The following is a 119,072-nucleotide window of genomic DNA, read 5'->3' on the forward strand; positions in this document are numbered from 1 at the left end:
CTTATCACCAGAGATCTTGTCTTCAGGTCTCTGACACAAAGATAGAAACCACATTGACCTCTGGGGTCTCTGCAATAAGACTTTGCTGCAACATTCATCTGGAGGTATCTATAATGCATACTGGTGTGCATCTACAGTATATTATTATGGTTAATATATACTGGTTGCAATAGTTCTCCTGCTCCCAATAACTTTGTTTCGATTTCTGGTTAATTTCCCAAGAAGAGGCCCTGTCCTGGGTGGAGGCACTGCCAATTTTATTATCAATTCCACTCTTCCACTGAGAGAAGGTTTTGGTTATCTTATTTACCTATAGTTTTAGCACAATATCCTGTTTGGGGAGTACCATTTCTCAGAAAAAAGGATACTTATGTATTATACATGGTGCGAGAGTGATTACTGCTGAGTAAGGTACCTAACTTAGGCCCCTGCTGCACTAGGGCAACAGAAATGATTCAGAATTACAGAAACCTACCCTTCTACTGTTCTCCATAACATAGAGGTGAGTGGTTCTGTAGTTCTTAGTGAGATCCTGATAACATCAGCAGAGGCAGAAATCTCAGGAAGTTATTAGCTAATGATATCTCTGGCAAGATCGACAGGATTTGTTTGCCTAATCAAACAGATATAATAACATACTTTTTATAGTATACAGTGGGGCAAAAAAGTATTTAGTCAGCCACCAATTGTGCAAGTTCTCCCACTTAAAAAGATCTTCCAGTGCTGTGAATTTTAATATCAGCTGCTACAAGTGTGAAAAAGTTGCTTCACTCATCGACCCCTTCTGCCTCCTCAATTTATAGAACTTGTACTGTCCCCTGTGTAGTCCTGGGATTTTTGCTCACCGTGCTTGTGATCATTTTGACCCCACGGGGTGAGATCTTGCGTGGAGCCCCAGATCGTGGGAGATTATCAGTGGTCTTGTATGTCTTCCATTTTCTAATTATTGCTCCCACAGTTGATTTGTTCACACCAAGCTGCTTGCCTATTGCAGATTCAGTCTTCCCAGCCTGGTGCAGGTCTACAATTTTGTTTCTGGTGTCCTTCAACAGCTCTTTGGTCTTCACCATAGTGGAGTTTTGAGTGTGACAGTTTGAGGTTGTGGACAGGTGTCTTTTATACTGATAACAAGTTCAAACAGGTGCCATTGATACAGGTAATGAGTGCAGGACAGAGGAGCCTCTTAAAGAAGAAGGTACAGGTCTGTGAGAGCCAGAAATCTTGCTTGTTTGTAGGTGACCAAATACTTATTTTCCACCATAATTTGCAAATAAATTCTTTCCAAATCAGCCAATATGATTGTCTGGATTTTTTTTTCTCATTTTGTCTCTCATAGTTGAGGTCTACCTATGATGCCAATTACAGGCCTCTCTCATCTTTTTAAGTGGGAGAACTTGCACAATTGGTGGCTGACTAAATATTTTTTTGCCCCACTGTATTTAACAGACCAAAAGGGACATAATAGGAGAAGCTTATTCTCCGAGTTTACATATCTTTTAAGTTGGACCCAGGGGCGGACTGACAACTCATGGGGCCCCCGGGCAATAGGGGATCATGGGACCCCTCTGTCCTTGCCCACACTCAAAAAAGCCTATAAAAAAGGTACCAGGGGCATTTCATGGGGCCCCCTACTGTCCCTGGGCCCTCGGGCAGTGCCCGAGTGCTCGAATGGTCAGTCCGCCCCTGGTTGGACCTTTCCATTCCTGGATGGACGATGGTACTCTTATAATCCATTCTATCATCTGTTTCAAACACATTCTTTCTTTGCCAAAATAATATGCAACCTAAGTAGATAAAACAGTGCTGTCACTGATATACAAATTCTGACTTTTCAGTCAGCAGCTAAGCCCTCATCACTAATTTTATCCACTCCTTCTAATCCCTCCTCTGGCCACTGACGTATGCAGAAAGCAGTGACACATGGATTTCACAGGAAAGGGTGCCTATGATGTGTAGGGTAAGATTGACAGCCTGGCTTGCCTTCTCTGTGCTGTGTAATGACAAGATTTTGGCCCCCATAGGAAGGTAAACTGGAGCAGTGTGGACCCACTGGGGTTTATTTACTAAACCTGGTTGACTCAGAATCTTGTCCACTTCTGCATAAAAACCAATCAGCTTCCAGGTTTTATTGCTGAAGCTTAACTGAACATGCTGAGGTTAGAAGCTGATTGGCTACCATGCACAGGTGCCCAAGATTCTGAGTCAACCAGGTTTAGTAAATAAACCCCACTATGTCTCAATGAGTTCTTCATAAGCTGACTAGGTCTCAGTTGGCAATGGTTTCTATAAAGATTGGTGTAGAAAAGAGTTACATTGAAGAGAAACCCCAGCCAAAGTATTTGGTTTTGCATAGTGTAGAAGAGTTCAGGGCTTTTTTCAGTGGGAGCACCTCCAGCACTGAATGTATGTAGTGGCAAGGGGTGCTGGAGTGTTCTGAAGGCTCTATTGTTGCCAAGGAGGTTTACTGTTGCTGGGGGGGGGTCAATTGTTAATGGGAGGGATACTGGGATGGTGTCTGTTGTTTCTGGTTGCTTGAGGGTCTACTGATGCTGGCTGCTGGGACATCTATTGTTTCTAGGGGTCTATTGTTGCTTGAGGGGGGCTCTGTTGTTGCTGGGGTCTATTGTTGCTCAGGGTGTATTTTGTTGCAGTAGGGTATTGTTGCTGGAGGGGGACCTATTGGTGTTTGGGGGCTGTTGTGTTGCCAGAGGGTCTGTTGTTACTGGAGGGGGACCTAATGTTGCTCACAGGGTATTTTGTTGCAGAAGGGTCTATTGTTGCTGGAGGGGAGAGCTATTGCTGTTCAGGGGGTATTTTGTTGCAGTAGGGTCTATTGTTGCGTGAGGGGGACCTATTGATGCTTGGGGTATTTTGTTGCAGGAGGGTCTGTTGTTGCTGGAGGGGGACCTATTGTTGCTCGCAGGGTATTTTGTTGCAGAAGGGACTGCTTTGTTTACTAACAGTCCTGCTCCCTATCGGCTTGGGCACAATGCTCTGGATGGCTGTGCACAGTGACAGTATTGACATGTATTATTAAACCTACGTAGCCCAGTCCGCCGCTCTTGCAGGTTCTGTGCCTGAGCAACTGAGAAGACTTTTTCAAAGGCACAGAGTTTTTGATGTATCATTGCTGTTGTTTCTCTATTTTGCCATCAGGGTGCTTCATATCCATCCGCAATAAATATTCCCCACCTTGTCAGGTGTGTCAGAGTATGCAGTGCTATATGCAGAGTTGTGGGAACAGGGACAAGGGACCCGAGTGACCATGGATTTAGGTATTTGGGGCTTTAGGATTTTGTTTAGTTTTTTGACTACAGCGACTATTTAGTGGGGAGTGGAGGGTATTGTTTGGGGTTCCTGGCTGGATCAGAACTTTGAAACAAATCTGTACCTTGGCCATTCACAACAAGCAACAGGTTTTCTTTAATAAGATCATCCCCAGCTTCATATGTTCAGCTTTCTCTTGTTCTCCTGCTGCTTCATTTAGCTTCCAATAGCAAGGAAAGGAAGCCATGTACAACCTTCAGCTTGCTCTCCACTCCATGTGACAGCACTGGGCCAATGCCTGAGCGCCATCAATTTCACATTAAAGAAATGGGTGGAAGTCACACGATTCCACATACCAGGAAGTACCGAATAATGACAAAAATTGCGCAAAAGTGAACTAAAAAAAGAAATCCGCTGACAAAACATTCAGATAAATTGTGTGCAAATATACATAAATGCATTGCCATGCTAAAACATCACTAAATACAAATGTGTACATATGAACAAAAGTGAAAACAATAAATGTGTAGAAAACACCATCGAGGCAGAATCCCAAATAAAGTCCAAATCAGAAAAAAATATATAAATAGAATCCCAAAGTCCTTGTGTGTGTGAAATTGTAGACACCGTGTATCTCCAATAAAGCAGGTGCGCCACCACCATATACGGTATTAGTAGGACACTTACTGGAACACATGGACTCATAGGGGTTTATTTACTAAAGCTGGAGAGTCCAAAATCAGACTCACTTCTGCATAGAAACCAATCAGCTTCCAGGTTTCATTGCCAAAGCTTCATTGAACAAGCTGAGGTTAGAAGCTGATTGGTTTCTATGCAGAAGGGAGTCTGATTTTGGACTCTCCAGCTTTAGTAAATAAACCCCACAGAGTCATAAGCGCATGGGTAATATGGCTTAGAGGTATGATTCCACCATTGCTCTTAAGCAGGGAAAGGTGTTGGACAACCAGTATTCTCAGGAAGATCACTTCAGACTTTCACCCTCCTATGTCTCACTAGTATGTATAAATATCCAGTCCACAAAAAAAGAGATAGGAAAGCAGACATCACATAAAATCATATGAGCAATTTTATTAAAATCAAAGAATTGTCACTCACATTTTGAAAGACAGAAAGCGCTTTGTAACAAATAGAAACTCTGGTCCCGGGAACCGATCCAACTTCCTGGTATACAGAAACAGCATGATAACGTAAAGAACGCAGGCTCCACACGACGCGTTTCATCATAAGTAACATTGGCTGGGTCACTTCAGATAACTTCAGACTTTCACCTTCCTATATGTCTCTCCGATATGTATAAATACACGGTCCGTAAAAAGAAGAGATAGGAAAGCAGACATCGCATAAAACCATATGGGCAAGTTTATTAAAATCAAAGAATGTCACTCACATTTTGAAAGACAGAAAGAGCTTTGTGACAAATAGAAACTCTGGACCCGGGAACCGATCCAACTTCCTGGTATATGGAAACAGCGTGATAAAGTCAAGAACGCAGGCTCCTCCCAACGCGTTTCATCATAAGTGACATCGTCTAGGGCGTCTGCGCTTATGACTCTTATTAGGTGAAAAGTCTATGTGTAAGAGTCCTACTAATATATGGTGGTAGCGCACCTGCTATATAGGAGATACACGGTGTCTACAATTTCACACACAGAAGAACTTTGGGACTGTATTTATATATTTTTTCTGATTTGGACTTTATTTGGGATTCTGCCTTGATGGTTTTTTCTACACATTTATTGTTTTCACTTTTGTTCATATGTACACATTTGTATTTAGCGATGTTTTAGCGTGGCATTTATTTATGTATACCGTGTTCCAAATTATTATGCAAATGATATTTTTCTCATTTACCTAAATAATTGATGTAAATAACAGTCAGCATAATTCTCATGTTATCAACTATTAAGAGTACAATTCACATTTTATTGAACAAACCTCCTAATGATAACAGTATTTTTTTTAAACATAAATCACTTCCAATGCACTGTTCCAAATTATTACTCACAGTAAGTTTCAAAACACTTTATAGGTTGTAAAGAACTGAAAATTGTCATTTGTTGTGTTTGCAGCATATTTACTGAAATCAAAAGCTATTTCAATCAAACTTTTAACAACATTTTAATTTTTTAACATTTTAACAGGTCACGTTACATTGTAACATAGTACCCCTTATTTGATAGCAGCTTCACAAGTCTTCCACCCATTGAACTTGTGAGTTTTTGGACAGTTTCTGCTTGAATTTGTTTGCAAGATGTCAGAATAGCCTCCCAGAGCTGCTGTTTGGATGTAAACTGCCTCCCACCCTCATAGATCTTTTGCTTGAGGATGCTCCAAAGGTTCTCAATAGGATTGAGGTCAGGGGAGGATGGAGGCCACACCATGAATTTCTCTCCTTTTATCCCCATAACAGCCATTGATGCAGAGGTATTATTTGCAGCATGAGATGGTGCATTGTCATGCATGAAGAGGATTTTATTACGGAAAGCATAGTTCTTCCTTCTGTACCAGGGAAGAAAGTGGTCAGTCATAAACTCCACATACTTTGCAGAGGTCATCTTTATACCTTCGGGGCCCCTAAAGGGGCTGACCAGCTCTGTTCCCATGATTCCGGCCCAAAACATGACTCCACCACTGCCTTGCTGACGGTGCAGCCTTGTTGGAACAGGGTGTCCGTCCACCAACCATCCACTACTCTATCCATCTGGACCATCCAGGGTTGGACGGCACTCATCAGTGAACAGGACTGTTTGAATATTAGTCTTCATGTATTTTTCTGCCAAATCGAGCCGTTTCTGCTTGTGACCATTGGTTAGTGGCAGCCGAATAGAAGGTTTATGCACAGTTGCAAGACTCTGGAGGACTCTACACCTTGATGACCGTGGGACTCCAGAGGCACCAGCAGCTTCAATTATCTGTTTGCTGCTATGTAATGGTATTTTAGCAGCTGCTCTCTTGATCCGATGCATGGATCTGGCAGAAATCTTCCTCAATGTGCCTTTATCTGCACCAACCCGTCTGTGCTCTGAATCAGCCACAAATCTCTTAATAGTGCGATGATCACGCTTAAGTTTTTGTGAAATATCTAATGTTTTCATACCTCGTCCAAGGCATTGAACAGGTGACAAATGTCTTTAATATTCATATAATGAGTCCTCGGTCACGACTCTTAATGTGATAAATAAGACACAGATAATCTCATTAAAAGGGAACAGCAAGAGGAAGAAATGCAGCATCTGTTTCTCCAGCTGACAAGACACCCACTGCTCCATTGGCAGGATTTAGTGAAAGTTTCTGTGCAAGAATTTCAAATATACCACTGCATACTTTCAATTCTCATTACACTTACTATGTATCTGTGTCCCAGCATATTGCTGAAGTATGTGCTCCTTGTGAAAGGAAGACTGGGAATCTCAGGGCAATTTACCTCCACTACACTGGGCGATGCTGGACTACTGGTTCTAATTATGCCAGAAGGTATACCCCACCCACCCAAAGTTCTGGATGTCCTCTAGGAAACAGAATTGCGCACAGTGCAGTTTTGTTACTTTCTATAGCAGCATTTCACAACCTTTGCACCCCACAGGAACCCATAAAATAATTTCCAGTTCTTGGGGAACATTCTCTTAAACCTGTTTATCGGGGTCAGTGGGAAATATGGCCCTTACGTTGGTAGTCAGTAAGAAGAATGCAACCCTTAAAGTGGTGGTAAGAATGACACATTTTCCTGACACCAAGAGATGAAAAGGTGACGGGGAGGGAGCTCCAGCACACAGCCTGTGATTGACAGCCTCAGCTTTGCTCCTGTGAGCCATGCGGATGGGGGTGTATCTCTTCCTTCCAATTAGCTCTCAAAACTCTCCTAAGTGTGATCTGCAGTGTGTGATATCAGCTCTCCACACCCTTTTTTCTGAACTCTCAGAAAAGCATTATAATTTCTGCACTTTGAATGGATGTAGAGAAGACTGCAGCTAAACAGGTACAAGATTAGTTTAAAATGGTTGTAAAGGCTCAAGGTTTTTACTTTCATGCATTTATGCATGAAGGTAAAAAACCTTCTGTGTGCAGCAATGCCCCCAGCCTCCTCAATAATTACCTGAGCACCATCATGATCCATCGATGTGCACAACAACTTTGGCTGTCCCAGGTCTCTGCCTCCTCATTGGCTGAGGCAGCAAGCAGGAGCCATTGGCTCCCTCTGCTGTTAATCATAGCAGGGCCAAGTCACGGCACCGTTTGTGAATGGGCACATGGAGTAGCGGCTTGGGAACACGCCTGTTCGGGTGCCCCCATAGCAAGCTGCTTGCTATGGGGGCACCCAACAGAAGGGAGGAGCCGAGAGCACAGACAGGGGACCCGAGAAGAGGAGGTTCCAGGCTGCTCTGTGCAAAACCACTGCACGGAGAAGGTAAGTATAACATGTTTGTTATTTTCCAAACAAAAAGCGTACCTTCAGTATAATTTTAACTAGTTTATGACCGCCCACCCACAATGTACTGCGGATGGGCTGCCGCTGTAGGCAAAACAACATAAGGGTACGTCACTGCCTACTTCCGGGTTTGGGGTGTGCACGTCCCCTTCCCCCCAACATCACCCACCTTGTTTGTACACAGCAGAAGCCTGTCAGCAAGTCCTGGTCACTGAATCATGTGCGGGACCTTCTGATCCATTGTGCACAATCACAGCCCAGAGCTCTGTGTTGGTAAGCAACACAGAGCACTCTACAGAGTGAGCAATTTGTAAAGTTCTAATCCTGCAAAACAGGGATGAGAAATTTAGAGATTGTTTAGTAAAATCAGCACATTACACATCATTAGGCACACATTTAATCCCTTGATCGCCCTAGATGTTAACCCATTCCCAGCCAGTATACTATCACTGATCACTGTATTAATGTCACTGGTGATATCAGTGTCAGTTAGTGTCAGATTGCCCTCCGCATTCCCACAGTTCCATTATAAGGCGCTGATCACCACCATTAGTAGTATGAAAAAAAAAATCCAGTATATATACTATTGTTTGTAGGTGCTATAACGTTCACATGAACCAATCAATAAACACTTATTGGGATTTAATTTTTCACCAAAGACATGTAGCAGAATACATTTTTGGAAAATAAATTTATGAATAAATTAGATTTAAAACATTTTTTATTAGATATATCTTATAGCAGAAAGTAAAGAATATTGTTTTTTTTTTACATTTTCAGAATCAAGCAGAATACATTTTGGTCTAAACTTATGACTGACTTTGAGTTTATTGGATATTTTTTACAACCAAAAGGAGAGAATATGGGGGGGGGGGTTAAATTTCCAGGCTTTTTATTCGTTTATATCACAAACAATAAAAAATAAATTTCATTGGGTACAGCGTTGCATGACCGAGCAATTACCAGTTAAAGAAGTGCAGTGTGGTATAGCAAAAAAATGGCCTGGTCATGAAGGGGGTAAAATCTTCTGGAGCTGAAGTGGTTAATCTCTGTGTATCACCTGAGGCCAGTCACTTCACTGGGTATATGTGAAGGTTTACACCAACTTTAAATTGTTAGTTCCACTTTAGGGTGAGGATTAGTTTTAGGGTAAAAGAGAAATTTAGTATAAGGATAGTAACTGGGTTACAAGGTCAGCGTTAAAGCTGTATTAAACCCAAAAATGTAATATATTGCAGCTTATTAATTCCTAGATGTGATAGCTGCATTTGTTTTCTTTTTTTGATGTTTTTTTCCCCTCTGTTTTCACCTGGTGATCTGGCCAGTAACATATCTCCTGTATTAGAGTGCCCCCACTCTGGATAAAGGGGCAACAGAGACCCATTTGGATGGCAGCATTGCCAGTCTGGGGGAAGTGAGTGTTAGATGTACTAGCACATTTAAATACAATAACAAACTGAAGCCAAACTCATAGCTAACACTTTTTAAAGCAGCTATAGCAAACATTTTGGGGATAAAGGTCCTACATAAATTAAAAGCTGATCATTGCAAGCACCTCTGTCAGTGTTAAATGGTTTGTCTCAAACCTTAACTGCTACATGTGCAGGATTGCTTGTTCTGTTGAACAACAACAGACTTACTGGCAGGATCACCAGGTTAAAATCATGGAAAGAAAGCCTAAATAAGAAAACTAATGCAGCCATAACATCTAAGAATTGGTAAGCTGTAATATAATAAATGTTTGTTTTTGGGTTTAGTGCTGCTTTAAGGTTTCAAGCAATGTTAGTGTGAAATGAAGGTAAGTAGAGCAGGGATTGGGGATGAAGGGGGATTGAGGAGGTTTTAAGGTTTTAGTTCACCTTTTCATTTATTCTGAAAAAGTGAACTTATGCTTTAAGGTTACAGGAAATGTTAGTGTGAGCATCAGTGTTAGGCAGGGGCGGACTGACCATTCAAGCACTCAGGCACCGCCCAAGGGCCCGGGGTCAGTAGGGGGCCCAATGAAATGCCCCTGGTACCTTTTTTATAGGCTTTTTTGAGTGTGGGCAAGGACACAAGGGCCCCATGATCCCCTATTGCCCGGGGGCCCCATGTGTTGTCAGTCCGCCCCTGGTGTTAGGTTAGTGCAGGGCCAGGACAAGGGGTGGGCAGGAGGGCCAGCTGCCCTGGGCACAATAGTTTAATGCAGGGTTGCAGGGACGGGAGCACCCTGTGCTGAGTTCCTTCTGCTACAAGGCTGACAGGAGTAGTGACAGCGATATGACTACTCCTGTGAGCCCAGCGCTGGGAGTAGCGAGGAGAGAGCTGGTAGGATGTGTTAGTTGCGCACCCCCTTAGTAGATCCCCTAAGCTCGCACATCATGAACAGGGGGGGACACAGTTTGACATCTTTGCCCTGGGCACTGGCTGACCCTGTCCAGGGGTGGACTGACCATTTGGAAACTCGGTCCCTGCCCGAGGGCCCGGGGTCAGTAGGGGGCTCCATGAGATGCCCCTGGTACCTTTTTCATAGGCTTTTTTGAGTTTGGGCAAGGCCACAGGGGCCCCATGATCCCCTATTGCCCGAGGGCCCCATGAATTGTCCGTCCACCCCTGACCCTGTCCCAACACTGAGTTAATGTGTGAGGAGTACTTTTAGCCCTCATGCTAAGACGTTTTTTTTACAGCTGCTGTTTTTGGCTTTTGACATTTTTTTTTTCTACAGTCAATAAACTCCTCACCATGTTATCCTATGTGTCCATGCACACATAGACTGTAATCAATGTTTTTTGGCTGGGACATTTGTTGGCTGGAAAAAAAAAACAAAACTAGTGGGTTTCTAGAGGAGTTTTTCAGCTGTAAAAACGCTTTAACACTGAAAAATGTGGCAAAATGCGGTAAAATGCCGCAAACTGGCGTTTTTGGACTTTTCTGACCCCCCCTAAAATTTCTTTTTGTCTAGTTAAAAAAGCTAAAAAATGCAAACGCGGGAAAACGCTGCTAAACGCAGCAAAACACCGCTAAATGCTAATGCAAAAATGAAAAAAAAGCTGAAAAGCACATATTTTTAATGTGACTTTACACAGCTAATGTTACCAGCGTTAGCAAAACGTCAAGTGTGCCTGAGGGCTTAGAGTTGTAGGGAGGTTCATTATGGGGGTTAGGGTTACACGGAGGGTAAACGTGAATAGGACTTTTTGGTAGGACATTGTCTGCATCAAGAGCTCTGCAGCAAAAACAACCAAAGTCAATATTCCAACACTAAAGCTAAAGCATTGGCATTAAAAGTAGACTGCAGAAGCAGGGATGATGCTGCCAAGCTGCAGTGTACTAGATCAGTCAGGCTGCAGATCTCTGCTTTCCTTCTGATTATGCCAGACCTCCCTCCATATTAGAGCAATATGGAGGGAGAACCTGTCATCTATTAGCCTGTCAGCAGATCATTTATCAGTCACTTTTAAAAGAGGGCCTCTAATAGTTCAGTTGGGTTGTCCAGGGCTGATTCCTGTGATAGTTCAGTTGGGTTGTCCAGGGTTGATTCCTGTGATAGTTCAGTTGGGTTGGCCAGGGTTGATTCCTGTGATAGTTCAGTTGGGTTGGCCGAGATTGATTCCTGTGATAGTTCAGTTGGGTTGTCTAGGGTTGATTCTTGTGATAGTTCAGTTGGGTTGGCTGGGGTTGCACAGACAGGAATTTCTCAATATATACATCACTCATGATTCAATCTGCAGAAGTCAGAAGTGATCTGAAGGACACAGCAAATGTAAGGCAAAAAAAAGACAATAAAGCAAAACTCCAGACTGCAGCAATCTATATTGTTTTACCTCCCCCCGTATGTTTTGCAGTTTTCTTTCCTTATTTTAACATTTATCTAAAGTTTTCTACCTTTAAAATTGAGAGAAAATACTCTTGTCTCCGGGAGGAGTCAAGTGGAATCAGCACATCATTTCACGTTCCTCACAGCGATTGACACTTAAAATGAAACTATACTCATCTTTAGTCCAGCGACATCCTGGAGCTCCCCGGGTATCGAACACTGTCCCCTTTCATTGGCTGGGCCAATATGGTGTCACTCCCACGCATACACAGGATCTCAGTCAGCTTTGGAATTGCCAAATTTCTACACTGAGTTGCGCATCCATGTGTGTACAGGGGTAGACAGGCAAGTAGGTAACTTAAGACAGAAGAGACAAAGCATGTCTCTTCTGCATTAAAATTCCTGCCTGTTTGCCCATTTTATTCGTTTTACACACAGTTCCACTTTAATAGACATCATGTCTGGCTCAGCTAATACTGACAACATGCCTAAGGCCACTTTCACTCAGGCATACCTATCCATATGTAACTCCCTCCAGGGTAGCTGGATAGGATGTTTGTTTTTTTCTTTTTTTAGATACAGGCTGAGTAACAGCCTGGATGAGTCAGCCTGGGAGTGAGGTAGTGAGGTCACCTCGGGACAGGCTGGGAGGTTCTAGAGGTCAGGGCTTCTGGAGCCCTCCCACCCTTCCAGAAACTGAGGGAACTTTCTGGAAGAGGAGGGGAGGAGGCCCAGATCTGCATGTTTGAGGGACCTTGGTCAATCCCCTGGCAAGAGGCTGGGCATAGTGGCCAGGATAACCCTCAAATGTGGCAGAGCCTGGGGGGAGGTGTGCCGTGTTGGGTGGAAGATGAATTGAGGAAGGCTGGAGTGCCCATAGGAGGGGAACCCACCTACAGGCAGGATTTTGGAAGCAAGTATCTCCACTGTCCAACTGTCTCCTGGGGTGGACAACCTGTGCAGCAGGGAAGGAGCCAGTCCAGCGTAAGGCCTGAAGGCAGCCACCAACCCACCAAGCTGACAGAACAGGACAGTGTGAGTACTCCTACACCCTCTGGGCCAGATAAGGGAAGAGGGCGGTCAGGTGCAAGACCCAATTAGTTCTTATCCGGGACTACTTTGTTGTTAGCTCCCAGGACCCCTTGCTCAGGGATACCCTCAGTGCAGGTGGGTGAAGAGGAGGATTCATCCAAGGTCTGAGGAGGTACAGCAAGTAGACTTTATTGATATTTTTCTTGATCGACATTTTGGTACAGTTTTTGTTACTAAGTTCGTCCTCAAATTTTGCAGTTCCTTGGGCATCCTGTATACCCCTAGACCCCATCCAGGTTGCTAACCCCTTAATAAAAACAACTGACTGTGTGTGGAGATGTGAAGAAAATGTGTGTTGCCTGGCCATGCAAAGCTAAGGAAGCTCATCCGCATGTAGGTGCAGGCAGTTCTATTCAGGTCTATTGGGGTGCAGTGGTTGCTTTTTTTCACCCATCCAATCATGAGCAAGCCAAAATCTTGCTTTTCAGTTTCTCTTGCACATGGTTGGGCGTTCAAAGTGAACATAACTCCACCTTATGTAAGATAAGCAAACATTTGCTCCACAATGTAAAAAGTATATAATCCTTTAGTAAATCCGCCCTAATCTGTTGAGGGATGCCATTAGGAAATCAAGAGAAGGGTAATTACTACAAATGGCACACAGACAGTGGTTTTAGCCATTTCCCAGTCTATCCAAAATGAAAAAAAATGGTCAGATTGGACCATCAGTCATAACTCACCATGGTAACTTCATCCTGCTTATATATACTGTATCTAGACCAGGAAAGAGTCTACATGTAAAGAAGCTAAAACCCCATGGAATCCCAACACCATCAACCACCATGCAGTGCACCAGTCAGTAAAAGACTACAAGCTCCAACATGCTGGGATTTGTAGTTCTTCAGTGGTTTGACACCATCTACAAACTGATCCCCAATATTACAACTGTAGATATTGTCCTACTTGGACCTATAGAGGAACTATGGACTCTATTAGTGGGGCTTGTCAGCAACATATCACCTCTGAGCTGCCTGTCTCACTCGCTTTTGAAAAAGCAATCCACCATGGATTCCTTTTATGAGGGATTCAGGTTTTTCCCCACAGTTCTGATCTTCCAGTGCTGCGAATTTTAATATCAGCTGCTACAAGTGTGAAAAAGTTGCTTCACTCATCGACCCCTTCTGCCTCAATTTATAGAACTTGTACTGTCCTTTCCTAGAATGCAAAGCATTCTGTGAATGGAGCGTAGGTGTATGCAGCCTGTCGCATTAATCTGTGCATTCCAAAGCTCAAACACACGTGTGTGTACTATATAAAACTCCAGCACATTGATCTCTTCGCTGGCACACAATTATGGCAGAGCTGGAGATCTTTCCCATCTTCCCGTAGCGCATGGAGCAATAATGCTAACACATATATGCGGCCTCCAGGAGGTGGGCTTTAAACCTGGGTGTCACATATATGTGTTGTTGTGTTTGTGCTGGGGGCACGCCACACAGCGCGTTCCCAGCAGAGAGACAGGGCTCTCACTGAGATCCGAACCCAGGACTCCCAGTTCCTGGTCACCTGATCGCTGTGATAACCTCTGATTGGCTATCACAGTGATCACTCACTGGACAACCCGCCTATGAGTTTTCTTCCTCTTCTGAATGGAGAGAAAGATGCATTGTATCATTCTCTCCTTGCAGGGGAGAAAGATGTAAACATACACAAGTGTGTACAAAATTAATTATAAGACTCCATGCGTTTTAATAACGCTGGTAACGTTAGCTGTGTAAAGTCACGTTAAAAATGTGAGTTTTTCAGCGTTTTTGCATTAGCATTTAGCGGCATTTTGCTGCTTCCTTTAGATTTTTTTTGCTCAAAAAAAGTCCAAAAATGCTGGTTTGGTGTGTTTTACAGCGTTAGAGCGTTTTTCCAGCTAAAAAACTCCTCTAGAAATCCACTAGTCCTGGCCAAAAAACGCCCCTGCCAAAAAACGTTCATCACGGTCTATGTGTGCATGGACACATAGGATAACATGCTAGGGGGTTTACTGGATGTAGAAAAAAACATCAAAAGTCAAACACAGCTGCTGTAAAAACGTCCAGTGTGCATGAGGACTTATAATAAAAAATAAAGAAAAAACAGCTAGATAATAGCTTGATCTAGGTCAGGGTTAGTGTTAGGGTCAAGGTAAGGGTCAAAAGTCAAGGTCAGGGTCAAAGGTCAGTGCCAGCGTGTTTTAGGTAGGATTTAAAAATAAAAGTAAAATATGTACTATAGTTTCTGGGCTTACAAACAACAACATTTGTAAAAAATAAAACTTTCACGTAAACCAAATAATTTACATTATCTTGTGATTTTTTTTTATAGCAAAAACATGGAGCAGAATACATTTTGGCCTAAGTTTAACAAAATTCGATTTTTTTACTGTACATGTTTAATAGCAAAAAGTAAAAAATATTGTTATTTTCTCAAAATGGTCGGCTTTTTTTTATAGCGCAAAAAATAAAAAATGCAGAGGCGATCAAATACCAACAAAAGAAATCTCTGTTCGTGGGAAAAAAGGACGTAGTTTTCATTTGGGTGCAGTGTTGCACGACCGCGCAATTGTCAGTTAAAGTGACAGTGTCATAACGAAAAAATGGCCTGGTCAGGAAGGGGGGCAAATCCTCTGGAGGGCGAGTGGTTAATAATAAATAAAAAATCAGGAGATAGCCATGACTATAACAAATGAAATTCCAATGTGTTCTGTAAAAAAGGCGGTATAATCCACTTGGATACACTAAGTAGTTGCAATGATATGTACAGTTTTACTAACGCATGTCAAAGTTGCTGAATTGGGCCGGGCATTAAGGTTTGCTTTAACCCCAGACATGAAGAGGTAAAAGACATACAGACAGCTGTAACTATGGAGATGAAAAAGGTAAACAAAAACAAGAAAACACTGGCAGTGACAGTAAACACTGATCCCTAACATTTGAAGGAGGACTGCAGACAGGAACTATGTGACAGCAAAGAAATGGTGGAAAACATTACATACATGAAGCTGTGCGATTGTGGCTCAGGTCTGCACAGCGGTAACCGGTATACAACACATGGATCACCAGTACAGCGTTTCCCCGCCGTTCCAGCCCACCTCTACAGCCAATAGCTAGGGATAGCAGCCATACTGTCCTATCCCCGGGTGCCGCTTATCTCATCGTCTGTTACCATGTGAGAGGCTGGGTGACTACTAATGACAAGACTAGGAGAGTGCAAAACAGATCAGGACCAGGACAAGGGTCAGGTAGGTAGGAGGGGCAGCTGACCAACTGGCTGTGCCACCTCTACCTCTCAGAGGATATACTGCACAGGGTGATTAGGAGCTACTAGCAGATGGCAAACGTGGTGCACAACATGGGAAAAATATAGTGGAAGGTAAGTGGAAGTAGTGGAGGATCAGCAGAGCTGGGGAACCGGAGCAGGAGAAGCTAGCAAGGTCACATGTGGTGAGCAGCCTGGGAGCAATATAGCGGGAGTTAAGAGAGAAAGGACTGATTGGTGAAGAATCAGCAAAGCTGGGAGACGAGGGCAGGAGAAACTAGCAGATGTCACATGTGGTGTGCAGCATGGGAGCGATATAGTGGGAGGTGAACGGGGACTGGAGAGAGAGGAGGTTCAGCAAACCAGAGGATCAGCAGAGCTGGGGTTTACTACAGAGCAGGGGATCAGCAGAGCTGGGGGTTACTACTGAGTGGGGGATCAGAAGAGATGGGGTTTACTACTGAGTGGAAGATCAGCAGAGCTGGGGGTTACTACTGAGCGGGGGATCAGCAGAGCTGGGGTTTACTACTGAGTGGATGATCAGCAGAGCTGGGGGTTACTACTGAGCAGGGGATCAGCAGAGATGGGGGTTACTACTGAGCGGGGGATCAGCAGAGCTGGGGGTTACCACTGAGTGGAGGATCAGCAGAGCTTGGGTTTACTACTGAGTGGAGGATCAGCAGATCTAGGGGTTACTACTGAGCTGGGGATCAGCAGGGCTAGGGGTTACTACTGAGCAGGGGATCAGCAGAGCTGGGGGTTACTACTGAGTGGGGGATCAGCAGAGATGGGGTTACTACTGAGCAGGGGATCAGCAGAGCTGGGGTTTACTACTGAGCAGGGGATCAGCAGAGCTGGGGGTTACTACTGAGTGGAGGATCATCAGAGCTGAAGTTTACTACTGAGCAGGGGATCCGCAGAGCTGGGGGTTACTACTGAGTGGAGGATCAGCAGAGCTGGGGTTTACTACTGAGTGGAGGATCAGCAAAGCTGGAGTTTACTGCTGAGTGGGGGATCAGCAGAGATGGGGGTTACTACTGAGCAGGGAATCAGCAGAGCTGGGGTTTACTACTGAGTGGAGGATCAGCAGAGATGGGGGTTACTTGCTACTGAGTTGGAGAACAGCAGAGTTGGGGGTTACTAATGAGTGGGGGTAAGGATAGTGGGCATTACATCCTCAGCAGCACTCAATTTCTTTTCCCATGTTAGAGCAACCAGGACTTAGATAGTTTTATATGCTTTGTCCAGCAGAGGGCGATACTCCCCAGGAAAGCCCGGGAACGTCTGCAGGATTAAAGGGGAAGTAAGGACTGCTTGGTGACTTGTATGTACAGGTCATCTGATAATAAGGCCTGACTGTAGATACAAGGAATATATCCTAAATGTGAACTGTTTAGGAGATATTCACCATTTTTTGCAGTTGGTGAATTCACTAGTGAATGCACACTGCACTCTGAATGGACAGCATACTGAGCATTCCATCCATTCAGAGTGTCACAATCGTATCTCCAGTGCGCATTCGTGGGAGTGACATCATCGCTGTTGGAGCCATTCAAATGCCCACGAAACCAGAAGGAAGAACGCATGAAAATGGAAGTGACAGCGAGCCACTGGAGGGCTTCATTTTAGGGTAAATCTTTATATTGTACTAGTATGTGGTGTTTACTAGAACATTATGTGACTGACTTGCAGGGGGGAAGCCTTTATTACTGCTTTAACCCTTACGTCTCCAGCAGCACTACTTCTGCTGGGCAGCATCAACGAAATAGCGCAGTTCACACAGTAGAAAATACATTTAACCCAAACCTAATCAACACAGTAACACCTGCTTATACTTCTCTCCTAGATTAACCTTTTGATGGCGAGCGCACGCAAATATGTGGGCTCTCGGCGTCTGTGCCTTGACGCTGAGCGGCCGTATATTTGCGTGCAATTAGAAAATACATATGTGCTGAGAGCGCGCCCTGTGCGCTCCCAGCACATATGTCTGCAACTCACGGAAAGGTCCCAATCTCCCCTTTCGATCAGGACCTTTTCCGATCATGTGACGGCAAATCACAGCGGTCACATGACCCTAAAACCCAGCCCTGCCTCCCAGCTTCTGAAACTCTTAAAGGGCCGGGAGGCACCGGCGCAAAGAGGTTAACAATGCTACTGTCCAAAGGTGCCCCCTGTGCTACTTCATCCATAGTGGGGGCACTCTAATACAGGAGGTGTGTTACTACCCGGATCACCAGATACAAACAAGAGGGGAAAAGCCTAAAAAAAGAAAACGAATGCAGTCATCATACCTAAGGATTGGTAAGCTGCAATATATTACATTTTTGGTTTTGGATTTCAATACCGCTTTAAACTGACCTTTCCCTTGCCAGGTATTCTGAACGTTCTGCCTATAGAGTTGTATATATAAACCTGCTCCAAACATAACTAGAAAATACATATGGGCTGAGAGTGCGCACCCTGCGTGCTCCCAGCACATATGTCCACAACTCACGGAAAGGTCCTGTTCTCCCCTTTCGATTGGGATTGTTTCCAATCATGTGACTGCCGTGCCGGCAAATCACGGCGGTCACATGACCCTAAAACACTGACCCGCCTCTCGGCTTCTGAAACTCTTAAAGGATCAGGAGGCGCCGGCGCGAAGAGGTTAACAATGCTATTGTCCAAAGGTGCCCCCTGTGCTCCTTCATCCATAGTGGGGGCACTCTAATACAGGAGGTGTGTTACTAGTTGGATCACCAGATAAAAACAAGAGGGGAAAAGCCTACAAAAAGAAAACGAATGCAGTCATCACACCTTAGGATTGGCAAGCTGCAATATATAACATTTTTGGTTATGGGTTTCAATAGCGCTTTAAACTGACCTTTCCCTTGCCAGGTATTCTGAACATTCTGCCTATAGAGTTGTATATATAAACCTGCTCCTAACATAACTAGAAAATACATATGTGCTGAGAGCATGCGCCCTGCGTGCTCCCAGCACATATGTCCGCAACTCACGGAAAGATCCTCTTCTCACATTTCGATTGGGATTTTTTCCATCATGTGACTGCCGTGACGGCAAATCACGGCGGTCACATGACCCTAAAACACTGACCCGCCTCTCGGCTTCTGAAACTCTTAAAGGATCAGGAGGCGCCTGCGCGAAGAGGTTAACAATGCTATTGTCCAAAGGTGCCCCCTGTGCTCCTTCATCCATAGTGGGGGCACTCTAATACAGGAGGTGTGTTACTAGCCGGATCACCAGATAAAAACAAGAGGGGAAAAGCCTACAAAAAGAAAACGAATGCAGTCATCACACCTAAGGATTTAAAAGCTGCAACATATTACATTTTTGGTTTTGGATTTCAATAACGCTTTAAACTGACCTTTCCCTTGCCAGGTATTCTGAACATTCTGCCTATAGAGTTGTATATATAAACCTGCTCTAAACATAACTAGAAAATACATATGTGCTGAGAGTGCGCGCCCTGCGTGCTCCTAGCACATATGTCCACAACTCACAGAAAGGTCCCGATCTCCCCTTTCAATCCGAACCTTTTCTGATCATGTGACCGCCGTGATTCTGCCTATAGAGTTGTATATATAAACCTGCTCCAGAAATAACTAGAAAGGTAATAAATGTGTTTTTGAATTCTTTTTACATAAGCTGTGTGAAGCGGAACACATAAACATATATTGGGAGTTTCTTCAATATGGCTGCAAAGTTGGAAACACACTTTAATTTTCATATTCATAACTTTCTGGAGTTCACCTTTAGATAAAAAGGGGGCATTTGAGGGGCAATGTAGAATCATTTCCAGTGTATATCGATAAGCATTTTCCCATTAGGCAGAACAGTGCATGTCATTACAACCTAAGTGTAGCGGCCTTTACTCAGCTCTTTGTAGATGTGTCTTTGTACTGCTGCCAGCAAAAAACCATAAATCAATATGTGAGCATGTGCTGTAAACAAGCCTGCTGCATTCGCCTTGTGTGTTTCTTTTAAAGGACGTGCCTATGCAAACTGGTTAAACCAGAGCGCCGGTGACAGTAGGCTGCAGCTCCATATATAACAAGGTGGGAGGCACAGGTAACCACACAGTGCAGGTGCTGTGTATCTGGAGGGCTGCCAGGTCTGGAGATCCCCACTGTAATGATGTCATCTATGGAGAAGGATTAATACTGAACACTGATAGCAACATGCCTTGCTGCTGCTCCAGACACAAGAGAACCTGGGATGAGCTGTCACTATCTCTCCCATGAAGAATCTCAGAGACTGGGGACAAGCCAGAGCAACAGTGCTGCTTCTCATACTATGCCTTGTACAGCTGATCCCTCACAGTAAGTCCATGTTCTCTGCCTGTGTGTGCACAATGAGCATGCTGGCACCTATACAGGTTCTTCTATACGAGGGGCGAACGATCGCTCCTATAGCCTTTGCAACAGCTTTGTCTTCAGTTACAGGGAAGCCCCAGGAATATTTTTTCCTAGGAATGTCCCTTATTTGAATAGATCTGGTTTACGATTCCCATTTATTTATTGTGATCCATTCATTTAATGTGATTTTGGCTTCCCATTAAGGTGATTGTAACTGTATAAGTGCACTTGCAACAATCATGATAGCATTGTGACAATCATGACAGCATTGTGACAGTATCATGACAATCAAGACAGTTTCCCGACAGTTCCATGACAGTATCATGACAGTTCCTTGACAGTATCATTAAAATCATGAGTTCCTTGACAGTGTTATTTCAACCATGTCAGTATTATGACAGATCCATGACAGTATCATAACAATCATGACAGTTCCTTGACAGTATCATTACAATCATGACAGTTATTTTGATAGTGCCGTTACAACCATGACAGTATTATTACAGTTTCTTGACAGTATCATTACATCCATGGCAGTATTATGACATTTCTATGATAATATCATTAGCATAATGACAGTTCCTCGACAGTCTCATTACAACCATGTCAGTATTATGACAGTTCCATGACAGTATCATAACAATCATGACAGATCCATGACAGTATCATAACAATCATGACAGTTCCATGACAGTATTATTACAATCATGACAGTTATTTTGATAGTGCCATTACAACCATGACAGTATTATTACAGTTTCTTGAAAGTGTTATTACATCCATGGCAGTATTATGACATTTCTATGATAATATCATTAGCATAATGACAGTTACTTGACAGTGTCATTACAACCATGTCTGTATTATGACATTTCTAGGACAGTATCATGACAATCATGACAGTTCCATGACAGTATCATTACAATCATGACAGTTATTTTGATAGTGCCATTACAACCATGACAGTATTATTACAGTTTCTTGAAAGTGTTATTACATCCATGGCAGTATTATGACATTTCTATGATAATATCATTAGCATAATGACAGTTACTTGACAGTGTCATTACAACCATGTCTGTATTATGACATTTCTAGGACAGTATCATGACAATCATGACAGTTCCATGACAGTATCATTACAATCATGACAGTTCCTTTGATAGTGTCATTACAACCAAGACAGTATTATGACAGTTCTATGACAATATCTTTACAATAATGACATTTCCTTGATAGTGCCATTACATCCATGACAGTATTATGACAGTTCCATGACATTATCAAGAGAATTATGACCGTTCAATGACGGTATCATGACAAGCATGACAGTTCTTTGGATAGTGTCATTACAACCAAGACAGTATTATGACAGTTCTTTGACATTATCATTACAATAATGACAGTTCCTTTGATAGTGTCATTACAACCAAGACAGTATTATGACAGTTCTATTACAATATCTTTACAATAATGACAGTTCCTTGATAGTGCCATTACATCCATGACAGTATTATGACAGTTCCATGACATTATCAAGAGAATTATGACCGTTCAATGACGGTATCATGACAAGCATGACAGTTCCTTGATAGTGTCTTTACAACCAAGACAGTATTATGACAGTTCTATGACATTATCATTACAATAATAACAGTTCCTTTGATAGTGTCATTACAACCATGATAGTATTATGACAGTTCCGTGATATTATCATGAGAATCATGACAGTTGCATAAGGGTATCATGACAAGCATGACAGTTCCTTGATAGTGTCATTATAACCATGACAGTATTATGACAGTTCTATGACAATATCATTACTATAATGACAGTTTCTTCATAGTGTCATTACAACAATGAAAATATTATGACCGTTCAATGACAATATCATGAGAATCATGACAGTTCCATGACAGTATCATTACAACCACAACAGTATTATGACAGTTCCATGACATTATTATGACAATCATGACAGTTCCTTGACAGTAGCATTCCAACTATAACAGTATTATGACAATTCCATGACATTATCATGACAATCATGACAGTTCCTTGACAGTAATATTCCAACTATGACAGTATTATGACAATTCCATGACATTATCATGACAATCATGACAGTTCCTTGACAGTAGCATTCCAACTATAACAGTATTATGACAATTCCATGACATTATCATGACAATCATGACAGTTCCTTGACAGTAATATTCCAACTATGACAGTATTATGACAATTCCATGACATTATCATGACAATCATGACAGTTCCTTGACAGTAATATTCCAACTATGACAGTATTATGACAATTCCATGACATTATCATGACAATCATGACAGTTCATTGACAGTAATATTCCAACCATGACAGTATTATGACAGTTCCATGGAAATATTATGACAATCATGACAATTTCATGACAGCATTATGACAATCATGACAGTCCTCAACCCCAATTAATGCAAAATACCCGTGTTGGAGAAAAGCTTCCATTCACTAAAGCTGTCCACACATGTTGCAATCTATTTGTACAATCTATTAAGAATGCAAAACACTAGAGACCATTGCTGATATTCTAAAGTAATACAATATAAGAGTCTTAGTGGTTAACAAATAAATCCTTTATGTTTGGCACGTGACGTATCCTTTAAAGAAATTAAAGTATTGTGGGTTCTCCGCCTTTAAACATCTCATACATGAAGGAATGCATGTATTAAATATATTAGAAGCATATCATTTTGAATATATTTGAATATATTTATTACATATTTTGGTGATGATTGTAGTATATGGTTTTAATATACAATATTTATCACATGCATTCTTTAATGTTTGAGATGCTTAATGTTGGAGACCTCAAAATTCTCTGGTTTTTTTGAAGGTTATCACAATGAAATCAACAGAGCACCAAGCAAGTATCTCAAAAGTCCATTAATATCTATTATTGGTGACAATGGGGGCTATTTAATAACTGCATGGTGCAAAATGTGGTGCAGTTCTGCACAGAAACCAATCAGCTTCCAGGTTTTATTGTCAAAGCCTAATTGAACAGGCTGAAGTTAGAAGCTGATTGGCTACTGTGAACAGCTGCGCCAGATTCTGAGTGTACCAGTTTTAGTAAATCTCCTCCAATGTGAGAACAGGAAGAACAGCGAAAGACAACTCATTACGAGACAAAAAAATCCCCCTTCATCAGGGTTTGGGCTTAATGTCAATGTTTCTCTGATGGACTCTATAGAATCTACGGGAGGGCAATCTCTCTCAGTAGAAGAAACCATGAAGTCTCATTTGGCTTCTGTTCAAGATTTTAGGTATTTTTTAAAGGGCATGTCATACATCTGGCATGAAGGATAGGTTCAGATCAGGGGCGGACTGACCATTTGGAAACTCGGGCACTGCCCGAGGGCCCGGGGTCAGTAGGGGGCCCCATGAGATGCCCCTGGTACCTTTTTCATAGGCTTTTTTGAGTTTAGGCAAGGACACAGGGGCCCCATGATCCCCTATTGCCCGGGGGCCCCATGAGTTGTTAGTTCGCCCCTGGTTCTGATAGCATCATACAGAAATATAAACATACACAGCTACGCATCAGATTCATTGGGGTTAGGTAAAGGATTAGAGAATGTTCATTGTGCACAGTGAATGGTCATTGTGGATAAGGAAATGCTGCGTTCATTATATCCATCCAATCAGAGGCAAGCCAAAATCTTGTTTTTCAGTTTCCCTTGCTCATGATTGGGCGCTAAAAGAGAACATAGCTTCACCTTATTTAAGCTAAGCAAACATTCACTTTGCAAAATCCTATATAATCCTTTAGTAAACCTGCCCTAATGTGATGTGGGAGGATGAGATGTCATTAGGAAAGGAAGAGAGGGGTAATTGCTACAAATGGGACACGGACAGAATTTAAAGCCTGGCAGATGTTTTAGCCATTTCCCAATCTATCCAAAGCTAAAAAGAAAAAGTTACCTGAATTGGACAGTCAGTCATAACTTCATATAGGAACCTTAACCTGCTTAGACAACTCTAGACCAGTAAAGAGTTTATATGTGATGGAGCTGACAGCCTATGGAAGGAATCAGAGTCCCAGAATACCAGCACCATCAACCACTACGCAGTGCATCAGTCAATAAAAGACTATAACCTCTGACACGCTGGAATTTGTAGTTCTACAATGGCTTGACTGATGCTAAAAAGGTTGATTTCCAGTCATACATATTACTGTAGATATTGTCCTACTAGGACCTATAGTTACACAGACCTATAGATATTGACCTACCTATAGAAGGAACCATGAACTCTATCACTGGGGCTTGTCAGCTGTTCTTGAGTTTTCATGCAATGAGAATGGGCAGCCTGCTGGGATTTGTAGTTCTACATTGGTAGGTATAGGCATCTGGTGACTCAAACCTCAGCAGCATGAACTCAGGGAATACCTTGGGAGTGCATTTGATTGCAATCTCTTGATAATGCCTAGCGCATGACACTTACTGGAAGATGTGGATTGTGGATGGTGCACCAATAAATGACAAACTCAAAAGTAATAACTTAAATGGATAATCTGAATATGCATCTGTGTATAGGACGTATACATAAAATGAACATTTGCAAGGATTGGGATGACATTTTTTTTGTGAGAGAGTTCCATAGACTGCTATTGCTGACCTCCTTGAAGCGGTATTATCTCAAATAATTTTATATATTGCAGCTTACCAATGATTAGATGTGGTGGCTGCATTAGTTTTCTTTTTTTTTTAGGCTTTTTCCCCTCTGTTTTCACCTGATGGTCTGGCCAGTAACACACCTCCTGTATTAGAGTGCCCCCACTCTGGATGAAGGAGCACAGGGGACAGATTTGGACAGCAGCATTTTCAGTCCAGGGGTGGGGGTTAGATGGAGTAGCATGTCTAGATACACTAACACAGCCTTTTTAACCAGGGCGCCTTCAGGTTTCTTCAGGGGTACCTTGGCAAATGCCTAAAAATTGCCCCAAAATTGTATACAAGCCAGTGGGATGATGAAGCCTTCCTTTTAGTTACACAAAACCACAGCTTTTCATTGTGCACCATTACAACCTTCTAGCCACCGGCATCCCAACTACCAATGACGTCATTGGTTGATCAGGAGGGCATCAGGCATCTGTACAGCATACTGTTTTACCTCTCTCCTGCCCCTCTCAGCCAGCACTGCGGTCACATTATCTCAGTGAGAGGGAGAAACATTGGAATACTAGTCAGTACCAGTGTGCCAAGGTGTGTTTGCTTTGGAAGAATAAATCACGTTGGGTGTCCTACATGTGTGGATGTTGCTCCATTATGTAAAGCTGTTAGTTGAGTTTTTTTACATTTTAGAATTGGGTGCCTCAAGATTGTAACAAATTTTAACTGAGAAAAGGTTGAGAAACACTGCATTAGCCAAACTCCAGCTAACACTTTGTTTATTTTAAGCCATTACAGCAAACAATTTTTCTCCTTTTGGTTTTACATACATAAAGACTGATCATTGTAAGTACCCTTGTCAGTGGAATATGTTTTATCTCAATCCTCTAACTGCTACATCTGCAGGATAGATTGTTCTTTAAAAAAAAAAAAGCAAACTTACTGACTGGATCACCAGTTGAAAAAAAAGAAAGAAAGCCTAAAAAAAAGGAAATTAATGCAGACATCTCATGTAAAAATTTGCAAGCTGCAATACAAAAGATATTTGATTTTGGGTTTAATACTGCTTTAAAGGCCAGCTGTCTGTCATGCTGATTCTCTGTCTTCAATGCTTTCTACACTAATGACCTAGAACAAGCATTCAACTTGTGAAGTCAGAGAAGGGTCAGAGCAACACTTAGAAAGTATTGAATTTAGTGGTTCAGCGTGGCAACCAGGTAACTAGCATTTCCAGTAGGAGCCAGTATGCTGTATGAGGGTTTTTTCCTCCCTTTGTGAAGACTGGGTTTGGGGTTCTGCAGGTACAAGGATTTCAATGTATTTAATGTTGTCCTTTGATTGACCATGATGGACAGGTGTATGTAAGTACTGTAGGCAGCCAACAGCACTAGCAACCTATGCCATTTTGCAGGACTGGTTTACATTATGTATGTTAGTTTTTCTTTGTTTTTTAATATTAGAATGCCAACATTGCCTTGGTAATCTAGAATAGGATATAAATTCCACAAAAAAGAGTTTAAGATAGAGTGGAGGAAGTTAGTACCTCTGTCTTTTTCTTTCTGTGGGTAGAATTCCCTCCTGTATTAGTTGAGCCACTGGGTGAAGCAATTAAGTCCCTTTCACACAGGTGGACCGATTCAGTCTGCCTGTCTGTTTTTCGGTCCGATCGGACAATTCATTGCCCTCTATGGAGTGGCGTATGTAAATGGACATGTGTTCACCCACCTTCATCCAATCCAATCAGATCTGATGAAAACAGATGGATAAGGACCCGTTCACCATCCATCTAGTGGATCAAATCGGATGACAGTCAGATATAAATAGACAGGCGATCCATTTACATCTGATCACCCATAGAGGACAGCTCTGCTTATGCAGAGTGGTCATGGACCTGTCATCCGCCTGATCAGCGGGGATCAGCAGACTGATCCTCCACTGAGCAGGCGGATCCTCTGGCAGAATCCCCTAGTTTGAAAGGGACTTTAATAGAAAAGGTTAAAGCTGAAGTTTAATCTGCTTATCATATGCCTTCTCTGGTTTCTCATTTCCCCTCAAAAATATGCTAATTACATTTTCCTTACATACGTTATTTTCTACCCAGTAAAGTCATCACTTGGTCTTTGTGCTGCTCTATGCAGTGCAGGCAGATCATGGCTGGTGGGAGAAGCCAGCAAGGTGCTGTACATAACTTCCTGAAAACATCACAGTACCCTGCGCCAGTACTTCTCTCAAGAGTCCTCAATACCGATGCAAGCTTTGAACTGGCTATTGGGAAGAGATATGCAAATATTACAATGCCTTGATAGGTGGATATCTATGGAGGAGTGGGCATTCCTAGGCAGGCTTCATTTGCCTGTAGACCACCCAAGTTCACACATGTGATGTTGAACCTCCATGACTGACAGAACTGAAATCCAATCAGTGAAAAGGGTGGGCCAGGGACAATCAGGCTGGGGAGGAAAGCACTGGAAAATGCTGGTTGTCCTCCGGCCAGGAAATAAGGCTCTATCAGACTTGCTGTAGCTTCTAGTGCACACTATTACAAGCTCACAGTGTGCAGTGAAATCAGACTAAGCAGTCTCACTACAGCAGAGGAGCCTGTACAATTGTGCATGACTGTAGGGAGGCTGGAGTTCAGCTTTAACGCAGATTGAATTTGCCTACAAATGTGGGTCCATGCATGATAAAGCTTAATGAATGCAGAACTGCAGAGCGAGCCATTCAACAACATAAACCCGTCCATTAGGGTTGCATGGCGAGTGTTGAAAATGTGTGCCAAGCTCCCCTCTTTGAAGCTGTGTGCAGCTTTGTTGACTTTACAGGAGATCAGTTTCAGCAGATCACCGGTCCCCCTTCATATGTTCTCTTCAAAGTAAATGTAAACCTGAACACTCTCATTTCAGAAGTTTGTTTTCCATCCTTTCAATCTGGAGCTTTGATTTTATGTATTTATTTATTTTTTAATCAATTATTTATTTTTATTTTTTTTTTGTTTTTGTTTTTTTTTAGAATTTAATATACAAAATAGCAAGAGGGAAACAGTTTAAGGAATATGTAAATTAAAAAATAGTGAAAAATGAAAAAAAAAAACTCCATAGACATATCTCACTAATGTTATTAAGATAATTAGCAAAAAATAATAGTTCGACTGTAATTGCCAGTGTACAAAATCAAACCACATAGCAAAGTAAAAAGAAGAAAAAAAAAAAAAGGACAGCAGTTAAAGAATGAAGAGCTCTAGGAGCTCCTCTGAACAAGTAATAACATGAATATAATATCATGGAATTAGGTAACAGAATAAACCAGCAATGAATGAACAGCCAACCTCTATGTTGGTGTGCTTATCGCTATCAAGGGTTTTTTGGACAATATTTTGCCATTGAAGAGGTGTTGGTGGGATAGGAGACAACCATTTCTGAGCTATTCATTTTCGAGCTAGAAAAAGTAACCGTATGGCCATCAGTCTAAGCCATGGAGATAGCATTTCTGCAGATATGATGCTGAACAGTGCAATCTCAGGATCTATAGGTAAACTGATATGACCAATGTCATTAATCATGCCAAATATGGAGGTCCAATACCGAAATAACTTCAGGCACCTCCTCAACATATGTATCAATGTTACATGCAATGATCATCAATACAATCAACAAAAATTAAGCGCTCACACAATACAGAATATGATGGTAACAGTGGGCAAAAATAAAGAAAAAGGTTAGGACTGACTGTACAAAGGATGTGGTGATGGAAGGTCACAGAGTCAATGGGGTTTATTTACTAAAGCTAGAGAGTCCAAAATCAGACTCCCTTCTGCATAGAAACCAATCAGCTTCTAACCTCAGCTTGTTCAATGAAGCTTTGGCAATGAAACCTGGAAGCTGATTGGTTTCTATGCAGAAGGGAGTCTGATTTTGGACTCTCCAGCTTTAGTAAATAAACCCCAATATGTCCATGAGATGGGCCAATGGAGGAGGATGCAGACCAAAGAACCAGGGCACGTGGAATGGAACCGATGGATTCTCATCAGGGATGGTGAGGATCCTATGCAAAAGATGTGGTGACAGTTGTGGAAGCAGTCAATGCGTCCTGGGGCTGACCAGAATAAGGAGGGAATGGACCAAAGAGGCAAGGCACCTAGGATGGAACCTGCAGCTCCTCATCAAGGATATGGAGGATCCCTCGAAGACAAGCAGAAGTGAAAGGAGGGTGCCAGGTCAAGGTTAGTAAAAAAAAACACATGTGTACACATGTTTTTTACTCACCTTCACCTGGCACCCTCCTTTCTCTTCTGCATATGTATCAATGTACCTACATTGCTCATACACCCAGGACAATGAGGTGATAACACACACAGGTGTGTACTTCTTCTATGGAGTATAATAAGCTCTATGTACTACAATTGAGCTCTACGTAGACAATTGAGTAAGCTTTTGAGATGGAGACAAGGAAACTAGAGGAATAACCTCAAGAGCTTCTGCCCACTGCTCCTCATCTAGAAGGCCTACATCTTGTTTCCAGTTTCGTTGCACCACAAACAGACTCTGGCACTGTAATCAGTAAAAAGAGCAAAATAATGATCCCCCATGAGACAGTTCTTTGTCCAATATACCATCTGTGATTCTATCATGATGGTCCTTGTTCAGGATCTTCCTGTCCTGGTGTGACAACTGTCTGTGCTCCTGCATCTTCTATGTCACCCCGTCATATGTCTCCTTGATGGAGACTACTAAGAGCTGGAGCACATTGCACAGACATGGCTTACCATCATCAGTATCAGAAAGGGAGTCCAGAGCAATGATGTTCAGTAGATGATGGAGAGAGTGCATGTAAACAGGAAGCGTTTTAAAGGGATGCAAAAGATCAGAAGCAAAGATATAATAGTGTTAAAAAAGTATTTGATAAAAAATGTTGTTTATAATACACAAGTGCTATGGGCAAAAATTATACAAAAAATAGACTTTGAAGTATAACTGAAGGCAAACCGTTTGCATAGTTTTGGATAGGGTGGAGAGGAATTAGGACACCTGTTGGGTTTTTACTGCTCAAGAGTAGAAAAAACTTTAGATACTGGACTCAGATTTGGGTATCAAATAGTGGATGATAGCAGCTTTCTTTTGAATGACTTTGGTGGCTCAAAAAAATACAAAGTTGGGGGAGAGTTCCACCAGGTGGGTGCCACCCAACTTGAGAAGGCCAAATAAGAAAACAGATTGAGTGCCAGTTGATAACATCAAATGTCCATATAGCTTTATTCTTGACTATGAAGTGACAATGGGTAGACAAACAGCATCCAACGCATTTTGGGGGACCAAAGTAACCCCTTCATCAGTGCTTGGGCTTTTATGTCAATTCCTATATGGACTAGAGTGTACTCTACTAGAAAGGGATCCTGATTGGAAGAAAAGCATCTACAATGGCACAATGACTGTAATGGAAATGTCCATTGTCTGCCTTTCTATTCACCATCTCTGTCCTCTTTTTCGATATCACGGAGAGTGAAAGAGAAAGAAAATCCCAAATTTTGCAATGTTACCAGAATAAGATTGAGAAGGGAAATCTTTCAGTGGGGACCATAGTTCTGGTGACAGCCAGGATTCCATCATTTTGGATGGAGTTTATAGTTAGTTTGGTTGAAAAAAGACAGTCCATCCAGTTCAACCAATAGAAGTGATACAGTACAATACCATATACACCATCCTATACCCACAAATGATCCAGAGGAAGGCAAAAAAAAACATCACTTAAGCATGATCCAATTTGCTCATGCAGAGGAAAAAATCCTTCCTGATCCCCCGAGAGGCAATCTGATATTCCCTGGATTAACTTTACCTATAAATGTTAGTATCCAGTTACATTATGTGTATCCAAGAAAGAATCCAGGCCTTTCATAAAGCAATCTACTGAGTTTACCAGAACCAGCAATTGAGGGAGTCTATTCCACATTGTCAAGCTCTTACTGTGAAGAAACCTTTCCGTATTTGGAGATTAAATTTCTTTTCCTCCAGACGTAAAGAGTGCTCCCTTGTCATCTGTGATGACCTCAGGGTGATTCGCTCTACACCGCTTTCACTATATGAACCACTGATGTATTTATACATGTTGATCATATCCCCCCTTAATCTCCTCTTCTCAAGAGAGAATACATTCAGTTCCTCTAATCTTTCCTCATAGCTGAGCTCCTCCATGCCTCTTATCAGTTTGGTTGTCCTTCTCTGTACTTTCTCCAGTTCCTGTCCTCTTCCTCTCCCCTCACTTTCTGTTTATTTCCTCTCCCCTCACTTCCTGTTTTGGATATGGGACAGGAAGTGAAGGGAAATTTCCACAATGGGACACAGATGGAAAAAAAACTGACAGGCGTTATAAGCATTCTTTACTGCATACAAACTGGAAACAAAATCTCATATTCAGTTCTACTGTAAAGTACCAAAATACAGTAATATACACAATACAGTATATTGAAAATGGACAGGTTTTTATTGATATGCCAAAAACATAGTAAATTGATTTAGCACCATTACACAATCCTTCTCTTTGCATTGTTCACATAGTAACCTCCTAGCTCCCCACAAAACACCCCTTGCTAGGCTCATATATCCACACACAACTTATTGATTTCGGAGTACAATTAAGTCTTCACATTTCCAAGCCGTCATCTGAGAGGTGAGACCCCCTTCTCAACGCGTTTCTCAGATAGAAATCTGCTTCCTCAGGAGATAACTAGGAGGCGAAAGATAATTATCAGGAGGATCAAAGATCAAGTTATCTTTTGCTTCCAATGTGTCCCCTGAGGAGGCAGATCTATATCTGGGAAACTCGCTGAAAAGTGGTCTCACCCTTCTGCAGATTACAGCTTGGAAATGTGAGGACAATCTTACTCCTAAATCAGCAGGCCGGTTGTACATATGTGAGCCAAGCAGGGGGTGAATAATGCAGAGTATTGTGTAATGGCATTACATCCTCCCTAATATATACTGTAGTTTTGAAGGTATATAAATAATCCCTGTACATTCTACATATATATTCTTGAACAGATTACCGTGTATTGGTACTTTTAATGCCCAATTTTTCTATATTTTTTGTCTATTCAATTGGGGGTGTTGGTGCTGTTATTGGTAACCAGTCCAGTAAAATGATCTATACACAGTGCTTTAGAAAAAATTAAATGGCTCCCAGCAGGGGCGGACTGACAACTCATGGGGCCCCGGGCAATAGGGGATCATGGGGCCCCTGTGTCCTTGCCCACACTTAGAGCACACCCAAAAAAGCCTATAAAAAGTACCAGGGGCATTTCATGGGGCCCCCTACTGACCATGGGCCCTCGGGTAGTGCCCAAATGCTCGAATGGTCAGTCTGCCCCTGGCTCTCAGTTAGGTTGACTTTAGAGTGTTATAAAACCCGGACCCTGCATCCACTATATCTGCTCTCTCCGAACCCTGCATCCACTATATCTGCTCTCTCCGGACCCTGCATTCACTATATCTGCTCTCTCCGGACCCTGCATTCACTATATCTGATCTCCCAGGACCCTGCATCCACTATATCTGATCTCTCCGGACCCTGCATTCACTATATCTGATCTCCCAGGATCCTGCATCCACTATATCTGATCTCTCCGGACCCTGCATCCACTATATCTGATCTCTCCGAACCCTGCATCCACTATATCCGGTCTCCCCAGACCCTGCATCCACTATATCTGCTCTCTCCGGACCCTGCATTCACTATATCTGATCTCCCAGGACCCTGCATCCACTATATCTGGTCTTCCTGGACCCTGCGTCCACTATATCTGGTCTCCCTGGTCCCTGCATTCACTATATCTGGTCTCCCCGGGCCCTGCATCCACTATATCTGGTCTCCCAGGACCCTGCATCCACTATATCTGATCTCCCTGGACCCTGCATCCACTATATCTGATCTCCCCGGACCCTGCATCCACTATATCTGGTCTCCCCGGACCCTGCATTCATTATATCTGGTCTCCCCGGACCCTGCATTCACTATATCTGATCTCCCTGAACCCTGCATCCACTATATCTGATCTCCCCGGACCCTGCATCCACTATATCTGATCTCCCCGGACCCTGCATCCACTATATCTGATCTCCCCGGACCCTGCATTCACTATATCTGGTCTCCCCGGACCCTGCATTCACTGCAACACAGCACACAGCCTTTTAGTAAAACAGCACACTGCACACAGTTAACCCTTTGATTGACTCAGATGTTAACCCCTTCCTGCCCAGTGCCATTAGTACAGTGTTAGTGCTTTTTATTAGCACTGCTCGCTGTATGGGTGTCACTGGTGATGTCAGTGACACCAAGTCAGTTCTCCCCAGTGTCAGAATGCCCACCGCAGTCCTGCTATAAATCGCTGATTGCCACATTAGTAAAAAAATTTAAAGATCCAGTATATATATATATATATATCACCATTTGTAAACGTAATATCTTTCACATAAACCAATTAATTTACACATATTGGGATTTTTTTTTAGCAAAAGACATGCAGCAGAATACATTTTGGCCTAAATTTATGATGAAATTTGATTTTTAAATTTTTTTACTGAACATGTTTAGTAGCAAAAAGTCAGAAATATAGTTTTTTTCTCAAAATTGTCGGTCTTTTTTTATTTATAGGGCAAAAAATAAAAAACACACAGGCGATCAAATACCACCAAAAGAAAGCTCTATTTATGGGAAAAAAGGACGTAAATTGCATTTGGGTGTAGCGTTGCATGACCGCGCAATTGTCAGTTAAAGTAACTCAGCGCTGTATCGCAAAAAATGACCTGGTCAGGGAGGGGGGGTAAATCCTCTGGAGGGCAAGTGGTTAATGTTGATTTGTATAATAAAGATTTTCTATAAATAGTAAAAACAAAAAACAGGTGTAAAACATTTTAAGTATCACATTAAAATGCCCAAACCATTAGAGTTTCCCTTTAGCATGTCATCACTGGTATACCTGGATGGAGCAGGAAAAGTCGAGGTCTAGTAGAGCAGATCTGGTTATCCATTATATGTAGAGTGCAAGGGTCATGGTGATCGTCTCACTGGAGGACATGGGCAGGCAGGTATCTGCTCTGTGTGTAATTACACCTTCCATCCCACTTAGTACATATTGGCTCAGACACTGCATGTCAGTGAGCAACTGCTGTTATGTGTCAGTCTTGGTTTCCCGTGTTGGTGATTGTGTATCAAGGGCAGAGCCAGCAAGTGTCAATGCCCGTTCACCAGATGTCCATTGAGCTGCATTCATCTGCATAGCTCAGCACAGGGGTACCCAGAAAACAACTGATTTCTATGTGCCCAGTTCACCATCACACCAGCATGCATTTGTTTTAAAGTTCAGGCTAGTGTGAACAAGCTTGGGCTAAGTTCACACGAGCCCAAGCTCTGAAAAGCAATCTGGGGTAGATCACCTTTCAGAGTGTGGCGAAGCAATCACTGTCATGTGTTCCGGTGCAATTGTCAAACAGCAATATTGAATGGGACTAATGCACCGCAATGGTAAGCCAAGCGTTTGACTCACGGTTGCAGCATGGCCCTTTTGACTTGAATGGCTGAGTTTGACAGACGGTGCCACCTGTCAGCTTGACACGGTGCCGTAAATTTGCTGTAGCTAGCACACAAAGCATCACAGCTACAGCTCATGACCAGCCCTCTCCAGCGATATTGTAGACTCTAGGTAGGTGGTCAGCGGTGGTTAAATTGTTTTTACGATTTACTGCCCCCCAGCCACCTGTGTAAAAGGGGCCTAAAGCTGGCTATACACTAGACAATCTGATTGTACACTCTCCTTTAGTCTAGGTTTACACCTAAGCATTGTTTCAGCGTTTTGCAGAAACGAACTACAGTCCATTTAACTTGATTTCCTATGGGACATTTTTTGGGTCAGTGACTTTTTTTAAATGCAAAACGTTGCATTTTTGGTTCTATAGACTTCAATGGAGATGCTGCAGAAAAGCATGTAGTGCATTTTTGACGTGATTTTGCCACGTTTTTGTTGCTCTTTGCATTTTGCGTTTGATCTGGCTAGCAACAAGAAAAAAAAAACATAAAAAAGTGGCAAAAATGCATGTTCAAAAACGCAAAAAGCACCGCAAAAAGCACTGCAGAAACGGATCAAACGCAACTAACTGCATAGGTGTGAACCTAGCCTTAGACTTAGCAAAACTATGTAATAGGAGGTGAAAGTTAAAGTGGTTCTAGTGGCCTGGCATAGCCGCTCTCCAGTTTGGGGTCTGTCTGGGCCCTTGGGTGGTAGGGTTGCTCTGTCTTATCCTGTTTTCTTTACCTGTTCCCCCTTCTCCTGGTCTTTTCCTGTCTGGTTCTTTTTTGGTTCCCCTAATTTCCTCTGTTCCTTCCCAACGTCTTTCTCCTCTCCCTTCTCTTTCTTTTCTTTCTGTCTCTTAGTGACCCCCTTTGTGCAACCGCATTTCCCAATGTTAATTGATGGGGATTTTTCGTATTAGAATTGTTATTTTAGTTTGTTCCCAGGCCCTTGGTGGGGTTTCCTTTCCCCAGCCTCGGACTCCGGGAAGGTCTGGATCAGGAGCGGACTGACCATTTGGAAACTCGGGCACTGCCCGAGGGCCCGGGGTCAGTAGGGGGCCCCATGAGATGCCCCTGGTACCTTTTTCATAGGCTTTTTGGAGTTTGGGCAAGGACACAGGGGCCCCATGATCCCCTATTGCCCGGGAGCCCCATGAGTTGTCAGTCCGCCACTGGTCTGGATCTTATTGTGACCCGTCCAATTGGATATTTGTCTGTGCACCATCACTATTTCTATTGCTAGGGTCCACATAGTACCATGTAGCGGTTCTCTATATGTTCCTGCCTACTCTGCCCTATATTGCATTGACGATTGTTTACCTGACTATTGGTTGCTCTTGACCTGTATACTGCCATTTACTTTGTAGTCTTTATACATTTTTATGTTGTTCTATTTTTCTCTGGCTATTATGTCTCAAATGCAAAATGCCATAAATAAAGGAATTACAAAAAAAAGTGGTTCTAGAGACTGAAGGGATTTATTTTATTGCATTCTCTGCAATACCATAATAAACCTTCTATTGTCAGAGCCCCCCCCCCCCCCCCAGCATACTTACCTGAGCTGGAGCTCGTTCTGGCACTGCTCTCTATCTTTACTGGACTCAGTGAGAGCAGCAAGAGCCATTGGCTCCAGGTGCTGTCAATCTCAATCAAATCCAGTAACGAGAAGACGGGGGCGTGGCTGAGCCGTAGTGTGTGCGTAAGGATACACAGAGTGCAGCTCGGGATTGATCCCACACATGTGCCACCATAGGAAGTGAATTTTTGTGGTGGCACATGGATAGGAGGAGGAGCCAGAAGTGCTGGTGAAGGACCCAAGAAGAGGAGGTTCTAGGCTGCACAGGGCAGATAAGTATGACATGTCTATTATTTTTTTTAAATTAACTTTACAATCATTTTAAGATATGATTGTAACTTACAATTGTAAATTGTCGATCATATCTCAATTCCACCATAGTTACATAGTTAGTCTGGCTGAAAAAAGACAAAAGTCCATCCAGTTCAACCATTAAAGAAAAAAAGTTATAATCCTTTAAGCGATCTTTGAAAACTCACTTCTTCAGGGAAGCCTACCCCACCTCCACCTAAGAACTGTACTTGAATCACCTCCGCCAGATCATCCCCCGCAGCTATCACCTTTTGTATCACCTCCCCCTTCCTTTAGATTGTAAGCTCCACGAGCCGGGCCCTCCTATTCCTTCTGTACTGAAATGTATTGTAATTGTACTGTCTCCCTTATATTGTAAAGCGCTGCGCAAACTGTTGGCGCTATATAAATCCTGTATAATAATAGTAATCCTATACCCACAGTTGATCCAGAGGAAGGCAAAAAACCCAGCAAAGCATGATCCAATTTACTCCTGCAGGGGAAAAAAAAATCCTTCCTGATCCCCCGAGAGGCAATCAGATATTCCCTGGATCAACTTTACCTATAAATGTTATATCCAGTTATATTCTGTGTATCTAGGAAAGAATCCAGGACTTTTGTTAAAACAATCCACTGAGCTGGCCAGAACCAACTCTTGAGGGAGTCTATTCCACATTTTCACAGCTCTCACTGTGAAGAAACCTTTCCATGTAATCTCATAATCTGATCGATTAAAATTTGATTGTATTATATTAACGAAGTATCCCAGGGCTGTTGTTTGATGCAAAATGATCTATATAATTCCTCCCTTTCCTTGACTCCATTTGATTGAATTTAATCAATTTAATCAAAATCAAGTCTAAATTAATTGAAAGGGAAGTTGTGGCTATTCAGTCATTTGCAGGTTTGATTGTTTTGATTACATCGAATAATGATTGATTGCAGCATGTATGTCCATTACAATGGAGATTGTACAATCAGATTGTATAGTGTATGATTCCTTCAATTAATTTAAAAATGCTTGAGACAAACATAGATCTACACTCAAAAAAAAAAAAAGACTTGATTGGACCACTTGGTGATTTTCTGCTGTCACTCTTCTGTGTTTTTCTTTTATTCCCATGATAGCAGGCCCCGCCCCCCTATCCTTCTCATACTCCACTATAGTTCCACCTGTCATTCATGGCAGATCAGACTGGGATGGGCCTTGTGTTTGTTTTACAGTAACCACTCAGCTACGGCTTGTAGATAAGTCGCCGTCAGTGCTGCCAACTGTCTAGGAAGTCCCTGGATATGAAAATAGCAATCGTGTGTACAGTGATGTGAATAGGCACACCAAAGAAAAAATGTATTGTGCAGCCATTGACTTTTATAAAGTAAACATTTGACAATGTATACATAGAGAATACCATCATATGTCATGAGTCACCATAAACAATACGAAGCATAGAAACAGACATAAGAATGCAGATATCAGAAGAACAATGACAATCACAGGACAAAAGGGATCAAAGTTTTAAGCCATAATATACATATACCAAGCATGTGTTCTTTTACATGCCATACCGATGTAGGAAGGAGGAGAGAACCGGCTCTGGCAACATTTTATTAGCCAACCACCCTCTTTGTCAAGCCTGCTCCCATCACAGTGTCAGTGTAATCTCCATCAGAAACATGTTTACCACTTTCCCTCCAGAGGATTTACCTCCCTTCCTGACCAAGCCATTTTTTGCGAAACGGGGCTGCGTTACTTTAGCTGACAATTGCGCAGTCATGCAACGATGCCCCCAAATACAATTTACGTCCTTTTGTTCCCACAAATAGAGCTTTCTTTCGGTGATATTTGCACAATTTTTAAAAAAAAAACAATATTTTTGACTTTTGCTATTAAACATGTCCAATAATAAAATTTTAAAAATCAAATTCCGTCATAAATTTAGGCCAAAATATATTCTGCTACATTCTGCTATATTGACCGCCTGTGCGTTTTTTATATTTTTGCGCTATAAATAAAAAAAGACCAACAATTTTGAGAAAAAATATATATTTCTGACTTTTTGCTACTAAACATGTCCAGTAAAATTTAGGCCAAAATGTATTCTGTGACATGCCTTTGCTAAAACAAATCCCAATACGTGTAAATTAATTGGTTTACGTGAAAGTTATAGCGTTTACAAATGGCGGTATAGATACTGGATTTTTTTTTTATACTAGTAATGACGGTGATCAGTGACTTATAGTGGGACTGCAGGACTGAGCCGGGCATTCTGACACGGGGGGGGGGGGGAACTGACTAACTGTCACTGACATCCCCAGTGACACTAATACAGTTATCAGTGCTAATAAAAAGCACTGACACTGTACTAATGGCACTGGGCAGGAAGGGGTTAAGATCTGGAGCGATGACAGGGTTATCTGTGTGCTGTTTTACTGGGGGCTGTGTCCGTGTTTCACAGTAAGCACATTGCTTTGTATGACTCTGGGGGGGACTCTGAAGACGCTAATGCGGGGGGGCTCTTGGGATTCTGATGTAAGGAGGAAGGGGCTCAGGTGTAAAGGGGGGACTCTGGGAACCCTCCCTTAAGAGAGTGACTCTAAGGACCATGATGTAAGGAGGGGGTGATCTGGGGACCCTGATGTCAGACAGGGTGACTTTGGGGACCCTAATGTAAGGGGGGTTGGCACTCTTATCTAAGGAGGGAAACTATGGTGAACCTGATGTAATGGAAGCCTTTGGGACCCTGAGGTAAGGGGGAGGAAACCCAGGAACCTTAACACAAGGGTGGAACTCTAGGGACCCTGATGTTAGGGGGAGTGACTCTGAGGACATTGATGTTGGGGGGAGGAGGACTCTTATGTAGAGGAGAGACTCTGTTTGATGAGGATTCTTGGTGTAAGGGGGGAAATCTGTGCACAAAAATTAATTTGATTGCATTTTCTAATGAAAGTTTAGATTAGATAAGCAGTTGCATTAGCATTGTGCAACATATACAATTGCAATAACTATCATTTTATTTCATAGGTACTCTGCTTTCAGAAACTATGTATGCTGCTTACTCTAATGTACCTTGCTAACTGAGATGGGCCACACCACAGGGCATCCTGTGGCAACACAATACGTGTGTTGCAGTTTTGTGGGCTGTCAAAAAAAAAGGCACTTTCTGGATTACTGAGCTCCATGAAAGCCAATTAATTTTGAATGGACTGCCTAACGCAGCACTTGATGTGCAATAAAACGAATGCACTGCACAGCAAGGGTAATGTGTGAACCTAGCCAAAGAAGTTTGTTAGCCTAGCCCAGCCTTTCTCAACCTTTTTAACCCAAAGGAACCCTTGCAATAATTTGCAGGTCTCAGGGGACCCGTGCTAAGATTAGTTCATTGGTGGTCAGTGAGCAAATGCCCCTTACATTGGTGGTGGTGAGTGGGAAAAATGTCCCTTACATTGGTGGTGGTCAGTGGGAAGAATGCTCCTTACATTGGTGGTGGTCAGTGTGAAGACTGCTCCTTACATTGGTGGTGATCAGTGAGAAGACTGCTCCTTACATTGGTGGTGATCAGTGTGAAGAATGCCCCTTATGTTGGTGGTGGTCAGTGAGAAGAATGTCCCTTACATTTGTGGTGGTCAGTGGAAACAATGCTCCCTACATTGGTGGTGGTCCTTGGGAAGAATGCCCTTTACATTGGTGGTGGTCAGTGGCAAGAATGCTTCCTACATTGGTGGTGGTCCTTGGGAAGAATGCCTGCTAAGATTAGTCCATTGGTTGTCAGTGAGAAAATGCCCCTTACATTGGTGGTAATCAGTAGGAATAATACTCCTTCCGTTGGTGGTGATCAGTGAGAAGAATGCCCCTTATATTGCTGGTGTTCAGTGGAAAGAATGCTCCCTACATTGATGGTGGTCAGTGGGAGGAATGCTCCCTACATTGGTGGTGATCAGTGGGCATAATACTCTCTTCATTGGTGGTGATCAGTGAGAATAATGCCCCTTATATTGCTGGTGTTCAGTGGGAAGAATGCTCCCTGCATTGGTGGTGGTCAGTGGGAGGAATGCTCCGTACATTGATGGTGATCAGTGGGAATAATACTCCCTATGTTGTTGTCTCACCCCCTGCGTAAGGGGATTCAGCTGATGAGGGCTGGGAGAGGGTTAAGGGGAAGAAGAAGAAGAGGATGAGAAGAGCTGTCCTCTCTTATTCAGAATCAGACCCAGGAGGGGTCCCTCTTGGCAACACCTATTCAGTTTTGTCAGGTGATGAGATGGAGTCTGATTTATCAATTTCTTTGTCATCTATGGATGAGGGGGAGTCACATAGCCTGAAGAGAACTGTTTCACATGATGAGAGTGTCGTAAAGGATAAGAAACGACCAAGCATCCTGATGGCAGTTCCCGCTCTGTTAAAGGTGGCGACCATTAAATCTGCAGGAGCTCGTGATATGGCCTTATTTTTGCTCAGTGAGTTTGATGCTGAGATTTTATTTGTGCAAGAGACCTGGCTCAATACATTGGCCGATGTCTATCTAGAAAAATAGGGAGTGGAGATGTAGTCCCTCCTTTTTGTCTCTTGCGGCTGAACCTTGCAGTGGAGTTGCTGTGCTTTTTAAAACTGATATGGTAATGTGCTGGCGGGTAATTGAAGTAGAATTGGGGAGATGCATGGTCTTAGACATCTCTGTTAGGGGCAGGATCTGCGCCTATTCATTATCTACGGACCACAGTCAAAATGGGACAAGAAATGCCTCCCCACAAAGATCAAGCCCTCCCTTTTTACATCCCAGCAGGTTGTCTTTGGAGGTGACTTTAACACCATAATTAGGCCTGAAGACAGGAGAGGCTCCATAGACAGGGTTATGATAGCGTGTTTCTCAGAGATATGGTTAGACAAGCAGGCCTGGTAGATGAGCACATTAAGCACTGCCCTGGCAGCAAGGTTTCACATTTCAGATAGGGAATAGTCAGAGCAGGGGCTGAGATTGGTAGTGATCATTGGGAAGAATGCCCCTTACGTTGGAGGTGATCTATGGGAAGAATGCTCCTAACATTAGTAATGATCAATGAGAAGAAGTGCCCTTATATTGGTGGTGAGTGGGAAAAATGCCCCTTACGTTGGTGGTGGTGAATGGGAAGAATGTTCCTTACATTGGTGGTAGTCAGTGGGAAGAATGCCCCTTTCATTGGTGGTGCTCAGTGGGGAGAATGCCCCCTAAATTGGTGGTGGCCAAAAGGAAGAATACCCCTTACATTGGTGGTGGTTATTGGGAAGAATGATCCTTACATTAGTAGCAAACAATGAGAAGAATGCCTCTTACATTGGTGGTGATCCATGGGAAGAATGCTCTTTACACTAGTGGTGATCAATGAGAAGAGTGCCTTTACATTGGCAGTGAGCGGGAAGAATGCCCCTTACACTGGTGATGGTCAGTGGGAAGAATGCCCCTTACACTGGTGATGGTCAGTGGGAAGAATGCCCCTTACACTGGTGATGGTCAGTGGGAAGAATGTCCCTTACACTGGTGGTGGTCAGTGGGAAGAATGCCCCTCACTTTGGTGGTCAGTGGGAAGAATGCCCCCTTATAGTCATGCCTCTGGCTCTGCCAAGTGGTGTTGGACCTTGAACTGTGCACGCAACATCACATGAAACATCAGTTAGCCACAGCTCAAGGAACACCCAGCCACCTCAGGGGAACCCTAAGATTCCAGGGAACCCTGGTTGAGAATGGCTGGTCCAACCAATAAATAGGATATGTTATAAAGTTATTAATAGGAAAGAGATCATCATTTTTTAAACAAGTAAAGATGACACTGCCACATTCTTCTTTCCTATAACCCTGTGTTATTTCAAGCATTTAATTGGTGCAGCTGTTTCCTTTACAATCATCATTACTACCCTTATGTCAGAAGTTGCGAGGCCTGTGCTGGCCGTACATTCGGTTAAAGCTTGCCAAACAACAGAAGGCAAACCATAAGCCAATATCACACTAGTGAGTTTGTTACTGGCCACAAATACAACATAATATCAGCAGAATCGGTAAAATTTATCTCAGCTTCTACACCGCTGCACCCTGTAGCATTCCACACAGAGAACAGGCTGCTGCATTTTAATCATCCTTCTGCTGGTGAAGCATAGCTGGCAACAGAATCACCATGTGTGGCAAAGCCAATAAACAATAGATTACACTTGTCCTATTGCCTTTTAATTGAAACACACACCAGATTTACATGACATTGATAAGTAGGTGTAATGATGGCCATACACACATTGATAAATGATCGATTTCTTTTCCGATTGATCTCTTCTGATAGGAATAATCGATGTGTTGTTGACAACCCATTCAATTGATATGCCACAAATAGACAAGTGGATTTTGATTGATAGGATATGATCATAACTTACAATTGTTATTTACATCTCTGTTTCACCATTTAATCTCATAACCTGTTTGATTGAAATCCAATCGTATTCATGAATTAAGTATCTCGGTGCTGCTGATCGATGTAAAATGGTCATTGATACCCCGGCAGATCAACTCAGTTTGATCAAAAATAAGTCTAAATCAATGAAAAGAGACGTTATGACTTTTTGATATTTTTGCAAATTTGATCGCTTTGAACAAATTGCACATTGATCGGATAAAAGTATCACAGCATGTATCTTCACCATTAGTGCACTCCACATAGAGTTCACTCCTCAGATATCACTCCAGTTCCAGTATTTCCTGCTCCACCTGTCCCTCATATACTGTATCATATACAAGAAAAGATGCTCATACACTATATTGCCAAAAGTATTGGGCCAGCCCTCCAAATCAATGGATTCAGGTGTTCCAATCACCTCCATGGCCACAGGTGTATAAAATGAAGCACCTAGGCATGCAGACTGCTTCTACAAACATTTGAGAAAGAATGAGTTGCTCTCAGGAGCTCAGTAAATTCAAGTGTGGTACCGTGATAGGTTGCCACCTGTGCAATAAGTCCATCCGTGACATTTCCTTGTTACTAAATATTCCACGGTCAACTGTTAGTGGTATTATAACAAAGTGAAAGCAACTGGGAACAACAGAAGCTCAGTCATGAAGTGGTAGGCCACGTAAAATAACAGCGGGGTCAGTGCATGCTGAAGCACACAGTGCGCAGAAGTTGCCAACTGTCTGCAGAGTCAGCAGCTAATGACCTCCAAACTTTGTGTGGCCTTCAGCTTAGCACAACAACAATGTGTAGAGAGCTTCATGGTATAGGTTTCCATGGCCAAGCAACTGAATCCAAGCCTTACATCACCAAGTGTAATACAAAGTGTCGGATGCAGTGGTGTAAAGCACCCCGTAACTGAACTCTAGAGTAGAGAATATGTGTTCTCTGGACTGACAAATCATGCTTCTCCGTCTGGCAATCCAATGGACATGTCTGGGTTTGGCAGTTGCCAGGAGAATTTGCCTGACTGCATTGTGCCAAATATAAAGTTTGGTGGAGGAGGGATTATGGTGTCCTGTTTCAACAAGTCTGCGCACCAGTGCCCAAAGCAAGGTCCATAAAGACATGGATGAGAGAGTTTGGGGTGGGGGAACTTGACTGGCCTGCACCTCACCTCATAACATCTTTGGATAGATAAAATCAGAAACTGCAAGCCAGGCCTTCTTGTCTAACATCAGTACCTGACCTCACAAATGCGCTTCTGGAAGAATGGTCAAACATTCCCATAGACACACTCCTAAACCTTGTGGATAGCCTTCCCAAAAGAGTTGAAGCTGTTATAGCTGCAACGGGTGGGCCAACTCAATATTGAACCCTACAGACTAAGACTATATGCCATTAAAGTTCATGTGTGTGTAAAGGTAGGCATCCCAAAACGTTTGGCAATATAGTGTATATAAAACAATTAAAAACACTTTATTAACCCCTCCTCACCCAGCCCCTGTGTCCCTTTAATAGGGTCTGTAAGACTGGGGGGCAGGAAGGATCAGCGTCACGTTACATAATGACGTCACATAATCTTGAGCTGGCCTATGGGGAAGTTAAAAATCACTCTAGCAATCAGTGCTACTGCAGTGATAGCCATGATCTTCTTTGTTCTGCTTGGGCTGAATGCAAGCGGCTTTCCCTCACTCGGCACCTCCGACATTCATAGAATGCTTTTGGGGAGAATTACTAAAACTGGAGCACTCAGAATCTGGTGCAGCTTATCATGTACCTGGTCAGAGGCCAGAGTTCTGAGAGTTCTCCCCTTGAGGCTAAGTGCGGAACACCCCTGAAGGTAGGAACAGGAGGTGTTCAGTCCAGAGAAGCACGGGTTACCAGTAGGTCGAGGAGGATGATCACCTGGTAATGGCAGGATCAACAGAAGTGGCTGCAGAGCTGAAGTTCTCCAGACGTGGCAGACAGAACTTGATAGCGTACAGATGTTCTCCAGACATAGCAGGCAGAAGTAAGCAGACGGAAGGAGGCAAGGTAACAGCCAGGCTAGAGGTCATGCACAGGTGATCAATCAGGAGCAGGAGCCAGAAGCAAGATTAGGAGCAGGCCATGGGTCAAACACTGAAGATGATGCAGGAGCGAGGTCAGAGGGATAAGCCGAGATCATACACGTGTAATCAGGCAGCAGCAGAGTCGGTAGAGCAAACCGGGTCATACACAGGAAGCAGGCAGTAGAAGAACCCGTAAGACGAGCAGGGGTAAGAGCCAGGTGAAGAGTTAAGACAAGTCCAGGGGTAATCCGAGTCAGGAACAGGAATCCAATAGCAAACAACACACAAGCACACGGGAACAGGGGGCTGACGATCATCCAGCGATTTGTGCTGACTTTTAATAGGCCAGTGGGCTCCAGCAAATGTCATGCTTCACGTGTGCCATGGTGCATCTTCGTGCACGATTGCATACACATTCACACCGGCGTGCACCCGATCACCTGTACTCTACGGTTGTGCGCATTTTGGCACAAATTAGCCTGGGCATACCAAGGGTTGGCAGATGTGCCCCTTCTTCTGCGGCCGATCCTCTGACACAGCTGTGCATGGTACCCAATCAGCTTATAACTTCAGCTTGTTCAATTAAGCTTAGACAATAAAACCAGAGAGCACCTTGTATTCACTGAAAAAAACACAGGGTGTTCTATGAATGGGGGCAGTACTGAATGAACGTCCCCCTGTGTCCGGTGTGCAGATGGGAAGCCACTTGCAGCATACCTGGGCAGGGACCTGAATATTGTGGCTATCTACTACAGTGATTTTCAGCTTCCCCAGCAGCCCATCAGGTATGAGATATGTATACTTATAGTGAATTGTGCCAAGTTGGATCGATTTAAGTATGTAATAAAGATCATTCCTGGAGTTCAGCTTTAACAGCTGAGGGCCACCTATAAATGCTGAGCTATGGGCTGGAGCCCCAGGAACAAGGTATATGTGGGGTTAACAGCCATAGGAAATGACTATTCCTATTTACTGTGCAGCACACAATGACAGGTCCTCTCTAAAATATGGGATTCATTTATTCATCCATTTCCAGCTGTCAGACTGGCATTTGCTGAATAGGTGCTTCCATGGTGATCTGTACCAAAGTGTACAACACCTTCCACGCTTAGAGAACAAGGATTGCCATGGCAACACAAATCCAGTGCTTAGATTAATTCTGTAGTATAATAAGGAACTGCCAAGGGTCAGTGCGGTGGCTTTTTCCCTGCGGCAGTACACTTTTTGCAATTCTCGGACATAGCTCAGGCGTGGGTCCCGGCATTTACCGAAGCTTGCATTAAAATACACATATTAGAAAAATTAACTTTGTTTCAATCACATAAAAGTCCACCTTAATTGCATTAGTCATTATAATTAGATTGAATGATTTCGACCAGAAAAGTGATAAATTTCCAAATCTAAATAGGAGCTGTGGGGGAGATGGCTGACTAACCACCACTCTTAAAGTGGAACCATAAGCAGAATCAAAACTGACATACATTGATCAACAACTTGATGACAACCCACCTAATATTGAGTTGGGTCCCCTTTTAGACGCCAAAACAGCCCTGACCTATCAAGGCATGGACTCGACTAGACCTCTGAAGGTATGTTGCGGTATCTGGCACCAAGCCTTCAGTAGCAGATCCTTTAAGTCCTGCAAGTTGCAAGGTGGGGATTCCATGGATAAGACCTGTTCTTTCAGCACATCCCACAGATGCTTGATTGGATTCAGATCTGAAGAATTTTAAGACCATGTCAACACCTTGAACTCGTTGCTGTGTTCCTCAAGCTATTCTTGAAGCATGTTTGCAGTGTAGCAGGGCACAATATCCTGCTGAAAGAATAGAGTGATAAGGGATTAGAACCCTTGTCAGTTTTTTTGCTATCTGTGTCCCCATTAGAAAGATTGCCCTCTCTATTTGTAATGGTGACTACTGTCACAGGACTATAGGTGAAAAAAATCCAAAAGGTTAAATTGTCACTAGATCAGCCATAGTAGGGAACTCTTCCATTCCAGTGAACACTGTCTAAAATGGTACAGGAGAAAGATGGGGCCCTGTATTGTTGCTCAAGTAGTTATTTCATTTGGAACTCATGTGCGGGATAAAGTTTTGCTTTTTAAGCAGCTCCTTGAATGATGGCCGAAAGACGGCATGTGTCTCGGGTTGATTAGTGAGGAGCACCACATGCATTGTATAAATTCCAGAAGCTGTACTTTTTACAGGATTGTCATTGATCTAAGTGGGAGGTATGACAAAGATCTGTATCATAGAGGAGAGCACAAAATATGTGTTGCTCACTTGCATTCTGAGTTTGATGTGAGCTTGTTGGTGTCAGAGATCGCCGTGGCGCTGGTCCCGACGCATGCGCAGTAGACCGTCTCATGCGGGGATTCGGGCGCTAGGACTCAGTCCACTGCGACAACGGAGTTCACGCATGCGCACTGGCGGGCGTGAATGCGCGATTGGTACCAATGACAGCACGGGGTGCAATATTTAAAGCGCCCAGTACTGTCACTTGTTGCCGAATGGTCTCTCTGCATATCCTGTTACCTGTGTTGTGAGTACTTTGATCCGGATTGTCTGACCTAGCTGCCTTCTCCTGTCCTGACCCCTTGGCTTGCCTGACTCTGCTCCTGGATGTTCCCCTTTAGATTTGATCTCCTGTTATTGACCCAGCGTGTGACCCGACCATTCTTTGCCTACTGTTTTGTACCGCACCGACCCCCTGGCTACCGACACGGCTTGTTTGACTCTGCCCTTGCTCATTCCTCCATCCATCCCTCAGGGATCCCCGAGTCCCCTCACATCAGACTCTCACCCTGCAGGAGCCTCCGGCAGACTCCTCTACCACTGATAGAGATATCCGGTAGCTGCGACCTGGTCCCGGAGCGCTCCAAGTCCATCCCCACCATCAGGGGCCCTGGTGAACAAGTGCTCCGGAACTTAGACTCCGCACTCTGGAGAGGCTCTATCAGGGGACTGATAGAGGTGCTGTCGGGTGGTCCCTTACAGTTGGTTTTAGTCTCCTGAAGTCACGCTACAAATCATTATAGCTCCCTGTAGCTGCAGGGTAGTAAGAGCATTACTGTGACATTTATTAATTTACTTGCTACATATTTACTGAAAGACTGATTTTGTTAAGGTCAGCACGTTTGGGGGAAGTAAAGGTCTCTGACCATCAGGGCTTGGCAGATGTAGTATATTGGACTGATAGGTATTGATTTGTCCTAAAGAATAATTTATATGAGCTGTAACAAGGCTATGCTTTAGAAGCTGTTTTAATCAGCCTGGCTAGAGGCAGTGTTACCCAAGTCTGCAAGCCGTTAGTGGTTCCATAGAATGGGTGTTGGAAGAGAGATTGACCACTGCCTGCTAGAAGCAAACAGACAGCTTCCGGAATAGACTTCCCAACTCATCCTTTTTTCCTTTCACCTAGTAAATGTGGTAAGTAGGGATGAGTAGTGTAATTTCATGAAAATCGATTTTGCCAAAAAAAAAAAATTACAATTTCACCTTGGGTAAAGCAGAAATTCAATTTCAGTCATAAAGTTTCTAAGGCATAAAAAGAAAAAAAAAAGATTCTTCGTTTTTGTCTTTACTTTGAAGGTGCCCTTTTTAAAATGCATTATTTAGAGTTGTTTAGTTTATTTCATTTAGTGCGCTTTGTGTTTTTTTATTCTCTTTCTTTGTATTTAAGAATTTTTATGTACTTTTTTGTTTTATGTGTCCTTTTTCTGTTTTTTTTTTTTTTTTTTTAAAACATAACATAATGAAGCACCTAAAACCCACAGGAGTCATTTATAACCCACTACACCCATCAAAACTACTCTACTTTAACCTTACCATTGACTCACAATAGCCAAGCAAATTTGGATTTAAAACAATGTTCCAAAATGTGCTTCCACCTAATCACCACGTGAAAAATAATATTGACCGCACTCACCAGATGGAGGTGAGTAATAAACCTCATAGGATATAAGGGATCCTATAGCCTCTCAGGAGGAACTCAAATCACCTTCACCCTGCTTAAATACAGCAATCGACTCCACTCTACTTCTCCATGGAATCCTCAATAGTGTGCAAGGAAAGAAAGGCTACATAGTGTAATACTGCCACTCAATACCATATAAATCAATAGAATAAGGATTATTAATTTGTCTCCCTAAGGGGTATAAAAGACGGCCAGATACTGAAGGTGGTGTCTTGAAAACGCCCTGTGGGTGGGGCGAAATGCATTGACGCACTTCTGGTCTGCCGTCTTCTTGGCCTACGTCACTTCCGGTATTTGGAACGCACGCCGACTTTTGCGGTTAAAACAGCCATTTTTGAGGTGGAAAGCTGGTCATCCTCTACAGTGATCCTTAAAGCGTGAGATCCCTATATTTACAATTTGGTAACTTGTTCCTTTTGAGGCTATTAAACAAGGCCTGTTATTTTATTGAAACATGTGAGTGTCCTTATTCTAAGGATTTATATGGTATTGAGTGGCAGTATTACACTATGTAGCCTTTCTTTCCTTGCACATTATTGAGGATTCCATGGAGAAGTAGAGTGGAGTCGATTGCTGTATCTAAGTAGGGTGAAGGCGATTTGAGTTCCTCCTGAGGGGCAATAGGATCCCTTATATCCTATGAGGCTTATTACTCACCTCCATCTGGTGAGTGCGGTCAATATTATTTTTCACGTGGTCATTAGGTTGAAGCACATTTTGGAACATTGTTTTGAAAATCCTTTTGGGAAAATAAGGACTTATGTTTGAAATAATATATAGATATTTTTGCATAGACATTTATTTTTTTGTGATTATTTTTATGTATTTAATTTTTGCGCTGTTTTTTGTGTTATTTATTATTGGTGGTTTTCACTGGTGCACAGCTGCATAATTGTATACTTTCTTTGATTGGCGCTGGGATTTTTTTAGTAAATTTGGATTTAGTTCTTAAGTCACGCTACCCTCATAAGTGAAATATCCTTGACCTTACCAAAACACAATTTAAATTAATAGTAAATGTCCTGCCAGCAGCAAAACAAACCATAGGCAAAACCTGGAAAGGCAGGACTCTCCACATAGCTGAAACCAGATATAGAATTACCCAGGAAATGATCCATGTAAAAAACCAAAGCCAGAATATCAGATGGCATGCATAAATTTGTAGCTACCCGAAAACACTGGATTTCAAACTTCCTCCACTTTGTTTTTGAGGCATTTGCCCTAAATAAAATTGCTAATTTTGTGGAAAAAATCAATTTCAATGAAATTACACAGCTCCTCCTAATTATCACATTTACTATGTTACAGGCAATAGGACTTTGCATTTCACCAAAGTGACAAGAAGTCACCCAAATCTCCCAATCTATTGTCATATTTAGTGTAGGACAGAATGTGAAAACTAACATCTAACAGTTTGCCATGGCCACAGCTACAATTCTTCACTTATTTAAAGTGGAACTTTATCAATAGCAACATGATAAAAAATAATGTTCTTTAGCATGGAAAATACATTCCACATTAATTTTTATGCTACCAAAATTAGTTTGTGCTGCAAAATGCCTCCAGCATTGTACCTGTTTCTTCTTGATGGAGGCTGCCATTTTACTGAAGCCCAGAGCTCCTGAGCAGCAGTAAATCTTTAGGCTGTCAGCAGATTGGCACTTGAGCATGTTCAGAGCAGGGTGAGACAGTCTATTGCTGGATTTTAAACAGTGTAGACCAGGGGTCTCCAAACTGCGGCCCATGGGCCAGATGTGGTCCTTTGATTGACTTTATCTGGCCCTTGGGGCACTCCACTGATACGAGGCACTATCACTTCCACTGACATCAAAGACAGAGCAATATTTCTCCCACTTACACCAATGATGGGGCACAATTCCTCCCACTGACACCAATGATTGGGGCACAATTCCTCCCACTGACACCAATGATTGGGGCACTATTCCTTCCACTGACATCAGTCATGGGGTATTATTCCTCCCACTGACACCAATTATGGGACACTATTCCTCCCATTGACACCAATTATGGGGCACTATTCCTTCCACTGACACCAGTTATGGGGTACTATTCCTCCCACTGACGCCAATGATCGGGCACGGTTCCTCCCACTGACACCAATTATGGGGTATTATTCCTTCCACTGACACCAATTATGGGATACTATTCCTCCCACTGACAGCAATTATGTAATTTTTTTTACTCCCATTTAGTAAACCAAGCCCAGGGCATTTTCTACTCCCACTGACCACAGTCCAGCCCCCATAAAGACTGAAGGGCAGTAAACCGGACCTTTGTTTCAAAAGGTTGGTGACCCCTGGTGTAGAAACTTGATTGTAATGTTTTACATAGCTAGACCTGCAAACGGGGCCAGCCTGAAGTGATCTAGCAGGACTTCATTTTCTGACTAAAGTTCCACTTTAGCAATATCTCCTTAAGCATGCACCTCTCCTCCAATTCTACAAACTGAAAACAGAAAAGAGATAATGAGCTCCATGTGCACACCTTATTACTACTGATTAATATGAAAAATGCAGCAGACTATTCTAGGGATGTGTATGAATATTGTTAGTCTTTGCCGTCAGAAAGTTACACAATACTAGTGATCTCTAATTTTTTAAAGTTTTCCATCTTTTGGTATTAAAGGGAAATAATAATGTAAATCTTCAACATGTACTTACTGTATGTTGCCTACACAAATCTACAGACTTTCTATCTAGAAGCTATCTGTAGTACACTGCAGTCACTAAAGTTGGCTATAGGCGGTTTGAATCTCGGGTGGTTCAGCAGGAACCTGTCAAGATGCAAACGCTGTATGGACAGGCTGAATGTACCCAAGTTGATTGATCAATCAGCTTGGGTTTAACCAGGGGCGGACTGACAACTCATGGGGCCCCTGGGCAATAGGGGATCATGGGCCCCCTGTGTCCTTGCCCAAACTCAAAAAAGCCTATGAAAAAGGTACCAGGGGCATCTCATGGGGCCCCCTACTGACCCTGGGCCCTCGGCAGTGCCCTAGTTTCCAAATGGTCAGTCTGCCCCTGGGTTTAACCAGTCTGCAGGATTTTACATGCAATTATTGCTAGCGGCTGCTATAACCTCTAGCAATAATCACTGTGTTCTCCCGGTAATGACGGCCGTGGTTGCAGGAAAGAAATTTGCTCCATCTATGGCCAACCTTAGACTCCCCGACAAGACACTGTTGATTTAAAATGTCAGTGATACAGGAATTGCATTGTTTTCAGTCAGTCATACCTGACAGATAAGCTGACTATATACTTCTATACACTTAGTATTATTGTGCAGCAATTCATGTTTTCTATCAACTTTTGACTGAATATATAATTGCATGCAATTGAGCAGTCCACAGAAATGTGCCACTCACTGTTTCAATCATGTGCCAGTTTTAAAGTAAAACTATGACCAGGCTATGGGAATTTACCTAATTATATATTCATAACTAGCAATAAATAAACTATAAATCTAGCCATCACTATCCTGTGTAGCTGCAACCACTCTGGTGTAATTTGTTCTCAAACTCCATTTCAGCACTCTGCTCTCCCCTTACCCTGTGCACATGGTCTGTGTTTCCATTAGAGATTTAGTGATGATCCAGTAACAGAAATAAAAGTGAAAGGGATTTTTTTCTTAGAACTTTGAAGATGAATTAGTGAAGCTTCATGGTGTGTAAAGCAACAGTGGTCAACTAGATTGAAAACAATTTTACTGCTAGTTAAAGCTGGATTTTAATCCGCTTATATCTTGTCTTTCCTGGTTACTTCTTCTCCCATCATCAGTATGCTAATGAACATAAAAATAAGGCTTGTGAAACATTAGCATGTACAGATAAAGTATTTTGTATTAATCTGATCACTTTCATTTGTATATGTAAACACATAAAGAATGTAATTCACACATAAAAGGTGGTTGAGTGAAAACTCAATATAAAGGTGACTCAATAAAAACTCAAAACAAGGAGTCCCAATAAAAACTTAATAAAAGGGGACACAATAAAAAATCAATAAAAAGAGGACTAGAAAACCTCAATACTTGGGGGACTCAGTTAACACTCAATAAAAGGGGGACTGAATAAAAACTCAATACAAGGGGGACCCAATAACAACTTAATAAAAGGGAACTCAATTAAAACTCGATAGAAGCGGGACTGAATAAAAACTCAATAAAAGGGGGACTGAATAAAAACTCAATACAAGGGGGACTCAACAAAAGCTCAATAAAAGGGGGACTCGATAAAAATTCAAAACAAGGGGTCTTAATAAAAACTTAATAAAAGGGGCACAATAAAAACTGAATACAAGAAGGACTCAATAAAAACTCAAAACAAGGGGTCCCAAGAAAAACTTAATAAAAGGGGACACAATAAAAAAATCAATATAAAGAGGACTAAAAATCCTCAATACTTGGGGGACTCAGTTAAAACTCAATAAAAGGGGGACTGAATAAAAACTCAATACAAGGGGGACCCAATAACAACTTAATAAAAGGGAACTCAATTAAAACTCGATAGAAGCGGGACTGAATAAAAACTCAATAAAAGGGGACTGAATAAAAACTCAATACAAGGGGGACTGAATAAAAACTCAATACAAGGGGGACTCAACAAAAGCTCAATAAAAGGGGGACTCGATAAAAATTCAAAACAAGGGGTCTTAATAAAAACTTAATAAAAGGGGCACAATAAAAACTGAATACAAGAAGGACTCAATAAAAACTCAAAACAAGGGGTCCCAAGAAAAACTTAATAAAAGGGGACACAATAAAAAAAATCAATATAAAGAGGACTAAAAATCCTCAATACTTGGGGGACTCAGTTAAAACTCAATAAAAGGGGGACTGAATAAAAACTCAATACAAGGGGGACCCAATAACAACTTAATAAAAGGGAACTCAATTAAAACTCGATAGAAGCGGGACTGAATAAAAACTCAATAAAAGGGGACTGAATAAAAACTCTATACAAGGGGGACTGAATAAAAACTCAATACAAGGGGGACTCAACAGAAGCTCAATAAAAGGGGGACTCGATAAAAATTCAAAACAAGGGGTCTTAATAAAAACTTAATAAAAGGGGCACAATAAAAACTGAATACAAGAAGGACTCAATAAAAACTCAAAACAAGGGGTCCCAAGAAAAACTTAATAAAAGGGGACACAATAAAAAAATCAATATAAAGAGGACTAAAAAACCTCAATACTTGGTGGACTCAGTTAAAACTCAATAAAAGGGGGACTGAATAAAAACTCAATACAAGGGGGACCCAATAACAACTTAATAAAAGGGGACACAATAAAAACTCAGCAAAAAGGGGGGAGGGGAGGTGCTGAATAAAAACTCAAAACCAGGGGGACTGAATTAAAACTCGATAGAAGCAGGACTGAATAAAAATTCAATAGAAGGGGGAATCAATAAAAACTTAATAAAAGGGGATTCAATAGAAATACAATAAAGGGGTAACTCATTATAAACATAATACAGGGTAGAGAGCAATTAAAACTAAAAAATTGCACTCAATAAAAACTAAATAAAAAAAAATAATCAAATCAAGGTGGAATTCAATAAAAAGTCAAAAAGGGAACATTAGAACAAAATAAAAGGAGGACATAAGAAAAACTAATTAAAAGTGAGACTCAATAAATACTCACCAAAGGGGTCTCAATAAAAAGCCAAACCTCTTGCAAAACAGTTATATGGCCAAAGCTTTCTTATGACTGCTTCACCTATACAGCCTTTTCTTTGGCTGTCAGTATCTTCTATTCTTTAAGGCCACAGCCTTTACCCTGGACAGGGGGCTGCAATTTTGCTGGCAAGAGGGACCCTTTCTCTCTTTGTGGAAGCAGTAGCTTCTCTGTAGAGGTCTGGAACATCTCCTTCGAGTCAGAGCTACAGCTATCCAATCAACAGGAAGCATGAGCTTTGCTGAATGGAAAGCTGTAGCAAGGGGTGTGCCAGAGCTCTGTATAGAGTCCACTGCTTACATAAAGAGCAAGGATTCTTTTCTGCAGCATGCTGCCTGTAGCTGGCCAGTTAAGACCAGTCCTAGGTTGCTAATATGGTTCACATATATGTGTATACCAAACCTGCCAATAACCTCAGTACAGTATATATGTGCATATGTTAAAGCCAAAAGCAAAATCATTGCTGTAATTTATGTCTTTGATTGTTATATGACATTTATATATTCATTGTGTTAGCAGAAGCAGAAAAGGAAAATGTGCCTTTAAGAGGTAGTATAGAGCTGAGCCAATCACAGACAGCCTCACACTGTACAGAGCCTTAACCAATCCCAGCCAGTTTCACATTTATGCCTGTGTAAACTCCCTGCTAGGATTTTCTAGAGACACATGCTCACCAGACAGAAGAGGAAACAAACAGTTCCAATCAGACAAGCTTTATGGAGGCAGAGAAGGCCAAATAGGTATTTAATGCACTTGTGTGTTCCTCTATTGTTTGGCAGTGCAGGTGGATCTGTGTAAAACTGTTGTGTGTGTTTTACTTGTAGTTCCACCGAACGAACTTACAAATTTACGAATGAACGAACTTATTGAATCGAATATAGCAAATCGAATTTACTGAATCTAACGAATTTATCAATCTATTGAATCAACCCAACGTAATACAAGTTAAACCATTGTAATATGAAAGAAATAAGCCATTGTAAGCAGTTATATGAAGAAGATTGAAGTTATTAAAGAAGTTAACTAAAGTATTTGGTGTGCTCTTTAAACCTACTGCATCCATAGAGCGGCATTGGAGGAATTACAGAGTAAAGTCAGTCCAATCAAACAAAAGAAACAGCAATTGCATAATTTTTCTAATGCCACAGCGCACTAGGCACCAAAGGGTGCTGCGCCTGCCACACTGCCAAGGGAAAGGCTTGACAGGTGGCACACACACCCATTGAGATCAATAGGAGCCACTCTGCAACTGCAAGCTAAGCACAGCTGCAATGGGGCCTCGCTGATCTCAATGTGGTTGGTTGCGCAGTTGTAAAATTGCCATTTGACAATTAAAGAAAAAGTATTTTTTAAAAAATAGGCATCCGGAGGCAGCAGTTGTGCCTCCTGAACTTCTGCCAACTATTACTGGAAAGCAATCCACTGCAGATCCATTTTCAGAGGGCAGTAAGCAGCATCACCGCCTGTCTGAAAGAGACCTTAGACTTTGAAAGACCTTTTGTTTTGTTGCACTTGGAATGTGTTATGCTGATTTAAACTGAAAGTTCAGTTGGGCTTAACTGTTATATTAGGCAATCTGCATTGATAGGCAACATGACTTGCATTAACACAATTGGACTGAATCCATTCACTAGTCATTAATGTATTCCTATTGTCTCCTGCCAGGAAGTGTCTTTTAGTACATCAATTGCTGTCTGGTGATACATGTCCATAAATAAAACATTATTCAAAATATTCTCAAAGAATGAATACTGAAGTTTATATCAGGAGATCATATGTTGTATTAGAATTTACAGACAAGTTTATCCAAAAAAACCGACTCCTAGCATATCACTAGAGATGACCCTTCTATTCTTTACAGAATCCAGATCTTATTTAGATAATTAGTAATCTTGATGAGTTGGGTAAATAAAAAAATAACAGAAGGGATAAAAGACTTTCAGTGCCTTGAAAAAGTATTCATACCCCTTGAAATTTTCCACATTTTGTCACGTTACAACCAAAAACATAAATGTATTTTATGTGACAGAACAACACAAAGTGGCACATAATTGTGAACTGGAAGGAAAATGATAAATGGTTTTCAACATTTTTTTACAAATAAATATCTGAAAAGTGTGGCATGCATTTGTATTCAGCCCCCTTTACTCTGATACCCCTTACTAAAATCTAGTGGAACCAATTGCCTTCAGAAGTCACCTAATTAGTCCTCCTGTGTGTAATTTATTCTCAGCATATTCTCAGTATAAATACAGCTGTTCTGTGAAGCCCTCGTTAGGGAACATTAGTAAACAAACAGCATCATGAAGGCCACGAAACACGCCAGACAGGTCAGGGATAAAATTGTGGAGAAGTTTAAAGCAGGGTTAGGTTATAAAATAAATCCCAAGCTTTGAACATCTTGCGGAGCACTGTTCAATCCATCATCAAATGTAAAGAGTATGGCACAACTGCAAACCTACCAAGACATGGCCGTCCACCTAAACTGACAGGCTGGGCAAGGAGAGCATTAATCAGAGAAGCAGCCAAGAGGCCCATGTTAACTCTGGAGGAGCTGCACAGATCCACAGCTCAGGTGGGAGAATCTGTCCACAGGACAACTATTAGTCGTGCACTCCACAAATTTGGCCTTTATGGAAGAGTGGCAAGAAGAAAGCCATTGTTGAAAGAAAGCCATAAGAAGTCCAGTTTGCAGTTTTGCCAGAAGCCATGTGGGGGACACAGCAAACGTGGAAGAAGGGGCTCTGGTCAGGTGGGACCAAAATTGAACTTTTTGGCCTAAAAGCAATACGCTGTGTGTTGCAGAAAACACATCACCCTGAACACACTAACATGGTGGTGACAGCATCATGTTGTGGGGAAGCTTTTCTTCAACAGAGACAGGGAAGCTGGTCAGAGTTGATGGGAAGATGGATGGAGCCAAATACGGGGCAATCTTAGAAGAAAACCTTTTAGAGTCTGCAAAATAATTGAGACTGGGGCGGAGGTTCACCTTCCAGCAGGACAACGACCCTAAATATACGGCCAGAGATACAATGGTGTGGTTTAGAGCAAAGTATATTCATGTGTTAGAATGGCCCAGTCAAAGTCCAGACCTAAATCCAATTGAGAATTTGTGGCAAGACTTGAAAATTGCTGTTCACAGACGCTCTCTATCCAATCTGACAGAGCTTGAGCGATTTTGCAAAGAAGAATGGGCAAACATTTAACTCTCTAGATGTGCAAAGCTGGTAGAGACATCCCCAAAAAGACTTGCAGCTGTAATTGCAGTGAAAGGGGGTTCTACAGGGGCTGAATATAAATGCTGCCACACTTTTCACATATTTATTTGTAAAAATTTTTGAAAACCATTTATCATTTTCCTTCCACTTCACAATTATGTGCCACTTTGTGTTGGTCTATCACATAAAATACCAATTAAATACATTTACATTTTTGGTTGTAACATGACAAAATGTGGAAAATTTCAAGGGGCATGAATACTTTTTCAAGGCACTGTACCTGTCCTAGAGAAAAATGCTGATCCCGGCTCTCTTTAGTTCTGCTCACATACACAGAGGCCTGTGTAGGCTTTAGATTCTGACAATTACTGGTGATGATATTTGTGAATTCTGGTGGCTGAGATTTAGTGACAATTGCCATTTGTACGGCCAACTTAAGGCATTGCTCATGTCATCTCTGTCAGTCTAGGTTCACACCTATGCGTTTTCCCCTGTGTTTTACGTTTTGCAGAAATGCACAGCAGTCCATTTAACATGACTTCCTGTGAGACAGGTTCAGATCTCCGCGTTCTCACCCGGTGCTTTTTTTTGGAAAGGGTCAGGGACTATTTTAAATGCAGAATGTTGCGTTTTTGGTTCTATAGACTTCAATGGAGACGCTGCAGAAAAGCATGTGATGCCTTTTTTAATGCGTTTTATTCTGCCCAGCAACAAGTTGAAAAAAAAAACACAAAACGTGACAAAAACGCATGTGCAAAAATGCAAAAAGCACTGCAGAAACGCAAACTGCATAGGTGTGAACCTAGCCTTGAAGGAGAGATTCAAAATTCCACAGTTAAATGAGTAGCACTGTGAGGAAGCCTGGAACATCAGTTTTTCCAGGAGAGATATGTTGGTGCAGGTTGGCTGGTATTGGTATATTGGCTCTTCTATTATCTGAATCAATGCATCCCAGCAAGGCTATTAGCACAGCTTTATTCAACAGTAAAGGTAAGCCATGCCCCCAAACTTAGCTCTTTTTCTATATTTAATTAATCAGAAATTGAAACTGCATACACTGATATCTCCACCAAAACCACTATCCTTGACGCGTTTCACTATCATTGTGAGCAAGCCAGCAGTGGTGAAACGCGTAATGGAAGGTGGTTTTGGGAAGACATGTATGCAGTTTAATTTTTTGACTAATTAACCATTTGCCGCCCGGCCTATAGCCGTTTGGCGGCCGCAAAAATGCATTACCTTTCCGGGGTGTACGCCATTTGGCATCCTCCCACACATGCGCAGTTTGCGCGGTTGCAGAGCCGCGCGGTTGCAGAGCCGCGCAGCAGCGCAATTTGTCACCGGCCGTTTACCTCGGACACGGCCGATGACAGATCTGAGTACCGGCCCCTGTTGCCAGTATCATGTGACCTGCTGTGACCAATCACAGCAGGTCACAAGACAGTTGTATACAATGGATGGCTTCATTCATGCCATCCATTGTATACTAGTGTCTAGCTGTGAATGGTCACAGCAGGTCATATGCACATGTCATGTGATTAGCTGTGGCCAAATCACAGCTAAGCACAAAAAAAAAAAAAAAAACCTGAATGAATCGATGTCATTCAGGTATATGCTTGCTTATAGCAAAGTAATTCTTTGCTATAAGCAAATTGTGTAAAAAAAAAAAAAATACTGATCACTTCCCCAAAGTAGTACAATGTTGCTATGGAAACATTGTACTACTTTGGTCATAGTAAAATATGAAAAACAAATCTTTAAAAAAAAAAAAAAAAAAATTTAATAAAAAATAATAAAAAAATAAAAGAAAATGAAAAAAAATATATATATTTTTTTTTTCATACTGTCACCAGTCAGTGTCCCTGTTCACCGCCATGCCAGTTATATGATGACGCTGTACTGCACTGGTGACAGTATGTAAAAAAAAAATAGTGAAAATAATTTTTTTCATTTTCCGAAAAATTATGACAAAAAATATACAACTTCAAAAAACTCGCCATGCCTCTTATGAAGTACGTCGGACTGTCTACTCTGCAAAAAGGGGTCATTTGGGGGATATCTGTACTATTCTGACATTCTTGGACCTCAAGAAATTAGATTGGCTGTCAGTACTTCAGGATTGATCAATATTCAGATCTATACCATAGTTTGTGAACTCTATAACTTTCCTACAAACTAAATAATACATCCTAATTTGGGTTATTTTCACCAAAGACATGTAGCAGAATACATCTCGGCCTAAATTTATGAAGAACAATTATTTATTTGTAAACTTTTATAACAGAAACAAAGAAAAACTTTTTTTTTTCAAAATTTTTGGTCTTTTTTTGTTAATTTAGCAAAAAATAAAAACCCCGGCGGTGATTAAATACCACCAAAAGAAAGCTCTAGTTGTGTGAAGAAAATGATAAAATTTTAGTTTGGTTACAATGTTGTATGACTGCGTAATTGTCATTCAAAAAGTGAGAGCGCTGAAACCTGAAAAATGACCTGGGCAGGAAGGTGTAAAATTGCCCAGTATTGAAATGGTTAAATATAGAAAGAAGAGCTAAATTTTGGAGCACGGCTGTGGTAGACGGGCTGTGGTAGCCAGCATCTGGGTCAAAAAGGAGCAACTCTGGAGCAGAGCCATGGCTTTCAGCACAGCCTTATTATCACATCTATGGAAAAATTACTTTTATACCAGTAACTTCAGATTTATTGTATGTATTACAATATAGACATGATGAAGGCACAAGGAGTATTCCCTCCTGAAATGATCTGGGTGGGCCCACTACAGTCAATAGTAACCAATATACCAAATCAAGACTACCATTATTCTCTATGGCTGGGCCTGGCTCACCCATTACCGTTGCACCATGGGCAATTTGGATTGGTCAGCATGTGAGACATGAAGTTTTATTGAGGAGGACAAAGAAGAGGGAATACCAGTTGTATTCTAAACATTTACGAGGAATGCACCGCAATTTCGGTGGCTGAAAAGTCCAAAAACACCCCTTTCAGCCGTCGGCCGAAATGAAAAAAAGTACTGATACAGGTGCTGAAAAAAGCCTGCCCCTCGCCACCACCCCGCCTGCCGCCGCCCCTCACTGCCGCCACAGCCCGCCGCTTGGTAGTTCTCAGCCTTACCTGAGAAACCATCGAGTGATCCTGGTGCTGGGCATAGAGATGAGTGAAGAAAAGATGGCCTCCACTCATGCCCGTGGAGGACCAGAGTGATGTCCCTTCCGGTTCCGGACAATTTTTTTTTTTAAAGCACTAGATCAATGCTTTATTTTGATCCAATGCTTTACATTGCAGAGGAGAGATGTGGGGTCTTATTGACTCCATATCTCTCCATAAAGAGGACCTGTCACTACTTATTTCTATCACAAGGGATGCATGCATTTCTTGTGATAAGAATAAAAATTATTAAAACATTTTTTAAAGGGACAGTGCAAAAAAAACCAAAAAAACATTAAATACATTTAAAAAAAAAAAATCCCCCCCCCCCCCCGTGTGCTTGCATGTAGTGGTGAATGCATACGTAGGCCATGCCCACATATGTAAATGGTGCTCAAACCACACATGTGAGGTATCGCCACAAGCATCAAAGCAAGAGCAATAATTCTCGCACTAGACCTCCTCTGTAACTTTACACTACTAACCTGTAGATATTTTTAAAGCATCACTCATGGAGATTTTTAAGTACCACAGTTTCATGGCATTCCACGAACGTGTGCAATTTAAAGCGTGACATGTTGGGTATCTATTTACTCGCCGAAACATCCTCTTTCATATTTTACAAACAAATTGGGATATACCGTATTTTCCGGCGTATAAGACGACTGGGCGTATAAGACGACCCCCTACTTTTCCTGTTAAAATATAGGGTTTGAGCTATACTCGCCGTATAAGACTACCCATCTTCCAACTAACACCAAATAAAAATGAAAAAACATCAGATTTGATTTGGAATAGTGGAATAGGAATAGTGCCCCATCATTAGTCAGTGGGAGGAACAGTGCCTCATCGTTGGTGTCAGTGGGGGAGGAACAGTGCCTCATCGTTGGTGTCAGTGGGGGAGGAACAGTGCCTCATCGTTGGTGTCAGGGGGGGAGAACAGTGCCTCATCGTTGGTGTCAGTGGGGGAGGAACAGTGCCTCATCGTTGGTGTCAGTGGGGGAGAACAGTGCCTCATCGTTGGTGTCAGTGGGGGAGGAACAGTGCCTCATCGTTGGTGTCAGGGGGGGAGAACAGTGCCTCATCGTTGGTGTCAGTGGGGGAGGAACAGTGCCTCATCGTTGGTGTCAGTGGGGGAGGAACAGTGCCTCATCGTTGGTGTCAGTGGGGGAGAACAGTGCCTCATCGTTGGTGTCAGTGTGAAGGAGGAATAGTGCCCCATCGTTAGTGTCAGTGGGGGAGAGGAGCGGCTGCTCCTTCTTCCAGTTCGGCCTCTCGATTTTCACGGGGCCGCTCGGCTCCGCCTTCTCGCCGGTGATTGGTTGCCTGTGTGCCTTTCCAGTGCTGGCGCCCAATCACCGGTGAGGAGGCAAAGCCGAGCGACCGCGTGACCATCGAGCGGCCGAACTGAAAGAAGGAGCAGCTGCGCTTCCTGGACCGGATCGTCATGGGACCGGAGCCAGGTAAGGTACAGCAGCCCCCCTGCCCACCCCTGTACTTAGTGTCCGTTGGAGGAGGAGGGGGGGCGGCGCCGCGCCGCCCCTCGAAAAAGTGCCGCCCTGACACTGGCTCGCACCGGCGTATAAGACGACCCCCGACTTTTCAGAAGATTTTCACGGGTTGAAAAGTCGTCTTATACGCCGGAAATACGGTATATTGTTTTTTTTTAATCAAAGTGTATTTTTTAAAAAAAATATATATTCATTTTTAAAAATTGCGCATTTTGGTTTCGGTTTTTGGCCAAGTGCATTTTGAATTTTCGGTTTCGGCACTAGAATTTTCATTCCGGTTCACCACTAACATTTACTCATTGCTGTTACTTAAACCACATCAGTAAAATCAGTCTGTATATGCAGTAAAGCATGCTTGTTATACTCACCGTGGAACCTAATGTGGTTAATCCTTCGCATTGTGTAAAAAGGATGTTTGATCCTGACTTCTCTGATCCTCCCCTTCTTCTGTCCCCAATCCATCAGCAGAGAACATAGCCCTGGGGGCAAGCTGCACATGCTCAGTTTGGTATGCATTGATTGAGAGTTTTTCTTTTCTATGGGAGAGTGCATGTGATCAGCACAGGGCCAATCAGCAATGTCCAGACAAAGGATCAGGGGTTATGCAGCCTCATAGGACAATCAGGGGAGAATGAAAACTCCTCTTAGAAACTTTAACCAGTACTCTGCTGGACACTGATAGATGTCAAAAGACTGATCTAACTGCTGATGAGAAAAGGTATTTAGGAATTTATATTTACTAAAACAAATGCATGTTCTGTGTACTGTGGGAGACTGGATATAGTGAATGCAGGGTTCTGGGTTTAGTAGCACTTTAAGTATATGTCAAGCCAAACACATTATTTTGGTTTTTGGAAGGATTAAGTTTCTATTGCAATCTGGGGCTCCGTTAGAGAGATTTCCCCTCACCTCCTGTCCTGCTGACATTGGTTTCACCAGACAGGAAATGAGGGAAAATCAGGGAAACAAACAGAAATAAAAACTCGACTGGGGTTCTAGCGTTTCCCTACAACTGAAAACAAAAAAAAAAGTATAGATATTTTAGTCTGTGCTGCTGTTAAACACTTACCATCATCTCCTGTTTGGTAAAATATCATCAGGACAGGAAGTGATGGGAAATCTCCCTAATGGGGCCTTGGATAACAGTAAAATACCTCACAGGGGTTCAAACCTTTCCCCATAATGTCAAAAACAAGAAAAAAAGTTTGTGCTGGACATACACTTTAAATTTTATATTGATAATATAAAGCTGAATTCCACCTTGCAACATTGTAAGTATGTACTGTATATGCCATACCTGAGGCATCTCTGGAGAAATTGAAAATCGCTGTAGTCAGGACCGTGGATACGGGGGTACCACCAGTCCTCCTTTACAGGGCCCAGACCAGCAGGGAGGCCCAGGAAGCTGGGTGAATCAGATTTGTGGGCAGGGAGGGTGTTTAGCATGGCGGGGGGGAAGTTATGGGAACCGATCCCCTGTATGGCTCTCTGCAGCAGCTGAAAGCTGGCTTCTCCTCTCCCTCCTGCTGGCTTTCATCTGCTGCAGGGAGAGCCATACAGGGGATCAGTTGAAGTAATTTCCCTCCCCGCTGCACCCATCACCCTGTTAGGGCTCCCGGGTATGACCAGAGGTGTGTGACTGACGCAGGGAAACGCAGACTTCAGATAAGGTATAAACAATTTATTAACACTAACAATACAAACATAAACGCAGGGCAATACTAAAACATAACACAGTGCAAACGAACCAAACCACCCACAGATAACAGTACATACAGTGCAAGCGTCGTCAGGCAGGCCGGGTCAATATCAATTGGGCAGGTAGGTACAGGGGGAGCAAGCGGAGAATGGTCAGGGTCACAAGCCAGGTTCAGTAACTAACAGGCAGGTAGGTACAGGGGGTCAGGCAGAGAATGGTCGGGGTCACAAGCCAGGGATCAGAACAGGAGAAGTCAGCAGAGGTCAGAATCAAGCCGGGTCAGCAACAAGACAGGAACAGGGACAGGAGCAGGATGCAGGAACAAGATACAGGGCCCAGGAAAAACACAACACCAAGGCAGAGTCTGCAGGTCTGAATGTCCCTTAAATACACCAGTATAATTAGTTCCAGGTGTTTGAATGGCTGCAAGGTTGAGTCTCTGATTGCTGGGAGCACCCGCTGGCCAGCCCTGGTACTGCAGCTCATAAGGCAGGTGAATCCCACTATTGCTGGCCAGTCCATTCCTGACAGTACCCCCCCTCAAGGAGCGGCCTCAGGACGCTCCAAACAGTCCTAGCTGGGCAAAAAGTTCCACCGCCCAGGTCTGGTAACTGGCGGGATATCAAAGACTGGCACACCGGGCAGGACTCCGGGCAGAGGCACACCGGGCAGAGGCACATCGGGCTGGACTCCGGGCAGAGGCACATCGGGCTGGACTCCGGGCAGAGGCACATCGGGCTGGACTCCGGGCAGAGGCACATCGGGCTGGACTCCGGGCAGAGGCACATCGGGCTGGACTCCGGGCAGAGGCACTCCGGGCAGCGGCACACCGGGCAGAGGCACATCGGGCTGGACTCCGGGCAGAGGCACATCGGGCTGGACTCCGGGCAGAGGCACATCGGGCTGGACTCCGGGCAGAGGCACATCGGGCTGGACTCCGGGCTGGACTCCGGGCAGAGGCACATCGGGAGATTACCAGGTGAAGCAGCAGGCACCGGGCCCCCAGGCGGGTCAACAGGCATCGGGCCCCCAGGTGGGGCGACAGGCATCGGGCCCCCAAGCGGAGCGGCGGGCGCCGGGCCCCCAGGCGGGGCGACGGGCATCGGGCCCCCCGGCGGGGCGACGGGCATCGGGCCCCCAGGAGGGGCGACAGGCATCGGGCCCCCAGGCGGGGCGACAGGCATCGGGCCCCCAGGTGGAGCGGCGGGCGCCAGGCCCCCAGGCGGAGCGCGGGCGCCGGACCCCCAGGCGGAGCGACAGGTCTCGGGCCCCCAGGCGGAGCGGCGGGCGCCGGACCCCCAGGCAGAGCGACAGGTCTCGGGCCCCCAGGCGGAGCGGCGGGCGCCGGACCCCCAGGCAGAGCAACAGGTCTCGGGCTCCCAGGCGGAGCGACAGGTCTCAGGCCCCCAGGTGGGGCGACAGGCATCGGGCCCCCAAGCGGAGCGGCGGGCGCCGGGCCCCCAGGCGGGGCGACGGGCATCGGGCCCCCCGGCGGGGCGACGGGCATCGGGCCCCCAGGAGGGGCGACAGGCATCGGGCCCCCAGGCGGGGCGACAGGCATCGGGCCCCCAGGTGGAGCGGCGGGCGCCAGGCCCCCAGGCGGAGCGCGGGCGCCGGACCCCCAGGCGGAGCGACAGGTCTCGGGCCCCCAGGCGGAGCGGCGGGCGCCGGACCCCCAGGCAGAGCGACAGGTCTCGGGCCCCCAGGCGGAGCGGCGGGCGCCGGACCCCCAGGCAGAGCAACAGGTCTCGGGCTCCCAGGCGGAGCGACAGGTCTCAGGCCCCCAGGCGGAGCGACAGGTCTCAGGCTCCCAGGCGGAGCGGCGGGCGCCGGACCCCCAGGCGGAGCGGCGGGCGCCGGACCCCCAGGCGGAGCGGCGGGCGCCGGACCCCCAGGCGGAGCAACAGGTCTCAGGCTCCCAGGCGGAGCGACAGGTCTCAGGCCCCCAGGTGGAGCGACAGGTCTCAGGCCCCCAGGCGGAGCGGCGGGCACCGGACCCCCAGGCGGAGCGACAGGTCTCGGGCCCCCAGGCGGAGCGGCGGGCACCAAGTCACCAGGCACGACAGTGGGCACCGAGACGTCTGGCAAGACTGCGGGCACCGAGTCAACTGGCGGAACAGCGGGCATCGAGTCAACTGGCGGAACTGCGGGCACCGAGTCGCCTGGCAAGACTGCGGGCACCGAGTCGCCTGGCAAGACTGCGGGCACCGAGTCGCCTGGCAAGACTGCGGGCACCGAGTCGTCTGGCAGAACAGCGGGCATCGAGTCAACTGGCGGAACAGCGGGCACCGAGTCGTCTGGCAAGACTACGGGCACCGAGTCGTCTGGCAAGACTGCGGGCACTGAGTCAACTGGCGGAACAGTGGGCATCGAGTCAACTGGCGGAACTGCGGGCACCGAGTCGTCTGGCAAGACTGCAGGCAACGAGTCGACTGGCAAGACTGCGGGCACCGAGTCGTCTGGCAAGACTGCGGGCACCGAGTCAACTGGCGGAACTGCGGGCACCGAGTCAACTGGCGGAACTGCGGGCACCGAGTCGTCTGGCAAGACTGCGGGCACCGAGTCGTCTGGCAAGACTGCGGGCACCGAGTCGCCGGGCAGGACTGCGGGCACCGAGTCGTCTGGTGGAACAGCGGGCATCGAGTCACCAGGTATGACAGCGGGCACTGGGTCACCAGGCATCAGGTCATTTGGCTCGCCAGCGGGCACCGCGTCATCTGGCAAGGCAGTGGGCACCGAGTCACCAGGTACGACAGCGGGCTCTGAGTCAATTGGCACGACAGCGGGCACCGGATCAGGTACCGGATCATATGGATCAACAGCGGGCATCGAGTCAACTGGCCTAATAGGATCATCAGGCTGGATCAGTTCATTATGCTGGGTAGAAGCATCCGGCTGAGTAGAGGCATCCGGCTGAGTAGAGGCTTCAGGCTGAGTGGAGGCTTCAGGCTGAGTGGAGGCATCAGGCTGAGTGGAGGCATCAGGCTGAGTGGAGGCATCAGGCTGAAGAGAGGCTTCAGGCTGAGTAGAGGCTTCAGGCTGAGTAGAGGCTTCAGGCTGAGTAGAGGCATCAGGCCAAAGAGAGGCATCAGGCTGAACCACGGAAGGCAGGTTCTCAGACGGTAGGCTCACCGGTTTGGATACTGGCAGGATGGTACTGGTTGGAAAGAATTTTCGCTTTTTTCTGGTTTTAACTACTGGGGCACTGCAAGTAAACGCAGGTCTGCAAATGAATGGAGCAGCTGGAGACAGAGAAGAGCTGGAGGATGGAACAGGGGAAGGAACAGTCGCTACAGAGGGCTTCTTTACAGGGTTAAAGGCAGGATAGGTGCAGCGAGTGGGAACAGGGTACTGACATGCGGTAGATAGCCAAGTATACTGGGCTGTAACTGGAGGAGCTGTTGGGAATGCAGGAATAGAGCTTTGAGGAAATAGATTAGAAGCAGGACTGGGTCTTTGTATGCTGACTGAGGCTGGGTGTAACAAATCTGTCCATGTCTGCAGTATGGGTTGAACAAAGCTGAGCTTACACAAAGCCTGTCTGACCAAAGACTGCACTGCGTTTATACAATCTCTTAGTACCTGTGGTGAACATGCAGCATAATGCTCCAAGAAGCAATCCACATCATCCTCTAATAACCATACCAGGGACTCTACCTGGTCTGCACTAAATGGTGGCAAAAATTCATCCCTGCATTCAGGGGTACCAGATGAAACCAACTCAGCACAAACCTCAATCAATGGCTGCACCTCAGAGAATTCTGTGCCCTGATCTACTAGAACATGAGCGAGCCGTATACATTCTAGCAGTTCATCCTGGGTATACTCCTTCAGAGTTTGATAAGCATACTCCCTGTCATCAAACACTAGCAGATATAAATACGCAACCTCATTCAGATCCATCCTTCCCATCAACAAGCCAAGATGGCTTCCCTATGCAGCCACTTCTGGTCAGGATTGGCCTTGGTGTAATGTCAAGGCTCCCGGGTATGACCAGAGGTGTGTGACTGACGCAGGGAAACGCAGACTTCAGATAAGTTATAAACAATTTATTAACACTAACAATACAAACATAAACGCAGTGCAATACTAAAACATAACACAGTGCAAACAAACCAAACCACCCACAGATAACAGTACATACAGTGCAAGCGTCGTCAGGCAGGCCGGGTCAATATCAATTGGGCAGGTAGGTACAGGGGGAGCAAGCGGAGAATAGTCAGGTCACGAGCAGGGTACAGCAACTAACAGGCAGGTAGGTACAGGGGGTCAGGCAGAGAATGGTCGGGGTCACAAGCCAGGGATCAGAACAGGAGAAGTCAGCAGAGGTCAGAATCAAGCCGGGTCAGCAACAAGACAGGAACAGGGACAGGGGCAGGAGCAGGATGCAGGATGCAGGATGCAGGAACAAGATACAGGGCCCAGGAGAAACACAACACCAAGGCAGAGTCTGCAGGTCTGAATGTCCCTTAAATACACCAGTATAATTAGTTCCAGGTGTTTGACTGGCTGCAAGGTTGAGTCTCTGATTGCTGGGAGCACCCGCTGGCCAGCCCTGGTACTGCAGCTCATAAGGCAGGTGAATCCCACTATTGCTGGCCAGTCCATTCCTGACACACCCTCCCTTTACACCATATGTTTCCCTCTGCTGTCCAAGCCCCTTGTGTGCCCCCACCACTGTAGTGCTGCCGGGTTCTCCTTTCCACCGGCAACTGCAGTCACGCAATAGGATCCTTCAGGATAGAGAGTGGGGGAAAGGTCCAGTAAATATGTCACATTTACCAGCCCCTTCCTTTCCTGAATGAACGCAATCATTTCGGTACCGATCACTCGTGTGTTCATTCATTACAAGCATAGTAAACTGTGTTTTGTTTTTTTTAGGGGGCCCTGTCAGGTGGGCTGTATGGGGCCCCGTGCTTTCTAACAGCAGCCCTGGCTGTAGTAGTCACCACTATTACAGCGATTGGCATTATCTTCTGGGTCCTGCTGCATAGTAACAGGGAGTCCGCTCACTCAATGTAGCTGCCATTCACAGAATGCCGTGCAATTTTCTCAGTGAATGCAAGGCGGTCTCTGACTGAACGTGGTGAAGAGGCAGGTGGGGACATCTGAATCTCCACCCTATCCAATAAGAGAATGCTTTGTAATTGAGAAAAATGCTAGGAGTTCTGTCAATAGTGCCATGTTTGCAGCTGCTCGGCATGGGACCCAGAAGATAGTATTGATCGCAGTAGTAGTGGAGTCTTCTTCAATGAACGTCACTGTGTGGTGCCTCCAAGTTGGACCAATGTACAGTAACTGCAACAAAAATCATACCTGGAATTCAGCTTTAAGGCCTCATGCACACTGGACATTATGCCATTCATCCTGTTATTTTTGTTATGATACACCATATAGTAGTTTACTGAAATCTCTATTCTGTATTCAGATTGGTGCTTCATGGAAACCACCAGAAATATGCAGTGCTATCATTCATTACTTAAAGCTTGATCAATAATAAAGAAAGTCGAGTTTAGCATGACACATCTAGGTGTCTGATTTGCATTATTCCCAAAGTACTTTGAAACTGGATGTTTGTATGGAGGAGGCCGGCATAAGTTGATATTCCTAACAGCAGTGTTTTGGTAGAAAAAACACTTGAAGCTTATAAATGCATGTGATACAATTAGGCGCATTAAATGATAAAGTGATAGTAAACTCTTATTTTAACTTTTAACTACAGGTAAGGTGACAATAAAGCTTACTGTAGGTAAAATTAATATCTCCTAAACGTGCACTGTTTAGGAGATATTCGCTCTTTTTGAGAGCCGACGCATGCGCGCTGAAGGAACAGCGTACCCGTGCTTTTCCTTCAGAGCACTGTGCTGTGGTCCGGAACTTCCACGCACATGCGCAAGAGTGATATAATTGCAGCTTGGCCAAACAGATGGCTGGAGCTCGCGAACCTGGAAGGAAGACTGGGTGCAGATTAAAGCCTCTGCAGTGGTGAAAGCCACTGGAGGGCTTCCTTTTAAAGTAAGTCTTTCATAATGTGGTAGTATGTGTTGCATACTAACACATTATGACGTTACCTTGCAGGGGATTTTATTTTTAATTTTTTTTAACCTGTGGTTTACTACCATTTGATTAATTTCGTTGGTCAAATTAATAATTTATTTATGGCCACTGAAATTACTTATCACTAAAGCGCAAAATGCACCTTGTGTTAACACACGTTTACATGCATCAAGTGTTTTTTTCTGCCAAAACGCCACTGTTCCTGGACATGCTGGTAGTGGAAGGTTTTTTCTGCCTGTAGATGCCACTACCTCTATACTCTAAATGCCTATGTATGCATGGATACATAGGCTAACATGCAGGGGCATTTGAAGACAGAAAAAAAAATGCCAGATACCCCCTAACAGCCACGTTAAAAACATCCAGTGTGCATGAGGCCAAAAAAATCTTAAAAATTCCATAGATATGCCGGGACTGCATCACCTTCATGTTCCAGGTTAATCATGCTGAGTCTCCCCCTGAGCTTCTAACCCAGCGGTCTCCAAACTTTCTAAACAAAGGGCCAGTTTACTGTCCTTTAGACGTTAGGGGGGCCGGACTAGGGCCAGTGGAAGCAGAAAATGACCTGGAGTTCAATGGGTGTAAACAATGCCCTATCTTTGGTGTCAGTGGAGGAATAGTGCCCCAACGCTGGTGTCAATGGAAGGAATTCTGCCCAATTGTTGGTGTCAGCATAAGGAATTGTGCCATTTTGTTGTCAGTCGAAATAATAGTGTTGGTGTCAGTGGGAGATATAGTGGCCCATTGTTGGTATCAATAAAAGGAATTGTGCCCCATCATTAGTGTCAATGGAAGGATTGTGCCATATTGTTGGTGTCAATGGAATGAATTGTGCCCCATCGTTGGTGTCATTGGAAGAAATTGTGCCCTATTGTTGTGTCAATGGAAGGAATTGTGCCCCATCCTTGTATTAATGGAAGGAATTGTGCCCCATTGTTGGTGTCAATGGAAGGAATTGTGGCCCATCATTGGCGACAATGGAAGAAATTGTGCTCCACCGTTGGTGTCAATGGAAAGAATTGTGCCCCATCGTTGGTATCAGTGGGAGGAATTGTGCCCTTTTTATGGTTTCAGTGGGAGCAATAATGCCCCATTGTTGGTGTTAGCAACAGGAATTATGCCCCATTGTTTGTGTCAGTGGATGGAACAGTACCTCAAGGGTCGGATAAAGGCGAGCAAAGGGCCACACCTGGCCCCAGGGCCATAGTTTGGAGACCATTGTATTAACCCATTACACATATAGCATTATTCAGTTATAAACCTATACTGATAGTGTGGTTGTAAATGGCAGTTATAAACCCATACTGATAGCTTGGTTGTAAATGGCAGTTTTGTGTATAGTTTACTATTCCTTTAGGTTAATCTTTATAGTATTTCTAAGGAGCACGTGGCAACGCATGACAACATAATGACAAACAGATTATAGGCTCAGCCCACTAAGACTGCATGAGCTGTTAAACATAAATGTCCTCTAAGTCTGGGACTGGTACGTCTTCACATAAAATGGCTGATTACTTAAAGCCCAAAACCCAAAATGAAATGTACAGTATTACAGCTTACTAGTCCTTGATGTGGTGGCTGCATTCGTTTTCATTTTTTTTCAAGCTTCCTCTAGTTTATTTTAACCTGGTAATCCTGCAGATAATGCACTTCCTGCTCATGGGTGGCTATGGCACTCCTGCTCTGCATCTATGGAGAAAGCCATGGTTGTCACCCTAGCAATGTAATACAGTATATACAGATTTTGCGCTTGTGGGGTATATATTTATATATATATATATATAGAGAGAGAGAGAGAGAGAGAGAGAGGTAAAAGAAAGTCCAAATGTCCATCAATAAAGTCCAAGACGGGGGGGAAGGAACTGTGAGTGTTCACAGTGGCACATTAGCTAAATGGCAGCATCAGTGCAAAGCTGGATAATGTATGCAAAAGAAAAAGAGGAGAGGGGCACCAGACTAAGTGCAGCATTAGATGTACAGTGTATTGGCACAGTAACAATTGGCAACTTACAAGAATGAAAAAAGAGATAGGTATGCCACCAAAGATGTGGTCCAGACTCCTGGGAACTGAAGGAGGACAGGAGGTGTCCAGGCGTCAAGGTTATGGCTGGAGAGAGGATCCTGGAGCGGTCGGCCGCCACAGGAAACCAGTGTGTAACGCAAATGGCAGCGGGGCGAACGTGACAACAGCATTGGAACGTGATGATGTAGAAGGGTGGTAACACGTTTCGAAGCAGAGCTTATTCTTCAGACCTGGAGCGGCGGCTGGCCGCTCCAGGATCCTCTCTCAGGATCCTCTCTCCAGCCATAACCCTGAAGTCTGGACACCTCCTGTCCTCCTTCATTTCCCGGGAGTCTGGACCACGTCTTTGGTGGCATACCTATCTCTTTTTTAATTCTTGTAAGTTGCCAATTGTTACTGTGCCAATAAACTGTACATCTAATGCTGCACTTAGTCTCCTCTCTATGGTTGTCACCCTAGGCTGCTCTCCTGATATGGACTACAAACATGTCTGTATCTCTTACATAATTACATAGTTGGTAAGTTTGAATAAAGACACCAGTGCATCCAGTTCAACCTGTGTGGGTGAAGGTGTGTGTGGTTTTGTTAATACCATCTCCCATAGACTTGTATATTGCATTCACTAAAATGCACACCTAAGAGTATTTTAAAATTTCAATATTCCCTACAGACACCACCAACTGTGGAAGGGAGTTCCACATCCTTACCGCTGTCAGGGTTCGCCGCGGCGTGTAGGTCTGCGCATGTGCAAATTGCCAAGACACGCTAACATGCAGGCACTAGCACCTGGGTGCCCGCGGCGGCAATTGTGGCAGCGCATGCGCACTCACGCACACGGGCGCGCGCTTGTCAGCAATGACAGCGCAGGGCGCTCTTTTTAAGACCAGCTCTTGCAATGCTCAAGTGCCATATGGTCTTACTCCTGTTATCCTGTTGTATCCTGAGAGATTGCTTGTTGCCAACCCTGCCTGACACTGATCCGTTGACCGTCTCCTGCTCTGATTCCTGGCTTGTCTGACCTTTCTTCTGTTTGCTCCTGAACATATTGACCTCCTGTTACTGAACCTGGCCTGTGACCCGTTTATCCCTCTGCCTGCCGCTCTGTACCGTTCTGCCTCCACCGTTCCTGACCCGTCCTGTCTGACTACGCTTAATTCACCTCTTCACATCAGTCTCTCACCCGCTACATGCCACTGGCAAGTACCTCTACCACAGCTGGTTGTACCCAGGGGCAGCGACCTGGTTTCGACCTGCTCCAAGTCCATCCCCACCATCAGGAGCTCTGGTGAACAAGCAGGTCGGGGCTTAGATAACACGCCTTGGGGAATTTCGGCCTGTGGGGTGCTAGAGGCTTCTGTCAGTCGGTCCCTGACAACCGCTCTGCCATTAAAGAACCACTTCTCATCCAACTTCATTGAGTGGACACATGTCCTGTTAAGCAACTTGAAACTAAATCTTCATTTCCATTACATGGGGGTCAGAGCAATTTGTAGACAGGAAGGAAACTATACTTAAATATTCATGAATTGGTATTCTATCTCCACTTCAAATGGCTTAATTTTGTGTTCTCCTAAATAGACACAATTATAGAACCTCCAGAAATAAGTGTTATTTAAGCCCATCTGCAGGCAAAGCAGAAAGCGGATCTACTTTTCCGTACTACTCTTCTCTTACCCATTCACCAATTTGTTCAGAAAAAGATGGCTTGTGAAGCCTTTTTAATATTCACCTAAGTCCAGGTCCATGTCCCTTGCTGGCACTGTGTCCCAGAGTCACAAATGGCTGATCCAGTTACCAGTCCCCTCCTCTTGACATCAGTCACTATAATCTTCATAGTGCTCTGCCATTGGATAACCAATAGGAAACTGTAAGGAAGACGATGGAAGAGGAGGACAAGACACATTACATGACCAGGAGCGGACTGACAACTCATGGGGCCCCCAGGCAATAGGGGATCATGGGGCCCCTGTGTCCTTGCCCAAACTCAAAAAAGCCTATGAAAAAGGTACCAGGGGCATCTCATGGGGCCCCCTACTGACCCTGGGCCCTCGGGCAGTGCCCGAGTTTCCAAATGGTCAGTCCACCCCTGCACATGACTATGATTTAGTCAGGGCTGCTGTTAGAAACAACGGGGCCCTATACAACCAACCTGACAGGGCCCCCTTAAAAAAAAACAAAACACAGTTTACTATGCTTGTTATGAATAAACATCATGAGTGATCAATACTGAGCACTCATTGTGTTCATTCAGGAAAGGAATGGACTGGTTAATGTGACATATTATTCGGACTGTTATGCCACTCTCCATCCTGAAGGATCCTATTGTGTGCTTGCATCTGGAAGGAGAGGAGAGAAGCTGGCACTGTAGGGGCCCAGGCAGCTTGGTGAATCAAATGTGCAGAGGGAGGGTGATTGCCATTGTGGGCGGGAGGGGGGGCAATTACTGGAACCGATCCCCTGTATGGCTGTCTCTGAAAGCCAGCGGGAGGGAGAGGAGAAGAATCCAGCTTTCAGATGTTGCAGAGAGAGCCAAACAGAGGATCGATTCCAATAATTGCCCCCCTTTGTGCTGATCACCCTCTCTGCCCACTTCCAATTCACCCAGCTGCCTGGGCCCCCCTGCTGGCCTGGGCCCCATACAGAAGGGCTGGTGGTACCCCTTTATCCACGGCCCTGAATTTAGGGACATATTTCTACCATATAAAATCATTTAACACACGCAATTTGTTTAGAAAAAGGATAAGGTGGTGTGAGAGTAGATCTGGGTGACGGGTCTCTCTGTAGAGTAGAGTTCTCATGCATCTCTCTAGGTTGGTCAATATTGCAGCTGCATAGTATCTTAGGATGCTCGGATACCTTTCATCAGGTCTTGTATGATTTGGATCAAGTCTTTCAATAAAGCCCCTCTCTTTGAAAAAAAAGAACACAATGTTGTTTGTAGGCCAAGTAATATTTTAAAGTGGAACTGAACATGTGTGAACATGAGGGCTTTTTATTGTAGAGGGACATACTATGGCGTATTATGACTTTTCTTTAATAAAGGATCCTTACCGCTTTTGTACAGTGCATGCTGGAGCTACGTCAATCCAGTCTGGCCAATCATGATGGGCAAAACAGTGCTTCTACAGCTTCCTGGACATGAGGCCATTTAAACCCAAAACTAAAAATGTAATATATTGCAGCTTTCCAGTCCTCAGATGTGGTGGCTGCATTAGTTTTCTTTTTTTAGGCTTTTTTCCCTCTGTTTTCACCTGGCGATCTGGCAAGTAACACACCCCCTGTATTAGAGTGCCCTCAGTCTGGATGGAGGAGCAACAGAGACACCTTTGGAAAGCAGCATTATTAGTCTGAGGGGAGGGGAGTGTTAGATGTACTAGCAGATTTAGATACACTAACATATCAAAGCTGAACTCCAGTTAATATTTTATAAACAGTTATAGCAAACCATTTTTTCCTTTTAAGGATAAAAGTTTAACATGAAGAAATAAGTGTGGATTATTGTAAGCACCCCTGACAGTAGGAAATGGTTTTTCTCAGCCCTGTAACTGCTACCTTTGCAGGAGAGCTTGTTCTATTGAAAAACAGCAGACTTACTGGCAGGATCACTAGGTAAAAAACAAAAGAAAGAAAGCAGAAAAAAGGAAATGAATGTAGTCATCACATCTAAGAATTGGTAAGCTGTGATATAAGAAATGTTTGCTTTCACCTAAAAGACTTTAAGTGTTTCTAAAGCTACAATGTTTTTATCTTAATGCAGAAAACGCATTAGGGTGAAAAAATGTTTTGCCACTTGCTGTGCCCAAACACTTACCGAAGTCCTGTATCAATCCAGTGCTGTTCCCATCTGCAGGCCTTCTTCTCTGTCTTTCTCTTCTCACATTGGCTCCTGCTGCTGTCAACAAAATCCTGTGAGCAGAGAGCAGGGGGCGGAGCAGGGGGCGGGCGGAGTGTGTGTGTCTATGGACCCAGGGGTGGACTGACAACTCATGGGGCCCCCGGGCAATAGGGGATCATGGGGCCCCTGTGTCCTTGCCCAAACTCAAAAAAGCCTATGAAAAAGGTACCAGGGGCATCTCATGGGGGCCCCCTACTGACCCCGGGCCCTCGGGCAGTGCCCGAGTTTCCAAATGGTCAGTCCGCCCCTGTATGGACCTACAGCTCGGGAACAAGCTCACACATCTGCCCCCATAGCAACCGGCTTGCTATGGAGGCAGACACAGAAGAGGAGAAGACAGCGCTGGTGGGGGACCCCAGAAGAGGATGCTCAGGCAATAGTACTGCACAGGGCAGGTAAGTAAAACATGTTTGTTAGTTTAATTTAAATAATGCCTTTAGAAACACTTTAATCATAACTAAAGGGTCGAGGATCTAGCTGCTCATCCCAAAATCAAATACACAAATGAACACCCCCATGGGGGACTTTCATGCAGCAACCATGATACATATACATAAAAGGACTTTTGTTAAAAAATACATGGTTCATTCCATAAACATCCTTACAAAAAGTACACAATTGTTTACAGCACATCAGCAATATTGTGATAGACTTTTTTCACACAATAAACTCAGACAATACCACAAAAATATTTCCTCCTAAATATGAAGAATAACTCCCAAAGGAAGGGAGATAACTCTGACTCGCTTCGATCACTCCATTTTGTATCTTCTTCAGGGGGCATAGACATAGAAGGAATTTCTAATAAAGATACAAAAATGAATGATAATATACACACAATAGTGAATTAAAAATATTTAAACCAATTATCATAATAATACTTACAAAAAAATGTTTTAATGAACATTGATCAGAGCAATTCTAAATGTTATCCAGGGTGGGATTGTATAATCCAAGGCCTCAAGGGTATGAACCCACCAAAGAAACACTTTAATACCTTAAAAGTGGGCCACTGTTTGGACACCATCATATGGAGGGTTTTGGGTACACCACTTCTCTATAGTAATAGAGTCACATAGTAGGAGTGACTTCACAAGAGATTTAGGAGGATATTAAGTGACTGCAATGTTCTCCCTACGACCTGATTCAACCAGAAAGATCACAGTCACATACCTGGTCTGACGCTGACTTGATGACAGGGCTTCCCTCATGGCTGAGCACCCCTGAAGGCAAGAACAGGGAGTGCTAAGTTTAAAGAAGCACAGGTGCCATTTAAGCAGCTCTGCTGGAGGTTGCTTGCAGCAGAGTCCAGCAGATAGCTGTCAGCTGGTCTGTCAGGACTGATGGTAGGATCTCTGTTGCCCTTGGAGATGCAGCAGGACCAAGGAAGCAGCCATAAGCAAGATGGCACCCGAGGCAGAAATGTGGTCAGACTGGCAGGGCCGGGCTGAAGAGGCATAGTCAGGATAAAAGCCATAGTCATACACGGAGAGACAGGCCAGAGAGAGGGCTGAAGCGTGGTCAAGAACAGTAGCCAAGGTGATATACAGGAATCAGATGAAGCATGCTAAATAGTAGTCAGGTAACAGGCCAGAGTCATACACGGTAAGGCAGGAGAAGCAGAGCCCTTTAGAGGGCCAGGGTTAGAGCCAGGAGTCAGACAGCAGGAAGGTCCAGAGACAAGCCGGGTTGGTAACAGGAGGTCCAAGGAATACAGGATACACAGGAGCAAGGAGTACTGGTAGCTGAATTCATTGTATTGTCTCCACCAAGTGGCATTAGCCCTGCAACTATGTAGAGACCTTCAGATGAGAAGTCCACCAACCACATCTCAAGGAATCCCTAGCAACCTCTGGAGGAACCCTAGAGTTCCACAGAACCCTGATTGAGAATGGTTACTCTAATCTGTAATCAATCAATTACTTAGCATTATTTATAAGGCCAACATAATGCAAGGTTAGACCTGAAGCATTTGAGTCGATGTTTGTGAACAGAATATAAAAAAAGTTAAATGTCCTGAATATTTTCTTCTTCAGGCAAAGGGATCATGTTGCTCATCCCAGAGCCCATCATAAATGCCACAGTGATGCAGAATGTACTCCTGTCCGTCGACCACACCTGTAATGGAACACCGTGGATTCAGTGGCAGTTCATGTCCAGCTGGAAGTCACAATGCATCATAGAGTGGAAGATGAACTCTTACGTCAACATCTCCAGTGGTTACAGCGGGCGTGTTCACAACTACGACAATGGCTCCATACAGCTCCTGAACGTGGAGGTCAGAGATTCTGGGTTCTACATGATCACCCTGAGCGATGAAATTGGCAACGTCAAACAGAGTACAATCATCCTCAATGTCCATGGTAGAAGCTGTCCCTCAATTTCTGATGATTCTTTTAGACAATCCTCAATTTACTGCCTATTGTGTCTCTTACACATATCTGTCTCTCCTTCCAGAGATTCGCTATGAGGAGTTTTATTTTGTGGCGGTGTTCATAGCGTTCCTGGCTGCTGGGTCGGCAGTTCTAGTCTGTCTCATGTGGGTGTGTAATAAATGTATTAACATCTGCCAGAGGAGGAAACAGCACCGACGAGGTAACACAGTCTTGTACTGGCACACAGTTGTGTATTATATTAGTATGTGTTGTTGTGTATGTCTGTTACCCCAGGGCAGGTGCTACCACTAGGCAAACTAGGTGGCAGCCTAGGGCGCAGCCACTGCCACTGGTTTCCCTACTCTCCGACATGGCCAGACCTAGGGGGGTGTTGGGGTTGGCTACACCCCCCCCAGGCAAGCCTTTTGACGGATTGGGGGGGGGGGGGATTTGTGCTCGGAGAGGGGATGGGTATGGGGAGATTTGTGTTAGGAGGGGGATTTGGGGGAAATTTTACTAGAAGAGGGAATTGAAGGGGGGGGGGGGGTTGTGCTAGGAGAAGGGATTGGGTGGGAATGTGTGCTAGGAGAGGGGGGTTTGTTGTAGGAGAGGAGGATTGGGGGGGATTGTGCTGGGAGGGATGATTGGATGGGGAGAAAGGATTTGTGCTGGGAAGGGTAATTTGGAGGGAATTGTGCTAGGAGGGATTTAGGTGAATTTGTGTTAGGAGGCAGGATTGAGGGGATTTATGCTGGGGGGGGGGGGGGTTGGGGGAAAGGATTTGTGTTGGGGTGGAGAATTTGAGGGGAAAGAGGGTGTTTGCTAGGAGGGGTGGAGTGGAACTACAGGTGAAGTTTTTTTGGGGGGGAGTGCAAGTGGCTGGTCTTGCCTAGGGTGCAAAATAATCTAGCAATAGCCCTGTCCCAGGGTAGTATTGATCCCAGGGTGGGCATTTGCCCCTGGCCTGTGCTAATAGGATAAATAGTCTGGTGGCTCTGAGCAAGAGCGGACTGACAACTCAAGGGGCCCCCGGGCAATAGGAAAACATGGGGCCCCTGTGTCCATGCCCACAGTCAAAAAAGACTATGAAAGGTACCAGGGGAATCTCATGGGACCCCCTACTGACCCCGGGCCCTCGAGCAGTGCCCGAATGCCTAAATGGTCAGTCCGCCCTTGGCTCTGAGTTGAGATGCTTTATTATTCAAACGGTCAGTCAGATTGGGACCTGTAGTCATTGACGCATAGTGGGCCTTATGTGGCTACCTTGTTCAGACCTGCAATGACAAAGTCTGGAAGAGGATAGTCTTAGGCTAAGTTTACACTAGCAGTAGAGCTTGCCTCTCCTCTGCAAAGTCATCTGTGGTGGATTGCTTTTCAGAGGAGGTTGACGGAGGAGCTATGTCACCTTCTCACTGCCTGTTTTAACTCATGCTGCACCACCACAGTGCAACCATGTGCATTGCATATGGTTGTAGGGCATTTTTGGTGCAGCCCCATCAGGGGAGATCCTTTTTGCAGCATCTGTTCACTCGGCTGCCTTTGTGGCTTGGGGGGGGCATTTGTGGGTATTAGAAACGCATCATAGCGTGTTTTTACCACTCCCCCCTTCCTAACTGTAAATGTATATGAGTCTTAACAGTATCAGCTTCCTTTGCAGCTCCAAGACATCATGTGAATAACTGCAGAAAGCCACAAATGGAAGCTGATGCCGGGAGATGTGAAAACATTTTTTTACTATAAACAACGTCTTTTAGGAATAGCCTCCTATGACCATGTCCACCACTCAATGAGGCACTATGGTACATTTTACTTAGCCTTCACAAATCTATCCCTACTATGGACAGGCTGGTTGCATCTACTCCCTATCACAAAATTTCTCAGTCCACTCCTGCACTGCCATAGGCCGGGGGCCTATGGAAAGCAGGGGCTTTCTAAGTTACACAGCTTGGTGTGTCTGAGGTCAGCTAATAGGAGGCGAGCTTGCCAGTTGTCGCAGTGGGGTGGATTTACTAAAGGCAAATAGACTGTGCACTTTGAAAGTGCATTTGCACTCATTTTTCCCCAGGGTTTAGTAAATGTGGTAAAGCTCTGCTGATTTCCTTCATCTAATTATATGCAAAACTTTTTTTTTCATTTTTTTTTCCCTTGATTGGTTATTCTTTACAAAGTGAAGCTTTAGCACATCACATTTACTAAGGAAAATGAGTGCAACTGCACTTTGCAAAGTGCATGGTCTATTGGACTTTAGTATATCTTTTATACTTGTATAAATTAACACAGTCCCTATTAAAATAATAATAAATATGTAAACAAATTAATTTAAAGAACATAGATAACCAAAAATGATTCTGTTCACTTCTTTTGTAAGCTCCATCTATGTTCTCACTATGTAAGGAAATATTCTGATGGGCCAGTGTTTGGAACAAGAATAGGTCTAGGGCATGGGTGCTCAACCTGTTGAAGATGGAGGACCACTTAAGTGATTTGGTGACTCATTGGGGGCCACAATGAAATGAAATGGTTCAGAAATTTAAATTTTTTTAAATTTTGAATAGCATAAGGAACATTTTCCTTCTGTAGCTGCAGAATGCCGGTGGGAGGGAGAGAAGGAGAAGCCAGCCTGTATTGGTTTGCACTACCCCTCGTGTCCGAGTGTAAAACAGAATGTGACAGGGAGGCCACATGGGCTCCATGGAGCATGGGGCATGGTCACCATTGCAACACAACAAACACTTTACTCCTGCGCTAGGAAAGGACTCAGTAGACCCAATCGGAATGTTCTGGAATTTTCTGAAATATGCACTGCTTGCTGCCCTCAACAGACCGGGGTGGTCCGAATACACTGGATACAAATGGAGAAACAGAAAAAGGGCACACCGACCTAGTGCATTATCGTTTAAAATAATTTATTAAAGAAACAAAAATAGGTATCATACTCACAATGGACATAATAACACAGGCATGTCAAACTGAACAAGATGTATGATCCAAACAACATCTGAGTCCATACGATGGAACCCTGGATGACCAACTGGCTAACGGATTTCGAGGACACAACCTCTTCCTCAGAGCCAGAGGTTGGCTCTGAGGAAGAGGTTGTGTCCTCGAAATGCGTTATTTTAAACGATAATGCACTAGGTCGGTGCGCCCCTTTTTCTGTTTCTCCATTTGTAACCATTGCAACCCCTGACGCTACACCAGTGGTTGGGGGGTATGGTAAAAATAAATCTCAACTATGGGGTTTTACTGTCTCCAAAACAGCAAATATCAATGAGTCCTTACTGCCCTGAGTCCCCTATAAGACTGCTTTCACACTGACGGGCTGCGGTTTAGTGCACAGTGCACTTGCGGCTTTCCTGCGGGTTAGCTGCTCTTTGCCATAGACTTCTATTATATCTTGCCAGTGTGGTGCACTTTCTGAAAGTGTACCAAAACTCCTGCAATTAGTTTGAGGTTGAGGGCCACATCAGAGGGCTCTGTGAGCCACAGGTTGAGCACCCCTGGTCTAGGAGGACCAAGCTTGTTGAAAGACCTTTTGTAACCATCAGCATTTATATTTAAAGCCCATTGCACCCCTAAAACCATCTTAATTACACTTTCCCTCGTGTTAGGTGAATTCGTTCCAGTTTATAAACATCGGTTTTGTAGTGTGGGTCCAATTTTCCTCCACTTCCTGATGACCACTGTAAAATGTTAGATTCCATCCCAGGTGACAATAGTCTTTAGGACAATTAGAGGAGTGAATTTGCCTAGGCTCAGAAAACTGTATTTGCCTAGGAACAGAAAACTATACAGAGGTTTTATCCCTCCCTACTCTCCCCAAAACTAAAAACGGTTTGACTAGACACAATTTAGGGCTCTTGCACACAGCCACATGGTAGGGCATACAACTGCACAAAGTAAACATTTACAGTTTGAAAAATACACTTTTATGTGTGCACATATAGCCTCACACAGCAGATTCTATAATGCATCTCAGTGGGCATTTGGTCAGCTATGCTGCAGCTATGGCTTCCACGCGCCACAACAACAGGCATATGTTACTTTATATGACTGTACGCCCTTGTGCAAGAGCCCTGTAGCTGAACTCAAGATTTAAAAATGGCATTAAATGTATTTCATACAAGTACCCTGATCTGCACACAGACTGGCAGAGGGAGAGCCAGCACTCTTTCTTTATTTGGGCTCTATTGCTTTCCACAATTCTGTCTCTCAATATGCAGAGATCAGAGCAGAGGGATGAATTCATCAGTGTGCTGCTCCTTCATCGCCCAATCACAGGCAAGGGTAAGCCCTCGACTATGTATTGTTAAACTTAAACGTAAGTACCCAGATCTGCACACAGACTGGCCAGCTCTCTTTATTTGGGCTCTATTGCTTTCCACAGTGCTGTCTCTAAATATGCAGAGATCAGAGAAAAGGGATGACTTCATCAGTGTGCTGCTGCAATCATAGGCTGGGGTTAGCCCTTGATGAGGATGTATTAGGTCCGCCCTATAGTAGAAGTACTGCTACAGAGCGGCACTGGTGCGCAAAATCACGTATATATACGTGATTTTGCAGTTTCGGGTAGGGGGCAAGCAGCACACAGTTAAACAGCACACAGCACACAGTTAACCCTTTGATCACCCCACATGTTGACCCCTTCCTGCACAGTGTCATTAGTACATTGTCAGTGCTTTTTATTAGCTGATCACTGTATTGGTGTCACTGGGGATGTCAGTGACACCAAGTCAGTTCCCCTCAGTGTCACAATGCTTGCTGCAGTCCCGCAGTCCCGTTATCTGATCGCCACCATTACTAATATAAAAAAAATGTATTTTTAAATTCCAGTATATATATACACCGCCATTTGTAGACACTATAACTTTCACATAAACCAATTAATTTACACATATTTGGATTTTTTTTAGCAAAGGCATTTTAGCAGAATACATTTTGGCCTAAATTTATGATGAAATGTAATTTTTTTACTGGACATGGTTAATAGCAAAAAGTCAAAAAATATAGTTTTTTTTTCTCAAAATTGTCACTTTTTTTTTTATAGCGCAAAAAAAAAAAAAATTGCACAGGTGATCAAATAGCACCGAAAGAAAGCTTGATTCCTGAGAAAAAATAGGATGTAAATTTCATTTGGGTGCAGCGTTGCATGACTGCACAATTGTCAGTTGAAGTAACAAAAAATGGCCTGGTCAGGAAGGGGGGTAAATCCTCTGGAGGGCAAGTGGTTAAACTTAAGTCTGCAAGGAAATTCAAGGCCTGTGCTGTGATTTCTGGCAGGGGTGCCGTAATCATATGTCACCTGGCTGAGATCTACTAGTCGACTGGTTGCTGACCCCCGTTATAGAAGTTAATACAGTTCACACACACTCACCGGCCACTTTATTACACCTTGCTAGTATTGGGTTGGACCCCCTTTCGCTGTCAGAATTCTTCATTGCTTAGAATAAACAAGGTGTTGGAAACATTACTCAGAGAGTTTGGTCCATATTGCCATGAGTTACTGTTGCCTTTCTATCATCTGGAACCAATCTGCTCATTCTCCTCTGACCTCTGACATCCGCTTGCTGGATATTTTCTCTTTTTGGGACCATTCTCTGTAAACCCTAGAGATGGTTGTGCAAGAAAATCCCAGTAGATCAGCAGGTTTTGAAATACTCAGACCAGCCCGTCTGGCACCAACAACCATACCTACGTTCAGAATCACTTAAATCCCCTTTTTTCCCAATTCTGATTCTCGGTTTGAACTTCAGCAAGTCATCTTCATCACATCTAGATGTCTAAATGCATGGAGTTGCTGCCATGTGATTGGCTGATTAGCAAATTGTGTTACCAAGCAATTGACCAGGTGTACCTAATAAAGTGGCCGGTGAATGTATAGCCTTGCACCACAGATTCTGTAATGGATGTCAGTTGACATTTGGTTAGTTATGCTAGGGAACAGAGGGGCAACAGACTAAGTGCAGCATTAATAGTGCGATTTATTAAAACACATACAATTGGCAACTCACTGGAAGGTAAAAGAGACAGGCATATCTGTAAGTCGGGTGCCTCCCCTATAGGTTCCTGCTTCCAGGCAATCAGGATGGTCTATGCTGGCTACTGCAGCGGACGGCCACGTTTGGATGTTCCAGCTCCACAGTCCAGCCATGCATAGACCATCCTGACCACCTGGAATCAGGAACCTATAGGTGAGACACCCGGACGACTTACAGATTGTAATGTCAATTGTATGTGTTTTAATAAATCGCACTATTAATGCTGCACTTAGTGTGGCGCCCTTCTGTTCCCTTTTATACTCACAGAGTTCCAGTTTTGCTCCAAAGGGTGCTGCCGCTGATGCCGCTTAGTGTTCATTCTTGGACTTTTATATAGACTTTTATTTATTATAACTAACTCTTCTCCAGAGTCGATTGAATACTATTTTTTCTGGTCAGCTATGCTGCAGCTATGGCTTCCAGGTGCTACAACAACAGGCATATGTTACTTTGTATGACTGTACGCCCATGTGCAAGAGCCCTGTGCCTGAACTCAAGATTTAAAAATGGCATTAAATGTATTTCATACAAGTACCCTGATCTGCACACAGACTGGCAGAGGGACAGCCAGCACTCTTTCTTTATTTGGGCTCTATTGCTTTCCACAATTCTGTCTCTCAATATGCAGAGATCAGAGCAGACGGATGACTTCATCAGTGTGCTGCTCCTTCATCGCCCAATCACAGGCAGGGGTAGGCCCTCGACTATGTATTGTTAAACTTCAGTTTTCAAGGAAATTCAAGGCCTGAGTTGTGATTTCTGCCTGAACCAGGGGCAGACTGACAACTCATGGGGCCCCCGGGAAATAGGGGATCATGGGGCCCCTGTGTCCTTGCCCAACTCAAAAAAAGCCTATGAAAAAGGTACCAGGGGCATCTCATGGGGCCCCCTACTGCAGTGCCAGAGTTTCCAAATGGTCAGTCCGCCCCTGGCCTGAACACAATTACAAAACCTCTAGAAGGTAACACAGTTCACATATACTTTTTTTTTTCACAAATTATTCTATTAAATTTTTTGAATAACAAAATACAAAGATGGTAAACATATCACCCTTATATCACAGATATATCAGATAGTACATTGTACAGTTTTTACGTGTTTGTATATATTTGATGTTTCCATCTATGAGAACAGAATTTGGTCATCACAAATCATGATGTACATACAAACTGCAATGTGGGAGTCCCTATCAAGGATGTGTATTCATACATACTTTAATTGCGCAAATGTTTGCCTGAGGTTTAGGTTTCTTTTAGCCAGTTTATAATTAGGCAAAATCCATTATGGGAATTGCTGTAAGAAGAAAGATGCACAGTACAGTTACATTGGTAGAAGCGGAAAATCGCTGTGGTAGCTGCCACTACTACAGTGATCCAGGCTATCTCCTAGGCCTTGTGACAAGAGGCTGTCCTGCTGCATAGTAATCACAGAGGTCACCCACTTGGAATGGTCGCCATTCAGAGAAGGCTTTGCTTTTTTTCTTTTTTCTAGTATGCTATGAGGAAGGTTTTGGCCGAAACGCGTTAGCATTTATAGACTCTGTATTTCCTACTGTGGACCAATAAAGCTTCTTTATGAAGAAGTGACCAAGTTGACAGCTATATTTCTACATACTTTGCATTTTCCTATTGAATGAAAAGTGTTCTCTGATTGGATGAAGTGGAGAGGGTGGGGTGCTGATGTTGTGATATTCACGTTGTCCAATCAGAGAATGCCTATGGGTACTATGCAGCACAACAGCCGCTCAGCACACAACCCAGAAGACAGCAAGGATCACTGTAGTAGGGGCAGCTACTACAGTGATTTTCAGCTTCCACGGGGATTAACTAAGTATGGAATATGTATACTCACAGTACATTGTTCCAAGTTTTAATATTTTAATTATGAAAAAACAACATACCTGGAATTCAGCTGTAAGTTGGCCATACACAAACCTCAGACAGTTTTTGATGAACCAGCTGAAACCTGCTCAGTGGGTAGCTCTGCTGGTCCAGCTCTATTCAAGAAAAAATGTTCATCCATTTTTGTCGGAGGAGCCTGCTGGAAGACGTTTGGCTGAACAGCGGCTGCATCCAATCTGATGCCGCCACCGTTCAGGTGTCCTGACAGCCACCACTAGCATCTGTCAGGATACAACATCTTTTCAGGGAAGCCTACCCCACTCTCACCTAACAGCCGATCTCCTCCACTCCTCCTACCACTCCATCCCCCACAGCCACTTCCTCCTGTACCACTATCCCCTCCCTCCTAGATTGTAAGCTCGAAAGAGCAGGACCCTTGATCCCCTCGTGTATTGTTTTGTTACTGTATTGTCTCATGTACTGTCCCCCACTATAATGTACAGCGCTGAGCAAACCTTTTGGCACTATATAAATACTGTATAATAATAATAATAATAATAATAACAGCCTAGTAGGGCGATTCGTCCATTTGTGCTATTTAGCTTGGATGGAGGAATCTTTGATTTTTCTTTGGGCTAGCTTTAGTAAATCAACTCCGATGTGTCTAATGTCCCTCCTTTTGTTAGTCAGTAATAAATCAGTACATCGAATGTAAATGCCTAATATCAGTAATTATTGTATACTTGTAAATCAAATCCTAACTGCAAGTTAATGGTCACAACAGCTTGTATTCATGGCGGATGTGGCTACCTAATCATTATAATAATAGTCTGTCATTTTACCCGACACTGACACCAGGCTCCAGATATACCGGACTGGTCTGTGTGTTTGTGTTGGATACAATTGATTTCTCTCTGGTCTAGAGGAAAATTGCTCTGTTTTGTCCTACAACAATCACCTAGTTCTGACTGCCAATTGTCCTGAAATTTACAAATAGCAAAAAGTGCTGGATGATTCAGAGTATCTGTAAAGTCCAAGAAAATAAGTAACAAGTATTAAAAGCCGACTACGGTGTTCTTATAATTTAACCACTTGCCCTCCAGAGGATTTACCCCCCTTCCTGACCAGGCCACTTTTTGCATTACGGCGCTGTGTTACTTTAACTGACAATTGTGCGGTCATGCAACGCTGCACCCAAATGAAATTTCCGTTATTTTTTCCCACGAATCGAGCTTTATTTCAGTGGTATTTTATCGCCTGTGCGTTTTTTTATTTTTTGCGCTATAAATGAAAAAAGACCGATAATTTTGAGAAAAAAACAGTATTAGTCACTTTTTGCTATTAAACATGTCCAGTAAAAAAATTTAAAAAATAAAATTTCATCATAAATTTAGGCCAAAAAGTATTCTTCTACATGTCTTTGCTAAAAAAAATCCCAATACGTGTAAATTAATTGGTTTGTGTGAAAGTTATAGTGTCTACAAATGGCGGTATACAGTATATACTGGATTTTTTTTTTTACTAGTAATGGCAGCAATCAACACTTATAGCGGGTCTGCGGCAGGCATTCTGACACTGGAGGGAACTGACTTGGTGTCACTGACACCATTACAGTGATCAGTGCTAATAAAAAGCTGACACTGTACTAATGGCACTGAGCAGCAAGGGGTCAACATGTGGGGCGATCAAAGGGTTAACTGTGTTCTGTATGCTACGTGCCCCCTACCCAGAACTGCAAAATCACATATATATATATATGTGATTTTGCACACCCGTGCCGCCCTAGTAGCAGTACTTCTGCTATAGGGCAGACCTAATGCATGCTTGTCAAGGGTGATCAAAGGGTTAACTGTGTGCTGTGTGTGTGCTTCACTGTAAGCACACCGCTTTGATAATGACAACTAATAATGAATAGGTAGGCGCTGTGCATAAAAAGAACAAGAATTTACCCAAGCAGAAGCGGAGTGACCATTTGGAAACTCGGGTACTGCCCGAGGGCCCGGGGTCAGTAAGGGGCCCCATGAGATGCCCCTGGTACCTTTTTCATAGGCTTTTTTATTTTTGGGCAAGGACACAGGGGCCCCATGATCCCCTATTGCCCGGGGGCCCCATGACTTGTCAGTCCGCCCCTGCACCCAAGTGAACCCAATATAATTGCTAGATATTTGTTATCTGTGGGTGGACAACCTGTTGGTGAACTGTTCATCAAACAATATAATAAATACATTTATTAATCCTATTTCTATAAAAAGTCCTTGCACCACGTGCTAAATAAACATAAACAGTCCTTTTTTGACTTCCTGAAGATGCCGCCAGGCGAAATGTACGTCGAAGAAACATGAGTCCGTCATATCCGGGGTTCGGTGACGTCACGTCCGGCCAGAGCAGAAGCGAGGCTTGGAGTGCACGTCGTCCATTTTAATTGATTACAAAGGCAATACATGCTGGTGCCGGCTACATAGGCACTTCTACATGTGAGTGTACAGAGTTTGTTTCTGATTTTGTTGTTGCCTCATTAAATACTACACTTAGAACGGCTTTATCTTCTCTGATTCCTTTGAGTTGTATGGCATAACCAGCAAGGATCACCTGTCATAATCCCTTTATACATCTTTTGCTGAATCTATCGGCAATTTTATATCAGTCTTCCTGGCTATACAACTATGAAGTGTGGGTGATGGAGACCATTTTTGGAGGAACCTTAAGAGAATGTCTTGGCTTATAAAACACAATGCGATATATGACCTCCGGAATGGGGTCATATAGGTCTGGTGAGTGAGCCATTCGTTTGTCTTTGCACCGTGGTGTGGTATAGATCTTCATGTCACCATGATTGAGTCTCAAAAAAGGACTGTTACACATTATGTTTATTTAGCACGTGGTGCAAGGACCTGTTATGGCAATAGGATTAATGTGTGGTTATTGATTATATTGTTTAACCTCCTTAGTGGTATTCCCGAGTGTAGCTCGGGGTAAAATTTCAATACCAAGAGCGGTAACCCCGAGCTACACTCGGGCTTACCATGCGGCGTTGCTCAGGGAGTCCCTGCAGCACTTACCTTGTCCTTCGCTCCCACGATGTGTCCCCTGCAGCGTCCCCGGCCATCTCCTCCGGCCGATGCCGGCATCCGGCTTCCGTGTTCCGGTCCCTGTGACGTCGGGACATACGGGCACCGGGACCGGCGGGAAATTTGAAATTTAAAAAAATGTCATTTTTGCTGTCATTGCTGTTTCAAGTGTGCTTTGTCCGGCGCCCTGCCTGCATTTTGACTGTTCTTTCTGACTGCAAACTTAGAAAAGTCCATGGCGTCCAAAAAGCGCCCCTTTACGTCAAAAGTGGTTTTAGAACAGCGATAGTAAATCAGAACCATTTGCAGAATTGAGTGATAATGATTCGTGGGGAAATTCGTCATCAGACACTGAAAACGATTTTGCGACTTTGCTCAGCGATGTGCGAATTTGCCTCTGTATTTCAAATTTCAGTGTTTTTGGTTTGATTATATTATTGAATTAAATGTATTATTATTATATTATTATTTTTTATGATTATTTATTAAATTATAATTTATGATTTCGTGTTTCAAGTTTTATCATATCCGGAATGTTTACTAGACTCTTGTTCGGACAAATTTCAGTGAGTTATTCCTAAAAATTACAGGCCTACAATAAAAAACTACATATTTCCATGCAAAAAAATGGTGCAGCTTTCAGTACAAAAAAATCAGAAAGAATCATACCGCCGAGGAGGTTAATGATCAGTTCACCAAAAGGTTGTCCACCCACAGATAACAAATATCCAGCAATTGTATTGGGTTCACTTAGGTGAATTCTTGTTCTTTTTATGCACAGAGCCTATCTATTCATTATTAGTTCACATACAAGTGTCACCTTCACTTTTTAGGGGCAGCTGTAAAACCCCCTGGGGGGTAAATATTAATTAACCACTTGCCAACTGCAGATAGCCAAATTATGGCTACACTGCAGCCGGCCAGTTCTGGGAGGACATCATATGACGTCCTCTTAGAACGCGCCCTCACATGCGCCCCCGGCGATCTCTTTTTTTGTTTATAGTGCAAAAAATAAAACACCCGGTGGCGAGTACATACCACCAAAAGAAAGCTCTATTTGTGTGGAAAAAAAAATTATAAACATTTCATATGAGTGCAATGTTGCATGACCGCGCAATTGTCATTCAAAGTGCGACAGCACTGAAAGCTGAAAATTGGCCTGGGCAGGAAGGGGGTATAAGAGCCCGGTAGGCAAGTGGTTAATCACCAATTTAATTCTTTATTATATATTTTTTATTTTATATCAAGTATTTGGCGCCACAATAATTTATAATTTTTTTTATTTTTTGAATGTTCACACTGCTTTGTATGGCTCTGCTAGTGTGCAGGAGCTGACAGGGGAGAGATCTGTATTGTTGACATACTGTATTGTTGACAGGTCTCTCCCCCTGTCAGAGATACTCGGCAATCACTGGGTGCCGGCGAGTAATCACCATCCGGGACACGGTGATTGACAGCTGAGGCCGCGAATGGCGGTATGTGCGGCTCACGCGCGCCCCCTACCCAGAACTGCAAAATCAAGTATATATGCTTGATTTTGCACACCCGTGCCGCCCTGTAGCAGTATTTCTGCTATAGAGAGGCATGGAACTGGTTAATTTACTAAAGGAAAATAGACTTTGTTCTCTGCAAGGGTATTTGCTCCAGAGCTTAGGAAATGTGGTGAAGCTCTGCTGTCTTCCATCATCCAATCATGCAAGTACAAAATGCTGGTTTATTATTTTCCTTGCATTTGATTGGGTATTCTTTGCAAAGTGAATCGTCACCTCTTTTATTAAAGTGGTTCTGAAACCTTAAGGTATTTTTACCTTAATGCATTCTATGCACTGAAGTGGTTGTAAAGGCTCAAGGTTTTTTTTTACCTTCATCCATTCTATAAACGAAGGTAAAAAACCTTCTGTGTGCAGCAGCCCCATCCCCTTCCTCCAGCCCCCCAATACTTACCAGAGCTCCATCTCGATCCAGTGGTGTGCACAAGAGCCTCGGCTGTCCTGGCTCCCATTGGCTCCCACTACTGTCAGTCACAGCCAGTGAACTAATGAGGAGAGAACGGGGGGCAGGGCCAAGCCGCGTCTGCGTGTAAATGGGCACACAGAGCAGCGGCTCAGGAGCGAGTCTGTTCAGGTGCCACCATAGCAAGGTAAAAAAACCTTCTGTAACTTGGATCTTCACCCCAGCCCCCCTATGCTTACTTGAGCCTAATTGTGATCCAGCGCTGTGCATCAGAGCAGCAGCTCTCCAGGCTCTGTCCCTCGTCACAGGGCAGATGATAGCAGCGGGAATCATTGGCTCCCGCTGCTGTCAATCAAACTCTATAACAAAGATATGGGGGGCTGGGTTGTGGCCAGCTGTGTCTATGGACACAGGCATCTGGGCTTAAGATTGAGCCTGCATGAGTGCCCCCATAGGAAGTTATTTCTGGCACTGGAGAAGCAGCCAGGAGCGTCGGCGGGGGACCAGAGAAAAGGACCAGGGTTGCTCTGTGCAAAACTATTGCACAGAGCAGGACATGTTTGTTATTTTAATAAAAAAGCATATGAAGCTCTACAATCACTTTAAGCTCTGGAGCAAATGCCCTTTGCAGAATGAAACTGCACTTGCAAAGTGCACTGCCTATTTGCCTTTGGTAAATAAATCCCAGTGTATGGCGCCGTGTGACACTAGTATGAACAGATCTGGGTTATGTTTTGTTATCACTACTTTAAACCTTTAGCTGCCAGAGACGTTTTTGCATTTTTTTTAACACGTTTAAAAAATTATTTTAGGCCTGAAGATTACACAAAACCCCAAAATACAGTCAGGTCCATAAATATTGGGACATCGACACAATTCTATCATTTGTGGCTCTATACACCACCACAATGGATTTGAAATGAAACAAACAAGATGTGCTTTAACTGCAGACTGTCAGCTTTAATTTGAGGGTATTTACACCCAAATCAGGTGAACGGTGTAGGAATTACAACAGTTTGCATATGTGCCCCCGGCGCCTGCGCTTACAGTCGTATGTGCATACACGTGGGGGTGGAGGGGCCTCAAATTTTTTTGGGGGAGAAATGTTATGTGCTTGGGTATAACTATTTTTTTGCTTAACTTTTTCTTTTCATTACAGAGCCCCCAATGTGATGATTTTTAGGTGACAGGTTCTTTAGGACGTAGAGACCTGGCAGTGAAAAGGGTTAAGCTGCCCACTTTCCTGTTCTCTTCTATTAACAGCTCACTGAAAAGTAGAACTAGTAATGGTCAAATCTACCCGGCTTCAATTCACCAAGGGTTCAGCGAATTCAAACTTAGAATTGCATCCCATTGAAGTCTATGGGGGGGAAAGTGTAGTTAAATTTTCCCCATTTGTAGGACTAATAGGCAAACTACTTGAAGCTGCATGATTTCAAAGTCGCATTTCAATGTAACTTTGGGTGCAACTTGCAGACATCTGTGCTACTTCAAGCACAGATGACTATGCAAGTCGCACCTGAAATCGGCAAAAGTAGTGCAGGAACTACAGAGTAGATTGCGCAAGAGGAACAATGTGCATGACCCCCCTCTCCAAAAGCTCTCACCAAGGAATGAGAAGCAAGAGGCCACTGAATGAGCCAAAGCTGAGATCTGACCCTTAATGGTACTTAGAGACAAGGACTTGTCTAGACTCGACTAGGGAAAAGGCCAAATTTGTCCCACTGAATAGTTCCCTGGGTGAAAATTTCATGCCTCCCACCAAGCAAAATACACTTCCCAATTGTGGTGGTAGACTTTGGAGGAAGAGGACTTCCTAGTTTTCCAGAGAGTTGGGATGATCGAATCTGAAAGTCCCGTGTCGTTCAGGACCTGGGCTTCAACAGCCATTCAGTCAGCGACCGAGAGCAATAATGGAATGAGAAGCAGCCTGCCCTTGTGAAAGCAGAATGTGATCAAGAATCAGTCTCACACATACTGTACAAGAATGGTCTGCAAGCTTACACATGAACAGGGATTCCTCAGCACTGAAGAATATCAGTGCATGAATTAGTGCACCTCAGCAGATGAACTTGTAGTTCTCAACGAAGCACAAGTTTGGTGATCAGTGCACTCACAGTCCATTGACACTCCCTCCAGGTCTTTAACTCAAAGACTATGCCTCTGTATGGACAAGGAGCTGGACGAAGAGTCTACAGGAATCTGGCATTGCACCTAGGGCCACTGTTAGAAACCAAAGGGGCCCCATACAGCCAACTTGAGAGCCCCCCCCCCCCCAAAAAAAAATACAGTTTACTATGCTTCAGTTATAAATTAACACAATGAGTGATCTGTACCTATCACTCATTGTGTTCATTCAGGAAAAGAAGGGGGTGTTAATGTGACATATTTACTGGACCCCTCCCCCACCATCATGAGGATCCTATTGTGTGCTTGCAGCTGCCAGAGGGAAGAAGCAGAGGGTAGCAGGCAGCACTGCGGGGGTGAGGACACACAGGGGGGCCTGGGCAGCAGGGGGGAATGTATGTTGCACAGAGTGGGTGATGGGTGCGGAGGGGATGGAGGGTGGGGTGGCTCAATTACTGGAACCGATCCCCTGTATGGTTCTCTCTGTAGCAGCTGAAAGCGAAGCGGTAGTCAGAGAAGAAGCCAGCTTTCAGCTGCTGCAGAGAGAACCATACAGGAGATTAGTTCCAGTAATTGACCCCCCCCCCCTCCCCTGCCATGCTGATCACCCTCCCTGCCCCCATCTGATTCACCCAGCTGTCTGGGCCCCCCTGCTGGTCTGGGGCCCCGTATAGGAGGATTGGTGGTACCCCCTTATCCATGGCCTTGATTGCACCTGTGATCCACTGGTTGCAGTTAAAAAATTCTGCAGGCTCATTTGCAAAAAAGTAATAAATGCAAATATTTGTGTATTTATTTATTTATGTTTGCAAAAGGTGGTCTTTAACCACCTCCCGCCCGCCATATAGTCCAATTACGGGCGCAAGGTGGTTCTCTTGTTCTGATAGGACGTCATATGACGTCCTGCCATTCTCACCGTGCATGCGCGGCTCAGGGAGCGCGCAGCGTGGCGATCAGCGGTGCTCTGTGTCCCTCGGACACAGGGTATCACCGATCACGAAAAGAGCCGAAGATGTTGGCTTGGTCATGTGATCAGCTGTGTCCAATCACAGCTGATCACATGTAAACAGGGAAATGCTGGTTATCGGCATTTCTCTCCTCTCGAGCTGTCACGCTGACAGAGGAGAGGAGAGGCGGTAATGGGCTTTCCACGGAGGGTACATGTACACTGATGATCCGTGTGCCCTGATGACCAGTGTGGCTCCAGAAGTGCCAGCTGATCAGTGCCACGTGCCAGTGCCCATCAGTGCCACATATTAGTGCATACCAGTGCACATCAATGCCACAAATCAGTGCTCATCTGAGCTGCCCTTCAGTGTCACCCATCAGTGCCAGTCAGTGCCACCTATCAGTGCTGCCTATCAGTGGCAGTCAGTGCCGCCTATCAGTGCTATATATCAGTGCTGCCTTTCAGTGCCCATCAGTGATGCCTGTCAATGCCCATCAGTGCCACCTACCAGTGCCTCCTCATCAGTGTCCATCAGTGCATCTTATCAGGGCCCATCACTACAGCCTCATTAGTGTACATCAGTGAAGGAGAAAAATCACTTATTTACAAAATGTTATAACAAAAACTAAGAAAAAACTTTTTTTTTTCACAATTTTCAGTGGTTTTTGGTTTGTTTAAGAAAAAATAAAAAACCCAGAGGTGATTAAATACCACCAAAATAAAGCTCTGTCTCAAAAAATGATAAAAAAATTTCATATGGGTACAGTGTTGCATGACCGCACAATTGTCATTCAAAGTGTGACAGCGCTGAGAGCTGGAAATTGGCCTGGACAGGAAGGGGGTAGGCAAGTGGTTAATGATGTAATAATGAATATAAAGCTGCATTAATTTGTGTCTATTATATCTGCCAGAAGTTCAACTTAAGCATCATGCTGACCTCTGATATGCACAGTATATGTGAAATACAACCATTTTTATGAAAACATGAATTTTTTTTTCTAATATATGTTTTATCATTTTTTTTTAAATTACATAGTTAATTCAATTATTACCATATTAACAATAATCATGTTAATTAGCATATCAGAACATTGGGAATAAAGAAACTTCTTGCTTTTAAACTCTACAGCAGAAGAGATCGAGCTGCGCATCATTTCGGACTGATCGACTTTCTACCTCAAGCCGCCACAAGGACTTTGGTCCAGTCTAAAGCGATGTTTACTAGTAATGAGAGTATTGGAAGATGGAGCAGTCTGTCGGCTAGAAGCCGCCTCTCCGCACTGGAACTGTTCCTACTGAGCCTGTCCTGCAGTATTTATTATTGGTGTTCATCAAAAACAATGCCATCTAGTAGGCCTCAAGCCTGCATTCCTCCACACAAAGGGGACTTTTATCTGCACACAACTATTGGAAGCTGTTGGGTGCAGACTCCAGAGGCCATTTGCACTTGCTATTGTTGTTTAGCATCTTATCAGCTAATAGAACTAGTTAGAGGAGATTCCTGTATATCACACATGAGGTACATTGGGACCTGTCACAACACGCTCAGCCATCACTCATACATGGTACAAAGCCCGGCACAGTAATGACAGGGTCTACCATCTTGTTTATATGGTCAGTCGTTGTGTGATTACGTGGATGCATTGTTTACAACCAAGTTGTCGTGTTGTGGAACCCGGGGACACACTGGAATCAACAAACAGCTCCTATATATATAGAATTCATATCTTTGAATGGTGAGTTATTGTAAAGAGGATGCACTGTTAAAATATTTTGTTTTTTATATAAATGAAATGTGAGCTGTAGTTTGTGATGTGTCCGGTTCTTTACCGTGTGTGATAGATAAATGTGTTATTAGGGCTCATTCACACAGGCGCTTTTAGTCGGGTTTCCTCCTCATCCCTTTAAAAACCGAACACATATTATTACCTGTGTTCTGAGGCTAATTTATTGCAGATAAGACACTAAGTGAATGAAACCATGCCGCCCTATGTGCAAAATCATGTATATATACGTGATTATGCAGTTCTGGGTTGGGGGCACACGCACGCCCTACCTGCGTCTTGGCTGTCAATCACCGGGTCTCATCCGGTGATTCCCCAATGGCAACTGGCGGTCCCCGAGGATTTCCAATGGGGGAGAGACCTGTATGTAAACGATACAGATGTCTTCCGTCAGCTCCTGCACACTGCTTTGTATGGCTCTGCATAGCAGCATGCTTACAGTGAAACATGCGGCACACATAGTAAAACACACAACATGCATAGTAAAACACACACGGCACGCATAGTAAAACACACAGCACGCATAGTAAAACACACATGGCACGCATAGTAAAACACACACGGCACGCATAGTAAAACACACGGCACGCATAGTAAAACACACACGGCACGCATAGTAAAACACACACGGCACGCATAGTAAAACACACAACGCGCATAGTAAAACACACACAACGCGCATAGTAAAACACAGCACGCATAGTAAAACACACACGGCACGCATAGTAAAACACACACGGCACGCATAGTAAAACACACATAGCACACATAGTAAAACACACACAACACGCATAGTAAAACACACACAACGCGCATAGTAAAACACAGCACGCATAGTAAAACACACAGCACGCATAGTAAAACACACACAGCACGCATAGTAAAACAAACAGCACACATAGTAAAACACACACAGCACGCATAGTAAAACACACACGGCACGCATAGTAAAACACGGCACGCGTAGTAAAACACACAGCACACATAGTAAAACACACACGGCACGCATAGTAAAACACACATAGCACGCATAGTAAAACACACACAGCCCGCATAGTAAAACACACAGCACGCATAGTAAAACACACACGGCACACATAGTAAAACACACACAGCACGCATAGTAAAACACACACAGCACACATGGTAAAACACACAGCACGCATAGTAAAACACACAGCAAACATAGTAAAACACACAACACGCATAGTAAAACACACACAGCACACATAGTATAACAGCACACAGTTAACCCTTTGATTGCCTCACATGTTAACCCCTTCCCACCCATTGCCATTAGTACAGTGTCAGCTTTTTATTAGCATTTATTAGATATTGATGTCACTGGAGATGCCGGCGACACCAAGTCAGTTCCCCCCAGTGTCAGAATGCCCACCATAAGTCACTGATCACCGCCATTACTAGTAAAAAAAAAAATGCCAGTATATATACTGCCATTTATAGATGCTATAACTTTCACGTAAACCAATTTATTTACACGTATTGGGATTTTTTTTAGCAAAGACATGTAGCAGAATACATTTTGGCCTAAATTTATGACAAAATTAGATTTTTCAAATTTTTTTACTGGACATGTTTAATAACAAAAAGTCAAAATGTTGTTTTTTTTTCTCAATATTGTTGGTCTTTTTTTGTTTATAGCGCAAAAAATAAAAACCGCACAGGCGATCAAATACCAACTAAATAAAGCTTGATTTGTAGGAAAAAAAGGACGAAAATGTAATTTGGGTGCAGCGTTGCATGACCACGCAATTGTCAGTTAAAGTAACGCATCACCGTCATGCAAAAAATGGCCTGGTCAGGAAGGGGGGGGTAAATCCTCTGGAGGGCAAGTGGTTAATTACCACTTTAATCAGCCACAGAACCTGTGTAATTATTATTATACAGGATTTATATAGCGCCAACAGTGTGCACAGCGCTTTACATTATAATGGGAGACAGTACAATTATTTATTTATTTCAGGTACTTATATAGCGATGTCAATTTACAGAGCACTTTACATATATATTGTACATTCACATCAGTCCCTAACCCTCAAGGGGCGTACAGTCTAAGGTCCCTAACTCACATTCATACATACACATACTAGGGACAATTTAGACAGGATCCAATTCACCTACCAGCATGTCTTTGGAGTGTGGGAGGAAACCGGAGTACGTGGAGAAAACCCACGTAAGCATGGGGAGAACATGCAAACTCCAGGCAGGTGGTGTCATGGTTGGGATTTGAACCGACGACCCTACTACTGCCAAGTGGAAGTGCTAACCTTTTAGCCATGGTGCTGCCCATTACAATACATTTCAGTACAGAAGGAATAGGAGGCCCTGCTTATGGAGCTTACAATCTAAAATTAATATGTGTTCAGTTTTAAAGGGATGAGGTGGCAACCCTAGCCTTTAGATGTGTACAGCATATAGTTTTGATGCGTCTAAGGCTTTGTTAACACGGGGTGTACATAAGCATACCCAAGTGGAGGGCTGTGTTGACCTGCACCAGGATGCACAGGTCTTCCATGCATGCTCATGTAGGCAGTCCCATTGCTGGAATGCAGCGGCTGCATGGACACAGTCTGTGCAGGTGCGTGGACTCGAACGCACTCAGGATGCGCATGAACTAGACCTGAATGCAGCACTCGAGGAATCGAATGAATGGTGCCATACACACAGCTGTGTCTACAATCGAAAATGTGCTCCGTGTTTACCAGTATACAAAAAGTAGGACACAGCTGCTTCCGAGGACACACTTTCTGCACATTTTACATGTGTAGATGTATAAATGCATGTAAACACAAGTACACATACAGTCACTAGAAGAATTGTATGCATCCAAATACATGTAAACACAAGGTGCGTATTTTAAGCAGGATTTTCGATTATCTCTGTCAGCAAGAACCTGCTTTCTGTGCAGGAAATACACATATGCCCGTGTGAGTGAGCCCTTAAAGCGGAGCTCCGCCCAAAAGGGGAAGTTCTGCTTTAAGGCTTGGTCCCCCCGCTCCCCATTAAGGATTGGCACCTTTGAGGAGTTGGGGGGGGGGGAGAGGGGTATCCGAATTTGACAGGTACCCGCTCCCACTTCCACTGTGATCGCCTAGGTCCCAGAAGACTACGGGGCCATTCGCAAAGTGCAGCGCTTCCTGTGTATACCAGCCATGGTGAGGACACTGCTGGACCGAGGGACAGGTAAGTGGCTGTATTTTAAAAGTCAGCAGCTACAGTTTTTGTAGCTGTTGGCCTTTTTTTTTTTCCAGGTGGAACTCCGCTTTAAATCAGTATTAAACCCCAAAGCAAACATTTATTACAGAGTATTGCAGCTTACCAATTCTTAGATGTGATGGCTGCATTAGTTTTCTTCTTTAGCCTTCTTACTTCTATTTTCATCTGGTGATCCAACCACTAAAGCCAGCCATAGATGGATCGAATTTCGGCCGGTTCAACAGGGACTAGCTGAGATTCTATCCAGCTATGGGCACTCCATCGATCGATCGACTTCAGTACAACCAGCCTGTCGGATTTTTATCATTCAATCACTGCCGGAGCTATGATCATTGTGTTCGGCCAGGGAGGAGCCTTCCCTCCTGGCAGAACACAATAGTCCTACGGGAGGGAAACAGACCAATTATCTTTCCTTCAACCTGTCCTTAACCACTTGCCCTCCAGAGAATTTACCCCCCCCCCCCTTCCTGACCAGGCCATTTTTTGTGATTCAGTGCTGCATTACTTTAACTGGCAATTGCGCGGTCATGCATCGCTGAACCCAAATTAAATTTATGTCCTTTTTTTCCCCACAAATAGAGCTTTCTTTCGGTGGTAATTCATCACCTATGCGTTTTTCATTTTTTTCTGCTATAAAACAAAAAAAGATCAACAATTTTGAAAAAAAAAAACTATGTTTTTGACTTTTTGCTCTAAAACATATCCAGTAAAAAAATTTAAAAATCAAATTTATTCATAAATTTAGGCCAAAAATGTATTCTGCTACATGTCTTTGCTAAAAAAAAATCCCAATATGTGTAAATTAATTGGCTTATGTGAAAGTTATAGCATCTATAAATGGCGGTACATATATATACTGGGACTTTCTGTTTTTATGCTAGTAATAATGGAGATCATCGACTTGTAGCAGGACTGCGGCGGGTATTCTGACACTGACTGAGTGACTAATTGCCGCTGACATCCCCAGTGACACTAATACAGTGATCAGTGCTAATAAAAAGCACTGACACTGTACTAATGGCACTGAGCAGGAAGTTATTAACATTTGCAGTGACCAAAGGGTTAACTGTGTGCTGTTTTATTACATGTGTTGTGTGTGATTTACTGTGTAAGCATGCTGCTTTGTATTGCTCTGCTATGTATTGTTTACATACAGACCTCTCCTCTGTCAGTATTCCTCGGAAATCGGCAGGTGCCGGCCGGTGGGGAATCTCAAGCAAGGGACCCAGTGATCGACACCCATATTCGCCAATGGCAGCACACGTGCCCCTTGCCCGGAAGTGCTAAATCACATATATATACGGAATTTTGTCACAAGACTGCTCCAACTGCTGATGAGAAAAGATATTTAGCAGTTTATATGTACTAAAATAATTGCACTACCATGTTGTGTGTACTGCGGGAGACCAGTTATAGTGAATGCAGGGTCCGGGGTTTAGTAACACTTTAAAGGAAAGAAAATTGCATAATTTGCTTTAGCCACCAGCAGTAATTGTGTTCTGTGAGCAGGGAAGGCTCCCCACCAGCAGAACATAATAGCACTGTGGGAGAGATTCCCCTATCAACACTGACTGCGTTGATGGAGGAATCAAGTGATTTTCTTTCCTCCAATCCCTGGTTGCGGGAAGAAAATTGCATCATCTATGGCTTGCTTAACAGACACCCACTGATGCAGTTATGTATTCATTGAAAAAATTATAAAAGTAAAAGCCCTGCTTTTACGATTATGTTGCAGGATTCGTACCTCTGTTGTGTTTTTTTGTGTCCCTACTAAGGAGATTCACACTATTTGTCCCAGTGATCATTTTCACCTAGAGGGAATGTAACTGGAAATCCTTTATTTCACAGCTGGCACTGATATAAGTTCAGAAGGGTTGTCTTATACAGTGCCTTGAAAAGTATTCAAACCCCTTGAAATTTTCCACATAATTGTGAAGCGGAAGGAAAATGATAAATGGTTTTCAAACTTTTTTACAAATAAATATCTGAAAAGTATGGCGTGCATTTGTATTCAGTCCCCTTTACTCTGATACCCCTAACTAAAAGCTGGTGGAACCAATTGCCTTCAGAAGTCACCTAATTAGTAAATAGAGTCCACCTGGGTGTAATTTAATCTCAGTATAATTTCAGTATAAATGTAGCTGTTCTGTGAAGCCCTCAAAGGTTTGTTAGAGAACATTAGTGAACAAACAGCATCATGAAGGCCAAGCAACAAACCAGACAGGTCAGGTAAAGTTGTGTAGAAGTTTAAAGCAGGGTTAGGTTATAAGAAAATATCCCAAGCTTTGAACATCTCACAGAGCACTGTTCAATCCATCATCCGAAGATGGAAAGAGTATGGCACAACTGCAAACCTACCAAAATATGTCCGTCCACCTAAACTCCCAGGCCGGGCAAGGAGAGAATTAATCAGAGAAGCAGCCAAGAGGCCCATGGTAACTCTGGAGGAGCTGCAGAGAACCACAGCTCAGGTGGGAGAATCTGTCCACAGGACAACTATTAGTTGAGCACTCCACAAATCTGGCCTTTATGGAAGAGCGGCAAGAAGAAAGCCATTGTTGAAAGAAAGCCATAAGAAGTCCCGTTCACAGTTTGCGAGAAGCCATGAGGGGGACACAGCAAACATGTGGAAGAAGGTACCAAAAAACCACAATGTGCCGCGCTTCACTTCAAAAGTGTGTACCCAATTACTAATATTTATGATGGATATCCAAATATAAACAAATGAGTACTGTCCGTGATACTTTTTTTATTTGCACTAACATACTATTTTGAGGACAAGCTTTCGGGGTATGACTCCTTCTTCAAGGTTCACGCAGTACTACCTACTACTGGCTGGACCTTGAAGAAGGGAACATACCCCGAAAGCTTGTCCTCAAAATTGTATGTTAGTGCAAATAAAAAAAGTATCACGGACAGAACTCAATTGTTTCTGTTGCAAATGCACTAATACGGCTACAATCACCTCAAGCATATCCACATATATAAATGAATAAAAATATATAAAATTGTGCATCCAGTTATATATCAAAATAAATGAAAAAGTGAATAAACCAATGATGATTTGCAACAACAGTGTCCATAGGATTGTTTTCGCATTTTCACCTGGGAAAAAGTTCTGGAGGACACATTTTGTGCACAAAGCGGTTTTAACATAGAGTAAATGTGAGTGCATTACTTTTGTTAATAAAAATTATTTTTAAAGTGTAATACACTCTGATTTGATCTATTCCTCTATAATAACCACTGTGGAAGGGGAGGTTATCATTTGAGTGGAGAAGGAACCCAAACAGCAGCATGCCATCTCATCCATTCTTTGGCCCATTTAAAGGGACACAAGCGTTATATTTTTTAAGAAGCATGGGATATTGTACACTAAAGCAAAGTTTGCACGTTTGAAGAAACTCATATATGGATTTTTCTTTTGACTACTTATAACAATAAAAAAAATAAAAAAAGTAATAAAAATAAAAAAGTAATAAAAATGGGCAGACAGGCAGGAATTATAATGTAGAAGAGACATGCTGTGTTTTTTCTTCATTGAAATTACTTACCCGTCTGCCTTGTACAGTGAGCCGCGCATGCGCAGCTGACTGCTCAAATTCGGCAATGCCGAATCTGACTAAATTTCCATGCCTATGCAGGTGTAATGTCATCCCAATAACAGCAGTCGGAGATTGAGACCCGGAAGCTGGCCAATCAATGATGTCAGTGATTGGGTGGGGAGCGGAGGGATGCCGCATTGCTGGAACTGAGGTGAGTAGTGTTTCGCTTTCAATTGCTTCTTGTTTTCTGGTGTAGACCAAAATGATGTAATACATCCCAGCAGTCTTCATGGTATTTGTTTTCCTTTCATTTGGAGGAGGGGGGGGGGGCGCTTTCTCAGCTAGGCACACTCTCCTGCTTGCATGCCTGAGCTAAGGGCAGGTGGATTCCATGAAGTAACATGAATCCTCTTCCCTTACTCGAGATGGACATGGCTAGAAATGCTACAGAGGTGTTTTTCAAAGTGATTTCCCAATGAAATAAAGACATGGAGACATAGATGGATGAGTGAGTTTGTGAATATTAATAAAAGAATTAAGCAGTGTTTTCAGTTTGTGGTGATACAGTTAAGTTATGCTTTAAAATGACAACGTAATAAATATATTGGTTTTTTTTTAAGGACAAACAATGCTTTCTTTTTGGGAAATTGTCTTTCAAAAATTAACTGTTTAAAGCAAGAAAGCTAACAAGATACACTATTTTGACCAATGTGTGTTAGAAAAAAAAAACTGTTACTACAGAATAAAAATACACATACATAACACTAAAATCATTAATCTGGTACAAAGCATTAAACATGTATTTACAAATTAAATAAAAGGGTTTTTTTGAGTTTTGCACTTTCTTTAAATGTGACACAAAAATTGAACAAACAAAACAAATAAGAAAGAATAAAGTTTAAATACTAATGGTTAATAAAATAGAAACAAAAAAAGCAGCAGAAAAATAATAGTTGAAGGGAGCCAGGCCCTACTGTATGATACTCTGCATGGGGCCCAGAAGAGAAATCAATTCTGAACTATGAAGAAAGAGCCACAAGCAACCCAACCACCCATCCCCACTGCTGATGATCCATACCTCTCTCAGCATCCTTAGAGGCAGGTGAGGGGAACTCAAGGAGTCTGTGCAGGCTCCTAACATGCTCCTTTGCAACCGGTGACGTTATCAGTTGGTAGGGAGTGGGTGGGCAGCCCCGTAAGGGGTCGAACTTGTACTTGTATTGTGACCTGTAGCTATCTGTAAAATAAGCCAGGCTTGGATAAAGCTACTTGATCCACCTGCCTTTGTTACAGATTTTAGCATTTTGCCATGGCACCCTTGAAGAGCCCTGATGGCACCCCAGGGTGCCGCAGCACACCAGTTGAGAAAGACTCATCCATAAGCCTCTTCAACATACAACACTTCTTGGGGTGTCAAACCAAAGCTGGCCTCCACATCCTGAGACAGAAACGAGCTGGCCTTCAAGTCCTGAGCCAGGTAGAAGCTGGCCTTCGAGTCCTGAGCCAGGTAGAAGCTGGTCTTCGAGTCCTGAGCCAGGTAGAAGCTGGCCTTTGAGTCCTGAGCCAAACAGGAGCTGGTATTTGAGTCCTTTGAATTCTCCAAAATCTGAGCTAGACTGGAGCCTGCATCTGAGTTTGGAACCAGCCCCCCCCCCCCCCCCCCCCCAATGACTGAGCCAGCCTCCAAGACCTGAGCTGGAGAAGATTCCAGTCTCCAAATCATATACCGTAGTGGGAGCCAGTCTTTGTGTACTGAACCAAAGAGGAGCATCTTCTGAGTCCCAAGCGAGAGAGGAACTGGTCTCAAAATCCTTAGCCAGAGAGAAGCTGGCCTCCAAGTGCCGAGACAGAAAGCGGTTAGCCTCGGATTTCTTAACCAGAGAGGACCAGACTCTAAGTCTTGAGACAGAAAACAGCCAGTCTCTGAGTCTTGAGATGGAGACAGCCTTCAAATTCCTGAGCCAGAAAAAAGCTTTCTACCCCTAAGACAAAGAGGAGTTAACCTCTGACGTTTGAACCAGTGAGGAGACCGCCTTGAAGTCATGAGCCAGAGAGAAGCCAGCCTCCATGCTCTAAATAAGAGAGAAGCCAGTCTCTATGCTCTAAATAAGAGAGAAGCAAGCCTCCATTTTCTGAATAAGAGAGAAGCCAGCCTCCATGCTTTGAATAAGAGAGAAGCCAGCCTCCATGCTTTGAATAAGAGAGAAGCCAGCCTCCATGCTTTGAATAAGATAGAAGCCAGCCTCCATGCTCTGAATAAGAGAGAGGGTAGCCTCCATGCTCTGAATAAGAGAGGACAGCCTCTGAGTCCTCAGCTAGAGAGGGAGCCAGCTGTGAGCCAGGGAGGAGCTAGCCACCGAGTCCTGAACTATTTCCAGAGGCAGCTAGCCTCCAAGTGCTGAGTCAAGGAAGAGCCATCCTCTGAGTCCTGAGCATGATTAGAGCTGATCAAATTTTCAATATTCAAATGCAAAAGTCAGCTTTTGACAGCAACACTCTAGCACACAATCCTACTGTGATTTGGCGTGGTCACACAGGGCACACCCCTTTTAGGCCACACCCACAACAGATCAAACCCATCATGGTTATTATTTCTATCCAGGGCAGGTGGTAACCCTACCCCCAGCTCACTCCTCCCTTGCCAAAGAGATATAGATTCCTACAGAATAGGGATGACCTCCTGGTTTGGTCAGACCGAGGTTTGTTTGAATGCTGAGCTTTCAGCCTGTTCAGTGGGAGCTCCATGTTATATATGGTGGTGGTTTTTTCTACCACTAGTATATATGACAACTTCTTTCTTCCCCTTCCCCTGCAATCGAATGGTAGGTGTATTGTAACATTGAGAGACAGAATAGCAACAAAAAATTCAAAAGAAATGCATGTTTAAAAAAGTATGCACTGATTTGCATGTTCATGAGGGAAATAAGTATTTGATCCCCTTCACAAAACATGACTTAGTACTTGGTGGCAAATCCCTTGTTGGCAATCACAGAGGTCAGACGTTTCCTGTAGTTGGCCACCAATTTTGCACACAACTCCGGAGGGATTTTGGCCCACTCCTCTTGGCAGATCCTCTCCAAGTCATTAAGGTTTGGTAGCTGACATTTGGCAACTCGAACTTTCAGCTCCCTCCACAAATTGTCAATCAGATTAAGGTCTGGAGACTGGCTAGGCCATTCCAGGACCTTAATGTGCTTCTTCTTGAGCCACTCCTTTGTTGCCTTGGCTGTGTGTTTTGGGTCATTGTCATGCTGGAACACCCATCCACAACCCATTTTCAATGCCCTGACTGAGGCAAGAAGGTTCTCACCCAAGATTTGATGGTACATTGCCCCGTCCATCGTCCCTTTGATGCGGTGCCATTGTCCTGTCCCCTTAGCAGAAAACCCTCCCCAAAGCAGAATGTTTCCACCACCATGTTTCACAGTTGGGATGGTGTTCTTGGGGTCATAGGCAGCATTCCTCCTCCAAACACGGCGAGTTGAGTTGATGCCAAAGAGCTCAATTTTGGTCTCATCTGACCACAACACTTTCAACCAGTCCTCCTCTACATCATTCAGATGTTCAGTGGCAAACTTCAGATGGGCCTGGACATGTGCTTTCTTGAGCAGAGGGACCTTGCAGGCACTGCAGGATTTCAATTCTTGTCGGCGTAGTGTGTTACCAATTGTTTTCTTGGTGACTGTGGTCCCAGCTGCTTGGGATCATTGACAAGATCCTCACGTGTAGTTCTGGGATGATTCCTCACTGTTCTCATGATCACTGACACTCCACGAGGTGAGACCTTGCATGGTGCACCAGACCTAGGGAGACTGACAGTTGTTTTGTGTTTCTTCCATTTGCGAATGATTGCACCAACTGTTGTCACCTTCTCACCAAGCTGCTTGGCGATAGTTTGGTAGCCCAGTCCAGCCTTGTGTAGGTTTACAATCTTGTCCCTGACATCCTTGGACAGCTCTTTGGTCTTTGCCATGGTGGAGAGTTTGGAATCTGATTGTTTGATTGCTCCTGTAGACAGGTGTCTTTTATACAGGTAACAAAATGAAATTAGCAGCACTCCCTTTAAGAGACTACTTCTAATCTCAGCTTGTTATCTGTATGAAAGACACCTGGTAGCCAGAAATCCTGCTGAATGATAGGGGATCAAATTAGTACTTCCCTCATGAACATGCAAATCAGTGCATAATTTGTTAGACATGCATTTCTTTTGAATTTGTTGTTGCTATTCTGTCTCTCAGTGTTACAATACACCTACCATTCGATTTTTAGACCAATCATTTCTTTGTGAGTGGGCAAACATTCAAAATCAGCAGGGGATCAAATACTTATTTCCTTCACTGTATAGCCTCAACAGTTTGCGCAGCACTTTACAAAATGAAGGTAGACATTAGTGTTGCAATTTGGTACAAGAGGAAACAGAGGGCCCGGCTTGTTAGAGCTTACAATCTAAGAATTATAATAGTAATATTAATGTGAACATTTTGTACTCTGCAATGATATTTTCTTGTGTAGCTCCAATAACACTTGGCAATGTTGTGCAATGCCCATGTTATGTACTATTACACAATCACAGCTGTGTAGGATAACGGCATGCAGGGTGGCCCTTGCTGAGATCTGAACTCCTCACACGCGCCAAGTTTACACAGATGTCGGAATGTTTTAGCTAAGAGATCTCAGCTATCTATTTGATGCGCCATATTGACACACACAACATACATGAAGAGGGCAAGACAATGCTTGCATATTCCAAGAACAAGATGTCGGCCATCTTGTCCCTGTACATCCTGAGAATTCTTCTGGTGGGAGACTTGTAGGACACACATTAGGGGTGAAATGAGGGGAATGATGTAGCTAAACTCCATTTCTATGGAGAGGAAAAACAGAAATAACCCCCGTGGCTTGTTTTTGGTGGCATCAAGCTGGGAAATTACACCTGACCTTGTATGACATAACCTTTAGCTCGGTATGTCCTGCCAGCAAGCTGCAGATTATTCCAACAGACACTGTGCTGAGAAATGACTTTTCTTTCTTCAAAGCAGCTTGTCTTAATATGACAGATTGTGCTGAGAAAATGACTAAAAAAATCATAATAGTCCCAGCCACACAAGACTAGGTTTGCCTATTAAGTTCTCAGTTTGCTATTTTAATTTTTTTTTTTGTTTACAAACGTTTTTATTTTGTAAGAATCAGGGTGAAAAAACAGCGTTACTGCATCAAGTAGAATATACAGCAGAAACAAGCCACATCTGTAATATTCATTCCAAAAAGGTACAATCATGTAAGGCAAAAAAAAAAGAAAAGAAATTAAGTACATGAGCAAGATAGGTAGGAAGGTAGGCAGAGCAATAATGCTACCAACAGAGAAACTAAATCAATTAAATCATGAGAAGTCATTAGTTGTATAGTAAATGTCTATGAGTTTTCCAAATTTCCCATTTTCTGTCAAATATTTGCATCCTATCCAGTAATGTATAATGAATTTTTTCCATGAGCATCACCGCATCAACTCTTCTTAGAACTGAAGCCAATGGTACCGTGGGCGATTTCCAATGTAGGACAATGGCCCATAGGGTAGATACACAGATGGTATGGATTAGACTCATAGCCTCAGTCTGTATTCCTGAGATATGGGCTTCCAGTAGGCAAGACTGCATAGACAGATGCACTGGGGCATCTGCCACAGCAGAGGCCACTTCAGAGATTTTGCGCCACACCAATGAAAGGCTTGGGCAGGCCCAAAATATATGCACTAGGGTACCAGCAAGGCCACAACCCTGGAAGCAAAGGTGGGACGTCCCTGGAAACTTGACATGCAGTCTAGAAGGGGTATGATATAAATGGGTGAATACTTTGAGGGCCGTCTCACGGACAGAAAGAGATCTAGAGCTCTTACGTATATTATCCACCATTATCCTCTTCAGAAAAAGTGACACCACTATCAGCCTCCCATTTCTGTCAATACAAGGGGGGTGAGGGAAAGATAGTTACCAAAAAAAGGCGGTACAAATCTGAAATAAGACACCTACCCCTAGGAGAGTCACGGCTAATACGTTTGAAAAATGTAATTGGGGACGAAGGTGTCAGACCAAAATGTGAATTGAAAAAGTGTCTTATTTGCCGATAACAATAATATTCATGAAGTGGAATATCGAAAAGTGTGCGCAGCATCTCAGAAGTGATATAAGACCCTCCTCTTTGAAAATCAGATAACCTGATAAAGGATCAATCATACCACCAACGGAATGCTGTGATAAAATTCGGGTCTCCAAAAAATTATGAACCCGGTGAGATAGAGGAGACAAGATTTAATTTAAGTTTATAATGGGACCAAAGCATCAGAGAGTGGGCAACAATGGAATTATGGGTCAATAACGAGCGAGGGGGAATTTTTGTCCATAATATACCTGGTAGATAGAATGGACATATAGATTGAGATTCAAATCTGATCCAAGGGACCTGGGAGTTAATAGTCGCCCATTGTGATAGTTGTGCAAAGTGGGCCGACAGGTAATAATGCCAGAAACTGGCCCATTGTGACTGGTATAGGACTGATGAAATAAAACGACAACATTTATTATACCAAATAAAATTGTTAACCATCCGTTGAAAACTATCTAAAAATATTTTTGAGACTGAGATTGGGAGTGCTCGGAATAAGTAAAGTAGTTTTGGCAAGACATTCATTTTCACTGCCGTGACTCTGCCCAAAAATGAGATTGGATATCCATGCCAGATCTTCAACAGAGTAGAGAGGCGTGACACATGGTGGGTAACTAACTGCAAATAGTCTCGAGTAGCTGGGAGTAAGATAGATACCTAAATATGAGATTTGGTCTGTGGCCCAACAAAATGGGAAAGAGCTGCGGAGAGATGCACTCAGGGAATCAGTAACATTAATAGGCATGACAACTGCTTTGGTAAAATTTACAGTGAGACCCGATACCGATGCAAATTCATTTAATAATGTGCATAAATTGGGCACTGATACTAATGGGTTAGTAAGGAAAAGCATGACATCATCTGCATACATACATCATTTAAATTGTGAGACCAAAAGTGGGTACCCTGAAATATATCCGGGTGTGTTCTTATAGCAATTGCCAAAGGTTCCAAAACTAGCGCAAATAGTAAGGGTAAAAGTGGACAGCCCTGACGGGTACCCTGCCCAGTGTAAAAAAATCAGAGTTGGGAGTTTAATTATTGTTTGGGGGGAGGCATACAAAGCATGTACACCGGACAAAAATTCGTCATTGAAGCCCATCTTTTGCAATAGTGGAAACAAATAGGGCCAGAGGACACTATCAAAGGCCTTATTAATGTCCCGGCTTAGTAACAACACTTCTTTAGAATGTAAATTAGCGTCCTGAATAACATTTAGTGTGAGAGGTATGTTGTCCGTGATAAGTCTGTCCGGGATAAATCCCCATTGGTCTGGTGAGACCAAGGTGGAGATAATAGGGGCCAATCTATCTGCCAGAATACGACTGAATATTTTAAGATCGCTGTTCATCACTGAGATGGGTCTATAGTTGTGAGGTAGATGATGATCTTTTAGGGGTTTAGGTAATAGAGACGTTAGCCAACAGCATCTCCTCAGGAAACTTGCGGCCCTGCAAAATATCATTTAACAACAACATCAAAAAAGGAGCCAACATAGGAGCAAAATGTTTATAATAACTAGCCGTGAACCCATCTGGGCCCGGTGCTGTGGAAGTTCTCAGTGCCCTAATCGCTCTGGTTATTTCCTCCAAGGTACATGAGGCATTAAGGGAGCTTATCTGAGAGGGTGTGAGAACAGGGAGGGGTAGAGAATCAAGCCATGAGCCGTCTGGGGGAGTGCAAGTCGTTTGTGGGGGAGCGAATAGGGTGGAATAAAATTTTTCAAAAATCCCCAATACTTCATGAGATAGAGAGGAGATGTTACCATTTTTAGTTCGTAACTTATAGATATGTGGGGGTCGTATAGAAAGGTTCAATTTCCGTGCGAACATAGTAGACGCTGAGTTGCTATGTAATAAAAAAAAAAAAAAAAAGAGGCCTTCAACCAGCGTAAAGCCTTTTCAGTTTTCTGGGATAGAAAAGTATTCAATTCTAGATGCTTTTGCGGTATCATCGTTTTGTTCAGGAGAGATGGATTGCCAACATGAGTTCTGTAATGTGTTGCTAATTCTCAGGTAAGTTTCTGAATTTGTTTCCACCGCTCCCTATTCTTAGATCAGGGCTTACATTTTCAAGTCCTGAGCTACTAGCCAGGCCTTAAGAGTTACTCACCACCAACAAACACACACAAACAGAGACACCTGTACACACACACATACATGTACACACACACATACAAAACACATGTACACACACATACACACAGATACATGTACATACACAGAAATACACATCTTCCCTCTCTCTCTCCCCCTCTCTCTCTCTCTTCCCTCTTCCCCTTCTCTCTCTTCTTTTCTCACATCGTATGGGGCTGCACACAAACACCTTCTCCAGGGGCTGCTGATCTCCAGGCAGCAGGAAGGGGGGGGGGGGTTGCAGCCCCATACGATCCATCAGTGTAGGGAGGGAGGGAGATCCCACAGAACACAGCACAGCTCACCTGCTCCGGGCCTATTCCTCTCCGACACTTCTCCTCTCCCTGCTCCAAGCTGTCCCCTGCTCGTTAGCTGCTGGAGGGAGAGGTACAGGAACATCGCTCTGCAACTGCCCTCCCCTGTATCGATTCTCCTGCTGTCCGGGCCACTGCAAGGGTACAGACGCGACCCCTTTGCTGGTGGCCCTGCATGGCTCTGTCCGCTGCTGCCCAAAAGGTCCCTTCTTCCGGGGGCGGTGCCGCCCCCCTAAAAATTGCTGCCCTAGGCAAACGCCTTGTTTGCCTCATGGTAGATACGCCCCTGCCCTGGAGGACACACTCGCTCTCACCATAATTTCCACTGGCCATTGGCGAGCAGAAATTTCAAGCCCTGTCCTAGATGATGCCATAGAGATAAGGCGGCCTCTCAGGACCGCCTTATGGGCCACCCACAAAGTAGCCGGGGAGAGATCAGGAGTTGTGTTCAGCTGAAAGTATTCTTGGATAGAAGTAACTACGTCTTGACTGGTGTTAACATCTGTAAGCATAGAATTGTTTAGTCGCCAGGAGTAGGGAGTAGGCACTAGACTTATGAAGGTGATGGACAGTGCCACTATATTATGATCCGACCAAGGACATAAATGTATGCACGCCTTTCTGAAGTTGGCCAGCAGAATGGGGGAGCAATAGATATAATCCAGCCTAGCATAAGAGTCATGTGGGTGGGAGTAAAATGAATAATCCCATGCTCCTACATTGTGTTCCCTCCAGGAGTCTACCAGTTGAAATGTTTCTAGTTTTTTGGTGAGGGATTTCGGGAAGGCCGGGGAGGAAGGTGAAGACGAACTTCTGTCTAGGAAGGGGGTTAGCTACCAAATTAAAATCACCTCCCACCAACAAATGAGGGGACAGGAACTTATCAAGAACTTTAAAGAAATGGGAAAAGAAGGATGCAAGCCCCACCACCTTAAAACGAGGGAAGCAGAGTGGCCACTCCACGTCTGGGCAGTGACATCTCCAGCCATGTTCGGTAACAGGGTGGGGTCACGTATCAAGGAGTCCCATAGAATCAGCATTCCGGTTGTAAAGTAAGGGTCCAAAGACCCATGCAAAACGTTTGCGTGTCCAGGTAGCTAAGGGATAAATTAAAATTAACAGACATATATGAATATGATGAGTCTGCAGCATATCTCAGTATCTTATCAAAATAGTGAATTATATGCAAATGAGCAGTATCTTCCAAAACCCTTTCATCCTGACTCTTGTCTGACTCTCCTTCTTTCCCTTCGTGGAGATGGAGTGTTCCAGATAGGAGATACCCGAGGGGTGGAAGGTGGACGCTGAGGTGAAGGAGCGTCCGCCAGGCCTAATTTAGCCAGGATTTCTTAGCCCTCAAGAAGGAGATGTGGCTGTGTATGTGCTGCCATTGTGTGGAACTATCAACTTAAAGGGAAAGCACCATTTATAGTAAATACAAGCCGAAAAAAGGTCAGGTGTTATTTCCTTCATTTTTCTGCGCTTCTCCAATGTAGCCAAAGAGACATCTGCAAAAATCTTCAAAAGAGATCATGGGGGTGTTCGTTTGGTCAGGAAATCTTTCATACACAGAACAATGTCCCAAGGCGGTTTATCATTAGAAAGTTTTGGGCATAGAGCTCTATGGATACGCTCACATGCAAAGGATCTAGGGTCGTGGTCCAGAAGGAAAGACTTGAACAATTTATTTGTAGCTTGTAAAAGGTCAGTCACAGTCTCCGGAACTCCCCGAACGCGCAGATTATTCCCATGATTGTGGATATCGAGATCCTCAACCTGTGCCTGCTACTGCGTAAATGCAGTTTGTAAATGGTCATGATCTCTGGAGAGCTAAGCTGGAGAGCTCTCACCATAAGCTAAGCTGAGCTCATCGTGTTTTGTTTCTAACCGATCCATTCTGGAGCCCAATGCAGCTATTTCCTGAGAGAGGACGTTTGTGCTCTTATGGAGTTCTGATTGGAATTTAGTGGCCAACTTAGTGTACATTGTCTCCAGACAAGATTCCAAGTCCCCCTTTGTAAGCTGCTGTGCGCACTCACTGTCCTGTGCAGATGGATGAGCGCGGTATCCTGCATGAAACAGGATGGGGATGCTCGGTCTGTATTATCTTGAGACATGTTGCAAATATCCTGCATCTTCAGTAAATATGTTGTGATTTTTTAGCATTACCCTTACTTTTCTTCTTGGTGGACAGCGTGCAGGAAGTCTCCTGGGGGTGATTGACTGAAATTTGTATAGCCAAGGATGATAATAACCCCATGGGACTTATAATGCCCGATGCAGATATAAGGTTACAGCTATATAAAACGATCACAGTGAGGGAGGACAGGGTGGATATAAGCTGTGGTAAAGTACTCTCAGTAGAGGGCAGAGACCGAGATGCAGGCCCCAGCCCCTGTTATGGGGTCAGATAGGGCACAAGAACTGTTATTATGCCACAACCCTACTACTTCAGTAAATAAAATGCTTTCTGCATTGCATAATTTATATTTTTAATTGACCTAGTCTTACATTATTCTGTATCTACAGTTGTGTTCAAAATAATAGCAGTGTGTTGAAAAAGTGAATAAAGCTCAAAATCCTTCTAATAGCTTTTATTTCCATACACACAAATGCATTGGGAACACTACACATTCTATTCCAAATCAAAACATGAAGAAAAATAGATCAGATTTGTGTTGTTCCTCTAAAAAAAAATTGAAGAAAAGTGAATATTAGACTGTTCAAAAAAATAGCAGTGTTTGTATTCTTCTTTACAAACTCAAACATTTACTATATAAACTGAAAAATGTTTGAAGATTTTGCTTTCCTTTGAATCACTTATTGAATATTTCGTTGTATAAGCACTGTTTCTGAGAACTGCTGTACATCTGTGTTGCATGGAGTCACCCAACTTCTGGCACCTGTGATCAGGTATTCCAGCCCAGGAGGATTGGACTACATTCCACAGTTCTTCTCTATTTCTTGGTTTTGCCTCAGAAACTGCATTTTTTTATGTCACCCCACAAGTTTTCTATTGGATTAAGATCCGGGGATTGGGCTGGCCACTCCATAACATCAATCTTGTTGGTCTGGAACCAAGATGGCAGCATGACCTCTTCAAGTATTCTGATGTATTCAAACTTATCCATGATCCCTGGTATGCGAGAAATATGCCCAACACCATAGTATGAGAAACATCCCCATATCATGATGGTTGCGCAACCATGCTTCACTGTCTTCAGTGTACTGTGGCTTGAATTCAGTGTTTGGGGGTCGTCTGACAAACTGTCTCCGGCCACTAGACCCAAAAAGAACAATCTTACTTTCATCAGGCCACAAAATGTTGCACCATTTCTCTTTAGGCCAGTCAATGTGCTCTTTGTCAAATTGTAACCTCTTCAGCACGTCTTTTTTTCAATAGTGGGACTTTGAAGCCAAGCTATCTGCAAGAAGCCCCAGCACATAGGCATCTTCTAATTGTAACAGTACTCACAAGTAACTTTAGACCTTCTTTGATCTTCCTGGAGCTGATTGTTGGCTGAGTCCTTGCCATTTTGGCTATTCTTCTAACCATTTGAATGGTAGTTTTTCGCTTTCTTCCACGTCTTTCAGGTTTGGTTGCCATTTTAAAGCATTTGCGATCATTTTAGCTGAGCAGCCTATCATTTTCTGCACTTCTTTATATGTTTTCCCCTCTCCAATCAACTTTATAATCAAGGTACGCTGTTCCTCTGAACAATGTCTGGAACGACCCATTTTCCTCAGAATTTCAGAGAGAAATGCACTGTAACCAGCATGTACAACATTTGCTGCCTTCCTTCCTTAAATAAGGGCAATAATTGCCACCTGTTTTTCAAAGAATGAATGACCTCACTAATAGAATTCCACACTGCTATTATTTTGAACATGCCCCTTTCAATTAGTGATTCAATTACACAGAATCAGCAGCATGCATGTCATGACTGTTGGATTTCTATTACTCTACTACACCTGCTAGTAAATTATTTGCCATGTAGAAATATCATTTCTACCAAAAAACAGTGATTGATCAGGTTAGTGATGTCTGACTGCTATTATATTGAATACAACTGTACATTTTTCTCTGACCGGCATTTTATAGGTGTGGTTGAAGAGGAATTCCACTTTCATAGCATATAAGTTTGCCACACATACCATTTTGTAATGTAAAGTGTATCTATGATCAAGCAGTTAGATGATGATCAGCATGTCCCATTGCTACCAAAGCCACCTTTGCTCCTCTCAATCTCATGGACAAACTGGGTGCCAAAGCCCACTTTATCACTCGAACTCTAGAAGATGGGCCCAACACCAATGGCCTTTCAAACTTCCAAATGGTTTTATCAGACAAGCAGATACAGGAGTTTATTGGCTAATGCTGGAGAGCGTAAAGTCGGGCTCACTTCTGCATAGAAACCAACCAGCTGCCAGGTTTTCTTGCTAAGGCTTAATCGAACAAGATGAGATTAGAACCTGATTCGTTTCTATGCAAAAGTGAGCCTGATTTTGCATTCTCCAGCTTTAGTAAATAAACCCCACAGTGCATTCAGACCCCCTTCACTTGTTTCAAATTTGTTATGTTGCAGCCTGATACTACAGTTGTTTAAAATAATGTTTTCTTCTCATTAATCTACACTCAGTACCCCATTATAACAAAGTGAAAATGGAATTCTAGAAAGGTCTGTGAATTTAATAAAAAACTAAATTACCACATTAGCATAAGTTTTGAGACCCTTTGGAACACCTGAAATTTGGCTCAGGTGTCTCCCATTTCTCTTGATCTTTGCTGAGATGTTTCTACACCTTGATCAGAGTCCACTTGTGGTAAATTAAATTAAGACAATGATTTGGCACACCCCTCTGTATAAAAAGGCCTTGCTGACAATGCGCACTGTATCAGAACAAAAGCCATGAGGTTAAAAGGAACTGCCTGCAGAGCTCAGAGATGAGATTATTCCAAGGCACAAAAAAAATTCTGCTGCACTGAAGGTTCCCAAGAGCACAGTGGCCTCCATAATTCTCAAATGGAAGATGTTTGGCACAACCAGGACTCTTACAAGAGCTGGTCGCCTGGCCAAACTGAGCAACTGGAGAAGGACCTTCGTAAGAGCGGTGACTAAGAACCCCGACAGTCACTCTGAGGTCGAGATCTTGTGTGGAGACAAGACAAAGCTCCATAAGGACAACCATCACTGCAGCCCTCCACCAATCTGGGATTTATGGCAGAGTGGCTAAATGGAAGCCTTTGCTCAGTGCACAACCCATGAAAACCTGATTGGAGTTTGAAAAAAAAAGAAAAAAGCTTTTACAGGTGTGAATGCCTTTTGAAAGCACTGTAAATGACCACTCACATTGCAAAATCCTCCAGCTACAGCCTCACCTCCAATGTGTTTCACCCATGACAGAGCTCAAATCGAGACCATGAACATCTTCTAGAGTTAGACTATCTATGATCAAAATTATAAATAATATATTTCAACATTGTAGTTCCATTATTTCTAGCCTACTTCTAATAATCTGAACAACCTTGAACTTTGAAAATTTACACATGCATGGCCAGCCTAAGTTTACAGAGGAGAATATTTGTAAGAAAAAGTTGTACAAAAAATCTTAGAACATTCGATCAATGCATGAATGCCGTTCAAATATAGTCTTTTGCTTTTAACATTCAACTTTAAAATGAATGTAATTTCTGAACGATAACGACATACACTGGCCGAAATTATGTTTAATCAAGTAGTTGCCCTTCAAATTTTCCCATCACTGCTGTCTAAAACAAACATCGATTTGACCCCACTAACAATTTAAGAATTTTTTTTCAAGAATATTTGTTTGATTTTCTAACAAACATCTATATGTGTATGGCCAGCTTTACTTTATGAAGACCTCCACACATTAACTTCCTTGAATTCTGTGACACAGTTACTATGCCATGTAAGCACTGCTGTGTCACACATGTCACAGAGCCTGCCTTCTGAACTAGAGGTGCTGAGGGGAGGAATTTCAAGAGGTAAAGTCAGCACAGGAATCACTGCTTGCATGCAGATTGATGATATCATCTCAGCCTAGACAAATATACAGTACTTGCCTGAAACAATGATTGCCTTTTAAGGGCAATATAAAGTGTCCAAAAATTCAGTGTTTTAAGGAGATAAAAAATGTATATATACATATATATATACACATACATACATACATATACACACACACACACACACACACACACACATATAAATACATACACATATACTTCTCTTCCAACTTGACTTCCAGGACTTTTGAGAGATACAGGTGACATCACCCTGCCTCACTACATGGCAGAAGATCTTGGTGTTTGAAAACCAGCACGAATGTGCACTGTGATGTGATTTATAAATATATTAGGATTGTGAAATCTTATGAGCAGGGCCCAATAAGCCTTCTTGTATTTTATTGTAACTGTACTCTCTCTCCCTTTAGATTGTAAAGTGCCGCGAGAAGAGTTGGCGCTATATAAATACTGTATAATAAATTATCTGTCAGAAGAAAAACATGGAAGCTACCACTGCTGACTATGCTTGAAAATGCTAGTGCCTGGCTAGGATATTGACTGTCTTGTTGCAAAACATGTTTCAGGAATAAGTTTAAAGGGATATTTCTTCCTCAATTTCTAATCGGTCTGAGATGGAGTGTTGTTGATAAGTACATATCACTGAAATACATGTATAGCTAAAGCTTTTTTTTTTCATAAAAATCTGAAAAGACTGGAAATTCCAGCTTTTCTAAAAATTATCTTCATCTTATTTCTATACTGACACAGGTAGAAAATAATCTGCCATCTTCCTTCTCGATATGTAGCACATAGTAGCGATAAAAGGAGAACAGTACCAGGCTATAATACCTTTTGTCCTTAAAGGGAAACTTTGTGAAAAGGGAAAAATAAATCCACCCCTGAGCAGAGATAGCCACACACTGCTTGAAATCCAGCTGCTCCCTGCAGAACTGGTTACATTTCAAAGTTTATTTTTTTTTTTTTACTGTATTTATAAAGCGCCAATAGTTCGCTCAGCGCTGTACATTACAAAGGGGGACAGAACATTTCCAATACAATGCAAAACATGAGGGAATTGAGGGCCCTGCTCTTTCGAGCTTACAATCTAGGAGTGTATGGTCCACTTTAGTCTAGGAGCAGAGGATTAAGGGAGTAAATACTTACAGTACTTCTCATCCAACAGGGTTCCACACAGCTGCTCTGTGAATTCGCAACCGGCTCTGTGCACTCTGGTAGGAATCACTAAATCCAATAGGTCCATGACCCTTAAACACATGGGATTTCAACAGTGAAGCCAGTGACTGTGAAACAGGATAATGGACCAAGAGGTCTAGATGATCCAGGAGGGGACAATGAAGAGTCTGCCAGGAGTATGAGTTTAAGTAATATGCCCTCCTGGGTCAGTTTAATGCATTTAAAATCACCAGAATACCCTCCATCTCAATCCTGCAAACCAGATGGAGAAGCTGGAATGGCATAAATCATGTGGAAGAGTCCATTGAGTCTCCTGGATGTCCTCTGCGAAGGCCTGATGGTCCCTGG

The 119,072-nt window shown here is 43.5% G+C and overlaps 1 protein-coding gene across 2 annotated transcripts; it reads left to right on the forward strand.

Annotated features, from left to right (window-relative positions):
- The first annotated feature begins 19,781 nt into the window (after positions 1–19,781).
- Positions 19,782–96,130, forward strand: VSTM5 (V-set and transmembrane domain containing 5). 2 transcript variants are annotated; one of them, XR_016306672.1, is made up of 5 exons: positions 19,782–20,152; positions 78,011–78,337; positions 78,432–78,569; positions 80,007–80,148; positions 95,455–96,130. XR_016306672.1 is itself a non-coding variant. In XM_089655636.1 (4 exons), exons 1-4 carry the CDS (start codon positions 20,071–20,073, stop codon positions 95,487–95,489), a joined length of 582 nt encoding a protein of 193 aa, XP_089511762.1. In that variant the 5' UTR covers positions 19,788–20,070; the 3' UTR covers positions 95,490–96,130. The 2 variants fall into 2 exon arrangements, 1 of the variants encoding a protein (XP_089511762.1); XM_089655636.1 differs by lacking the exon at positions 80,007–80,148 and having other exon boundaries at positions 19,788–20,152.
- Positions 96,131–119,072: the final 22,942 nt, after the last annotated feature.

This window comes from Staurois parvus, unplaced genomic scaffold (assembly GCF_062004578.1).
Source record: "Staurois parvus isolate SC_StPar_1 unplaced genomic scaffold, SC_StPar_1.0 ptg000858l, whole genome shotgun sequence".
Taxonomy (NCBI): domain Eukaryota; kingdom Metazoa; phylum Chordata; class Amphibia; order Anura; family Ranidae; genus Staurois; species Staurois parvus.

What these genes read in the sequence shown, in the direction of transcription:
- VSTM5 (XM_089655636.1), top strand. Translation starts at nt 20,071, where the DNA reads ATGAAGAATCTCAGAGACTGGGGACAAGCCAGAGCAACAGTGCTGCTT. An exon ending in TGTACAGCTGATCCCTCACA is followed by an intron (nt 20,153 to 78,010) that starts GTAAGTCCATGT and finishes TTTCTTCTTCAG; the next exon opens with GCAAAGGGATCATGTTGCTC. An exon ending in AATCATCCTCAATGTCCATG is followed by an intron (nt 78,338 to 78,431) that starts GTAGAAGCTGTC and finishes CTCTCCTTCCAG; the next exon opens with AGATTCGCTATGAGGAGTTT.